Source organism: Podarcis muralis, chromosome 6, assembly GCF_964188315.1.
Source record: "Podarcis muralis chromosome 6, rPodMur119.hap1.1, whole genome shotgun sequence".
In the NCBI taxonomy this organism is placed as follows: Eukaryota; Metazoa; Chordata; class Lepidosauria; order Squamata; family Lacertidae; genus Podarcis; species Podarcis muralis.
Genome location: NC_135660.1, coordinates 1,569,167 through 1,711,538, shown reverse-complemented (window position 1 = coordinate 1,711,538; position 142,372 = coordinate 1,569,167). Strand labels below are relative to the sequence as shown.

The 142,372-nt window shown below is 48.4% G+C and overlaps 2 protein-coding genes across 5 annotated transcripts; both read left to right on the top strand.

Annotated features, from left to right (window-relative positions):
* The first annotated feature begins 6,378 nt into the window (after positions 1–6,378).
* OSTN (osteocrin) lies at positions 6,379–26,928 on the top strand. 2 transcript variants are annotated; one of them, XM_028728495.2, is made up of 5 exons: positions 6,379–6,598; positions 17,160–17,258; positions 20,350–20,570; positions 23,359–23,438; positions 26,633–26,928. In XM_028728495.2, exons 2-5 carry the CDS (start codon positions 17,160–17,162, stop codon positions 26,743–26,745), a joined length of 513 nt encoding a protein of 170 aa, XP_028584328.1. In that variant the 5' UTR covers positions 6,379–6,598; the 3' UTR covers positions 26,746–26,928. The 2 variants fall into 2 exon arrangements, with proteins under 2 accessions (XP_028584328.1, XP_028584327.2); XM_028728494.2 differs by lacking the exon at positions 6,379–6,598 and adding an exon at positions 14,142–14,520.
* A 28,223-nt stretch (positions 26,929–55,151) lies between these two features.
* CCDC50 (coiled-coil domain containing 50) lies at positions 55,152–103,523 on the top strand. 3 transcript variants are annotated; one of them, XM_028731821.2, is made up of 12 exons: positions 55,155–55,664; positions 75,643–75,705; positions 75,988–76,117; positions 78,685–78,775; positions 80,912–81,029; positions 84,681–85,463; positions 89,934–90,052; positions 91,102–91,146; positions 93,024–93,128; positions 93,938–94,017; positions 95,074–95,174; positions 96,708–103,523. In XM_028731821.2, the coding sequence occupies exons 1-12, from the start codon at positions 55,616–55,618 to the stop codon at positions 96,725–96,727; spliced, it is 1,704 nt and encodes a 567-aa protein (XP_028587654.2). In that variant the 5' UTR covers positions 55,155–55,615; the 3' UTR covers positions 96,728–103,523. The 3 variants fall into 3 exon arrangements, with proteins under 3 accessions (XP_077785722.1, XP_028587654.2, XP_077785723.1); XM_077929596.1 differs by lacking the exon at positions 95,074–95,174 and having other exon boundaries at positions 55,152–55,664; XM_077929597.1 differs by lacking the exon at positions 84,681–85,463 and having other exon boundaries at positions 55,172–55,664.
* The last annotated feature ends 38,849 nt before the right edge of the window (positions 103,524–142,372 follow it).

The window sequence follows — 142,372 nt, the reverse complement described above, 5'->3', positions numbered from 1 at the left end:
ACAACACTGTCCTCTGTCCCTCTTTCCTTCCCTCTGATGCCCTCTCGGGTCTCTGCCTATCAAAGGCTTGCACAGCTGTTTGTTGCAAGCTCCCCAGGTGAATAGTGCCTCTGGGGCTGGCCAGGGGGCGCTTCCAAGGCCCCCATGGGGCAGTGTGAAGAGGCATATCTCTTTGGGGTGAGGTGGGGCGCAGGTCAGAGACCACAACCTAGATATTGGCATGCCAGATACCCCAAAAGGGAAGCACGTCAGGGAAACCCCTCCTGTGTTTTCCAGCAACTGGTATTCAGAACTTTCCAGTTTCGAGAACAGCAGACAGGAGAGAGGTTTCTCAAAATTATGCATGGCATGGAGAAGGTAGATAGAGACATCCTCCCTCTCTCCAGGTGGAAAAATCAAAATTGGAAACAGAATTGTTAGACCCCAAAGTTAAGAATGTATAACAAGAATGTATAACTTGCTGTTGAAATGGAATACTCAGGATGAAACGGTGAAATCTGCTATGATTAAATGGGCACAAGATGTTGGACATAACATTATGATGGCTGACTGGGAACAGTTGTGGACCACAGGTATGAAGTATACGGCATGTAATGCCTTAAGAGAAAATCTAATGAAAATGATCTATAGGTGGTACATAACACCAGTCAAGCTTGCAAAAATCTATCATTTGTCTGATAACAAATGCTGGAAATGTAATGAGACTGAAGGTACATTCTTTCACCTTTGGTAGACATGCCCAAGGATTAAGAACTTCTGGGAGATGATTTATAATGAAATGAAAAAGGTATTTAAATATACCTTCCTGAAGAAACCAGAGGCCTTTCTCCTGGGCATGGTCGGCCAATTGGTGCCAAAGAAGGATAGAACTTTCTTTATGTATGCCACAACAGCAGCAAGAATACTCATTGCAAAGTATTGGAAGACACAAGATTTACCCACTCTGGAAGAATGGCAGATGAAGGTGATGGACTACATGGAATTGGCGGAAATGACTGGCAGAATCCGTGACCAGGGAGAAGAGTCGGTGGAAGAAGATTGGAAAAAATTTAAAGTTTATTTACAGAAATATTGTAAAATTAATGAATGTTAGAAGGATGCTGGAATGAAGTTATATGGCTCTAGCAGAAATATTATAAAGAATTAAGTAAAAATAGATTGTTAAGGGGTCAAAGTGGAAATTTAAGGTTAGATTGTGATAAGATAAATTATAGAACAAAAATTAAGAAAGATGGAAAGGATTTGCTGAAATAGCTAATTGAACAAGAATACAAAAAAGGGAGGTGTGAGGAGGTCGATGATATAAGTAAATGAAAGGTAGAGATATAGAGATACTGGATGTGTTTTTAAATGTTTCTGCTTTTTTGTCGTTTTGCGGTATTATTTTTTCTTTTTCTTTTTGATGTATTGTGAACTTTTTATTGTTTTTTTCTTTTTTTCTTTATTCTGTAACTATTAAACCTTTAATAAATATCTTATAAAAAAAGAGAGAGAGAAATCCTCCCTCTCTTGCGACACTAGAACTCACGGACGTCCATTGAAGCTGAACCTTGTGTGATTCAGGGTGATCTGTCAGCTTTCAGATTTGAAAATAAGGGAGCAGCAGCCTCGAAAATAAGGGATCAGCAGCCTCACCTGTCCCGGGGACAGTCTACGGGATATCTAACAATCCGGGATAGCAGCGGGAAGCAGCGGGAAATGGCGCTGGAATAAGGGAATTTCCCACAAAAAAAAGGGAAGGTTGACAGCTAGGTAAAGGTAAAGGGACCCCTGACCACTAGGTCCAGTCGTGGCCAACTCTGGGGTTGCGGCGCTCATCTCGCTTTACTGGCCAAGGGAGCTGGTGTGCAGCTTCCGGGCATGTGGCCAGTATGACTAAGCCACTTCTGGCGAACCAGAGCAGCGCACGGAAACGCCGCTTACCTTCCCACCGGAGCGGTACCTATTTATCTACTTCCACTTTGACATGCTTCCGAACTGCTAGGTTGTCAGGAGCAGGGACAGAGCAGCGGGAGCTCACCCCGTTGCAGGGATTCAAACCACCGACCTTCTGATCGGCAAGTCCTAGGCTCCGTGGTTTAACCCACAGCGCCACCCGTGTCCCGTTGACAGCTATGTGGATTAAATAAAAGTCCTTCTGCAAGCAGCTCACAGTTGGTCTGGGGAACTCCCTCCCACAGGAGGCAGGCATGGCCAACAGCATGGATGACTTTAAAAGAGGATCGGACAAATTCGTGGAGGGCAAGAGGGCTGTCAGTGCTCTGCCTCTACAGTCAGAGGCAGCCAATGTTCCGAATGCCAGTTGCTGGAAACCCCAGGAGGGGAGAGGGCTGGTCTTGTGTTCGAATCCTGATTGCGGCTTTCTCGCTGGGGCAGCTGCTCAGACACTGTGAGGATGGGAGGCTGGACTAGATGGGCAACTTATATATATATCTTATATTCTTATGAAGTATTTCTGTCTCCAGGTACAGAGGAAGAGCACATCTGTCATGCACACGTCTCTGCCACAGCACTGCCCAAATATCTGTCTGTCTGTCTGTCTGTCTGTCTGTCTGTCTGTCTCTCTCGCTATTATTTTATTTTATATTTTATTAGTATATTTTATTCCTGCCCTTCACTGCCAAGCAAACCCAGGGCAGGTGACAACATTCATTACTTTTTTTTAATCGCTGTAAGATACACTATTCCAGGCTACGTGCAAATTAATGGTTCTTTGCAAAGACCAGAATTATTCAGTTCTTTGCTTCTTGACTCCATCTCCACCTTTATGCCTTAATTCTCCAATTCATGGGCCCCGTCTGTGTTTCCGTGTCCTGACGTACTGCCATTAAAATTTCTTTAAAGTGCGAGGGTGTCGTGTTGGGGAAGGCTTGGCATTTAAGTTGTGTGGGGAAGGTCCAATTATCTCTGGGCTGTAAAAACGGCTACACAATAAAAGATAACTTCGAAAAACACCGTTACGCCCAGATGAGTCACACCCCGTGGAAATGCCACCCCAGAGCTACCAAATATATATCTTGATCTTTAAGAAAAGGTGTCTCACCATTATAGTCTCTTATTTGGACTATTATTATTTTACTTGCAGTAAGTGTGTCACAATCTTCATCTTGTTCCTTTCCCAAAAAAAAATCCTCCTCAGAGTGGTTTGCTCACAGATTGAGGTTGAATCCTGACAAGACAGAAGTACTGTTTTTTGGGGGGGCAGGGAGCGGGTGGGTGTGGAGGACTCTCTGGTCCTGAATGGAGTAACTGTGCCCCTGAAGGACCAGGTGCGCAGCCTGGGGCTCATTTTGGACTCACAGCTGTCCATGGAGGCGTAGGTCAATTTTGCGTCCAGAGCAGCTTCCTACCAGCTCCATCTGGTATGCAGGATGAGACCCTCCCTGCCCGCAGACTGTCTCGCCAGAGTGGTGCATGCTCTAGTTATCTCTTGCTTGGACTACTGCAATGCGCTCTACATGGGGCTACCTTTGAAAGTGACCCGGAAACTACAACTAATCCAGAATGCGGCAGCTAGACTGGTGACTGGGAGCGGCCGCCGAGACCACATAACACCGGTCCTGAAAGATTTACCGTACATTGGCTCCCAGTACATTTCCAAGCACAATTCAAAGTGTAGGTGCTGACCTTTAAAGCCCTAAACGGCCTCAGCCCAGTAAACTTGAAGGAGCGTCTCCACCCCCATTGTTCAGCCCAGACACCGAAGTCGAGCTCTGAGGGCCTTCTGGCAGTTCCCTCAGTGTGAGAAGTGAGGTTACAGGGAACCAGGCAGAGGGCCTTCTCAGTAGTGGCACCCGCCCTGTGGAACGCCCTCCCACCAGATGTCAAAGAGAACAACAACTACCAGACTTTTAGACGGCATCTGAAAGCAGCCCTATTTAGGGAAGCTTTAAATGTTTGATCCATTACTGTATTTTAATATTTTGTTGGAAGCCGCCCAGAGTGGCTGGGGAAGCCCAGCCAGATGGGCAGGGTAGTATTATTCTTATTCTTATTCTTATTCTTATTCTTATTCTTATTATTTCTATTTCACAGCTGAGATAAAAGTTTAAACTGAGGAAAACGCTGGCCCTAAACCTCTGCTGCCTTGTGGGTTTTCTTTGGGAGAAGAAAAGGCTAAGGAGTAAATTCTACACCAATCTGGAGTCCCTAAGGCGGTTGGATGGTGCCTTGTCCGCCTCCTTCCAGCAACTCCTGCAGCCAAGCTAGTGTCAAACGTCTTGCTCTGCTTTCCTTTGGACCAACCAAGTTTCAAAGGATGGTGCAGTGCAGACCTGCTTTAAAAAGAGACCCCAGTAAGACACAGAGCCTCTGGGGGACAGTCATGTTGTTGTTGTTGTTTAGTCGTTTAGTCGTGTCCGCCTCTTTGTGACCCCCTGGACCAGAGCACCCCAGGCACTTCTGTCTTCCACTGCCTCCTGCAGTTTGGTCAGACTCATGCTGGTAGCTTCGAGAACACTGTCCAGCCATCTCGTCCTCCGTCGTCCCCTTCTCCTTGTGCCCTCCATCTTTCCCAATGTCAGGGTCTTTTCCAGGGAGTCTTGTCTTCTCATGAGGTGGCCAAAGTCTTGGAGCCTCAGCTTCAGGATCTGTCCTTCCAGTGAGCACTCAGGGCTGATTTCCTTCAGAATAGATTGGTTTGATCTTCTTGCAGTCCATGGGACTCTCAAGAGTCTCCTCCAGCACCAGAATTCACAAGCATCCATTCTTTGGCGATCAGCCTTCTTTATGGTCCAGCTCTCACTTCCATACATCACTACTGGGAAAACCAGAGCTTTTACTATACGGACAGTCATACCTGGGGTTAAATACACTTCAGGTTGAGCATTTTCAGGTTGCGTTCCTGAATCAGGTTGTGAATGGGTTACTTCCGGGTTTTGCCGCTCGTGCATGCACAGACGCTCAAAATGACGTCACGCGCATGAGCAGAAGCGGCAAATCACGACCTGTGCTCGCTCAAACACAGGTTGCGTTCTGCTCAGGATGCAAACGGGACTCCGGAATGGATCCCGTTTGCATCCAGAGGTACCACTGTATTTGAAAAGGTTCACTCTGATCTGCTGGATCAGGCCTGGGGTCCGTAAAGTCCAGCATCCTGTTCTCACAGCTGTCAAACCACCCAAGGAATCTGGATAGAGTGCCACTGAACCTGGAGGTTCTGTAAGAACGTAAGAGCCTGGCTGCTGGGTCAGGCCAAAGGGGGCTTTGTCTAATCCTGTTCTCACAGTGGTCAGCAAGCTGCCTCAATGGGAAACCTGCAAGCAGGATTGGAGCAGAAGAACCTTTCCGCCTCCTGAGCTTTTCCAGCAACTGGTTTTCAGAAGCATCGCTGCCCCAAGATGTAGAGGCAGAGCAGAGCCATCATAGCTAGCTAGGAGCCATCAATGGTCCTTTCCGTCTCCATAAATTTGTCTCATCCTCTTTTAAAACCATCCAGGTTGGGGTCGGATTTCGGTTTGATGAGCCCCTCAGCTCCTGAAGGTAATGGGGCCCTTTCTATGTCCAGCTGTCCTTTGTCAACAACAAATTGCCACTGTTTTTTCTGTTGAATATATGCTATATGGTCACTGATGGACCTCATAGGTATCTCAAGTCATTTGCACATAACAAAACATGTATTTCATCAAAGTAATTGATAAAGAAATGAGCAAACCAGTGATATTTTCAGGAGCAGACTAGCAGGCGGGGCCCATGACTGACATCATAGGAGCCTACACAACACAAAACACCGTTGCTGTATGTAGGTTTTATTTTATTTGGGGTTTTTTATCTTATATTTTGGAACCGTACATCCAGGGGTTTTTTCCTTTAATTTTTTTTGGGGCCCCCCAAGAGAGTGGGGCCCTAAGCTAGAGCTTGTTTAGCTTATATGTAAATCTGGCACTGGGGCCAACCCTGTCTCCTTCAGGAGGGAGTTCCAAAGTTTAATTATGCACTTCATGAAAAAGTCTTTTACCTGTTCTGACTCTTCCGACCTTCTGCTTCACTGAATGATCCACAAGTTCCAGTGTTAGGGGAGAACAAGGAAAACATTACCCTATCCCCTTTCTCCATGCAGTGCACCATCTGATAAACTTCTGTCCTGCAAAAGCTCTGGGCTCAGAACACTTGCTTTTTTCTCTTGGGATTTAAGCCTTTTTTTTTTTCCTACCCGGATTACAAGGAAGATAATTTTTGTGGCCCTCACCCAACTTGCAAGATTCCCAGAAGAGGCGTCCAGCTGGGCTTTGTCGGGAAGAGATAGAAACACCCACACACCCCCAATCTGATCCAGCCCGCCCAGGTCTCATTTCTCGATAATCTAATTGCCCTGATCGGAGCAATAAATAAAACAGTTGAAATGAGCATGTGGAGAGGGGAGGGAGACCGACCGAGAGAGAGAGGGATTCGAGACGAGGAGCAGTGGAAAATCTTGAGAAATGATGTAAGAGAGAGCAGAGGCAGGGATTGGAGTGCAGGAGCGCCTTCAGAGACTATAAAAACTCCGAGAGAAAAGTGAACATCAGAGATAAGTGAAGAGGAACCAGCTTGGAAGGACCAGGGGGAGTTTTTTTGGGAAGATTTGAAGGACTGATCTTCCAAGCTTCCTCCAGGCAAGGTGAGTGAGCAGAGGCCATCTCTGTCTGTGTGTCTTGCTTTTCTTACAACCCTTTGCTTCCATCGTAGCACTGCTGCTTTTGAAAAGTTCTGCTCAGAACCAGCAAGAATATGCAAAGTCTGCATAGGGTGACAAGGGGGCTTCCCCCACCTGCACGCTGTGTGTCTCACTGCAATTCTCAAACAGGGCTGAAATGGACCAAAATTATCCCAGTGTGTCAAATGGTGGTCTGGAATGGGCTGTTTGCATTGTTCTTAGAGCTGTCTGAAGGCAGGGAACGGCAGATCATATTACTTTTATTTATTATTATTATTAAATGCCTTTGTTCAGCTGATTTTAAAAATGCAGTGTGGGCAGTGTGGTGTAGTGGTTAGAGTGTTAGACCTTGGAGACGAGGGTTCGATTCCCACCTCAGCCATGAAACACAACTGTGTCTTTGGGCCAGTCATCGCCTTCCCTCAGCCTAACTTCCCTCACAGGGGAAGAAGTTCTGCACAGAGCACCTGGAGCTCTTCGGAGAAGGTAGCATATAAATGCAATACACAAATAATAAAATAACTTCACAGCATGATGCCCCTAAAGAAACATGCCAGAGAAGCAAGTTGACTCAACAACTTGGTTGCTGTGTTACTGAAAATAATAATAATGGTGTTCTCCAGCTTGCAGAATGGACAAGAAGTGAGACTTTAGCGTTTAGGGAAAGGAGGATTTTCTTAGCCGATAAAGTCATTCCCAACCCCTTTGATTCATTCTCCAGGGAACTTTCAGAGGAGAAATCAGCCTTCGAAAAGTTAGCTCAGAATAAGTTCCTACACTAAAAAACAGGAGGGGGGGGATGGACACCTGGACTCAGGTGTTTCGAACACAGACCTGGATGAAAGTAACAAGACAAAGACTCAGCCCACGTGCGACAGTCTTTGCTCATGTCCATTGCTTGTTATTCTTAGAATCATAGAATTGCAGAGTTGGAAGGGACCCCGAGGGTCATCTAGTCCAACCCCCTGCAATGCAGGAATCTCAGCTGAAGCATCAATGACAAGTGGCCAGCCAACCTCTGCTTAACAACCTCCAAAGGAAGGAGAGTCCACTGTTTTCCAAAGGGGTCCATTCCACTGTATTTTGCTCTCAGAAAGCACTCCCTATGTTTAGTTGGAATCTCCTTCCTTGCAATCTGAATCCACCGGTTCGGGTCTTGCCCTCTGGAGCGGGAGCAGAAAGCAGGCTTCCTCCATCTTCCAGCCCTTCGGATATTTGAAGATGGCTATCGGATCTCTTCTCCTTGAACTGCCAAGGGTAAGAGAACCAACCAAGGGAGGCTTCCCTCGCTAATCTTAACACCTGGTCTGGTCTGTAGGAAAGGAGTCAGCCTTGCAGGTATTTAGGACCCCAAGTAATAATAATAATAATAATAATAATAATAATAATAATAATAATAATATTTTTTTATATATACCCCGCCCTTCCCGGTTCAGAAAACCAGGCTCAGGGCGGCTAACAACAAATTTAAAACACATAATTGATGCAACAAAAACCAGCATACAATACAGTATTAAACGTGAATAACAATAAATTCAGAATTCCAAAATCAATTTAGGGGGGAAATCCATCCAATATAAACATTAGATGATCACCAGGGCTAGCTGGCTAAATTAGTCGTATTGTAGTCCTATGTAGAGATTTAAGCACTAATTTGAGCACCTTGAATTCGTCTGAGAAATTAACCGGCAGTCAATGGGAGTTATATGACTTCAGGAAGTCCCCTTGGCTAGCAGTCATTGCATTCTAGACCAGCTGAAGGTTCTGAACTGTCTTCAAGGGCGGCCTCACTGTGTTGCAGTAGTCCATGGGCAGGCAAACTAAGGCCTGGGGGCCAGATCAGGCCCAATCACCTTCTCATTCTGGCCCGCGGACAGTCCGGGAATCAGCGTGTTTTTACATGAGTAGAATGTGTCCTTTGATTTAAAATGCATCTCTGGGTTATTTGTGGGGCATAGGAATTCATATTTTTTTCCAAAATACAGTCCGGCCCCCCACAAGGTCTGAGGGACAGTGGATCGGCCCCCTGCTGCAAATGTTTGCTGACCCCTGCAGTAGTCCATTCCAAAGGTTGCTAAAGCACAATGGACAAGTCATCTCTGCTCAAAGGGGGGTGTAGATGGCAGCTTTGGGAAACAGCACTTTTGAGCATGTAAGACGAGGATGCAGGATCCGGCCAGTGGTCTCAAGAAACCAGGACTAAGAAGCATCTCTGCCTCCACATGCAAAGGGCAGAGCATAGCCATCCTGGCTCATAGCCATCGATAGCCCTGGAAATGGTCTAATTCTCTTTTAAAACCATCTCAGCCATCGCTATCTCCTGTGGGAGTGAGTTCCATAGTTGAACTCTGCCGCATGAAGAAATCCTTTCTTTCCTCTGCCTTGAACCTTGCAACATGCAGCTTCACTGGGTGTACCTTTAGTCTGAAAGGGACACCAATAAGGCTGTTGAAACTGGAGGGTGGCCTGGGAGGAGCAAATGGATTCCTGCAGTTCAGGGGCTGGACTAGATGACCCCTGGGAACCCTTCAGTTCTACGATTCTAGGTCCAATCCTGCTGTATTGGCCACCTTTTACCCCTGCAGCAGCTGCTCCTCTCTCTTGGCCTCTGATCCAACCACCACAATCTCCTAAACACAGCCACACTTTAATGGACCTAATCTTGATTTTAAGAGCCAATGGCTAAATATAGTATAAATAAATACGGAAGCAAGCAAAGTCAAATATAACCTTGCGCCACCCCTGTTTCAGCAGAGGACTTTTGCCAAGATGTGCCCACAGCCTCGTGTGAGCCCTGAAGTGTTGACACCCGGAGTCGGGTTTTTGAGTAGATCCTAGCTATTTTTGTTCCAATAGGAATTTTCGTCCCCTGAATACTTAGCCTTGTGCGATGATGTTTCCCTTTCTGATCCTGTTCGATATCTCTGGCTGCTGTTGGCTCAGCCAGCCGTCCAAGCTGAGTGTCGGAAGACGCAGGACAGTTAAAAGAAAGGACTTCTTCGCATAGTGCATAGTTAAACTGCAGAACTCACTTGTGCAGGAGGCTGTGACACCAGCCAACTTGGATGCCCTTAAAAGAGGATTGGGACAATTCATGGAGGAGCTGTGGGCTATCGATGGCCATGAAACAAATAAATGGAGGTCTTATATATATAATAAATGTTCATAAATGTACCAAGCAAACACGTACATAAAGATATAAACCACATGTCTGAAGCAGCACAGGAAAACAGCCCTGGAACCATTTGGGCTCCCAGACTGACCAAATGTTTTCTCTGCAAGGTCAAAGGAAAATGGAAAAGCCTCCCCATTGTCATTCACAAAACTGGTCTTAAGGGTATGTCTGTGTATGAATAGGGTGAGCCTGTGACCTGGCTCAGGAACTAAGTATTCGTCACTACAAAAGACTGGCCAGGCTCCCCAGGGTATCCAATCAAGTAAGCATTAACAGGTAACCTGCCAGACAGGAGGTAAACAACGCACTCACATTTCTGTTGTAGACCGCCCTTTCTGTGATGTAGGTATGATGTGTCTGGGGGGTGGTCTTGAGTTACACCCCTTCTGTGATGTAGGTATGGTGTTTCTGGGGGTGGTCTTGGACTCCAAGGTAGGCAATTTCAAAAGTCTATATAAAGACTTGCACACCATTCTTCTGGGTTCCTCCTCCCTCCTGCGTGTGGGGGGTGAGGACCCTGTTGCAACAGTTCAATAAAGATCAGGCTTACGAGCTGCTTTGCTTCTCAGTATTCTCTGCTTGGCCTCTGTTCTTTTCTCCGACCGATGGAGAACCTGCAAAGGACTCTAAAAGGGCTCTTGTGTCCCTCATAAGGGAATAAGGGCAGATTTTCGTTTATTACAGCTACTAGCCGGGATGCCTCTGTTCTGCTTCCACAGTTGGAGGCAGCGATGCTTCTGGATTCCAGTTGCTGGAAACGGCAGGAAGGGAAAGCGTTGCTCTTGTGTTCAAATCCTGATTTTGGGTTTCTCACTGGGGAATCTGGTCGGCCGCTGTGAGAAGAGAGTGCTGGACTCCGTGGGCCATTGGCCTGATCCAAGCAGGCTTTTCTTATGTTCCTATCGTTTCATTCCCATCTTATTCCTTTCTGGATTAACCACCTGAATGATCCCAACCAGTCAGGGTTCACGGCACAACCTAGCCAATTAGGGTTGGCCACACAGCGATATCGCCAAGGACAAGCAAAGGCGATTCTAACAAAAAAAGAAAAAGAAAGGGAACTTTTTTTCCCAGAGCTGCTGGAAAATTGCCCAAAAGTCACAGCTTCTAAGAAAAACAACCACTTCAGGTTGTTTTGGCTCATTTCCAGTGTTAACGAAAGGAAGTGTGTTTTCTCAAGTCTCGGACATCCTGACACAGGGTTTAAGTAAATGATTGATGGTGCCCATTATCTGGCGGCATCAGCCGCTTGCGTTCTGCAAGATGTCTTTTCTCGTAAGTCCTCAGGATCAAAGCCTTGTTTTTTTAAAATAAAATAAAATAGCAAACTACTTGTGGCTCATCTTTCTCCCGGGATATAAGAGCAAAATTGCCCTTTTCACGTCAACATAGCGGTTATTTTCCCTTCTCTGTTGGCTTTTGCTACAGCAACCAGCCAACTCCTTTTTTGAGATAAACAAGGAATTTCAGAAGTTACCAAAATGCTGAAATTCTTGCCATCTCAGAGTTCCTGTCATTAACACCTACCAACCCTCGAGTTCAAGAAAGTGGATGGAAATTCAGTGGGGGCTGATACTTCAATTCTAAGTTCATTACATGCCCATGAAGCGGATGTGAATTATGATTATTACATTTGTATCCTGTTATTTTCTCCAAGGAGCTCAAGGTGGCTTAGCAGTTCTCCCCTTCCTCATTTATCCTGCACAAAAACCCTGTGAGGAAACTGAGGCTGAGAGGCAGTGACTGGCCCAAGGACACCCAATGAGCTTCAGGGCCAAGGAGAGATTTGAACCCGGGTCCCCTTAGTCCTAGTCCGACACTCCAACCAAGTATACCCTGGATTTTCTTGGGGGAAAGGGTAGGATGTAAATGCAAAGAATCATAATAAAAATAATACCAAGGAAAACAACAACTTCACAGCACAGTACAGTGGTACCTCGGAAGTTGAACGGAATCAGTTCCAGAAATCCATTCGACTTCCAAAACGTTTGAAAACCAAAGCGCGGCTTCCAATTGGCTGCAGGAAGCTTCTGCAGCCAATCGGAGGCCACGGAAGCCCTGCCGGATGTTCTGCTTCCAAAAATAGTTTTCAAACCGGAACACTCACTTCCGGGTTTGCGGCATTCGGGAGCCAAAACATTCAAGAACTAAGCTGTTCGAAAACCAAGGTACGGCTGTAATGTGAGCACAGTGCGAGCGCTTTGCCCAATAGAAGGAAAGGAGGAAGAAATCTCTCTGCAGCTTCTCTTTTTCACCTGGCCAAAGAAGAAGAAACCCAGGTTGGCATCCCCCTGGTTCTTCTTCGGAAGAGGTGCTGCTTTAGCCTGCGGTGATTGAATGGGCCCAGGATGGTCTTAGAATCATAGAACCATTGGGCTGGAAGGGACCCAAGGGTCATCTAGTCCAACCCCCTGTTAGGACATAGTTCCGTTCCACCTTAAAAGGAACAGGCATGATTGTTGTGTGTCACATGCCTGTTTACTTCCAGCACAGGCTTGCTGGGAACTTCCGTTTGTATATTGCTTTTGCTATGCTTTTTTGCTGGACATGAAGGGAAGCAGACATGTTTTTCCTTTGTTCTGGAACTATGCTGAATAAACAATGCTCACACATGTTTCTGTCCACCACTTCCATTGTGAAGATTCGTTCACTCTGCTGATAAGAGCATGCTCAGCTTCTGAACGTTTTGGAGGCTCGATTCGCTGATTGATGCTGTTTCAGGAACTGGAGTTTGCCTGCCAAACGCCCCCGTCTCCCCGGACGCATCCCAACAACCCCAGCAGTGCAGGAATCACAGCTAAAGGATCCGTGACAGATGGCCACCCAACCTCTGTTGAAAAACATCCAAGGAAGGAGAGGGAGCCTGTTCCAATGTCAGGTGTCTTTCACTTTCAGAAAGCAAATTCTACTTTCCTTGGTTGTCATTGAAATGCAATGGCTGGGGTCCTCCCCTGCGGAGCAGCAGAATACAAGCTTGCTCCAACTTCCATGTAGGATATTTCACAGAATCATAAAACCATCAAGTTGGAAGGGGAAGCCAAGGGGCATCTAGTCCAACCCCCTGAAATGCAGGAATCTCAGCTAAAGGACCCCGTCAGACGGCCACCCAACCTCTGCTTTAAAACCTTTCAAAGCATGACGCATTCCTGTAACAATGTGAGGTTGCCTCATTCATTTTGGATCAGCTTTGATCTCAAAATGAGGATGAACCATCCCATAATAAAGCTGTCAAGGAGAAGACTTGCTGCCCACTTCTGGGGCAACCTGGCAAAAGCAGCCGTCCCAATTCTAGAAGTCTAGTGCTGTCGGAGAGCTGATTTCAGTGGGGAAAGTCCTAGATACCGGATAGGCCTGTGTGTCAGTTTAGCACACCTGGACCTGCATAGGATACCGTTTGGTCAACCAGTGTTGCCTAGTGGTTAGAGGGCTAGACTAGGACCTGAGAGAACAGGGTTCAAATCATCCACTGAGCCACAAAGTCCACTGGGTGACTTTGGCCCAGTCACTGTCTCTCAGCCTAACTTACTTCACAGGGTTGTTGTAAGAATAAAATAGAAAAGGGCAGAAATGTCTAAGCCGCCTTGTGCTCTTTGGAGAAAAAGTGAGATATAGATCTAACAGTGGATGATTTGAACCTTGTGCGCAGCTGACCCTGGACTATAAGGCTACAAGGTCAGACTGACAATAGTTTGCAGGATTTCCAGCAGCTGTTACCCATAAGCATTGCTGCCATCTCTCATGAAGCAGGGAGTTCCACAGTTCAACAATTATTATTATTATTATTATTATTATTATTATTATTATTACACCTGAAGGCAGCCCTGTTTAGGGAAGCTTTTAATGACTGATCTTTTCATGCATTTTTAATCTTTTATTGGAAGCTGCCCAGAGTGGCTGGGGAAACCCAACCAGATGGGCAGGGTAGAAATAAATTATATTATTATTATTATTATTATTATTATTATTATTATTATTATTATTATTATTGTGTGTGCAACCAGCTAGTTGCAGGGCAAGGCTGAAGACCCCTGGCAACCTGTAAGCAGAGCTTGGCCGTTTACCTTTCCCACTTCTTCCACTCCCAGAGTTACCTGAATTGTGTTGAAGTCAAGATGCCTTTTTGCACTTCAGGACCTCTCTGTTTATTTTGATTAGCGTACAGGAGCTTATTTTTAGCTCGCTGGGATGAATGAACAGCAGCGCAGATGTTTCGCCGTGAAGGGGGGGAAAGTGTGTGTTTAACCTTGCCATTTATTTTTACGTCCCCCGCCCCCACTTCCGTAGGCAGATAATCAGGATGTGGGTTCCTTGCGCAGCGATAGGCTGCAGTTTCTCAGTTTGGCGGCGCAGAAACCTGCATAAAAATTCAAAGGGCACAAGACGCCGTCTTATACTGAGTCAGACCGTCATGCTGACCCGCTGAGTGTTGCCTGCACTTACCTGAGCTCCCAGCCTCACTGGGAGATCTGTCAGGGATTCACAGAATCGTAGAATTGTAGAGTTGGAAGGGACCTCCAAGGGTCATCTAGTCCAACCCCCCCTGCGGCACAGGAGTGCAAAGCAGATATACTCTGTTGCTGAGATTTGCCCTATCGCCAGGGGCCGTAGAGGAAGGCAAAGAAGGACATCAGAAGAGCCTGCAGGATGAGGCCCATGGCAGATCCAGTACTGCATTACCAAAAGGGAGATTAAGACTAAAGGTTTTCTGACGGTAAGAGCCGTTCAACAGACTTCCTCGGGAGGTGGTGGGCTCTACCTTCCTTGGAGCTTTTTAAGCAGAGGTCGGGTTGCCATCTGTCAGGGATGCTTGAGCTGAGATTCCTGCATTGCAGGGGGTGGACTAGATGGTCCTCGGGGGTCCCTTCCAGCGCCATGAACCTACGAACCTGTTCTCACTGTGACAAAGATTCCTGTGAGAAACAAGTAGGATCCAAGCACAAGAGGAACACTCTCCTCTGGTTTCCAGCCAGTGTCGGATTTATGTATAAGATATATGCTTGGGGCGGGGGGTATACTTCTTAATTGTATTTCAGATCAACAATTACTGGGATAAAACACATAATTTGTGATTTGCAAATGGCTTGAGATACCTGTGATGTCCATAAATAACCATCTAGCATATATTCAACACAAAAATCAGCGACCATTTGTTGTGGACAAAGGACAGCTGGACATAAAAAGGGCCCCATGACCTTCAGGAGCTGAGGGCCGCATCAAACCTCAATCCGGCCCTGTCTCCAGCAACTGAAATTCAAAAGCGTTGCCGCCCCCAACTGTGGGGGCAGAAAGCAGCCATTGTGGGTATGTGAACAACCTGAGTCTGGTTCCCATCGGCCTCTGCAACATGGGCCAGAGGAAAGGGATGCCAGTCGTGGCTCACTGGTCAAAGTTTGTAGGATGCCATAACCATCGAAAAGAGTTCTGCCAGAACACCAGGACCGAGAAGTTCCAAGATCCTCCCTCCCCATATTTTGTTACCCCCTGAATGGGATGGAGAATCTACAGGGGTGGTTTTGGGCTACCCTTAGCATCTACAAACATATTCCGAGTGTGTATGGTTGTTTTGTGACATTTAAAACACAGCAGTGGGGTTCTAGATTTACAGAGGGTGCTGTGGGTTAAACCACAGAGCCTAGGGCTTGCCGATCAGAAGGTTGGCGGTTCAAATCCCCGTAACGGGGTGAGCTCCCGTTGCTCGGTCCCTGCTCCTGTCCACCTAGCAGTTCGAAAGCACATCAAAGTGCAAGTAGATAAATAGGTACCACTCCGGCGGGAAGGAAAATGGCATTTCCGTGCGCTGCTCTGGTTCGCCAGAAGCGGCTTAGCCATGCTGGCCACATGACCCGGAAGCTGTACGCTGGCTCCCTCAGCCAATAAAGCAAGATGAGCGCCACAACCCCAGAGTCGGTCACGACTGGACCTAATGGTCAGGGGTCCTTTACATTTACTTTATCTAAAGCTTTTATCAGCAGAGAGAAACCTCTTTCTCCATGGCTTCCTCTGCTGAAGAATCCCAGGACCTTCACCCAGGAATTTTCATCATTGAATTGTAGAGTTGGAAGGGAACTCCAAGAGTCATCTAGCAATGCAGGGATCTCAGCTCAAGCATCCATGACAGATGGCCACCCAACCTCAGCTTAAGCACCACCAATGAGGGAGAGTTCACCACCTTCCAGGGGGTCTCTTACCTCCAGAAAGTTCTTCCTAACCTTTAGTTGCTTTCTCCTTTCTCCTCTTTAATTTCTGCAAAGCTCGTCTCTTTGAAGACCATTTTATTCACCCAGGCATTTTAAACAGCTTGGATTTTCTAAAGTTATAATCTCTGCTTCTTCTGTTACCGTTTCTGGTTTACCATATTATTAGTTTATTTCCCCGCTTCCTCCACCCAAAAGGAGAAATTTCCATTTTATTGACATTGCATTTTAAAATATGGCACTTTCTTCTTTTGATGGTTGCCACTGTTAACCGAGAAATCTGAGGGCTCCCTTGGACAAAAAAAACAAGGACACCAGCCAGGAATATCTGAGCAAAACAGCAGCCAGTAGGCTTGGTCTTTATTGAAGACTGTCGTGACAGGACTCCCACCTGCCACTAGGTGAAACAAAATGGAAGCCCAGAACAAAAGAGAACCGAAACTTCTATTAGCTACTAACCCCCATGTTACACCCCCCAAAAAAACTACATCACTCATACATCATGGTTACATCATGAAAGGGGAGGTCTGGTGGCAGTAATCTGAGCATCCTGGACCCTGCCCCATGGTTCCCCTTGCCCTCCACCAAACACCCATCAAGTGGAACAAATGAGATCTTTACATTTCCCTGTTTCCCAGCCAAGTTCATCACACCCTTTTGTCTTCATCTGGGTTTCTTATTTCTGGAATGGCCACCTGTCTGGCACTCAGGTATCAGGAGGCCAGGAATTATCACTCAGGCAGAGGAGCTGCTGAGGAGCTGAGCTCACAGGTCTAGATGAATTTCTGAAGTTTTCCCAGTGAGCCAGTACAGAGATACATTGATCAGTGAATTGTGACATTTGGTATCGCGCAGCAAAGGCCCTTTGAATAGATAGGAAGAAACTGTGATGAAGTGTTTTGTGGGGAATAAAGCACAAAAGTCACAAAAGTGATTGTGCTGGTTTTGGTAGTGGGCTGCGTGTGCATGATATCTGCTGGAGGGGCAACCCCCCCCCAACCTATACATAAATTCCTGCAACACCGTGCAAGTGTAGCTGATAATACCTGAGTCAATAAATACTGTACACACCTTGAACTTCCCCCTGCTTGGAGTGGGCACCCACCTGTGTGGGACTGGACCGGGCAAAGGACTGTGGCGCTGCTTTCTTTTGCAGATGCTGCGTTGCCAGCGAGCGGCTGGGTACCTCGTCTTGGCCATCACCCTCTTCCAGTGGCAATCCAGGACAACTTTCCAGGTAGCGGCATTGCAAGAGGTAAGTGGTGATCTCAAAAAAAGGCCCAATTGTTTCTGGCAAGCCCAAATTTCTGCACTGAAGACGTTCTCCTAGGCTGGGATTTCTTATTTCAAAGCGCCCTCGAGCGGTCAGAGTTAAAATCTCTGTCTCTCTTTTTAAATGCTCTTAAAAGCAGTTTGAAAAGACCAAAAGAAGAGTTTTACTGCCATCATTCCTCCTTCTTCCTCTATGCTAGAGGCAAGGACAAAAGTGGCTTTAAAAGAGGAACAGGCAAATTCCTGGAAGAGGAGAAAGTTGTCAGAAGCTCAGGTGGTGCCAGGTCAGCACTGAAGTCATAAGTCTCCGATGCTCAACTAAACCCAAATACAGCTCAGGTCCACACAACCCTTTTTTTTACTAAAGTATTTGCGGATTGATCAATATAGATCACTTTAACTCCAGCCAGGAAAGAATTAGCTATGTCCTTTTTCTCTAATACCTTAATCAAAAATGACCAAGGCTTTCTCCACATCTAAAAATATTAATGCAGCCTGTTTTTTCATTTCTCACTTCCAAAGACTCTATTAGGTTAATTACATTTCTTATATTGTCCTTCGTTTGTCAGCCTGGTGAGAACCCGACTTGGTCTCTGTGGAATGACTCAGTCAGTGTCTTTTTTAGTCTGTTAGCTATAATTGTAGCAAATACTTTAGTATCACAGTTCAATAAAGAAATAGGTCTGTAATTTTTTGTCTTTGTTAAGTCACCATCTTGCTTTGGGATCAGGGTAATAAATGACGCGGGAATTACTCCAGTCACCAAAATTCATGGTGTCCTTAAGCGGTTCAATAAGTGCACCCTGGAACTTTTTATAATAAATTGCCGAAAGTCCATCTGACCCCAGTGCTTCATTCTATTTATGTTGTTGTTGTTGTTTAGTCGTTTAGTCGTGTCCGCCTCTTCGTGACCCCCTGGACCAGAGCACACCAGGCCGTCCTGTCTTCCACTGCCTCCCGCAGTTTGGTCAGACTCATGCTGGTAGCATCGAGAACACTGTCCAGCCATCTTGTCCTCTGCCGCCCCCTTCTCCTTGTGCCCTCCATCTTCCCCAACATCAGGGTCTTTTCCAGGGAGTCTTCTCTTCTCAGGAGGTGGCCAAAGTCTTAGAGCCTCAGGTTCAGGATCTGTCCTTCCAGTGAGCTCTCAAGGCTGATTTCCTTCAGAATGGAGAGGTTTGATCTTCTTGCAGTCCATGGGACTCTCAAGAGTCTCCTCCAGCACCAGAATTCAAAAGCATTTATTCTTCGGCGATCAGCCTTCTTTATGGTCCAGCTCTCACTTCCATACATCACTACTGGGAAAACCATAGCTTTAACTATACGGACCTTTGTTGGCAAAGGTCCGTATAGTTATTCTATTTATACCCATTTGTTATTCCGATATCGATATGGGTGCATTCAGGCTTAGTCGATTTTCTTTGGGTACTCGGGGTATGTTACAATCACTTTCCCAGTAGGTCTTGCCCCAATGACATGGTTGCAAGGACTCAAGCTCCCTGCCTTCCCATCCCTCTCTAAGCTCTTCCACTCCAGGTTTTCCCCACTCAGTCTCAAACGGCATCTGCGCACAACTGTTCTGCTCTTTTCATTTCTCTACGCGTTCTTGGAGACCAGCGGAGAGGGGAGCTGGTTACAGCAGGAGGGGGGGACCTCCCTGGCTCCCTCAGCATCCTGCCTCATGGCTCCCTCTGTCCCTGCTCCTCTCCAGCCTCCGCTTCTGCCTCTGCTTCTGGGCTGCCCTCTGCCACAGCCTCTTCCTGCTCACTTAGACCTGTTACCTCTTCAGCTTTCAACACCTCCTCCTCCCTGTCTTCTCTCTCTGACCATCCATTGTTGGCCCACCACCTGTCCCTTGACTCTTCACTTGGGGATTCCCTTGAGGGTTCCCCGGCTGGTGCCTCGCAGCACTCCTCCGAATCCAGCCAGTCCATGGCAGAGAGTTATGTTAAGGATGTAAGAACATAAGAAGAGCCTCCTGGATCAGGCCAATCCGGTGCTTTTTCTTCTGGGGCTACTCAAGGGCATGCAGTACCAGCACTTTTTTCCCTAGAAGAAAAGCACAGCCCATGACTGCGCAAAATATGCAGCAAAGTCAAGTGTGGAAATAGAGGTTCTAAAACCTTTAAAATGTGCCCCTGCAAGGTACAGTGGATGCTTGGGTTGCGAACGTGATCTGTGAGGGATGCACATTCGCAACCCGCAGCTTTCGCAACCCACAGTGGCGTATCTGCGCACGCATGGGCTGCGATTCGGTGCTTCTGCGCATGTGCGACCGCCAAAACCTGGAAGTAACCCGTTCCGGTACTTCCAGGTTCCGGCAGTCCTTAACCCAAAAAAAGGCAACCTGAAGCGTCTGTAACCTAAGATATGACTGTAGTTCCAGTTTCTTTCCAAAGTTTCATGCTTTCCCCAGTACAGGAAAAAGACCACACCTCTGGTAAGTTAAAAAAATGGTTTACAGTGGTACCTCGTGTTGCGTTAGGTTCATGTTGCGTCTTTTCAGTTTGCGAATGTGGCAAACTCAGAAGTGTATACTTCCGGGTTTCGGCGCGCGTGCATGTGCAGAAGTGTTCTGCGTGCATAACACATTTGCAGAAACGTTCTGCGCGCTTCACGCATGTGCAGAAGCATTCTGCGCACTTCGCACATGCACAGAAGCACTCTATTGTGTCGCGCATGTGCGCAGAAGCGGCGCTTTAGTTACAGACTTTTCAGGGTGTGAATGGCACCCCAGAACAAATCAAGTCCTTCACTAGAGGTACCACTATACTCACAAACATTCCAAAGGTTGGGTTCATGCGCTTTTACATACCGCATTCAGAAAAAGCTGCACAGGCAGTAAAACTTAGCTTAGTTTTTTTTAATGGTGAAAGTTCCTAGATTATTAGTACAGGAACACAAGAGGGGTTGGCAAGAGAACATTTTTTGGCAGATGCCAAAAATAGAACAGTTAAGGTACCTACCTGACATCAATAGGCAGGGAGTTCCAAAGTGTAGACTCAGTTAATGATATTGATAATTAAAGTAATCCATAAATAATAGCTGGAAGATCATTCTTTTCTCCTTTGCAGCAGCCTTCAGCTCCTTCCTCTCCCCTGGGCGAGGGTCGCCTGTCCCTGTCTGGCCAGGAGAAGCCAGCTGCTGACTTGGTCGCAAAGCTTCTCCTCTTCGATGAGCTGGTGTCCCTCGAAAATGATGTCATTGAAACAAAAAAGAAGCGGAGTTTCTCGGGGTTTGGCTCCCCTCTCGACAGGCTTTCGGCCGGTTCCCTGGACCTGAAAGCCAAGCAGAGGTGAGCTGTGAGGAAGAACTGGATCTCAGAGTCATGGAACTGCAGAAGAGACCCAAAGGTTGCTTTCTATGCACAGGAAGAACTCTGCACATGCTTAAATTGCACTCCCTTATGGATGCTGGCAGTTTTGTAAGCAAGAATGTGTGTACAACGAAGGACTCACCCAAACCTCCATTTGCTCTGCTGCTTCCCCCCAGGAAACCTACGGTTTAGTGTTGAATCGGAACAAATGGCAATCATGTTTTCCGCGGACTGCTGTTTGTTCCAATTTAGCGCTAAAGAGCGGGTTTCAGTGGGTGGGAAGAGAAGCAGTGCAAAGGCAAGGCCACTGTGCCTAGGAAGCATGGGACTAGTGGGACGGAGCTCAGACCCGTGTCTTCCAGGCAGGGGACAAGCAGAAGGGGGCTTGCAATGCTAAAACAAATTTGCAATAATATGCATCGCACACTTCTGCACCGTACGTAAATTAATTTGCATCAAACTCAAAACACAAATGGAGGTAGTGATTTGTCAAAGGAAGCAGAAAGCTTTCCATCGGCCTTCCCCAACCTGGTGCCCTCCAGCTGTTTAGAACTATGGATCTCATCAGCCCCAATAAGCAAGATTGAGTCTTGCTGTTCTTCTTCTGCGATCCCTCGTAGCCGAGTAAGATTGTCCTCCATAAACATGGTCTTAACAATGAGTCCATAAGTGACTGTGGAGGCCAATTCTGGATCCACACGTCCTTCCACAGTGGGGACATAGGTTTCTGGGCGGGAGTTGATCCCAGTGAGGGTTTGCCAAGCGTGCCTTCCTCTTAGCACATTTCTCCCTCGCGTCCTGAGTTTGAGTGTCTTCAAAGCCCATGACACCTTTGGTCAAGGCTGTTCTCCAACTGGAGCGCTCACAGGCCAGTGTTTCCCAATTGTTGGCGTTTATACTACATTTCTTTAGATTTGCCTTGAGAGAGTCTTTCAACCTCTTTTGTTGACCACCAGCATTACGCTTTCCATTTTTAAGTTCGGAATAGAGTAGTTGCTTTGGAAGACGATCATCAGGCATCCTCACAACATGACCAGGGAGACAAAGTTGGTGTTGAAGAATCATTGCTTCAACAATGGTGATCTTTGCTTCTTCCAGTACACTGGCATTAGTTCACCTGTCTTCCCAAGTGTTGTGTAAAAATTTTCAGAGACCCGGTTGATGGAATCTTTTGAGGAGTTGGAGATGGCATTTAGAAGTGGTCCATGTTTCACAAGCATAAAGTGAAGATTAAGCCTTGCTGTAGCTTGAGATGGCCACAAGAGGGAGGACGTCCCCAGCGAAAGCGCTCTGCCAATGAGCTTTGCTCTGAAAGCGACAGTGGCAAATGCGTTCCAATTCCAATAGTCACTTGTGAGACTCTGGTTCTTTTAAAGGTAAAGGGACCCCTGACCACTAGGTCCAGTCGTGACCAACTCCGGGGTTGCGGCACTCATCTCGCTTTACTGGCTGAGGGAGCAGGCATACAGCTTCCGGGTCATGTGGCCAGCATGACTAAGCCGCTTCTGGCGAACCAGAGCAGAAATGCCGTTTACCTTCCCGCCGCAGTGGTACCTATTTATCTACTTGCACTTTGACGTGCTTTCGAACTGCTAGGTTGGCAGGAGCTGGGACCGAGCAATGGGAGCTCACCCCATCACGGGGATTCGAACTGCCGACCTTCTGATCGGCAAGTCCTAGGGTCCTGCAAAAGAAACAGAGGTCTTGCACACGCTGGATCCTAGCATTGCACCAGGTGGGCCTCATTGCACTAGTTCTAATGCTTATAAGGCCGCAAGAAGAGGCTGGTGGATCAGACCCACTGCCCATCTCGTCTAGCCTCCTATTCTCACAGGGGCCAACCAGGGCCCCAAATGAGAAACCTGCAAGCAGGATTCGAACACAAGAGCAACACTCTTCCCCTCCTGTGGTTTTCAGCATCTGGGATTCAGAATCATCACTTCTTCCAGCTGTAGAGGCCGAGGTGAACCAGGCTGGCTAGGAGCCATCAATAGTTTTAAAAGAATAAATTCATGGCCAGGAAGGATCTCTAGGTTACTGGCCATCACTGCTTCCTGCAGAAGTGAGTTCCAGGGTTCAGCTATGCTCTTTTCTCTGCCCTAAACCTTCCAACAACCAGGACACGGGTGGCACTGTGGGTTAAACCACAGAGCCTAGGACTTGCCGATCAGAAGGTCAGCAGTTCGAATCCTGGCGACGGGGTGAGCTCCCGTTGCTCAGTCCCTGCTCCTGCCAACCTAGCAGTTTGAAAGCACGTCAAAGTGCAAGTAGATAAATAGGAACCACTCCGGCGGGAAGGTAAACGGCGTTTCCGTGCGCTTCTCTGGTTCGCCAGAAGCGGCTTAGTCCTGCTGGCCACATGACCCGGAAGCTGTACGCCGGCTCCCTCGGCCAGTAAAGCGAGATGAGCGCCACAACCCCAGAGTCGGCCAGAATTGGACCTAATGGTCAGGGGTCCCTTTACTTTACCTTAAACCTTCCAACATTCGGCTTCGCTGGACGTTCACTAGTTCAAGTACCATGAGGGAGAAAACCATTCTCTATTCACTTCCCCCAGGCCATGAATAATTTTATAAGCATCTGTACACAGAACGTCCTTGCAGAAGAGTCGTCTCAGCCCCCTGACAGTTTTGGTGCAGGGCTTGTCTGGCTGGGGCTGGTGGGAGCTGTAAACATCTGGAGAGCACCACTTGGGGGGCAGTTAGGATGGAGCGTATGCAATAAAGGGGCATTGGGATATCCCAATTAATTTCATCTCATTCCGCAGGAAAGTTGTGGAAATTCCGAAGAGGCGGTTTGGAATCCCCCTTGACCGGATCGGAGTGAACCGTCTGAGCAACACCAGAGGTTAGCAGACGTGGGTAAGATAAAAGCGGACTTGCAGGGCCTGTTCCTTGGCTGCAGCCTATTATTATTATTATTATTATTATCCCGTCTGGATTGCCCCAGCCACTCTGGGCGGCTTCCAACAGATAGGCAGCTTCCAGGGGGTTGGAAATTATTCTGTGTATCTGTTTCTTCCCTGCATGCTTCAAATGAGCCAACAGCGTGATGCGGCGGCAGAAAAAGCTAATGCAATTCTAGGCTGCACCCACAGAAGTCGAGTGTCCAGATCAAGGGAAGTCATAGTATCACTCTATTCTGTCTTGGTCAGACCACACCTGGAGTGCTGGGTCCAGTCAGTGGCAGATTTGGGGCTTTCGGATTTCAGAGGCACCCCTTGCGACACCAAAATTCAGCCCCCACCCCCACTGCTGCCTCTTGCCTTCCATTTTACATCATTGCTGCAGCCCCACCCCCAAGAGCCCCCTCTCAGATCAGAGCCCATTGCAAGTGAGACGGTCACACTGCCCCAAATCCGGCTCTGACCCAATTCTGGCCCAATTCAGAAGGCTATTGACAAGCTGGGGAGCGTAAAGGGGAGGGTGACCAAGATGATCAAGGATCTAGAAACCAATAATAATAAGAATAATTTATTATTTATACCCCGCCCACCTGGCTGGCTTTCCCCACAAAATATTTACGGCTTACAACAAAATATTAAAATACCATAATACATCAAACATTAAAAGCTTCCTTAAACAGGACTGCCGTCAGATGTCTTCTAAAAGTCTGGTAGTTGTTGTTCTCTTTGACATCTGGTGGTTAGGCATTCCACAGGGCAGGCGCCACCACCGAGAAGGCCCTCTGCCTGGTTCCCTGTAACTGGGTTTCTCGCAGGGAGGGAACCACCAGAAGGCCCTCAGAGCTGGACCTCAGTGTCTGGGCAGAACAATGGGGGTGGAGACGCTCCTTCAGATATACTGGGCCTTTGAGGCCGTTGAGGGCTTGAAAGGTCAGCACAAACACTTTTAATTGTGCTCAGAAACGTACTGGAGCCAATGCAGATCTCTCAGGACAGGTGTTATGTGGTCTCGGTGGCCACTCTTAGTCACCAGTCTAGCTGCTGCATTCTGAATTAGTTGTAGTTTCTGGGTCACCTTCAAAGGTAGCCCCACGTAGAGCGCATGGCAGTAGTCCAAGCGGGAGATAACCAGAGCATGCACCACTCTGGTGAGACAGTCCGCGGGCAGGGAGAGTCTCATCCAGATGGAGCTGGTAGACAGCTTCCCTAGACACAGAATTAACCTGCACCTCCATGGACAGCTGTGAGTCCAAAATGACTCCCAGGCTGCGCACCTGGTCCTTCAGGGGCACAGTTGCCCCATTCAGGACCAGGGAGTCCCCGACACCCACCCGCCCCCTGTCCCCCAAGAACAGAAACCAAGGAAAAGTTGGGGGAGTTGGGTATTGATATCAGGCGTCAAGAGGCAGGGAGTTCCAAAGTGCATGACAATGACCAGATGTACTGCCTTGCCCCCTTCCAGAGGGTGCACACTGCCTCGTAGAACTTTGGGGACTGCCCAGCCCCTTCACTGAAAATTTGTGGGTGCCTGGGCCCCCATGGCCCTGCATAGATGGCGCCTACAACAATGTCCACGCCGGGTATCATTTTATAAACCTTTATCATTTCACCTCTTCCTGGTGTGAGGAATGCAGGAAGCACTTGGGCGAATGGTTGTAACAAATATTACGCATTCCTGTCGGGCAGCCTTTGCAACCCCGGCGCTCTCCAGGTGGGCAAAGGGTGCTTTAGTGCATAGGGCATCGCAAGGGGTGAGGCTCTCAGGCACCGTCCCTTCTTTGCCCTGGGGAGGGGACTCATAGGATCATATAAGTGTAGAGATGGAGGGGACCCCAAGGGTCATCTAGTCCAACCCCCTGCGATGCGGGAATCTCAGCTAAAGCATCCATGACAGATGGCATGGTCAGGAGCTCGTCCTACTCTTGAGTAGAACCCTGGCAGAGACACATACCTGACTGGCATGTTCCCTCCCTCCTGGCCGATGGTTCGGGAGCTTCAAAAGCTTTCTTCTGCCCGAACATCACAGCGACCGATGCCAACAGACATAGGCACACTTAGGGATCCGCAGAGTCTTCGCAGCTTGCGTGACAGACCTCAGCAACTCAGCACTTTGGCTAATCTACTTTATTTACAGGGATGCGGGTGGCGCTATGGGTTAAACCACAGGGCCTAGGACTTGCCAATCAGAAGGTCGGCGGTTTGAATCCCCACAACGGGGTGAGCTCCCGTTGCTCGGTCCCTGCTCCTGCCAATCTAGCAGTTCGAAAGCACATCAAGTGCAAGTAGATAAATAGGTACCGCTCCGGCGGGAAGGTAAACGGCTTAGTCCTGCTGGCCACATGACCTGGAAGCTGTACACCGGCTTCCTCGGCCAATAAAGCGAGATGAGCGCCACAACCCCAGAGTCGTCCGCGATTGGACCTAATGGTCAGGGGTCCCTTTACCTTTACTTTATTTACATCTAAACACACACACGGATCACTGCAACATGGCTCCCTCTCTCTCTAGCATCAGACAGCAAAGAGAGAAAGAACAAAGGACAATAGTCCCACTTCACGGAACACAGGAACACAAACATCCTGTCTCTGTCACTTCCCAGTCTGTGGAGTCAAAACATACACTGTCATGTGATAGACAACAATCTCATGACTGCAAACACAGAGCAGGAATTCTAACAGGGCTTCCACATTGCAGGGCACACCCACAAGAAGCTAAAAAGAAAACAGCCAAGAGGGGCCCTCAAACCTCCTTATTCAAGCTTGAATAGCTCTAACTGGGAGGAGGCTGTGCGCATGTCCAGCTTGGGGGCTTTGCAATGGGACGTCTTGGTTGACCCCCATGAGAACAGAATGGTGGACCAGATGTGCCTTGGGCCTGATGAGAGCATCAGAAGAGCCTGGCTGGATCAGGCCCATGGTCCATGCAGTCCAGCATCCTGTTCTCAGCATTGGCTGACCAGGTACCCCTTTGGGGAAACCTTGAAGGAGGACCTGGGCACAAATGCCCTCTTCTCGCCTCCTGTGGCTTCCAGCAAGAGCTGTTCCAGATGTTCAGGACCTCTTTGATCCAGCTGCAAGGCTCCTCTTATGGGTTTCTTTTCTCCCCCCCCCCACCCCCCATGACTTCCCCCCTACAGGTTTGCCCGCCCTGGTGGACGCCCTCCGCAGAACATCTCCCACTGCCAAAGGCACTTCCGCCAGTCCCACCGCCACTCCCAGGGACTTTGCAATTCAGAAACAGGCCTCCTAAAACCAAACAGAAGAAACATGCCTCCAGTTCTCGTTATAGCAGGATCTGCCCACTAGACCAGACTTCCTTCCAGCTGACGCTCTGCTCTCCTGAATAAGGGAACAGAAAGTGGTTTTTTTGTCTGTTTGTCTGCTTGTTTGTTTATATGTATATAACAATTTCAGTTGCATGCCACTTTTTTTTTTATTAAAAAAAATGACTTTTGGGAGTCTGTCAACCTAATGAGGGCTATTAGTATGCAGTGCAGCAAAATAGCAAGGTGGTGTTGTTGACTCTGGAGCAGCATTAATAAGCAAAGCTTCTTATTTCCACACACACACACACAAAACCCATTTTCACCTGGTTACTGGTCCTCCATCTCAGGTCAGCTCAGGACCTCTGCTAAAGTTAGCATCCTTCCCATAGCTGTCAACTTTTCCCTTTTCTTGTGAGCAATCCTATTCGGAATAAGGGAATTTCCCTTTAAAAAGGGAAACGTTGACAGCTGTGATTCTTCCCCATCATTACACTCCAAGCGCAACCTCCTGGCTGGCATTTCCTTCCTAAAGTTCTCCCCGTCTGGGTCCTGCTGGTGGGGATTTTCTCATGTGGAGCCACCCAGAAATGCTTCTGAGCAGCAATTGCAGGTAATGGCATTAAGAGGGGGCTACTGGGTCAGGCCAATAGCTCCTTGAGTCCAGCATTGCCTTCTCCCAGGGGACAACCATATGCCTGTGGAAACCTTGCAAGCAGGATCTGACCCCAAGAGCCCTTTCTTCTCCTGCGTTTGCAGCAACTGGGACCTAGAAGCATCCCTGCCTCCAACTGTGGAAGCAGAGCCCAGCCATCAAGACCAGTAAATAAATAATAAATATTGTTTTATTTATACCCTGTCCTTCCCGGTTCAGAAAACCAGGCACAGGGCAGCCAACAGCAAATTTAAAACAATTGATGCAACAAAAAACAGCATAAAATACAGTATAAAACATGAATAACGATAAATTCTGAATTCAATAATCAATTTAGGGGAGGAAATCCATCCAATAAACATCAGATGATCACCAGGGCTAGCTGGCTAAATTAGTCCTATTTGGGCCAGCGAGGAGACCAGGGGAGAATTAGCTGTGGGGTCTCAGAGTGGGGAATCTTCCTAAAAAAGGGGAGAGGGAGGGAAGGAAGGGGAATAAAAGATCAGGCTAAGTTCAAGCTGAAAGCCAGGTGGAATAGCTCTGTCTTACAGGCCCGGCGAAAGGAAGTTAAATCCTGCAGGGCCCTGGCCTCCTGGGACAGAGTATTCCGCCAGGTCGGAGCCATCATTGAGAAGGCCCTGGCCCTGGTGGAGGATAGTCTGACTTCCTAAGGGGCCAGGACCACTAAACCAGTGTTTCCCAACCGGTGTTCCGCGGCACACTAGTGTGCCGCGGAACGTTGCCTTGTGTTCTGTGGGAGGGAGGCGGGCGAGTCGGGCGGCGAGAGGCGGGGCGGCGGCGGCGAGCACACGCGGGGCGGCGAGCGAGCTCCCTCCCACATCCCATCGCCGCTCGCTTCGGCCGGCCTACTGGAGGAAGGCGCGAAAACCTCGCGCATGCGCAGGCCTTCCGCCTGCGACAGCCCAGTAGGCCGGCCGAAGCGAGCGGCGATGGGATGTGGGAGGGAGCTCGCTCGCCGCCCCGCGTGTGCTCGCCGCCCGACTCGCCCGCCTCCCTCCCACGGCACACCAGCCTACCTCCGTGGGAGGGAGGCGGGCGAGTCGGGCGGCGAGAGGCGGGGCGGCGGCGGCGAGAAGACACCGCCCAGCGCGGGGCTCTCGCCGTCTGCCTGCCTGGCTGCCTGCGAGCTCGGCGGGCAGCGCTTCCGCCCGCAGCGCCCGCCTCGCGGCTCTCATTCCCTGCCCCTGCCAAAGCTCACCCAGCCAAGCCACGCTCTCCTTCCTGCCTCGCTTTGCTGCCTCCTCCCCCCCCCACCCCCAAAGCTTGGAGGTTCCCCGGCAGGAAGGAGGGAACTTAATCCTCTCCAAGGGCTGCGGAAAACAGACTTGCAAATGGGGGCTTGCCAGCTCTTCAAGCGCCGCCGGCTTTCTTCGGGAATTACCGCCCGCCGAGCCCGGTAACGCTGACAAGCCGAGCCGCGGGGCTTGGCAGCGCAGCCGGCAGAGTGTGGGAAAGGGCAGCCGCCACGCGCCGGGCAAGGCGAGACTCGACGGGGAGGACACCGGCAGCAGCGCCCCCCCCCCCCCAGAAACCCGCTCCGGGCAGGTAATTCACAGAGAGTGGACAGAAGGAAGCCTTAAAGGGCTTCAGCCTCCCAGAGTGGCGGGGAATAATAATAATAATAATGATAATAATAAAATTGACAGGGGGTGTTTTTCTAGGTGAGGGGGTGGGGACTGTAATAACAAAAAAATCAGCTCTATATCAACCACTGTTTTGCAATGAGGAATTGCAAATAAGGAAGATCAAAAGGAGAATGTTTTTTTTGGGGGGGACTCTCTTCCTCTTCCTCCTCCTCCTCTCGTTCTTGCTCCTCTTCCTGGCAAAAGGGCTGCTGAGACCCCTTCTCTCTTGGGTGCCAGTGGGTGCTGTGACGTTGACGCTGCTGTGGCAAGTGCCTTTACTTAGCAGAGTGCATTCCCCTTTACACAGGAGGGGAGGGGAAAAAATTGAAACTTACACTTTCGTGCGTCCCTCCCGGCGCGACGCTGCGCGCTGACGTCACGGGGCTGTAATGGTGGTGTGCCTCGAGATTTTTTTCATCAAACAAGTGTGCCTTTGCCCAAAAAAGGTTGGGAAACACTGCACTAAACTATGGTTATTCATGGACCTTAAGGTCCTTCATGGACCTTAAGGTCCTTCATGGACCTTAAGGTCCATGAAGGGGCAGACCAGGAGAGGTGGTCCCATAAATACGAGGGTCCTAGGCCACACAGGGCTTTAAAGGTCAAGACCTGCACCTTGAACCTGACCCAATACTCCATCGGGAGCCAGTGCAACTGGTAAAGCACTGGGTGAATATGCTCCCATGGCAGGGACCCGGTGAGGAGCCTCACTGCAGCATTCTGCACCCGCTGGAGTTTCTGGGACAGCTTCAAGGGCAGCCCCGCGTAGAGCGAATTACAGTAGTCAAGCCTGGAGGTGACTGTTGCATGGATCACTGTGGCCAGGTCGGGGCGGGAAAGGTAAGGAGCTCTCTCCTCCCCCACGAATTTGTCTCATCATCTTTTAAAGTGACCATATCACTGGCTCATGTGGGGGAGACAGAGAGAAACTCTGCCCCCGCAGCAAGTCCTGTCTATCTGGTAAACGGCTTATGACCATGACAGACACCATGTGGAATCTTAGGAATCTGCCTTGCCTTCTGACCTCATCTCTTTCGACAGCCTCTCTCTCTCTCTCTGGCTCTCAGCCCTGTTCTCATTCTCCGCTTCCCCTCTCCTCTCCTTAGAATCATAGAATTGTAGCGTTGGAAGGGGGAACCCACCCGGTCATCTAGTCCAACCCCCTGCAGTGCAGGAATCGCAGCTCACTCCCTCCTTAAAGCTGCTTTACGTGGGCACAAAGACCATCCCTGATTCTTCCAACTCTGAACTGTGTCTTTTGTTTCGGAGACTGAAGCTTGGGGCCTTCTGCATGCAGAGCAGGTGTCCTGTGACTCTTCTTTCCAGATGGTGCCAGTTTCCTCAGCTTTGAAGTATTGCTTCCTGCAACGTCGTATTTTCTCTTGAACTGCCTTCATTATTTTAACCACTGAAATCTTACATGTCACAAATGAAAAAGAAACTGGGTGTTTGGGGGAACGACAATGCTTTGTCCTTGTTGATTGAGTCTCTGTCTCTCTCTCTCTCCAAGAATAGCTCTGTATTTTCCTGACTTATGTGCTTGGAGATGCTCCTTATTCTAGAGCGATGGAAGAGCTGGATAAACTCCATCAGGTTGAAATAAAGCATAACGTGTCATATGTGGCTGGCTATCCTTCTTCCTTCTCCATATTAGCTGTGTTTATAACACAATGTCACTTAGGACAGGGGTGTCCAAACTTTTCCAAAGAGGGCCAGATGTGATGAAGTGAACATGCGTGAGGGCCGATCATTTTGCCTGACATTATTTGATTGTTCCCCCAGAGTTGTTGACCTTTTTCCTTTTTTTAGGATTGAAGTTCTTGACCATGTTTTAGGCATAGCTGTCAAGCGTCCCTTATTTGGCAGGAAAGTCCCTTATCCCAGCGCCATGTCCCTCTGCTGTCCCTTATTGATGATGTCCCTTAAATTTCCCGGGTTTCAAAGGAAGCAGCTCCTCTCCCTCCCTTCCTGCCGGCCAGGGAGGAGGGAGGCTCCAACTGTGTTGCTTGGCTGTGTTGCTCACCCAATAAGGAGTCTAAGAATGACTGGGGGGTGGAGCTTGCATGCCTTGTGTCAATCAAATTGGCTGTGTTGCCTGGGGACTCGCCTTTGCTCAGCGCTTCCCAGCGGAGAGGTGACGGTGGTTTTCCTTGCTGCATCCCCTTTGCCGGGTTGCTGCGCTGTGGGAACCACCGCTTGAGGCTTTGTTTGGCTGCTGGCTGGGCTTTCTGCCTTTGGCTCGGAGGGGCTCAGAAGCTGAACATACCTGTGCTTGGAAAATCCCTTATTTTGGCTGCTGATCCCTTATTTCTGAGGCTGCTGGTCCCTTATTTTCAAATCTGTAAGTTGACAGCTATGGTTTTAGGATTGTTCCCCCAAAGTTGTTGAGGACAATGCAGGGTCTCACAATCCTTAAGAAATGCCTTTTGGAATAGCGGAAACGATGGGCGGGAGTGAGAGGTGAACAACGGGTGGCTCCCGAGGACCAATCACGCAGTGCCACCACGGGAGACGCACCAATCGCAGCCCTCCCTGTCTGCCTCTAACCTTCCTTGGCAGATTGTTGGCTCCAGGGGAGAGTGAGCAGAACAGCAGGCAGGTGCTCGGGATTGATTGATCCCAAATTGCCTGTGGGGCCTGTTTAAACCAGGCCCTGGGCCGCAAATGGCCCCCGGGCCAGACTTTGGACATGCCTGACTTAGGACAACAGTCCTGGGAGGGAAGGCAACAATTCAGCCAAGCAAAGGGTCCGGCTGTTAGAATCATAGAATCATAGAGTTGGAATAGACCACAAGGGCCATCCCCCTGCCAAGCAGGAAACACCATCAGAGCACTCCTGACATATGGTTGTCAAGCCTCTGCTTAAAGACCTCCAAAGAAGGAGACTCCACCACACTCCTTGGCAGCAAATTCCACTGTCAAACAGCTCTTACTGTCAGGAAGTTCTTCCTAATGTTTAGGTGGAATCTTCTTTCTCGTAGTTTGGATCCATTGCTCCGTGTCCGCTTCTCTGGAGCAGCAGAAAACAGCCTTTCTCCCTCCTCTATATGACATCCTTTCATATATTTGAACATGGCTATCATATCACCCCTTAACCTCCTCTTCTCCAGGCTAAACATGCCCAGCTCCCTTAGCCGTTCCTCATAAGGCATCGTTTCCAGGCCTTTGACCATTTTGGTTGCCCTCCTCTGGACACGTTCCAGTTTGTTAGGCTGCTGCTTCTTGGTATCAGTCGCTGTGATGTTTGGGCTGAAAAACGCTTTTGAAGCTCCCGAGCGACAGACCAGGAGGGAGAGAACTTGCCAGTCGGGCATGTGTCTCTGCCAGGGTCCTACACGAGAGTAGGACGATCCCAACACCGGCAACCAAGCCTTATGAGGAAGGGTTGAGGGAGTAGGGTATTCGCCTGGTGTGCTACGCAGGCTGCCCCCGGCTCCCTAAGCCACCTGGCTGGCCTCAGCTATGGCACAGGATGCTGTCCCATCACCTGTGCTGAAGTCAGGTTCAGCTGCCAGCCCGGTCGGCTTTGGCACACAGAATGAGGTCCTGGCATTGTCCTGTCTTTTGCCTGCAGAGCAGAATTGATGGGATTTGCTACCCCAAGGTGAGGCAACGCTTTAGGAGGTTTTAAGACGCAACTCGGCAAATTCACCAAAGACAAATCCATCTGTGGGCGTTAGCCTCAACCTCTGAATCAAACCATATAAATGCCACATGCAGGGGAGAAAACGAAAGATAGGGGTTTGTTGCCTGACAAGGAGCCTCCTGAAAGCATCTCAAGGGCCCCGTTGGACAGAAGATGCTGAGGCAGATGGATAGGACCCTGCAGGTGTCTTCTTAGTTCTCACATGCTCCTGCAAAGAACATGCTTTGTGTATGTGGAATGTCTGCCAATAAAATGAGAACTGGCATCAGAAAATAAGAAAAGCCCTGCTAAATCAGGGTACTTGAGAGTTAAGATTCCGCCATTGCAGGAGCTTGGGGGTCCCTTCCAACTTAATAATAATAATAATAATAATAATAATAATAATAATAATAATAGGGAGAGGTTTTTTCTACCTAACAACATTAATCTTTAATGTTTTAATGTTGTATTTTAATCTTGTTTTTAAGTTGCATTTCAATCAATCAACTTGTTTTATTATTGCTTGTTAGCTGCCCTGAACCTGGTCTTGGCTGGGGAGGGCAGGGTATAAATAAAATTTACTATTATTATTATTATTATTATTATTAACTGTTCAGCTTTGGTAATATTGGTGGAATGGAGAGAGATTTAGACTATAATAATAATAATAATAATAATAATAATAATAATAATAATAATATTAATACCCTGCACATCAGGCTGGGTTTCCCCAGCCACAGTGGGCGGCTCCCAAACAGATTAAAAACAGAATAAAACATCAAACATTAAAAACTTCCCTAAAGAGGGCTGCCTTCAGATGTCTTCTAAAAGTCAGATAATTGCTTATTTCCTTGACATCTGATGGGAGGGTGTTCCGCAGTGCGGGCGCCACCACCGAGAAGGCCCTCTGCCTGGTTCCCTGTAACCTCACATCTCACAGTGAGGGAACTGAGAAGGCCCTCGGAGCTGGACCTCAGTGTCTGGGCTGAACTCTATGATTTTGTGGTTCTATCCTGTTCCCACATGCCTGTAGGAAACCAGCAAGCATCTTCTCCCCTCTTGTGGTTTCCAGCCACTGGTACCCAGAAGCATCGCTGCCTCCAGCTGTTGAGGCTGAGCGAGCCATTGGGGCCAGGATCCCCCGGTCACCTTCTCTTCCGTGAATGTGTCCAGTCGTCTTTCACAGCCATCCGTTTGCGTGGCTGTCGCTGCCTCTTGCAGAAGCAGCTTCCATAGCTGAACAGTGCTCTGCATCTTGAGAACAGATGTTCCAAGTTCCTTGCGTGTGGAGTGTTTTGCAGGACACCCGCCACTCGCATCATAATATGGCTCCAGGAGTTGTGGTGCAACGCAAAAATTAGAAAAAGAAGAATTGGGGGGGGGGGGAGAAAAACACCTGGCATTGCAATCTTTGTTTGGGTTTTATTCTGTCTTCAAGGTGGTCCAAGGAAGCAAGTCTCAGGGGCTGTCCTGAGAGATTAAAGAAAACACCCATTGTTCGCCACAAAACTTATGGAGAATATTTGATCATGGGAACCATCGAGAGGGGAAATCATGATGGGGAGTCTCAGCTGGTTGTCTTCCACAACCACACACACAAAACACAACACAACACAACAAAGGCAGGAGATGGAGCCTTCGCCTCCCGCAGGATCTGTGTCTCTTTCCTCCTGGGTGGCAGCTCGAGGAGGCCTTTGATAGTTCAGCAGAGCCAAGCTGCACTCCAAGAATTATTGCCTAAATAAAATTCAAAGTTCTCTAGGACCAGAGTGGTGCATGCTCTAGTTATCTCCTGCTTGGACTATGGCAATGCGCTCTACATGGGGCCACCTTTGAAGGTGACCCGGTGTAGCACCCTGCTTGTGGTTAACGCTTAGCTGGAATGAAATATTCAACGCAGCAATAGAGAAATTAAAATAATAATTTATTTGTCAGACAAATAAATGAGAGGCACAGTGGTATATGGTTACCAAGCTCTGGCCTGCCCTCCTGCCATTATGGCCAGCACTTATATTTCCTTAATCCAGCCCCCTTTGCTCCTCCTTGGGCTGCCTCTGTTCAATCAGCCTGGTTGGATTTCCTATTGGCTGATTGCTATAACTAATCACAAAAGATACACCCATATCCTCCTGTCCTTATAAGGGAGACAAAGAGCTATATTGTTACATCTATAAATGACAAATAAGTAGTAATATATCTTACATGTGTCTCAACAAGGAATCTTAATTACCAGCTCTCTTGCCCTCCTTGCCCTATTGCCTTCTAAAACAAATGGTTAATCTTAAATTTTTATCTTGAACAGATGTCAGAGACCTTGGGTTCATATTCTCATGCATCATCAATGAAATATCTCCTTTTGGAGGTCTTTAAACAAAGGCCTGACAACCATTTGTCATGAGCGCTCGCTGGCGTCTTCCTGTCCTGCAGGGGAGCTGGGCTGCTTTGCCCCTCTGGTCTCACAGCAATATGACTCTATGAAATAAGAATTTAGCATTTCTTAAATCCTTTGCATAATTACATCTATGCCAATATACTTAATACACAACACAGGTAGCCTCTTAAAAGGAATAAGGCCTTTTTAAAGTAGAAAAAGGATCTCAATAAAAAGCAGCTTCAAAAAGAAGCCTCTCCAGTCTACACCCCCCCTTCAGCCAGTTGTTTTCTCTTCCTTTCTCTTCTCTTGGCCTTTTGTCCTGTGGCTCAAGTTTAACGGTTTTATTTTACTATTTACCAATTCTTAATTATGTTTGGTCTATGTAACCTTGCTCTTGACCTGTAATTCCAGCTTTTACGACTTTGAGAATTGTTTTCTGCTATAAATCAAGGGGGCCCCTTGTCTTAGGAGAATGGCCAAGGTTTTCTCTGCCTGGCATGAAACATTTGTGAATTCAAGCCCTTTTTAGACTTTTTGAACCTGATCAAGATATAAGCCAATATAAGTCTTGATTAAAAATGCAGTCTATATTCAGATGCCACATTCCCCCCTTTCAAGCTCAAGGACCTTGCTTACCAAGCGTCCTTGATAGCTTGATCTTCATCATATTCCTGAGGTAAAGCTCTGTATAGGGCCATGATATGAGGTAGAGTTTCATTTGAAACCATCTTGCTAATTGTACTTCTAAAACATGAAATGATACATGGCACCATACATAAAACCATTATCACTACTGTCAAGAAAAACAAGCAAGACAATAGTATCCCTTTGAGTCCTGTGACATTAGGTAACCAATTGGTGAGCTATCCCATATCCCATCCTTCCCATGTTTGTACTGGGACATGTGCTATATTCTCCATCTTTGTAGCCAACACACGGATTGCCTCACCATTATCAGAAATGTTAAAGCAACAGGCATTCCCTGTCAAGTTCAAGACTCCACATAGGCCTCCCTGCCTGGCAAGTACATAATCCATTCCCATTTTCAGCTGCAAAATAGCGGCTCTACTTTCATCCAACTGTTGTGCAATAAGTCTCAAACTCTGGGCCGTTGCATTGGTTACAAGTTCCACTACTGCTTGCAATCGAATTATTCTGTTTAGATTATAAATAGGATCCCGTGCCCCTTGTATGAGCTCACCAGGATTCCAGGAGGCAGGATCATAATAGGCTATAATGCGCTCTGGCGGCCAATCATCAGTACCGCTCCAACTTTGGGTACTTCCTCCTGCTATACGAGAAATATCAGCATTCCTTCGTGTTCGCTTAGCTGAACTAGTGGGCATATCCACATTGGTGGTAATACCCATCCCAGGAAACAAGTCCCACTCCATTTGGAAGGGAGTTTCTTGTATGCCCATTCTCCACATATCCACCACAACCATCGGGTCTGAGGTTTTTGGTACGTGGAGTACAGAAAGCGAAATATCAAAAGAGGTAGAGAGTTCACAGTGCAGTATGTTAGATTGCCTTTTTCTGTCACAGTTATGTTCCATACCACTTTCCATGCATGAATAAAAGGAGGTGCACAGGGCAAGGTATTCCGAGTTCGATAGGTAGTACCGTGTGCCCAGGTATGACTATTCTTAATATAATCCCAAGTATAGTGACAATGAGAAGAGCCTATCATGGTAGAATCAGCTGCATCTGATGATTTATGTACACAGAATTCCCCTTGTACAGGTATAACTCGTAATGTTTTAGTTGAGTTCCATCCGGGGAAATTCTGTATTTCTGTTTGGTGTGGCATTTCGCTTACCATACCAATGGCATCTAATGGTATCGGTAATAAGGGCATACCTCCCTCTGAATCATCTGGCCCAAGAGAGCAAACAAGGCAATTGGTCCTATTTGCAACATTGGCTACCATTTCAGCTAAACCTACCCACATATTGTGGTCATGGCTGAATCCATATTTAGCAAATTTGGTCAGATTCAAGGACCCTTCCCCTTCCCAAGGGATCAGGATTAATAATAAAATCATGTTGATGTCTAGCATATGCATTCCTTCCACAAAAGATTACCTTATTGTGATAGCATAAAACTATTAGCCCCAATATAATTCCCCCAGTGACAGAAATGGGGAACCACCAAGACCAAAACATATATCCCGAGGATCCCCAATGAGTAATATCTCTGATAATTGTTCCACAAGGGGGCAGTCAATCAATTGTATAAGAGAATCTTCCCTTTCACAATCGCTGGTTCAGATGCTCCTCAAGCTTCAGGCGTGCGCAGGTCAGCCAGCTTCCAAGTTGTGGCTGCAGCAGGCCGGTCGTCTGATGTTGCCCGTGACCTAGCCCGTTCCCCGTAGGGCTAGATACAGGGGTTTTTGGAGAGAGTTAGTTTTAAAGGATTAGAGGGGTCACCTTTGCACGTCCAACTGCCTTCGGACTTCTTCAAACGGGAGTGATGAATCCAGGGGGTCACCTCAGCTACCTTCACCGCTGTTAGAATAGAGAGCAGGACGGTGTAAGGTCCATGCCACTTAGGTGCAAGTGGATCACGTTTCCACTCTTTCACCCATATGCTATGCCAGCCTGGAGCTGATGAATCGGCACGGCAATGCTGCACGGCGTGTGCTTGAGGGCCCACCTGTTAAGAAAAAAAAACAAACAAACACAGGAGAGAGACACAAACACGGGAGAGATTGCACTTGTCCCTGTGTCACATGGTCTCCTATTTGTTTGAGGTCAGTTGGAATATCCTGAACAAAGGAGGGCGGCCTCCTATACAGGAGCTCAAAAGGTGACAACTTAAGTCTTTTTGTGGGTGCACACCGAACACGAAACAGTGTTATGGGTAACACATCTACCCTCCTGAGACTTTAGACCACGGGTGTCAAGCACAAGGCCCGCCAGACCTCGTCATGTGGCCCGTGTAGCCAGCAATTCCTGGTGTCCGTAAGGGCCGCCCCCGCTTCCCCCGCAAGCCCTTTTATCAATGACAAAGGCAGGAACGCTCCTTCCGCGCCTGTCCGGCCCTGCAAAAGGCAACCCTTTCACACGCTTGATTTGCAACCCAACCCAGCCGCGCGGTGCCCTTTCGGGTTTCTCCCTCTCCTCCTCTCCTCCCAGAAAGGCAGGCTGGATGCGGGACGGTCCCTGCACCTTTAAAGTCCTGCACATTTTCTGCAGTGCGTACAAACACCGAGGTCTAGCTGCAAAGTTAGCAAGCCTAGGCCCTTGTTAAGGTGGGCTTGAGGAGGGTTGGCTCGGAAAGCCGCTCGGGTCGCTCTGTGCGCGCCCCCCTCCAAGCAACCCACGTGCAACGGGTGCTGGCTGAGCAAGGTCGCTGCTGCAAAAAAATAAATAAAGAGAGCACGAAAGCAAAACCCGCGCACCAGGGGAAGCTTGGCCGGAGGAAGCCGAGCAGCGTCGGCGTCGGCGCCTTGCTCTGCTGGAGAGATGGCGGCCGAAGTTGTGTCACCTGCTGCTGCTGCTGGCCCGTGCCACCTTAAGGGCCGGTTGTTGGTGCTGTGGAGTGGGAGGTTGTCAGCAAGCACATGGGGATATTAAAGCAGCCTGTGCTTTTCCTTTGCAGGCTTGGCACAGCCCGGCCTGGTCCCTGGGGTGCAGGGCCGTAAGAGATGGAGGCAGGCTGGGCCCTCTCCCTCCTGGGTGAAGCACCTGCCGGAAGCCTCGTGGCAATCATCCCCCCCCCCGGGGCACACGCAACAGACACTGGGGCCAATGGAGCGTGGTGGGTTAGGGTGGCAAATGCCTCTCTGAGCTCCGCAGAAAAGCTGAACTTGCACCAGAGCCGCCTCTGACCCACATAATGGGCTATTGCCAGCTTGTATTTTAGGGAGCTGGTTTCTTGTTTTCAGCCTTGCAGCAGCAGTACCCGACTGCACACACTTAATGTGATCTCACAACAATCCTAGGAGGTAGGCCATGGTTATTCCCATTGTAGAAGAGAGGAGAAACGGAGTGATATAATGCCAGCAGTAGTATAAATATGTCCCCATACATGCACTGTAGATGGAGTTCTACTGGGACTCACAGATGGAATAACCACTTCTGCTTGGGCTTCATTATAGGACTCCAATGCCTCCTGAAGATATTTATCATAATCTATCAAGGAATCAAGCTCTGTGACTCCACCCCCATTATTCGTTCCACTTTCTTGCCTTGGGGTTACAACTGGTGGAGGGTTTGGATTAGGCTCCCTTCGATGTGGAGCATAGGGTGGAGGTGAAAGCACCTCTTCCTCTGGTCCCTCAAAAATGGGTTTGAGTTTATTTGGCAAGATTCCTTTCCTAGCTTCGGCTTTTACAGCCAATAATTTGCATCGTTGGACTTTGCATTCCCTTATCCATGGAGGATTTTTATTTAATGTGCTCAGCCAGGAATCTATATATGAAAATTGTTCTGGGCACCCTCCAGTTTCTTTGGTGATGTTAGACCAAAGTTTGCTTACTAAATTTATATCAAAGGTTCCCTGAGATGGCCATCCAGTATTTTCTTTTGGCTATTCTAGTTCACATAACGTTCTCAAGCGCTCTGGCGTCATTTTGACTCCATATGCCCCTGAGAAGGCTTTCTTAAAATTATTTAACATACATTCAAGAGGTGTATTTCCCCCCTTTGAACCCCCAACTCCCATTGTATGGCCCTGTGAAGTATCCACTCAGTCACTCACACACACACCTTACTGGGAAACGAAGTAGTACTCACTCCACACTTAGGTCAGCTACACATTGTACTTTCTCACACATGCAATGCGCTAGATACTTCAACCACACTCTACCTCCCAATCTTCCCTTTTCCCTACACCAGATCACCATCTGATGTACCCAGCCACCTAGCGTACTCAGTTCCCCTTTACTGAGACGCAGAAGTTTGATCAGGACTTCTCTTCCTCCCAATTAATTGGAGGGCCAAAACCCCTTAGTGCACTTACCCTTAGCTGGTTGCCTGTTTATTTCTCTGGTCCCCCCCGGTCCGTCGCCGTCAGTGGGCAGGGTATCAGACAGACGAGACTTCTGCGTTCCCCCTGGAAAAATTTACCAGTGCGCGCTGGGAAGCAGTTTAGAGATCCTCTCTCTTGTACCCTGTCCAATAGGGCGAAGGGGCTGCGTTCCAGCAGACCACTTATCCGAGTCACAGGAGCACCATAAAATGTAGCACCCTGCTTGTGGTTAACGCTTAGCTGGAATGAAATATTCAACGCAGCAATAGAGAAATTAAAATAATAATTTATTTGTCAGACAAATAAATGAGAGGCACAGTGGTATATGGTTACCAAGCTCTGGCCTGCCCTCCTGCCATTATGGCCAGCACTTATATTTCCTTAATCCAGCCCCCTTTGCTCCTCCTTGGGCTGCCTCTGTTCAATCAGCCTGGTTGGATTTCCTATTGGCTGATTGCTATAACTAATCACAAAAGATACACCCATATCCTCCTGTCCTTATAAGGGAGACAAAGAGCTATATTGTTACATCTATAAATGACAAATAAGTAGTAATATATCTTACATGTGTCTCAACAAGGAATCTTAATTACCAGCTCTCTTGCCCTCCTTGCCCTATTGCCTTCTAAAACAAATGGTTAATCTTAAATTTTTATCTTGAACAGATGTCAGAGACCTTGGGTTCATATTCTCATGCATCATCAATGAAATATCTCCTTTTGGAGGTCTTTAAACAAAGGCCTGACAACCATTTGTCATGAGCGCTCGCTGGCGTCTTCCTGTCCTGCAGGGGAGCTGGGCTGCTTTGCCCCTCTGGTCTCACAGCAATATGACTCTATGAAATAAGAATTTAGCATTTCTTAAATCCTTTGCATAATTACATCTATGCCAATATACTTAATACACAACACAGGTAGCCTCTTAAAAGGAATAAGGCCTTTTTAAAGTAGAAAAAGGATCTCAATAAAAAGCAGCTTCAAAAAGAAGCCTCTCCAGTCTACACCCCCCCTTCAGCCAGTTGTTTTCTCTTCCTTTCTCTTCTCTTGGCCTTTTGTCCTGTGGCTCAAGTTTAACGGTTTTATTTTACTATTTACCAATTCTTAATTATGTTTGGTCTATGTAACCTTGCTCTTGACCTGTAATTCCAGCTTTTACGACTTTGAGAATTGTTTTCTGCTATAAATCAAGGGGGCCCCTTGTCTTAGGAGAATGGCCAAGGTTTTCTCTGCCTGGCATGAAACATTTGTGAATTCAAGCCCTTTTTAGACTTTTTGAACCTGATCAAGATATAAGCCAATATAAGTCTTGATTAAAAATGCAGTCTATATTCAGATGCCACATTCCCCCCTTTCAAGCTCAAGGACCTTGCTTACCAAGCGTCCTTGATAGCTTGATCTTCATCATATTCCTGAGGTAAAGCTCTGTATAGGGCCATGATATGAGGTAGAGTTTCATTTGAAACCATCTTGCTAATTGTACTTCTAAAACATGAAATGATACATGGCACCATACATAAAACCATTATCACTACTGTCAAGAAAAACAAGCAAGACAATAGTATCCCTTTGAGTCCTGTGACATTAGGTAACCAATTGGTGAGCTATCCCATATCCCATCCTTCCCATGTTTGTACTGGGACATGTGCTATATTCTCCATCTTTGTAGCCAACACACGGATTGCCTCACCATTATCAGAAATGTTAAAGCAACAGGCATTCCCTGTCAAGTTCAAGACTCCACATAGGCCTCCCTGCCTGGCAAGTACATAATCCATTCCCATTTTCAGCTGCAAAATAGCGGCTCTACTTTCATCCAACTGTTGTGCAATAAGTCTCAAACTCTGGGCCGTTGCATTGGTTACAAGTTCCACTACTGCTTGCAATCGAATTATTCTGTTTAGATTATAAATAGGATCCCGTGCCCCTTGTATGAGCTCACCAGGATTCCAGGAGGCAGGATCATAATAGGCTATAATGCGCTCTGGCGGCCAATCATCAGTACCGCTCCAACTTTGGGTACTTCCTCCTGCTATACGAGAAATATCAGCATTCCTTCGTGTTCGCTTAGCTGAACTAGTGGGCATATCCACATTGGTGGTAATACCCATCCCAGGAAACAAGTCCCACTCCATTTGGAAGGGAGTTTCTTGTATGCCCATTCTCCACATATCCACCACAACCATCGGGTCTGAGGTTTTTGGTACGTGGAGTACAGAAAGCGAAATATCAAAAGAGGTAGAGAGTTCACAGTGCAGTATGTTAGATTGCCTTTTTCTGTCACAGTTATGTTCCATACCACTTTCCATGCATGAATAAAAGGAGGTGCACAGGGCAAGGTATTCCGAGTTCGATAGGTAGTACCGTGTGCCCAGGTATGACTATTCTTAATATAATCCCAAGTATAGTGACAATGAGAAGAGCCTATCATGGTAGAATCAGCTGCATCTGATGATTTATGTACACAGAATTCCCCTTGTACAGGTATAACTCGTAATGTTTTAGTTGAGTTCCATCCGGGGAAATTCTGTATTTCTGTTTGGTGTGGCATTTCGCTTACCATACCAATGGCATCTAATGGTATCGGTAATAAGGGCATACCTCCCTCTGAATCATCTGGCCCAAGAGAGCAAACAAGGCAATTGGTCCTATTTGCAACATTGGCTACCATTTCAGCTAAACCTACCCACATATTGTGGTCATGGCTGAATCCATATTTAGCAAATTTGGTCAGATTCAAGGACCCTTCCCCTTCCCAAGGGATCAGGATTAATAATAAAATCATGTTGATGTCTAGCATATGCATTCCTTCCACAAAAGATTACCTTATTGTGATAGCATAAAACTATTAGCCCCAATATAATTCCCCCAGTGACAGAAATGGGGAACCACCAAGACCAAAACATATATCCCGAGGATCCCCAATGAGTAATATCTCTGATAATTGTTCCACAAGGGGGCAGTCAATCAATTGTATAAGAGAATCTTCCCTTTCACAATCGCTGGTTCAGATGCTCCTCAAGCTTCAGGCGTGCGCAGGTCAGCCAGCTTCCAAGTTGTGGCTGCAGCAGGCCGGTCGTCTGATGTTGCCCGTGACCTAGCCCGTTCCCCGTAGGGCTAGATACAGGGGTTTTTGGAGAGAGTTAGTTTTAAAGGATTAGAGGGGTCACCTTTGCACGTCCAACTGCCTTCGGACTTCTTCAAACGGGAGTGATGAATCCAGGGGGTCACCTCAGCTACCTTCACCGCTGTTAGAATAGAGAGCAGGACGGTGTAAGGTCCATGCCACTTAGGTGCAAGTGGATCACGTTTCCACTCTTTCACCCATATGCTATGCCAGCCTGGAGCTGATGAATCGGCACGGCAATGCTGCACGGCGTGTGCTTGAGGGCCCACCTGTTAAGAAAAAAAAACAAACAAACACAGGAGAGAGACACAAACACGGGAGAGATTGCACTTGTCCCTGTGTCACATGGTCTCCTATTTGTTTGAGGTCAGTTGGAATATCCTGAACAAAGGAGGGCGGCCTCCTATACAGGAGCTCAAAAGGTGACAACTTAAGTCTTTTTGTGGGTGCACACCGAACACGAAACAGTGTTATGGGTAACACATCTACCCTCCTGAGACTTTAGACCACGGGTGTCAAGCACAAGGCCCGCCAGACCTCGTCATGTGGCCCGTGTAGCCAGCAATTCCTGGTGTCCGTAAGGGCCGCCCCCGCTTCCCCCGCAAGCCCTTTTATCAATGACAAAGGCAGGAACGCTCCTTCCGCGCCTGTCCGGCCCTGCAAAAGGCAACCCTTTCACACGCTTGATTTGCAACCCAACCCAGCCGCGCGGTGCCCTTTCGGGTTTCTCCCTCTCCTCCTCTCCTCCCAGAAAGGCAGGCTGGATGCGGGACGGTCCCTGCACCTTTAAAGTCCTGCACATTTTCTGCAGTGCGTACAAACACCGAGGTCTAGCTGCAAAGTTAGCAAGCCTAGGCCCTTGTTAAGGTGGGCTTGAGGAGGGTTGGCTCGGAAAGCCGCTCGGGTCGCTCTGTGCGCGCCCCCCTCCAAGCAACCCACGTGCAACGGGTGCTGGCTGAGCAAGGTCGCTGCTGCAAAAAAATAAATAAAGAGAGCACGAAAGCAAAACCCGCGCACCAGGGGAAGCTTGGCCGGAGGAAGCCGAGCAGCGTCGGCGTCGGCGCCTTGCTCTGCTGGAGAGATGGCGGCCGAAGTTGTGTCACCTGCTGCTGCTGCTGGCCCGTGCCACCTTAAGGGCCGGTTGTTGGTGCTGTGGAGTGGGAGGTTGTCAGCAAGCACATGGGGATATTAAAGCAGCCTGTGCTTTTCCTTTGCAGGCTTGGCACAGCCCGGCCTGGTCCCTGGGGTGCAGGGCCGTAAGAGATGGAGGCAGGCTGGGCCCTCTCCCTCCTGGGTGAAGCACCTGCCGGAAGCCTCGTGGCAATCATCCCCCCCCCCGGGGCACACGCAACAGACACTGGGGCCAATGGAGCGTGGTGGGTTAGGGTGGCAAATGCCTCTCTGAGCTCCGCAGAAAAGCTGAACTTGCACCAGAGCCGCCTCTGACCCACATAATGGGCTATTGCCAGCTTGTATTTTAGGGAGCTGGTTTCTTGTTTTCAGCCTTGCAGCAGCAGTACCCGACTGCACACACTTAATGTGATCTCACAACAATCCTAGGAGGTAGGCCATGGTTATTCCCATTGTAGAAGAGAGGAGAAACGGAGTGATATAATGCCAGCAGTAGTATAAATATGTCCCCATACATGCACTGTAGATGGAGTTCTACTGGGACTCACAGATGGAATAACCACTTCTGCTTGGGCTTCATTATAGGACTCCAATGCCTCCTGAAGATATTTATCATAATCTATCAAGGAATCAAGCTCTGTGACTCCACCCCCATTATTCGTTCCACTTTCTTGCCTTGGGGTTACAACTGGTGGAGGGTTTGGATTAGGCTCCCTTCGATGTGGAGCATAGGGTGGAGGTGAAAGCACCTCTTCCTCTGGTCCCTCAAAAATGGGTTTGAGTTTATTTGGCAAGATTCCTTTCCTAGCTTCGGCTTTTACAGCCAATAATTTGCATCGTTGGACTTTGCATTCCCTTATCCATGGAGGATTTTTATTTAATGTGCTCAGCCAGGAATCTATATATGAAAATTGTTCTGGGCACCCTCCAGTTTCTTTGGTGATGTTAGACCAAAGTTTGCTTACTAAATTTATATCAAAGGTTCCCTGAGATGGCCATCCAGTATTTTCTTTTGGCTATTCTAGTTCACATAACGTTCTCAAGCGCTCTGGCGTCATTTTGACTCCATATGCCCCTGAGAAGGCTTTCTTAAAATTATTTAACATACATTCAAGAGGTGTATTTCCCCCCTTTGAACCCCCAACTCCCATTGTATGGCCCTGTGAAGTATCCACTCAGTCACTCACACACACACCTTACTGGGAAACGAAGTAGTACTCACTCCACACTTAGGTCAGCTACACATTGTACTTTCTCACACATGCAATGCGCTAGATACTTCAACCACACTCTACCTCCCAATCTTCCCTTTTCCCTACACCAGATCACCATCTGATGTACCCAGCCACCTAGCGTACTCAGTTCCCCTTTACTGAGACGCAGAAGTTTGATCAGGACTTCTCTTCCTCCCAATTAATTGGAGGGCCAAAACCCCTTAGTGCACTTACCCTTAGCTGGTTGCCTGTTTATTTCTCTGGTCCCCCCCGGTCCGTCGCCGTCAGTGGGCAGGGTATCAGACAGACGAGACTTCTGCGTTCCCCCTGGAAAAATTTACCAGTGCGCGCTGGGAAGCAGTTTAGAGATCCTCTCTCTTGTACCCTGTCCAATAGGGCGAAGGGGCTGCGTTCCAGCAGACCACTTATCCGAGTCACAGGAGCACCATAAAATGTAGCACCCTGCTTGTGGTTAACGCTTAGCTGGAATGAAATATTCAACGCAGCAATAGAGAAATTAAAATAATAATTTATTTGTCAGACAAATAAATGAGAGGCACAGTGGTATATGGTTACCAAGCTCTGGCCTGCCCTCCTGCCATTATGGCCAGCACTTATATTTCCTTAATCCAGCCCCCTTTGCTCCTCCTTGGGCTGCCTCTGTTCAATCAGCCTGGTTGGATTTCCTATTGGCTGATTGCTATAACTAATCACAAAAGATACACCCATATCCTCCTGTCCTTATAAGGGAGACAAAGAGCTATATTGTTACATCTATAAATGACAAATAAGTAGTAATATATCTTACATGTGTCTCAACAAGGAATCTTAATTACCAGCTCTCTTGCCCTCCTTGCCCTATTGCCTTCTAAAACAAATGGTTAATCTTAAATTTTTATCTTGAACAGATGTCAGAGACCTTGGGTTCATATTCTCATGCATCATCAATGAAATATCTCCTTTTGGAGGTCTTTAAACAAAGGCCTGACAACCATTTGTCATGAGCGCTCGCTGGCGTCTTCCTGTCCTGCAGGGGAGCTGGGCTGCTTTGCCCCTCTGGTCTCACAGCAATATGACTCTATGAAATAAGAATTTAGCATTTCTTAAATCCTTTGCATAATTACATCTATGCCAATATACTTAATACACAACACAGGTAGCCTCTTAAAAGGAATAAGGCCTTTTTAAAGTAGAAAAAGGATCTCAATAAAAAGCAGCTTCAAAAAGAAGCCTCTCCAGTCTACACCCCCCCTTCAGCCAGTTGTTTTCTCTTCCTTTCTCTTCTCTTGGCCTTTTGTCCTGTGGCTCAAGTTTAACGGTTTTATTTTACTATTTACCAATTCTTAATTATGTTTGGTCTATGTAACCTTGCTCTTGACCTGTAATTCCAGCTTTTACGACTTTGAGAATTGTTTTCTGCTATAAATCAAGGGGGCCCCTTGTCTTAGGAGAATGGCCAAGGTTTTCTCTGCCTGGCATGAAACATTTGTGAATTCAAGCCCTTTTTAGACTTTTTGAACCTGATCAAGATATAAGCCAATATAAGTCTTGATTAAAAATGCAGTCTATATTCAGATGCCACACCGGAAACTACAACTAATCCAGAATGCGGCAGCTAGACTGGTGACTGGGAGCGGCCGGCGAGGCCATATAACACCGGTCTTGAAAAACCTACATTGGCTCCCAGTATGTTTCCAAGCACAATTCAAAGTGTTGGTGTTGACCTTGAAAGCCCTAAACGGCCTCAGTCCAATATATCTAAAGGAGCATCTCCACCCCCCATCGTTCTGCCCGGACACTGAGGTCCAGCTCTGAGGGCCTTCTGGCGGTTCCCTCACTATGAGAAGCCAAGTTACAGGGAACCAGGCAGAGGGCCTTCTTGGTGGTGGCTCCCTCCCTGTGGAATGCCCTCCCACCAGATGTCAAAGAGAACAAGAACTACCAGACTTTTAGAAGACATCTGAAGGCAGCCCTGTTTAGGGAAGCTTTTAATGTTTGATGCATTACTGTATTTTAATATTTTGTTGGAAGCCGCCCAGAGTGGCTGGGGAAGCCCAGCCAGATGGGCAGGGTATAAATAATAAGTTGTTGCTGTTGTTGTTGTTGTTTTCTCTGGTACATGAGAATACCCCTGCTGGATTCGGCCAAAGGGGGGCCATGTGGTCCAGCTTCCTGTTGCTACAGCGGCCAACCAGTTGCCCATGACGGGAAACCCACAACCAGGATTCGAACACAGGATCAACTCTCCCCTCCTGCGGTTTCCAACAACTGGGATTCAGAAGAGAAGAGACCTCAGATGTTTTGGACACCAACTTCCTTCCACCCCAACCGGGACAGTTCTCGTCCAAAACATCTGGGGGGCACCAGGTTGGCAAAGGTTGGCACTAGAAGTCAGATGACAAAGCACTTGATGGATGTGACCAACTGACTGATCTTCTGACAATGTTGCTTAAGTTGATTCTCAATTAAAATAGACCCTGAAGTGTACCGTATTTTTAAATATCCTTTATTTTGATGGCTGTGGCCAAAACAACAACCCTTCAAAATCTCCTTCGAAAACTGATTTAGCTTTTATTCACTCCCACATCTCTGGTAGCACCCAGTTCCATAGGATGCTGTTTTCTCAGTCTCTCACCTTGAACTGCATTTATTTCGCTTTGGCAGGGGGTGTTCTGCAAGGAAAGGGAGATGTTCCTCTCTTTAGATCTGGCACCGTGGTGTTCAGCTGCTGTACAAACATGTCATCTGAACTGCAGGGCACTTGTGGGCTGCCAATATCTCCCTAACCCTGGTGCCATCCTTGCTAATTTGCTATAGTGATTTTTCCCCAACTTAAAAAAGGAGATGACAATAATCTGCCAAAGGGAATAAAGCCGGCATCTGTGTGAAGCCAGCCAAGAGCCCACTGATTGCTTTTGAAACGTATCACAGCGAAACAAAATACTCTTTATCATTAGAAAGGCTGGAGAGGAGCTCTCAAATTACAAAGGCTTGACTGTTCGGAGCAAAAACCAAAAGAAAACAGGCAACACTTTGGCCGATGGTAATCTGACCGAGGTCCATTTCAGACACGGTGAACACTGATTAACACCCTTCCCGATGTTGCGAGTGGATATTCCCATCATGCTCTTCTGTGTGAATTTCCTGGAATACCTGGCAGAAGCCTTGGCCCCAACCAAGAATGCAAAACTCAGGCATCCACTCTGAAATTCAGATTCTGATATATTTTGGAGGCTGTGACGTCTCACATCCATAAACTGTCATTTGCACCTTTGATAGCTAGGCTGTTTCTGAGAAATTTCAGGGCCCTCTGTATTGTTCCAGGCCATTCCAACTTCTGTGAGGTGAGAGACCCCAGGGGTTCCCGGCATTTACCTGGGGTTCAGTTTTCTTGGAATGAAGGTCTGTGGAGACTGCAGTGTCTTTAGGATATATGGTTTCATTTGCACAGATTCTTGTATTCTTTCGGTATATTCATTCATATTAAAAATGCTTCTTGTTTTTTAACAAAGGTTATTTTTAACATTTTTTTCAATTCATTGTAAATCATTTCCCAGAAACCTTTTATAACCTTACATTGCTGCCACATATGATAAAACGTACCCTCTACTTCTTTACATTTCCAACACTTGCTTTCTTTTCTTTTATACATTTTTGCTAATTTAACCGGTGTTAAATACCACCAGTACATCATTTTCATATAATTCTCTTTAAGTGCAGTACTGGCCATAAATTTTATATCTTTCCCCCATAATCTTCCCCAATCTGTCATCTGAATGCTATGTTCCACATCTCCAGCACTAATCTGATTCAGTCTTATACATCTTAGCAAGCCTACTCAGAGTTAAATACCATCTGTGAATCATTTTCAGGTAGTTTTCCTTCAAAGAATAATATGCTGTAAATTTCAAGTCACTTTTCCAGAATTTTCCCCAATGTTGTTGTTTAGTCGTGTCCGACTCTTCGTGACCCCCTGGACCAGAGCACGCCAGGCCGTCCTGTCTTCCACTCCCTCCTGCAGTTTGGTCAGGCTCATGTTTGTAGCTTTGAGAACACTGTCCCACCATCTCGTCCTCTGTTGTCCCCTTCTCCTTGTGCCCTCCATCTTTCCCAACATCAGGGTCTTTTCCAGGGAGTCTTCTCTTCTCATGAGGTGGCCAAAGTCTTGGAGCCTCAGCTTCAGGATCTGTCCTTCCAGTGACCACTCAGGGCTGATTTCCTTCAGAATGGAGAGGTTTGATCTTCTTGCAGTCCATGGGACTCTCAAGAGTCTCCTCCAGCACCAGAATTCAAAAGCATCCATTCTTTCCCCCAATAGTGAGCTGATTTCTGACTTTGTATAGTTTTGGTTATATGATTTTATGCACACTGATTTTTTTAAAAAAATAATAATAATGAATGGTGGTATATAAATAGATTTCAGCTCTGGACCCCCCCCCCCTTCCTTCAATTCATCAAACTGAATTAAATTAAATTCTGAGATTCCCGCACTGCAAGGGGTTCAACTAGATGATCCTTGGGGTTGCTCGCAACTCTACAATTCTATTGTTCTATGAAATTAGTAAACCTATCCCCTCCCCTGCCTGCAAAAAAAGGCAACTCACGAGTTCGTGTGAAATGCAACAGGCAAGGCGTCAACCAAACCTCCCTAGATCTCTTAGTAAGAAAACAAGCAACATGCACGACAATTAATTTTATTATCACTTTGTATGCAGAAAATGGCAAAGATGGATCTATTTTGAGTAAGCCGGGGATGTTGAGCTGCAGAAGCCATTCCTGTAAGAGGCAGCAAGTCATAATTAAGATGTATTGGAATTTAGAAACTCAATTTTGCAGAGGCTTGAGGACGATTAATAAAAATATGGCCTGCATGAGGAATAAACATTGTTGGACCTTTAATTAAAAAATAATGTTGATGAACTTGACAAGGTATCCTGACTGATAATTAAAGTTCTGTTGTGATACGACCAGGAAAGGTGAAGGGTATAAAGACCCCAAACAGATTCTGGTCAGAATTATAGAATTGTAGAGTCGGAAGGGACCCCCAGGGGCCATCTAGCTCAACCCCCTAAAATGCAGGAATCTCAGCTCCAACATGCAAGTTCCGTGGAGAGGGAGGGGTGTTGCTTTGAAAGGTTATCCCTGGAAGAGAGAGGCTCCCCCGTTTAAGCTGCCTGCCTGCAATTGAGCAGAAACCCACACAAAGGCTGCATGACTCTCTTCTCGTGACCTGGGAAAAGCCTGACTCCCACCAACCTGCAAATCCAGCTCCTTTGGGGGAATGAATTTTGAGAAGTTATGTGCAGGCCTGGAGGAGGAGGAGATATAGACTCATAGAATTGTAGAGTCGGAAGGGACCCGAGGGTCATCTAGTCCAACCCCGCCATTCAGGTGTCTCAGCTAAAGCATCCCTGACCAGGGCTGTCTTTAGCAAATGCGCCGCCGGGGTGCAAAGATCCAGCCAGCGCCCCCAAATTTAGTTTAGCCCCCAAATCAACTTTTATTGCGCTTATGTCAGATACCACGCTGACGCCTTGTTTATGAAAGAAGGGAGGGAAAAGAAACAAACTTTTTAATTTGCTCGTTTATTCACAATACACTTATACTTAAGTATGCAAAACCACCACACTTAAACTTATAAGTATTGTTTAGGCACCTACTTAGGAGAAACATCAATCGTGTCAAAGGTGCTACTGACTCACCGCGCTGCCGCATAGCAGCTCAATACAATACGTAACATAATATTTTGATGTAAGAGTTAATTTCACGTGCACAACACCATTGTGAATGACAAGCGCCGTTGTTGAGTTTGACATGCGCTGCCATTGTGAATGACAAGCGCCGCCAAAAGTGCAGTGCATCTTTGGTAAATGTGCGGACAAAGTCGAAAGTCCTTTAGTGAAACAGTAGGTATGCATTTCGGTATTAAGGTAAAGGTAAAGGGACCCCTGACCATTAGGTCCAGTTGTGGCCGACTCTGGGGTTGCGGCGCTCATCTCGCTTTACTGGCCGAGGGAGCCGGCGTACAGCTTCTGGGTCATGTGGCCAGCATGACTATGCCGCTTCTGGTGAACCAGAGCAGTGCATGGAAACGCCGTTTACCTTCCCGCCGGAGAGGTACCTATTTATCTACTTGCACTTTGACGTGCTTTCGAACTGCTAGGTTGGCAGGAGCAGGGACCAAGCAACTGGAGCTCACCCCGTCGCGGGGATTCGAACCGCCGACCTTCTGATCGGCAAGCCCAAGAGGCTCTATGGTTTAACCCACAGCGCCACCCGCGTCATTTCAGTATTACCTAGATATGTATGTGTTTTGTTTTTTAGCTTAATCAAAATTATTTATTATTTCATAACAGGTAGATAGTTACAGTGAGGGGGGGAGGGAAAGTATTTGATCCCTTGCTAAATTTGCCCATTTGCCCTCTGACGAAGAAATGACCAGTCCATAATTTTAATGGTAGGTTTATTGTAGCTGCCATAGGACTTAGAAAGGGTGGACAGCAATCCAGCCAAACGTTGGTAGATTCAGGGCAGATCAGAGAAAGGATGTTTTCCAGAGGGGACACTTATACATGTTTGGTGGACCTGTGAAAAAATCAAAAGCTTCTGGAGCATAGTATATGACGAGCTTTAAAAAATGTCTAAGTATAACTTTATGAAAAATACAGAAGCTTTTCTACTAGGGATAACGGACACAGGCATAGCAAGAGAAGATCAGAAGATATTCCTCTATGCCACAGGCGTGGCAACGATCCTAATTGCTAAAAACTGGAAAAAAGAAATTGTGCCAACAAAAAAGGAATGGCAAGACAAACTGTTAGAGTCTATTGAACTGGCTAGATTAACAGAGGCAATTAGAGATCACACTAGACCAGAGTTTTGAAAAGCATGGGGAAAATGCAGAGAATACTTCACAAAACAGGGCCCTAAAATACATACCTGGACTTGTTTCGATTAATGTCTGCAGGAGACTTTGTGGATATTTAAGTCATAATTAGAAAAATCTTAATAATTATTCATAAAGGACACAGTTAATAAGAAGTAAATAAGGAGGCCAGATACAGGATAAAGGAAGTCTTTTATTTGGTTGTTTGTATTGTTGTATGTTATGCTCATTGTATGTTATGTTCATGTTTAATGAGGGTGGATTTCTGTATTGGGGGGTGGCGGGGGGTTATGTTATGTTGTATATAAAATTTCCAATAAAAATTAAAGGAAGGAAGGAAGGAAGGAAGGACATTTTCATACAGCGCAGAGTTAAACTATGGAACTCCCTCCCACAAGGTGAAATGAAGGCCACCAACCAGGATGGCTTTAAAAGAGGAATAGACAAATTCAGGGAGGAGGAGGAGACGGCTATGAGTCAGCCTGGCTCTGCCTCCATAGCTGGAGGCAAAACGGTGCTTATGAATCCCAGGCACTGGAAACTATGGAAGGGGAGAGTGGTCTTGTGTTCGAATTCTGCTTGCAGGTTTTTTTGGGGGGGCATCTGGTTGGCCCCTGTGAGAACAGGGTGCTGGACTAGGCAGGCCATGTTCTTCACTCCTCTCTTTTGCTGTTTCCTCCTCAGGGGCTGTTCCTCCGGGTTCTCAACCTGTGGGTCCCCAGATGTTGTTGGACTACAACTCCCATCATCCCTGAGCTCTGGCCTTGCTAGCTAGGGGTGATGGGCGTTGTAGTCCAGCAACATCTGGGGAGCCACAGGTGCAGAAAGGCTGCGAGTTTAAGGGCTCCAGGACAGGGAGAAGACGCCTTTCGGCAGGAAGGTGTCAGGTTGTGTGAAACAGCCCCGCATTTTTAGTTCCGTCGCAGCCCAGGGCTATTATAAGGCTAGCAAGTTGTGGCCAAGGCAGGCCGGCCAACCTGCCATCCCAGCTCCTTAAGAACAGTCCCAGAAGCCACAAAAATCCTCCTCCTGTCATTTGGCAAACCACCTAATCATGCCCTTGGCTTGGCTTATTACGGGGTTACCAGGATGGCAGAGGCTGCGATGAAGAAGACTCCTGGACGCAGGGAGTTGAGCTCTGTTTCCCAATGCTCTCTTCACATACGGCTCCAAGTTTTTCCCAAGGTGGGATTTTGAAGTTGGGGAACACCTCTGGGAAGGAGGGCATTTCCACGACTCTGCGGAACTCCCTGCCACAGGAGGCAGTGAGGACCGCCAACTTGGAGGGCCTTAATTAAAAGAGGACAATCAGTCAGAGGCAGCGATGCTTTTGAGTCCCAGTTGCTGGAAATCACAGGACCCCTCCTGCATTCTCCTCTCTCTCTCTTTGATAAATTTATTTGCGTTTTCAAATTAAATTTTTACAATCACATACTCAACATACATCATAAAAGCAAGATTCCAAAGAAGAAACTTGACATGAGCCAACAGTGTGACGCGGCAGCTAAAAAAGCCAATGCAATTCTGGACTGCAGCAATAGGAGTATAGCATCTAGATCAAGGGAAGTAATAGTGCCACTGTATTCTGCTCTGGTCAGACCTCACCTGGAGTACTGTGTCCAGTTCTGGGCACCACAGTTCAAGAAGGACACTGACAAACTGGAACGTGTCCAGAGGAGGGCAACCAAAATGGTCAAAGGCCTGGAAAGGATGCCTTATGAGGAACGGCTAAGGGAGCTGGGCATGTTTAGCCTGGAGAAGAGGAGGTTAAGGGGTGATATGATAGCCATGTTCAAATATATAAAAGGATGTCACATAGAGGAGGGAGAAAGGTTGTTTTCTGCTGCTCCAGAGAAGCGGACACGGAGCAATGGATCCAAACTACAAGAAAGAAGATTCCACCTAAACATTAGGAAGAACTTCCTGACAGTAAGAGCTGTTTGACAGTGGAATTTGCTGCCAAGGAGTGTGGTGGAGTCTCCTTCTTTGGAGGTCTTTAAGCAGAGGCTTGGCAACCATATGTCAGGAGTGCTCTGATGGTGTTTCCTGCTTGGCAGGGGGTTGGACTCGATGGCCCTTGTGGTCTCTTCCAACTCTATGATTCTATGATTCTATGAATCTCCTGGACTTTCCTCCTTCACTTTCTGGGTCCTATTGTTAATCATTTCCTCCTGCATCTTTTATAAAAAATCTTTTACATTTCCATTATGTCCAAAATTCACCATTCAACTCCCAAGCGTTATTCCAATCCTACTAATGATTTTAACTGTTTACAATGATTTTTAAAATAAAATAAATGTTGGTCACGCGTGCCCCCTGATACTGCAGTGGGGGGGGGGGTGCTGAGCCCCCACAACCAAAATTTTATGGGTGCTCAGGCACCCAGAACCCCCTATAGATGGCGCCCCTGCCACTGGGGCATCTAGTTGGCCATTGTGGGAACAGGATGCTGGGCATGGGCATAATGTTGGGAGGGGGGCAGAACCTCAGTGAGTTATTTTTAATGATTTATTGGATACCACCCCCCCCCCCCCATAAAAGGATCTCAGGTGATTATTGTGAAACAGGTGGGCCCCTTTTGATGGGAGATGGAAGGAAAAGTCCCTCGACCAGGGATCAGGTTGCAAATCTTGCGGCGCGCACTGAAGCGGCTGAGAAAGCGCACGGGCGGTTTTGGTGCCAACCCCCCCCCCCCGCAATAATGGAAGCTCTCGAAACTACACTTCCCAGCATTCCGCGGGGGAGGGCTGAGCAGGAGGAGGCGGAGAGAGGGAAAGTGGCGCTGCCCACTTTCGGGTTCAAGCGCTGCTATTTTCTTTCTTTTTTTTGCAAGCTTTGCAGCGGAGCCGAGGAGACCCAAAGGCCCGCGGAGGGTGCGCTTTTACGCGCGGGCGCACGGGCTGCTCGCTGCCCCCGAAGCTCCTGGGTGGAGAGAGGAAGAGGAGGAGGAGGCCACGATTCCCGCCGCCGGGCTTCCCCCGGGCTTGCTCGGGAGTAAGCCGCCCCTTCCCGAGGGCGGGCAGGGCGCGAGCGGGGGCGCGCAGGACACCTCCCCACCCCAGGGAAGGAAAAACAGCTCCGGCGTCTTGCAGCCGGGGGATCGGGACCTCCGGCTTGCGCAGCGAGGCGGCGGGGGGCTCGGCTCCTTCCCCGGCGGGGGCGGCGGCCAGAGCAGCTGGCGGGGGGGGGGCGCCGGGAAAAGGATCCGCCACAGTCGCCCGAAGCCAACATGGCTGAGATCAGCATCGACCAGTCCAAGCTGCCGGGAGTCAAGGAAGGTAGGCGGGGAAGAAGGGGCGGGGGGTCGTGGGGGGGGGGAGGGAGACCCTTTTGCGAGGCGGGGGGGGAGAGGGAGAGGAGAGCCCTTTGCCAGACACTGGGAATTGGGGGGGGGGGTTCCGAGGGAAGGAAGGAGACCCCCTGGCAAGACTTGGGGAGGGGGCGGTGGGGAGAAGGGAGACCCTTTTGCGAGACGGGGTGGGAGAGAGACTCTTTTGCAAGAGGACGGGGGGGGTCGAAGGAAGGAAGGAGACCCTTTTGAATACTTGGGGAGGGGGCGGTGGGGAGGAAGGGAGACCCTTTTGCGAGACTGGGGCGGGGGGAAAGAGAGAGGAGACCCCTTTGCCAGACACCGGGAATTGGGGGGGTGTCCGACGGAAGGAAGGAGATCCCTTTGCAAGACTGGGGGGGCGGCGTTGGGGAGAAAGGAGACCCTTTGAGACCCTCGAAGATGGGGAGGGAGGGAGATCCCGTTGCCAGACACCGAGAATTGGGGGGGGGGGGGGTTCGAGGGAAGGAAGGAGACCCCCTTGCCAGACTTGGGGAGGGGTCGTTGGGGGGGAAGGGAGATCCTTTTGCGAGATGGGGGGGGGGCGTGAGAGGGAGACTTTTGCAAGACACCGGAGGGGGTGCGTCGAGGGACGGAAGGACACCCCTTTGCAAGACTGGGGGAGGGGGCGGCGTTGGGGAGAAGGGAGACCCTTTTGCGACCCTCGAAGATGGGGGGGGGGAGGAAGGGAGACCCCTTGGCAAGACTCGGTGGGGTGGGGGCGATGGGGAGGGAGGGAGGAGACCCCTTTGCGAGACTCTTTGGGGGGCGTTTCTTTTGGGGGGGGGGTGGCCGAGAATACCTCCACCCCCCGCCGTCGCCTGCGTCGCGAAGGTGCCTTTGGGTGGTCTCCGCTGCGCCCCCTTTTCGGAGTCTGGGGGGGAATCTAATCCTTTCTCCCTTCTGCGGAGGAGGGGCTGGGGGGTTTCTACCGCCGGTGGGTCTCTATGCCGGATGCCCCCCCCCCCCGTGGCACTCGTTGAGCAGAAGGCCTGGAGGGCCGGATCCGGGTCTGCTTGGCACCGCGCCCCCTTGCGATGGGGAACACGGGGAGCCCCTTTCAGACGTGCCACGGATCTCCCGGGCAGTTGGAGACCCGGGAAGCTGTCACCGATTCGGACCTCTCTAGTCCTGCTCTGGCCGGCAGCAGCTGCTCTCTCCGGAGCTTCCCCCACCCCAGCCCTGGTCCCTCAAATAAAACCAGATTCTAGTCCTCATGAATCTGGGCAAAAGGTTGATCCATATAGGAAGCTGTTTTCCCTTGGCTGCCCTTGGGGCATTGAACCCGGTACCTCCTTCTGCATGCCAAGCAGCTGCTGTAACCGCTGAGCTGCAGTCCAGGGTGTGTCTGGGGCAAAGGGCAGAAGGCCCCGCTGACCCCCTGACCCCCCAAGCTGCTACCTTTCTTGGTGCAGGGATTTTTCTGCGTTCGTTTCTGCCCTTAAGGTCCACTTCCTTTGTGTGTCGGGGCAGAAGGGAAGAGACCTTCCCCTCCACTCCAGACAAAAGAATTGTAGAATTAGAAGGGATCTACAAGGTCCTCCAGTCCACCCCCCTGCAGAGGGTGCACCTTTTAAAACTGGGCTTGGCCTCAGACTCTCTCCCCCCCTATTGTTTATTGCATTTATATCCCAGTCTCTTTCCTCCAAGGAGTTCATAGTGACATAATAATAATAATAATAATAATAATAATAATAATAATAAATCTCTCCTGCCTCATTAAATTGCTCCACAACAACCCTGTGAGGTAGGTCAGGCTGAGAGACGGTGACAGGCCTGAGCTTCATGGCCAAGTGGGGATTTGAACCCTGGTCCTGGTCCAACGCTCTAACCACTACACCACACTCTGGCTCTATAAGTACTTGATTTTTTTAAAAAACAAACTTGTGGGAGGGGTGGATCTCCCAAATTAAGTGTAGCACATTTTTATTGATAAAAACGTAGCTGACTAACCTTTCAGATCTTGCAGCTGTGCTTTTATATTTTATCATTTGTATTTTCTGTGTTATCCTCTTTTTATTGTGAGCTGCCTCTTCGCTTTGGGTTGGGAAATAGGGTTTAAATGCAGGGTGTGTTGTTGTTTTTAAGGTGTGTGGCTTTTTTCTATCACAGAATCATAAAATAGTAGGGCTGGCAGGGATCCCCAGGGGTCATCCATCCCACCCCCTGCAAAACAGGAAATGTTGGAGCCTATCTCCTGGCCCATTCCTACTTCCGGCATGGGAGCAAAGAAAGGCTTTTCTACTCTTCCAAATACTCTGGGATGGGATGCGTGTTATTCTTCATTATTATCATTTATTGAATTCATATACCGCCCTGTACCTGGAGGCAGGGGTCACTAACACGGTACTTGTGGTCGCACTGCCTCAGCCCAGTAGACCCGAAGGAGCGTCTCCACCCCCATTGTTCAGCCTGTACACTGAGGTCCAGGGCCGAGGGCCTTCTGGCGGTTCCCTTGTGGTTGTTGTTTAGTCGTTTAGTCGTGTCCGTCTCTTCTTGCCCCCCTGGACCAGAGCATGCCAGGCACTCCTGTCTTCCACTGCCTCCCGCAGTTTGATCAAACTCATGTTCGTAGCTTTGAGAACACTGTCCCACCATCTCATCCTCTGTCGTCCCCTTCTCCTTGTGCCCTCCATCTTTCCGAACATCAGGGTCTTTTCCAGGGAGTCTTCTCTTCTCATGAGGTGGCCAAAGTCTTGGAGCCTCAGCTTCAGGATCTGTCCTTCCAGTGAGCACTCAGGGCTGATTTCCTTCAGAATGGAGAGGTTGGATCTTCTTGCAGTCCATGGGACTCTCAAGAGTCTTCTCCAGCACCATAATTCAAAAGCATCAATTCTTCGGCAATCAGCCTTCTTTACGGTCCAGCTCTCACTGGATCTTAAACAAGGGAGAAAGGCCTTCCATCGCCTACAGACGATGTTTGGACTCGCAGCTGTCCATGTAGGCACAGGTCAATTCTGTGTCCAGGGCAGCTGTCTACCAGCTCCATCTGGTACGCAGGATGAGGCCCTCCCTGCCCACGGACTGTCTGGCCAGAGTGGTGCACGCTCTGGTTATCTCCTGCTTGGACTACTGCAATGCACTCTATGTGGGGCTACCTTTGAAGGTGACCCGGAAACTACAACTAATCCAAAATGTGGCTGCTAGACTGGTGACTGGGAGCGGCCGCCAAGACCATATAACACCGGTCTTGAAAGACCTGCATTGGCTCCCAGTACGTTTCTGAGCACAATTCAAAGTGTTGGTGCTGACCTTGAAAGCCCTAAACGGCCTCGGCCCAGTAGACCTGAAGGAGCATCTCCACCCCCATTGTTCTGCCCGGACACTGAGATCCAGTGCCGAGGGCCTTCTGGCGCTTCCCTCACTGCAAGAAGCAAAGCTACAGGGAACCAGGCAGAGGGACCTTCTCAGTGGTGGCGCCCACCCTGTGGAACGCCCTCCTACCAGATGTCAAGGAAATAAACAACTACCTGACATTTAGAAGACATCTGAAGGCAGCCCTGTTTAGGGAAGCTTTTAATGTGTGACATTTTAATGTATTTTTAATCTTTGTTGGAAGCCGCCCAGAGTGGCTGGGGAAACCCAGCCAGATGGGCGGGGTACAAATGATAAATTATTATTATTATTATGCCCCCCCCCAGTGCCCACAGATCCTTTGACCCACAACCCCCTTTTACACCCTGCTTGGTCAAGAAATAAGGGTCGTTATTTTTTCTCCCTTGAACAGGAACATAGGACTAAAGGAGGAAGCTGGAAAAACGGCCCCCTTTTCAGGTCCATGTGCTTTCCAAGGCGCAGGTTCTGCCTGGATCTCTTGGGAAAGAGAAGCGTTTGTGTTCTCTCTGCGCCTCTTTCTCTGGGTGGGGGAGCTGATCCCGTGGAGGGGTTGGGGAAGGATCCAGGGGAGTGGCGCTCGCAGCCGGTGCTCCAAAACCCAGAGGTGCCCACAGCCCCCCAGGTTGCCCATTCCTGTTGCAAGGAAGCATATACCTAGGTTGGTCGCTCTGCTGTGCCGGAGCTTAGTGTTAGAAATTAGCCTGGCGCCAGGCGCGTTTTGCTACTGGCATGGGTCCAACTGCGACTATGGCGAGATACCTGGGCACCAGGTTGGCGACCACAGTTTAAAAAACCTCTGCCTTCGATCATAGTTGATACCATTTCCATTTCCACTGTGTGTCTCAGCTTCTTGCACACTGGGACAAGTGAATCGTTGCAAGAGCAAGCTGCAGTTAGGCAATGAGATCGTAGGATCGTGGAATCGCAGAATTTTAGCATTGGAAAAAGACACCCCCCCCGGGTCATCTAGTCCAACCCTCTAGCAAACAGACGTTCCGTTGTGGCGACTGTGACTTGGATTTAAGGCTCCATTTGGTACCTAGCTTATGTATTTGAGTTTCTAACATGGCTCAGAAATGAGCTCTGCTGAGTTGCCTTGGCTTTACTCCCAGGTAAACGTGGGACGCAGGTGGCGCTGTGGGTAAAAGCCTCAGCGCCTAGGGCTTGCCGATCGTAAAGGTCGGCGGTTTGAATCCCCGCGGCGGGGTGCGCTCCTGTTGCTCGGTCCCAGCGCCTGCCAACCTAGCAGTTCGAAAGCACCCCCGGGTGCAAGTAGATAAATAGGGACCGCTTACCAGTGGGAAGGTAAACGGCATTCCGTGTGCTGCGCTGGCTCGCCAGAGCAGCGATGTCACACTGGCCACGTGACCCAGAAGTGTCTCCGGACAGCGCTGGCCCCTGGCCTCTTGAGTGAGATGGGCGCACAACCCCAGAGTCTGTCAAGACTGGCCCGTACGGGCAGGGGTACCTTTACCTTTTTAAACGTGGAAAGGATTGCAGCCTTTACCAAATCAGGCTCAAATCATGATCTGAGAGGTACATTTTCTCTCTCTCTTGCACGTGGCACTATTATTTCAGTTTGTGCGAATTGGTGAAATGAACTGCTTTCTTGGTGATCACTATAGAAACGAATGTGCATTGATGAGTTCCGGTTAATTGCTTTGGAGTTCAAGGCTGGGGCAGGGTGTCTGGCATAAATCGTGTTGGGACAGGAGAAATGGACTCGACCCTTTTGTGGGTGACGAGGGCTGAATTTGTGGCGGACGTTGCGGAGAGTTTTCAAATGTGAAATGTTTGTTTCCTGCCACACAAAGGGGTAGGTCTGAGTTTTCCGTCCGGCAGACGCTGCTGCGGCTCAATCCTTGATGTGACTCACTGTCACGTGGATCGGGCCAGTGGCCCAAACATCTGGTCCAGCTCTTGCAGATGCCCCTAAGGGAAATCCACAATCAGGATTCGAACACAACTCTCCAGCACCTGGCATTCAGAAGCATTGCTGCCTGCAACCCTGGAGGCAGAGCCATCCTCTTTTAAAGCCTCCCAAGTTAGTGGCTATCACTGCCTCCTGTGGGAGGGAGTTCCACAGATCAACGAAATTTGCCCGGTGCATTTTGCACTTGCCTATGGGCCACTTGCGACCAAGTGAAGATGCCCACCTGCCTGGGTGGATGCACCTGATGTTTCCATGGATCTGGACTCTTTGCACACACTAGCAACACATCCTACTTTTGAGTGGCAATTTGAAAGATGGAAGTTGGTGGGGATGGGAAGTTAAATTCCTCAGGGGAGCTCATTTTCAGTTAACAACATGCCTAGTTTTAATAATAATAATAATAATAATAATAATAATAATAATAATAATAATAATAATAATAATAATTGGCCTCACAATGTGTTTTGCTTTCATGCACCTTCCTTTGGCCAAATAAATAAAAATAATGGCGTTCATAGAATTTTAATGTTACTTGGAAGGGACCCCCAGAGTCATCTAGTCCAACCCGCTGCAATGCAGGAATCTCAGCCCAAGCAGCCATGACAGGGGGCCACCCAAAGCCTCCAAGGAGGGAGAATTCACAGCCTCCAGAGGGAGACCGTTGGCTAGGTTCCAATGCAGCTGGTGTCACCCCGGAGCAGGGTCCAAAACAGTGAGCAGCGACTTAAGACGTTCCTGGTTGAAATACCACATCCCCCTGAGCACATCTGGTGGCCGTAAAGGCAAGTCAGTCTCAGGTCTCCACCCCTCCCGCCACGGCCACAATATGGCGACAACCCCGCTGGCCTGCATTGCAGGGTTGTTGTGGATGAATGGGAAGGTGGCCTTTAAATGCCTTGAGCCCTCTGCAGGTTTCCGTACAGTGGTACCTTGGGATGCGAACGGGATCCGTTCCGGAGCCCCGTTCGCATCCTGAATAGAACGTAAGACGCGTCTGCGTGGGTCACTGCTTTCGCGCACGTGCGTGATATCATTTTGACCACCTGCTCATGCATGAGTGGCGAAACCTGGAAGTAACGTGCTCCGTTACTTCCGGGTCGCCGCGGAGCGCAACCCGAGAATACTTATCCTGAGGCATATTTATCCCGAGGTATGACTGTATTATTATGTTCACCTGTTTGTAATACAGTGGACACAAGGGTTGTGAACGTGATCTGTGTGGGATGCACGTTCACAACCCGCAGTGGCGCGGGTTGCGATTCAGCGCTTCTGGGCATGCGTAAAGTGCGATTTAGCCCGTTCTTTGGTGACTGGGAGTGGCCGCCAAGACCACATAACACCGGTCTTGAAAGACCTGCGTTGGCTCCCAGGACATTTCCGAGCACAATTCAAAGTTTTGGTGCTGACCTTGAAAGCCCTAAATGGCCTTGGTCCAGTATACCTGAAGGAGCGTCTCCACCGCCATCATTCAGCCCGGACGCTGAGGTCCAGCGCAAAGGGCCTTCTGGCGGTTCCCTCCCTGCGAGAAGCAAAGCTACAGGGAACCAGGCAGAGGGCCTTCTTGGTGGTGGCACCCGCCCTGTGGAACGCCCTCCCATCAGATGTCAAGGAAATAAACAACTACCTGACATTTAGAAGACATCTGAAGGCAGCCCTGTTTAGGGAAGTCTTTAATGTTTGATGTTTTATTGTGCTTTTAATCTTTGTTGGAAGCCGCCCAGAGTGGCTAGGGAAACCCAGCCAGATGGGCGGGGTACAAATAATAACTTATTATTATTATTATTAAGTTAGAGGCAGCAATGCTTCTCAAAACCAGTTGCAGGGAAGGAGAGGGCTCTTGTGTTCGAATCCTGCAAATGCAGAATGCTGTACTAGGTGGGCCATTGGCCTGATCCAGCAGGCTTTCCTTGCTCCCTGGGAACAGAATTGCAACCTTCATTTTGCTTGCGGACCAAGAGAGGATTAGGCCTTTTGTTTGCCATTTTCCTTTTCCCAGCCAGACTTGAAGCCTCCGGATTTTCTTTTCAGGAGGGGAGGGCCCTTGCCTATTATCCTCCGGGGCTTCTCTTTCAAAGCCCTGCTGTTGTCTGCCCTGAAAGCGGGGAGGGGGCTTGCGCAGAGGGACCCCTGGGACTCCCACCGAGAGCACACAGAGCTCAGGCTGCTCCTTGATCTTAACCTCCTGCGCATCACAAGCCTGCCTTGCTACAAAGAACCGCGCACTCCCTTTCATGCTGCAAGAGAGATGTCTTCTCCCTGTTGCTGAGCTGTGGGGAAAGCGCCAAGGGGTGGGGTCAGGGTCGGGTTGCTTTTGAAGGTGGGGAGGGGGGGGACAGAGGCAGGCTGGATTTCCCCACTGCTGGGGGGGCGGCGGCTTGGATTTTCCCCTGCACAGAAATGGCATTTGAGGTGCCCATATGTGAAAACTGAGGTGTGTTATGGGAAGCATCTTAGTGGAGATCTTTTTTTAAACAGGAGAAGGGATAGGGTTAGGCACGCTTGGGAATACAGCCATACCTCGGGTTACAGCCGCTTCAGTCGTGTTTTTTTCGGGTTGCAGAAGTACCAGAATGGGTTACTTCCGGGTTTCGGCGGCCGCGCATGTGCAGAAGCGCTAAATCATGCTTTGTGCATGCGCAGAAGGACCGAATCGCAACCCGTGCATGCGCAAACACGGGTTGCGAACACTGCGGGTTGTGAATGTGCATCCTGCACAGATCACATTCACAACCCGAGTGTCTACTGTATCTGTGTGCAAATCGTAGGTTGGCATTCGATGGTCGCGACCATTGCACACGGAGAAAACTTTTTGGCGGGTTTGGAGAAAAGGGCAAGTGAGAGGCAGCCCATGATAGAAGCTTACAAAACATGGGTAGGCAACCTAAAGCCCGGGGGCTGGATCTGGCCCAGTTGCCTTCTCAATCCGGCCCGTGGATGGTCCTGGAATCAGTGTGTTTTTACTTGAGTAGAATGTGTCCTTTTTATTTTAAATGCATCTCTGGGTTATTTGTGGGGCACAGCAATTCGTTCATTATTTTTCTAAAATATAATCTGGCCCCCCACAAGGTCTGAGGGACAGTGGACCGGCCCCCTGCTGAAAAAGTTTGCTGACCCCTCTTATAAAATAATGTGTGGCATGCAATAAGTGGACAGACAGATAAAAGTTTTTCCTCCCTCTGACCTGACACTGGCACTTGTGGATATTCGATTGACGCTGAATATTGGCATATTCAGGACAAGCAAAAGAAAGCCCTTCTTTACGCAGCACATTGTTAAACTGTGGAACTCCCTGCTGCAGGAGGCAGCCATGGGCTCCAAGCTAGAGGGTTTTTGAAGGAGGCTTAGACAGATCCACAGAGCAGGGGGCTTTCGATGGCTACTGTGGCTCTTGCTCTGGCTCCACAGTCAAGAGGCTGCAATGCTTCCGAAGTCCAGCTGCTGGAAACTAAGGAGTCTTGTGTTCGAATCCTGATTGCAGTTTTGCCCCCGGCATCTGCTTGATTGCTGCAAGAACAGGATGCTAGACCAGAGGGGTCATTGGCTCTTTTTTATAATAATTCTTATTGCATTTTCAGTTTTATCATAACCACAATTTCCATACATAAATCAATAAACTCAAACATCGCTCCATCCGGGCGTCAACCTCCTCCCGCCCCTCTTTCTGACTTCCGTACGTATTTTCTTTATTCTTCGCATTTCTATAACCACTTTTTTACCTTCTCTCTTATTTTTATATTTCCCCTTATTAAATGTAAATCAGTTCCTTCTATTCTCATGACAAAACATTTCAACTCAAAGCTGCAAACGTTTTCAGATGTTTACAATGTTCTTTCATATATAGTGTGAATTTGCTCCAGTTCTTTTGAAATGCTGATTCCGGATCTTCCCCGTCAGCTTTGCAAACTCTACATATTCCAGATCCAGAAGGCCCTTAATATGTTCTTATTTTAAGGTTGAATGTCCCCAATGGGGGAAAATGCAAGAGCAATTCAGAATTCCCTGTATTTCAACATTCAGCTCAGAAAGAGAGTAGATCTCTCTCTCTCTCTCTCTCTCTCTCTCTCTCTCTCACACACACACACACACACACAGCGTGGAGCTCTAGAAACTCCCTTTCTCCTCCCGCCAGAACACCTTCCCAGATCTCCCTTAGTTATTTACCCAGCCACTCCCAGCAGCAGAAGTGCCTTATTGGCGAAACTGCCTTTGCAATTGCAAGAGGAAGGGAGAGCAAACCTGGAAAGGGCACTTTCCCTCGACGGAGGTTTGCATGCAGGTGGTGCTTCTGCAATTTTCAGCAGCTGTGCGAATGGGTGCATGGGCTGCCTGGCCAGCTGGCCTGCTGCTGACTCCCTTCTTTGCTTCCTCTCGAACCCGCTTCCTGCTCAAAAGCACCTGCGGTAAAACTCAAGACAGGCCGACAGCTCACCAAGTGCCCAGAAGCTGGCTAGGGCTGCTTTGAAAAGTGGTGGTTCTGGGCTCCCACAAAGCAGCTGCTTTTTGCAGTTTAGTGATGGTCAGCCGTCTCAGGATCAACACGGTGCCCTCCAGGGGCTTCCCATTCGGCGCTGATGGGAATTGTAGTCTGAAGTATTTATAGGGCACCAGCTTGACAGTGTCTGCCCTTGCATTTTGCAGCTTGGGCAAAGGAGGAGGACAAACTGGAACGTGTCCAGAGGAGGGCAACCAAAATGGTCAAAGGCCTGGAAAGGATGCCTTATGAGGAACGGCTAAGGGAGCTGGCCATGTTTAGCCTGGAGAAGAGGAGGTTAAGGGGTGATATGATAGCCATGTTCAAATATATAAAAGGATGTCACATAGAGGAGGGAGAAAGGTTGTTTTCTGCTGCTCCAGAGAAGCGGACACGGAGCAATGGATCCCAACTACAAGAAAGAAGATTCCACCTAAACATTAGGAAGAACTTCCTGACAGTAAGAGCTGTTTGACAGTGGAATTTGCTGCCAAGGAGTGTGGTGGAGTCTCCTTCTTTGGAGGTCTTTAAGCAGAGGCTTGACAACCATATGTCAGGAGTGCTCTGATGGTGTTTCCTGCTTGGCAGGGGGTTGGACTCGATGGCCCTTGGGGTCTATTCCAACTCTATGATTCTGTGATTCTATGATTCTAAGTGAACCTCAGCTGGAATTGTGACCAAAGTTTCTCCTCAATTGGAGCAAGTTTGGGGGGTTCTCTGCAGCAAGATGGCTCTCAAAGTTTTGCTCCTTCCTGAATTCTTGGCCCTGGTTCGAGCCGGGGTCTTTGCATTTCTGATGGTCCAGCCTTGCTGTAACCAGTGGTTCCCAGAGTGGGTGGTACCACCCCCCTGGGGAGGGCAGTGGGGTTACCTGGGAGGGTGCGAAGAGGCAGGGGGCAGCAAGGGGCCGCTGGAGGTGCAAATGGCTTAGCAGACCTAGTAAAACCGTTACCGCTGGATCAAGTTTGTCGGTTTTGTTGAATTAAACTAAATGGCTTGAATTGGACTTTGAGTAGATGTGCCATGAATTGTTACTGTTCTGAATTATATTGCGTTATTACTTTCCTTAGGGTTGCGGGTGGCACTGTGGATTAAACCACAGCCTCTTGGACTTGCCAATCAGAAGGTCGGCGGTTCAAATCCCCACGACGGGGTGAGCTCCTGTTGCTCGGTCCCTGCTCCTGCCAACCTAGCAGTTCGAAAGCACCTCAAAGTGCAAGTAGATAAATAGGTACCACTCTGGTGGGTTTCCATGTGCTGCTCTGGTTCGCCAGAAGCGGCTTAGTCATGCTGGCCACATGACCCAGAAGCTGTACGCCGGCTCCCTCGGCCAATAAAGCGAGATGAGCGCCGCAACCCCAGAGTCGGTCACGACTGGACCTAATGCTCAGGGGTCCCTTTACCTTTTATTACTTTCCTTAGTAGGTTGTGCAAACCGCTATTTTGAATTGTGCTTTTTATAGGATCAAGGGGGCTGATTTTTTGAACTTACGGAAAACTCTTTTCCAGATTAACAACTGCCTTGTGCCATTTTTATGGGGCTGGGGGGAAGTGACTGGCTCAGGTGTTTTCATGGATCGAAATTATGTATTTTGCAAAATTTATGCACTAGTTGATTGTGGGGGGGGGACAGTTTACAGAAAGATAAAAGGAAGAAAAATATATCGAGAGAGATTTTCATCAGCGGTTTGAAACGTAACAGTTTAAATGCTAAATCCACACCAACTTTCTAAGAACCTGGTTTTTAGCAGGCGCGAAGAGAGTACCGTGAATGCAGGTATCAAGGGGCAGGGAGTTCCAAAGTGCACAAAAAACAGCCGAGTTCCTACAAACCGAGACGATGCATGAAAGCTCTGCAAATCTGCAAGGGGAAAAGGCAGCGCAACTTGGGCTGTGGGTCTGGCCTTGTTGGGGACGGAGAGGGCTGCATCTGTTGACATGCCAAGAGCCATTCAATCGGAGCGTGGAGAGCGGGGCACTGTCGCCAGGGCAACCTGCACGCGCCAGCCGCTGCCAATCCTGGCCGATTCTCCGTGGCGCGGCGCCAGCCCTCCTTCCCTGCCTTTGGGTAAAGGTCACCTGAGTCATTCCTAATGGGGCTGCTTTTGCCTTCGGTTGGGTTATTGTTGTGTTTGCTCGTTCTTCTTTGCCGTCCTTTGGCTGCGAGGTCCGTGACGTGTGCCAGAGGACGAAGGCCTCCTTTGTCCAGGCTCTGGAAGATGGCATGGGTTGGGATCGCCGGGGAGGGGGGGCAGGGAAAGCAAGTTGCCCACCCCCCAGCCGTTTGCAAGCTTGCATTCCCGTTCCCTCTTTGCTTCACGCTTCCCCACCCGCAAAGGATTGCAAAACCTTGGAAGACCTTTAATCTCCATTATCTGGACGGCTGGTATTTGAGGCTTTGGCAAACCGCCCTTCTTGGAAAGGGATCTTGTGCGCTGAAAGTATCTATACAGGGTTGGATTTAGGTTTGATGAGGCCCTAAGCTCCTGATGGTAATGGGGCCCTTTCTATGTCCAGCTGCCCTTTGTCAACAACAAATTGTCCCTGTTTTTGGTGTTGCATATATGTTATAAATATGTAGGGACGCGGGTGGCGCTATGGGTTAAACCACAGAGCCTAGGACTTGCCGATCAGAAGATCGGCGGTTCGAATCCCCGGGACGGGGTGAGCTCCCGTTGCTCGGTCCCTGCTCCTGCCAACCTAGCAGTTCAAAAGCACGTCAAAGTGCAAGTAGATAAATAGATACCGCTCTGGCGGGAAGGTAAACGGCATTTCCGTGCGCTGCTCTGGTTCGCCAGAAGCGGCTTGGTCATGCTGGCCACATGAGCCAGAAGCTGGACGCCAGCTCCCTTGGCCAATAAAGCGAGATGAGCGCCGCAACCCCAGAGTTGGCCACAACTGGACCTAATGGTCAGAGGTCCCTTTACATTTATATGCTATATGGTCACTTATGGAACTAATAGGTATCTAAAGCCATTTGCACATAACAAAATATGTATTTTTTCAAAGTAACTGTTGAACCGAAATACGATTAAGAAGTAAATACCAGTCCATGCAGAATGGAGGCACCCTATATATAGAAAGGAGCAAACCAGGGATATTTGAGGGAGCAGGCTAGCAGGCGGGGCCCATGACTTATATCATAGGAGCCTACACAACACAAAACACTGTTGCTGTACATAGGTTTTATTTTATTTGTTTTTTATCTTATATTTTGGAAATGTACATCCAGGTTTTGTTTTTTCCTTTTTGGGGGAGCCACCAAGAGAGTGGGGCCCTAAGCTGGAGCTTGTTTAGCTTATACGTAAATCCGGCACTGTATCTATATGGCGTGGTTTTATTTCTCGTACAAATATTGCGGCACATGGGAGCTCAGTTTCCTGCATGGCAGAGGGTTAGACTAGATGGCCCCTGCGGAACCCCTTCCAACTCTGCTATTCTTTGGCAGAGCAGTACTGAACCCGAGGCTTTTCCGCAAACAGAGCTCACCCTGAACTTCTTTTTTCCACCCCATTCTCTTTGCTCCCGATTGTTCTCAGCCAGCTGAGGATTTAACGGCTAGCTCTCTCCCGAAGCCCAAAAAGAGGCCCCTAAACAACTCAAGGATGTTCCCGGCCACTCCTTTAAAAAAATGCTATTGATTTTTCAACAGGCAGGAGAAAAAGAGGCCAGAAAAGGCCAATCTCTAGGCAGACTGTCCCTGGGTCAAGGGACTCCGTTTCTCAATATTCCTTCTTTTAAGTTCTCAAAGCTCTTCACCCGGCTCAAGGTTGTCATCTGAACTGGCCAGATGTTTACCTGAGAATCAATCGCAGTCAGCCCATCCTTTGAAAAACAAGTCTTGCCCCAAAATGGCAACTAGACGTTCTGATTTTGCAACTGCAGCCTAGGTTTAAGGAGCCATTTGGCCCCTGATTTGTATACCTGAGTTTCTATCCCTGGCCACAGCTAGTTGGGTTTCGTGGAAGATAATAATAATAATAATAATAACAACAACGATGATGATGATGATTTATGTATACTCCTCCTTCCCCGGCCAGAGCCAGGCTCAGGGCGGCTAACACCAGTAAAATTACAGTAAAAACATAATTGGGGGGGGGGATTAAAATACAGGTTAAAATGCAATTTAAAATGCAGCCTCATTTTAAAAGTAGCCCATAGACACTCAATGGCTGCTAGCCAGGGTGGCTCTGCCCTTCCTCCACAGCTGGGAACTGCAGGAGGGGAGAGGGGTCTCGGGTTCAAATGCTGCTTGAGGATTTCCCACTGAGTCAGGGTGCTGGACTGGAAGGGCCATGGGCCTTATCCAGCAGCCTCTCCTTGTGGCCTTAGGTTATGGCAGCTTTCCGCAACCTGTCTTGGACCACAGCTGGGATGGCCAGGTAACACCTGGAGCGCACCAAGTTGGAGTGCGTGATTTGGGAGAAGGACATTTCACGGGCTCCTCCACGACGTCCGCTGGTCCGTTGCTGGAATGTCGGTGCCTGTTTCTAAACGCTCCTCTGTTTTGAAGAACTGGAGCTTAAAATTAACAGGCATTTCCTGTGGGAACATTTTTTTCCCTTTTGGTAAATATCCAGACTTGAGCCGAGAGCCTTGAGCCGTACATTCCCTTCACCCAGTGAAGCCACAAATCCATGACTCTTGCTCCCAGAAAGCGTCCCCGGTCCCTGTATTCCCTGCATTTCATCTCCCACAAGGTTGATCCTTTTCTGGGCCGGCCGATAACATTTTTAACAAGTCCATCCGGATGTGTTGAGGTTCCCTGCCTTTCACCTCTTTTTTAGCTACTGTTGATTTTAATGATCTTTGGAGCACCCCTCTTTTTGTCATGATGGGTATTTAAATATTTTGCTTTACGTTTTTGTCAATGGCTGGGAGGTTTTCTCGCATTCAAGCCTGTGTTTCAGGGGGGTGGGCTGGATGACCCTCGGGGTACCTTCCGACTCTTCTTCCGTCACACCAAAGGGGACAAGGAGCCACCTGCAGCCCTCTCCCCTCCACAGTCTTCTAAGCTAGCCAAGAGCCAGTGTGGTGTAGTGGTTAAGAGCGGTGGACTCGTAATCTGGGGAACCGGGTTCGCTTCCCCGCTCCTCCACCTGCAGCTGCTGGGTGACCTTGGGCCAGTCACACTTCTCTGAAGTCTCTCAGCCCCACTCACCTCACAGAGTGTTGGTTGTGGGGGAGGAAGGGAAAGGAGAATGTTAGCCGCTTTGAGACTCCTTTGGGTAGTGATAAAGCGGGATATCAAATCCAAACTCTTCTTCTTCATCTTCCCAAATATGCCGACTCTGGGAGGTGGCTGGGAAGCACTGTGTGGATCTTGGGAAACACATTTGGCCGACCCGACTTTCTAGACAGCTTCCAAGGGTGCATCTGGAAATGAAATCAACGCACATCTGATACCCTCGTTTTCAAGTTGCAAAGGTGGCTTGAAAAATGGACAGAGGAGTAAAGAGCAAGTTTTGCTGAAACTGCAGTGTAGAAGGATCATAGACTCATAGAGTTGGAAGAGACCACAAGGGCCATTGAGTCCAACCCCCTGACAAGCAGGAAACACCATCAGAGCACTCCTGACATATGGTTGTCAAGCCTCTGCTTAAAGACCTCCAAAGACGGAGACTCCACCACACTCCTTGGCAGCAAATTCCACTGTCGAACAGCTCTTACTGTCAGGAAGTTCTTCCTAATGTTTAGGTGGAATCTTCTTTCTTGTAGTTTGGATCCATTGCTCCATGTCCGCTTCTCTGGAGCAGCAGAAAACAACCTTTCTCCCTCCTCTACGTGACATCCTTTTATATATTTGAACATGGCTATCATATCACCCCTTAACCTCCTCTTCTCTAGGCTAAACATGCCCAGCTCCCTTAGCCGTTCCTCATAAGGCATCGTTTCCAGGCCTTTGACCATTTTGGTTGCCCTCCTCTGGACACGTTCCAGTTTGTCAGTGTCCTTCTTGAACTGTGGTGCCCAGAAGTGGACACAGTACTCCAGGTGGGGTCTGACCAGAGCAGATGGTTTCCAAATCGCCGTTAAAACTTAAGACCCCAACAACTGAAAGGCAACATGATAGAAGTAGATGGAGAGAAGATTTCTCGTGCTCTCTCGACACCATAGGCATCTAATGAATCTCAATGTTGGGACATATTTTCAAAAAAGGACTTCTTCACGCAGCACAGTTAACCTATGGAACTCCTTCCCACAGGAGGCAGGGATGGCCACCAACTTGAATGGCTTGAAAAGGGGATGAGACAGGCCTGTGAAGAAATCAGAAGCTTCTGGAACATAGTATATGACGAGCTTAAAAAAATGTCTAAGTATCACTTTATGAAAAATACAGAAGCTTTTCTGCTAGGAATAATGGACACAGGCATAGCAAGAGAAGATCAGAAGATATTCCTCTATGGCACAGGAGCGGCCAGGATCCTAACTGCTAAAAACTGGAAAAAAGAAATTGTGCCAACAAAAAAGGAATGTCAAGACAAACTGTTAGAGTATATTGAACTGGCTAGATTAACAGAGGCAATTAGAGATCACACTAGACAAGAGTTTCGAAAAGCATGGGGAAAACGCAGAGAATACTTCACAAAACAGTGTCCTAAAATACATACCCGGACTTGTTTCGATTAATGTCTGCAGGAGACTTTGTGGATATTTAAGTCATGATTAGAAAAATCTTAATTATTATTCATAAAGGAAACAGCTTATAAGAAGTAAATAAGGAGGCCAGATACAGGATAAAGGAAGTCCTTTATTTGGTTCTTTGTATTGTTGTATGTTATGCTCATTGTATGTTATGTTCACGTTTAATGAGGGTGGGTTTCTGTATTTGGGGGGAGGGGAGGGGGTTATGTTATGTTGTAAATTAAATTTCCAATGAAAAAAAGAAAAGAGGATGAGACAAATTTGTGGGGAAGAGAGGGCTACCGATGGCTACCAGGAAGGATGACTTTGCCCTGCCCTCCAAAAGCTGGAGGCAGCGATGAGTCTGAATCCCAGTTCCTGGGAATTGCAGGTCAGGATTGTGTTGGTCTTGTGCTCGAATCCTGATTGCTGGTTTCCCACGGGTGTCTGGTTGTGAGAACAGGATGCTGGCCTGGACGGGTCCCTCCACCCCCTTCCCCAAAAGCAACAAACCGTCCCTGGTGCTTCCTTGCACATCCTTCTGCGCTGCTTCTCCCCGGGGAGGGGGAGCGTCAGCAGCCAAGGAAGGGGCGTGTGTGGGGAAGAGGAGAACAAAGGGCCTGGGAGGGCATGAGAGAAGGCGAAGGGCAGGGGGAGAAACAAGAAGCTGAAGCGCGCTCTCTCCTTCCCGCCTCTTGCCTGTGTGTCACCCCACAGGCCTTCTTCTACTTAAGGATGGGCAAGGGGGCTTTTCGGAGATCTGCACTTTGCAAAGTTCATGCCAGCTCTTGATAGCAGCAGTCAAGGAGGGTGGTGCGATACGATACTATACGATAATTTTTATTGTCATTGTCCCATGCAGAACAACGTTTGTTACGTTCGGTTCAGGTTACGTTCTTTCAGGATACGTCCCGCGGCGACCCGGAAGTAACAGAACGGGTTACTTCCGGGTTTCGCCGCTCAAAATGATGTCAGGCGCATGCGCAAAAGCAGCGAATCGCAACCCGCGCAGATTGTGTTCTGCTCATGTTGCGAACGGGGCTCTGGAATGGATCCTGTTCACAACCAGAGGTACCACTGTATTAAGATGATAAGGTTATAAGGACGTGCGTGAACAAGTATTAAACAAGGAAACCAAGAGGGAGAGGGGAGGGGAGGGGAAAAAAGAAAGAAAGAAAACACCAAAGCAAAATAAACATATTTGACTTCCGATTAGACTCATTGTATTATTATTTCTACAGTTTTTCCACACACAGTTCCAAATTATCGTATTTCTTTCTTTGTTTTCAACATATGTCCAGAAAAACATTATGTTTGTTGTTTTACAAGGATCATTCTATTTCTGCCAGGAGATGTTTGTTATTTTAATACTTTCCCAAATATTCTTTAAAGATTTTCCTTTCTTTCTGTACTTTCTGTTTTGGATACCCTCTAATTCTCCCTGTCATCGTAGCCATCTGTAGATATTGGACCTGCCACTCATTTATCGTAGGTGTTTTGTCACTTTTTCAGTTTTTTGCGATTAAGATCCTGGCTGCTACTGTTGTATACATAAAAAGTGGTCTATATTCTTTTTTGATTTCTAGTGACATTATTCCCAGGAGAAAGGTTTCGGGGTTTTTTCTTAAATGAAAACTTAAATAGTTTTTTTAATTCATTGTAGATGTTATTCCAAAATTCTTTAACGGCTGTGCATTCCCACCACATGTGCATTTATGGCCCTATGCCATCCTTACACCTCCAGCATAGAATCTCCTTTCTTATAACTTATAGATCATAGAATCGTAGATTTGGAAGGGACCCCGGGGTCATCTAGTCCAACCCCCTGCAATCCCAATCAACCAACTTGAACCCATTGGTTCAGGTCCTACCCTCCGGAGCAGGAGAAGACAAGCTTGCTCCCTCTTCCATGGGGCAGCCCTTGAGATATTTGAAGATGGTTCTCTCATCTCCTCTCAGCCTCTGCTTTTCCTGGCTAAATGTACCCAGCTCCTTCGACCGTTCCTCATCAGGCCTCCTCTGCACACCTTCCAGTACCCTTCTTAAACTGTGGCACTTTTGGGTGGTTGTTCCGTTTTAAAGAGATGAGCCTTGCTCCAAATGTGTGCCAAGGGCAAATCAGTGCTCCTTTTGCTTAGATTTAAGTCACTAAAGAAAATCAACTTTTGCCCCTGGTTCCTCGAAATGGCTCTGCATGTTCCGCTTTGCGACTACCTTGCGGGAAGTGGAGATTTGTGCATTGCAAAGGAACGCTGCCTGTTCCCTCTTTCTGCAGTTCCTACTTCCTTGTGTCTTTGTGGTTTTTTAAAATATTTTTTATTAGGTTTTACAATTTAATATTCAACACATTTGACACATAAAAGAAGAAAAATAAAAAAGGGAATTTCCCTCCACCCCGTGACTTCCCTCAACTTCCCCTTCTGGTTCTTTAAATATATCCTACTTCTGCTTAATTTTATCTTACTTTCTATGATATATATTTTTGCTAAAAGCTCTTATATTCTTATCATTTTGATACCAAATTTCCTTTCAAATGACATCTTGTACTTAATTAATTCCCATATTGTTGTTTCTTAACCGTGCACTTATTTTCTTAATTGTCAGCGTTTACTCAAACCCTACTAGTCAGTCCAATTCTTTATACTGTTTCTGTAGAGACAGCACAAATGCTTCCCAGTATTTATTTTAAAGTCTCTATTGTCATTGTCTCTAAGTCTTCCTGTAAGTTCCGCAATTTCTGCGTATTCCATAAGTTTAACTTGCCATTCTTCCTTCGTTGGTATCTTACCGCCCTTCCATTTTTGGGCTAGTAATATCCTAGTGGCTGTTGTGGCATACATAAATGACTTCATCCGCTCTTTTGGCAATTCCTGTCCTATAATAACTAGCAAGAAAGCTTCTAGTTTTTTAACAAAAGTTATCTTAAACATCTTCTTCAGTTCGTTATAAACAGGGGTCAGCAAACTTGCTGCCCCTCGGGCCGGTGGCTCCAGCGCCGATCGCGTGGTGGGCTGGAGGGCAGGGGAGCGCGTGCCCATAAGCGTGCGCACACGCTATTTCTGGCGCACTTCCGGGTTGGAGGAGCACGGGAAACAGCTTGTGCGCATGTGCACGGGCCTCCTCCAACCCGGATGTGCACCACAAATAACGCTTGCGCATGCGCAGATAACGCTTGCACATGTGCACAAGCTATTTTCGATGCTCCTCCAACCCGGAAGTGGGCAGCAGTGCAGCGCCGGTAAGAGCGGGTGGCGGGGGTCGCTGCGGGCCAGATAAATGAGTCCCTTGGGCCTTATCCGGCCCGTGGGCCTTAGTTTGGGGACCCCTGATTATAAATCAATTCCCAATAGTTTTTGATTACTTTACAGCTCCACCAAATATGATAAAACATACTTTCTAACTCTTTACATTTCCAGCACTTATTAGAGTTTCTTCTGTACATTTTTGTAATTTTAACGGGAGTCATGTACCATCGACTTCTTTGTGTCTTGTGAAGAAGTTCTGGGCTCTGGGATGATAAGTTGCTCTCCTCCCTCACTTTTTCCGTTCTCTCTTTTCTTTCAGTGTGCCGGGATTTTGCCGTCCTCGAGGATCACACTCTGGCCCACAGCCTGCAAGAACAGGAAAGTACGTCTCGCCTGGCGGGTGAAGCTGGGTTCTGCGATGTGCATTTAACTGTTACCGTTCTGAACGTCATTGTGTTTTGGTTCCACGCAGATTGCTTTTCTGAATAATGTTTTTTATAGGGTGCGGAACCAAAAGGGGGTGGAAACCACAATGATTTCCTCCACCCTGCGGAAGGGGCCAGCGAGAGAGTGGGGTCCCCCTTGGGGCGCAGCCAAGAGGGTGTTTTGGTCCTCCCAGACCCTCAGCCGAATTAAACATGCCTGTTCTTGTGCCCTCTTACAGTTGAGCATCATTTGGCGACCAATGTGCAGCGCAACCGCCTGGTGCAGTATGACTTGCAGATGGCCAAGCAGCTGCAGGAAGAGGAGGACCGCAAGGCACGGGCCCGGATCCAGGAGCGGCACAAAGACCTGTGAGTGTGCGGGATGCAGGGGCCGTTTTGCCTCTGGGCTGCCCCCTCCCTGGTTTAGCTGGGCAGAACCAAGCGGGGCCCGTTGTTCCCTGAAGACTCTGCCGCAGTTTGGCTTTCCCAACCTAGTGCTCTCCAGATGTTCCGGACTGCAACTCCCATCTGTGCCTTCTTAGTTTAGAGAAAAGGGGTGACATGATAGAAGTTTATAAAAACCATTTATGTCACGGATAAAGCGGAGAGTTAACACTAGAACTTGTGGACATAGAATTGTGGCGTTTGCAGAGACGCCAAGGGCCATCCAAATTAAGGTTCCCCAAACTTGGGTCTCCAGATGTTTTTGGACTACATCTCCTCTACCAAGGCCAGGGCCTTCTCAGTGATGGCTCCGACCTGGTGGAATGCTCTGTCCCAGGAGACCAGGGCCCTGCAGGATTTAACCTCCTTTCGCCCAGCCTGTAAGACAGAGCTATTCCACCTGGCTTTCAATTTGAACTTAGCCTGATCTTTTGTTCCCCTTCCTTCCCTCCTCCTCTCCTTTTTATGAAGATTTCCCGCTCTGGGATCCCGCAGCTAATTCTCCCCTGGTCTCCTCGCTGGCCCAAATAGGACTAATTTAGCCAGCTAGCCCTGGGGATCATGTAATGTTTATTGGATGGATTTCCCCCTAAATTGATTTTTGAATTCTGAATTTATTGTTATTCACGTTTTATACTGTATTTTATGCTGTTTTTTGTTCCATCGAATTAAGTGTTGTAAATTTGTTGTTAGCCACCCTGAGCCTGGTTTTCTGAACCGGGAAGGGCGGGGTATAAATTATTATTATTATTATTATTATTATTATTATTACTATTATCATTCATTGCTTCTCAGTAGGGATGATGGGATTTGTAGTCCAAAACCAGCTGGAGACCCAGGTTTGGGGCACCCTGGTCTAGTCCAGCCCCCTGCAACGTAGAAATCTCATCTGAATCTCTTCTGGTGAAAGTTAACGTTTGACATTTCAGGACAGGGAAATGAAAGTCCTTCTTCACACAGCACATAGTTAAACTTTGGGACTCCCTGCCACAGGAGTCAGGGATGGCCACCAACTTGGATGGCTTTGAAAGAGGATTGGACAAATTCTTGGAGGAGAAGAGGGCTTCTGATGGCTGCTAGCCAGGATGGCTGCTCTTTCTGCAGTTGGAGCCAGCGGCACTTCTGAAAAAGGTTCACATAAAGCGAAACGGTAGCTGTAACTCAGCCTTCCCCAACTTGGCGTTCTTCAGGCATTGCATGGGGCAGGGGGGCCCATGGGCACAACAGAGGAGGAGCGTACTGGATCTGACCAACGGCCCATCTAGTCCAGCACCCTGTTCTCTTTTTTTTATAATATTTTTTTATTCATTTTAACATATAAATTATAAAATGTACCACAAAACTTATCACTTATACAATCTTTTTGGACTTCCATCAACACCTCTGATGATCCACCGTTTTAACCACTTCTTATGCATTTCTTAACTTTATATTGCCTTTACATCTCTTAACAAATCCTCCTCCCCCTTGTCCATTTTTACAATACTTCTAATAATACTCCTCACAAAACTTCTTGCAACCCTACAAATGTCGTCTGTTCTTCACAATTACTTTTCAAATAGTCTGTAAATTAACTCCAGTCTTCCATGAATTTTTGGTCTTGCCGGTTTCGAATCCTTCCTGTTAGTTTATCTCCAGCACCCTGTTCTCACAGCTGCCAACCAGATGTTTGTGGGAGACCAGCGTTCAGGATTTGAACACAGGAGCAATACTCTCGCCTCCTAGGGATTCCAGCAACTGGAATTCAGAAGCATCGCTGCCTCCAGCTGCACTCCATAGTTTAACTATATGCCAAAACAGTGTTTCTCGACCTTTTTCCGACATTGGCCACCTTCCAACCTTGTTTCCTTCCTGTGCCACACACACAAAACCCGGTAGAAAGGTAGCTATTTTGCCTGTAGATAGAACACGTTTTATTTACAGTCAAATCTCAGTGGTAGAACGTAATCCGTTCCGGAAGCCCGTTCGACTTCCCAAACGTTCAACAGCCGAGCCGCGGCTTCCGATTGGTTGCAAGAGCCTCTTGCCCTCAAGCAGAAACCGTGCCGGATGTTCGGGTACTGAAAAACGTTAGAAAACCGGGGCGTTTACTTCCAGTTTTTTGGCATTGGGTAGCCGAAACATTCCAAGACGGAGCCGTCCGAGAACCGAGGTTTGACTGTATCATTTTTATATAAATTATATTATTTCACCTGTGCCCCCTTTAGAATATCCCGGGGGGCCCAGGAGGCCATATGGCCCCTGGTTAAGAAACACTGCGCTGAGGGTTCAAAAGTTGCACCGGAAGAAAAAGTTACATGGGTTGTTTTTTCCGTTTCTGTTTTGAGAGTGTTTCCCGTCTTGGTCGCTCATCTCTCAATGTGAAGCCGGGGTCCTGGGCTGCATTTTCTCCTTTCTCTCTCTCCCCCCCCATTCTCTCTCTCTCTTTTCCCACGGACTCCCACCCCTCACCTTTTCCCCTCTGCCACCCCCTCCCCTTTGTCTCTTCCCAGGGAGAGGCAGGACTGCGAGATAGCTCAGGAAATTCAAGTCAAGCTGGTCATTGAGGCAGAACAGCGGCGTCGCCAAGAAGAGGACGATGAGGTCAGCGCTTTGGTCTTGTGGGCAGGGAGGAAAGTGACTGATCTGGGGCCAAATCTCACGTCTTTAAAGGAAAGCGGGGGCCGGGGAGGGGCGAGAGAGAGAACCATCGCCAGAACACAGAAGTTGATTTTTGACTTGCAGCCGTGTATGTCGAAAACAAGGCTGCCAGGAACTTGCCCCCAATAACGAATATTTCTAGGTGCAGGGAGAGTTTGGGGTCCGTGAAGCTGCGTTTGCTGCTGCGGAGGCAACAGCAGGAACCAGCAAATCGAAAGCAAATTTCATTGCATTGCAGAGGGGATCGAAAGGGTCATCGAGTCCCACGCCCCCTCTCATGGTTTCAGGTGCCCCTGGGAAGCTCGATCAACAACCCCCTTGTCTCTTGTGATGTTGTGTTCTCGTTTCTTTATATGCTGCCTTTTAGCTAAAATATCCCCCAGGAATCAACAGATGCAATAATGCAAATGCAAACAATAGAAATTTGAAGCATGTCAATGGTAACATGTGTGTAGGAACCTAGTAGCATCTAGCTTATTTTTAGTTGCTGTTTTGTCAGTATTGTTTAAGGTAAAGTAAAGGGACCCCCCCCCCTTAGGGACGCGGGTGGCGCTGTGGGTTAAACCACAGAGCCTAGGGCTTGCCAATCAGAAGGTTGGCGGGTGAGCTCCCATCGCTCGGTCCCTGCTCCTGCCAACCTAGCAGTTCAAAAGCACATCAAAGTGCAAGTAGATAAATAGGTACCGCTCTGGTGGGAAGGTAAACGGCATTTCTGTGCGCTGCTCTGGTTCGCCAGAAGCGGCTTAGTCATGCTGGCCACATGACCCGGAAGCTGTACGCCGGCTCCCTCGGCCAATAAAGTGAGATGATTGCCGCAACCCCAGAGTCGGTCACGACTGGACCTAAGGGTCAGGGGTCCCTTTACCTTTACCTTTACCTAAAGGGACCCCTGACAGTTAAGTCTGCAGTTGCAGCGCTCATCTTGCTTTACTGGCCAAGGGAGCTGCCGTTTTTCCGCTTCTGCAGACAGTTTTTCCGGGTCATGTGGCCAGCATGACTAAGCTGCTTCTGGCAAACCAGAGCAGTGCACGGAAATGCCGTTTACCTTCCTACCGGAGCGGTACCTATTTATCTACTTGCACTTGGACGTGCTTTCGAACTGCTAGGTTGGCAGGAGCAGGGACCGAGCAGCGGGAGCTCTCACCCTGTCACGGGGATTCGAACTGTCAACCTTCCAACCAGCAAGCCCTAGGCTCAGTGGTTTACACCACAGCGCCACCCGCGTCCCTGTTTTGTGACTTATAAAGGCCTTATTGATTTGTTAATCATATGATAAGTCCCACGCTGCAGTTGTGGTGTTTAGCTTATTGTTTTAGTTGTCAGTTTGTTAATGGTGGTTTAAATATTGCAGTTGTTTTGCTGGTGATTTTTTAAAAATATAGATAATATGATTTACGCTGCACTCACCACGTTTTGCTGTGTTACTGTTATCTGTAGTGTGTAATCTGCTTTGCGGTTTGTTTGAATGAAAAGCGGCATTAGAAATACAATCCATCCGTCCCTTAAAAGCCAAACACACCCATGCTCCTGTCCAAAAAGGCATAATAATAATAATAATAATAATAATAATAATAATAATAATAATAATAAAAAAATTTATGCCCCACCCATCTGGCGGCTCCCAACAGAGATATTAAAAACACGATAAAAGATCAAACATTAAAAACTTCCCTAAACATGGTTGCCTTCAGATGTCAGGTGGTTGTTTATCCCTCTGACATTTGATGGGAGGGTGTTCCACAGGGCGGGCACCACTACCAAGAAGGCCCTGTGCCTTGTTCCCTGTAGCTTTGCTTCTCGCAGGTAGGGAACCGCCAGAAGGCCCTCGGCGCTGGACCTCAGTGTCCTGGCAGAATGATGGGGGTGGAGATGCTCCTTTAGATATATTGGACTGAGGCCGTTTAGGGCTTTCAAGGTCAACACCAACACTTTGAATTAAGCTTGGAAACATTCTGGGAGCCAATGCAGGTCTTTCAAGACCGGTATTATGTGGTCTTGGCGGCCGATCCCAGTCACCAAAGGACTGGCAAGAACGTTCTTTGCGAAAATGCCAGGGTTTGACCTCCTTCCTTCCTTTAGGACATTGCTCGGATCCTGCAACAGAAGGAGCTCCAGGAGGAGAAGCGTCGGAAGAAGCCCCACCCAGAGCCCTTGCAGAAGAGCACTTACGATGAGGGATACTACCCGGAAAGCAGAGGTAAGCGGCACCTCCACTAGAACCAGGAGGTTTTGGGGTCCTCACCGCAGACCCAGAAGGCTCTACATTGCATCTTCGCCTTCTGGCCTTCCAGCCCGGGAGTGTCTGCTTGTGGGTCGCAGCAGATGCTAGAGCTGCCTCCGCCAGGTCTAAACGACCCTTTGAACTCTGCCGAGTTTCCGAAACCTCCGGTGTGCCTGTGGACCTGTTGTTGCTACTGCCGGGGCTGCAGGATGTTCCCCTCCTCTTTCTGAGCTGAGCTTTGCTTTGAGAAGCGCAGGTGGTCATCTTGGGGGCTGAGAGATGTGCTTCAGCTGGGATGTGGGGCTCTCGCACAGCTCCAGGCCCCGCCGCTGTGGGGGTTGAAACCGTAAGGGGGAGCCCCTCATAGTGTGGACCCCCAGGGGTCCTCTAGCCCACCCCCCTCACAACGCAGACCTCTCCACTGATGCCACCCTGTGCCTCATCCTGGCGAGGTGTGTTCTCCCGCTCTTATTCTGGGAAAGCGCTGGAGGTTTCTGGCATGACGAGAAATGAATTCTTGTTGGAGGAGGACGGATGCAATGAGAGCCGGACGGATCCTGAATCGGGGACGCTTGCGGGACTGCCTTTCTGATCACCGCCAAATCTGTCATCTCTGGAAAGATGATTGCTTCAGACAAGAAATTGCAGAGGCTTCTCTTCTCTGAAATGCTTTTGCGATCAAATGCGCCCTGATCCTGAGGGTTTCCGTGGGCACCAAATTGCTGATTTGCTTTCTGGTTGCGGTGCCTCTGCCTTGCCCTCGTTCGCACATCTGCACAAACCTCTTTTTCTTAAGCTTGCGTGTGTCGGGAAAGAAGGTTCTTGTCGAGGTCTCTTCCTGCTTGTTGCTGCTCAGAAGCCTAAGAGGAAACTGCTGGATCAGGCCAGAGGGAGCTCCTCTAGTCTAGCATCCTGTTCTCACTGTGGCTACTCAGATACAACAATGCGATGCCAGCACAAAAGTGATCTCTCCTCCGTGAGTTTCTCTCATCCTCTTCTAAAGCCATCAAGGATGGTGGCCATCACCGCAAGAGAGAATCCTAGAATTGCAGAGTTGGGTGTAGGGCCGGGCGATACCTGGTTTTCAACATCGCAATAGATCACCAGCTAAAGATCACCAGCGATATATTGATATGTCACAATGACTGAAATAAGGATGGAGCTATGCACAGGCATCGTCGGGCTTCGCAGTTTTTCCTGCATCGTGAATTTTGCCGACGCCCGCTCTTGCAATTTGCTGCCCTCTTCACGAGACAGGGGAGAGCTGAGGTGGCAGAGTTAATGGGCTGCAGGAATCGAGAGAAGCCTTAGCAGGCTTCACGGTTTCCCCCACAATGTGATTTTTGCATTGCACAAAATTAGGAAACTGACATCACAATACAGTGGTCCCTTGGTTCTCAAACTTGATCCATTCCGGAAGTCCGTTCCAAAACCAAAGCGTTCCAAAACCAAGGCGCTCTTTCCCATAGAAAGTAATGCAAAATGGATTAATCCGTTCCAGGCTTTTAAAAGCAAACCCTCAAACAGCAATTGAACATGAGTTTTACTATCTAACAAGACCACTTGAAAGCAATAAACAATGTACTGCAGTCACACAATCAATCAATCAATCAGTAGCTGAACTGGGTTCCACACAGTCACAAAAAAAGCCACAAAAACAAAAACACAAAATAAATAGCAAAAACAGACAGACCTCACTCAAAATGGAAGTGTGGCGCTCAAAGTGGAACACTGACTTCCGGGTTTGCAGTGTTTGGGTTCCAAGTTGTTTGAGTACCAAGGCATTTGAGAACCAAGGTAACACTGTATGGGCTTCAAACCAGTTTTGGATGAGATATCAATATATCACCGAGCCCTCTTGGGTGGGATCCCATAGGTCATCTAGTCCAACCCCCAGCGATGCAGGGAGTTCCATAGTTCGTGGTGGGTTTTCCCACCCAAGTGGAGGAAGAAGGGCAACCCCCCCCCCATTTCCCTCTAGATCTGCGCTTCTTCTTAACAAGGCAACCTCAACCCGCCAAATATTCCTTCAGCGCAAGCATCTTTTGCATGCGAACTAATAATGCTTCCTTAGACTAGAGTGGACTCAAAATATCACATTAGCCTGCTAACCCAAGACGGCCACCTTTGGCTTGCGTCGCCATCATCACCGACCTCTCCTGCCACCGGGGATGGAGATCCCGTTAGCAGGAGTTGCTGGAGACTGAGCCTGGGAGCAGGGCTTGAACGATGGCCCCTCTCCCCGGTAAAGGGGGCCTGGGGTGCCCTCTGAGCTGCCATGGAGGTCCAGCCGTGAGCCAGAAAGGGCAGCGGGGAGCCTGGTTTTCACCTGCTGCTTTCCAGCACGCTGGACAGCCCCCGAACACCACCCCTCTGGGACACCCCTCTCAGAAATAAAAATAAATAATAATAATTTATTATTTATACCCCGCCCATCTGGCTGGGTTTCCCCAGCCACTCTGGGTGGCTTCCAACACTAAAATACAATAACCTATTAAACATGAAAAGCTTCCCTAAACAGGGCTGCCTTCAGATGTCTTCTAAAAGTCTGGTAGTTGTTGTTCTCTTTGACATCTGGTGGGAGGGTGTTCCACAGGGCGGGTGCCACCACCGAGAAGGCCCTCGGCCTGGTTCCCTGTAACTTGGCTTCTCGCAGGGAGGGAACCGCCAGAAGGCCCTCAGCGCTGGACCTCAGTGTCTGGGCAGAATGATGGGGGTGGAGACGCTCCTTCAGGTAAACTGAAATCCAGAGCCCCTACTCACAGGGAGAGACCGCAGCTCAGGGTTAGAGCACCTGTGTCTCTACCTGAAAGCAAATAGAAGCATAAAATGGCAAAGTTGGAAGAGTCCCCCCAAAGATCATCTAGCCCAACTTGCCCCCACAAAGCAAGAGGCAGTGGGTGACGTGGAAGACCCCCCTCTCTGCTTGAGACCTTGCCAGTCAGAGTAAACAGTATGGGGCTTAGTGGACCAAGGATCGGACTCTGTGTATCCCCCCCCCCCCCCATTTTTTTTAAATTAATTTTCCAAAATTTTGAGCAAACAAACAAACATCTGAACTATACTTAATCCAATCTTGGTAACATTGTTAAGTGATGTCCTCAAATCCCCCTGGCTGAATTTCAGTGACAGTTTGCCAAAACCAATTTTCTCATATAATTAACTTAATCACTTAACATCTTTGTTTTCATTTTGACTTTAAACATATTGTTCTCCAACATCACATATTTAAATCCTAAGACTTTCTATTATTTGCAAGTTTTTCCAACTAAATTATCTTAACATATTTAACTAAATAGTCTTTGAATTTCATCCATTCCTCCCGGTACTCCTCCTCCTTCTGGTCACAGACTCTTCCAGTCAGGTCGGCTAGCTCCGAAAAGTCCATCATCTTCATCTGCCATTCCTAACGACCGGACTCTAATTAAGGCAGCTTCCAATCTGCAGCATTAGCTTTGCTTCCTTTGCATGCTTTTCCTCATCCTCCTCTGAGCCTCCCGACCTTTCCTTTGCTGCTGCTCCTCCTTCTGCTGCCCCCTCCCCGTTTGCATGCCATTACGTGGGCCGTTAACCTGTGTGTCACTAACCCATCTCGCTTGTTTGTCTCGCCCCCCACCCCTTGCTCAGACCGCTCGTACGGGAGCCCCCGGGAGCAGGCTAGACCTCGCCGAGCCCAGAGCGGCGAGAGGGAGCCCCAGAGGCCGAGGGAACCCCGACGGGGACCCCCTCTATTGTCCGAGGGGCTGGACTTGGAAGTTTTGGGGAGCTCCTCGGAAGCGAGGCAGGCTGGAGGCAGCCGGAGGGAGAGGCAGGACAGGAACCGGGGCGGCCGGGAGAGGCCTCGGAGGCCTCCTTCGGACACGGAGGAGGAAAGCCGCCACGACGGAGACCGCCGGGACAGGAAGCCGTCCAGTCAGGAAAGACATGGGCGGCCCTCTTCGCTCGCAATGGACGGGGAGGTCGAGCCCCCCGCAGGTGGCAGCATGGGGCGGAGAGAAAGGCGGCCAGGGAGCCGAGAGGGTCGCCGCAGGACGCCCCCTTTTCCGCTGGACTGGGAAGACGAGAGGGTGCATCTAGAGAGCGGTGGCCAGCCCCGTAAGCCCCGGGAGAGGCGGTCCCCTAGCTCAGAGAGGTCCCTGCGGCCGACACACCTGAGTACCGACTGGGAGGAAAGGCACCGGCTGGGCCGCAGCTGTTCCCCAGACCCGGATCGCCAGAGGCGACCACCCCGCCAGGACCGGGAGTCGCCCAGGCCCCCCTCCCGCGACCCCAGGCTGCAGGACCTGGAAACACCCCGGAGAGGCGGCAGGAGGGACGGAGAAAGGGAACGTCGCAACGGGGCAAGCGCCTCGCCCTCCTCACACTGCGGTGACGACTTGGGAGCCGAGGCCCAGCGCCGTAAGGATCCAGGTAACAAGGCGCCCGCGGCGGGCACTGATTTCTGGTGAAGGCATCCCTGCAAAATCTCTCCTCCTCTGGTTCTGTTGGAATTTAATTCAATTTAATTTACGCAAGCTTGGTTCTAATTTTAGCCTGTTGCTGTTTTAACTTTTCCGAAGTTTATTGTTGTTGGCTTTTCTCGGCGGTGATGTTACGGCTTTTATCTTTTCTTTTCTTTTTTGTAAATTGATGTTTGCTTGTTTTTTTGACATTCGGGCGGTGTATACATTTTACGAAATAAATAAAACGGTTCCTGCTTAGGCAGCCCACAAAACACACACTGGGTAGAGAATCCAAGCTTCGTTTGCGTGAAAGTCTCTGGCTTCAGGTAGGAACACGCTAATTGCAAATTTGGAGTGCGGCTTTCGTTTCTGTGGGTTGGTTTTTTAAAAAACAAACCATCAGAGTCTAATTCTGGCCCTGTTAGTAATGTTCTGCATATTTCATATGTGCTGGAGAACTGTCAGATTCCAGCTGAAGGAACCTTCCGTCATTCTGAGATACATACATATATATAAAATATCTGTCTCTGTTTGGCTTTCCTGGTTCATTTTCCCTCCAAGCTGAAACGGAGGACAGTCTTGGGCCTGAAAACAAAGGCCGTTCTGTCAGACTGGGGCGGAAGATGCAACAGGCCTTATTTTTCCACACAGGAGGAAAAAATTAGGCGCTCTTGGCTCCCATGCCGATGCCAGATTTGCTGCAGGCCAAGCGCTAACAGATTGCAAACCAACTTAGAACGGTCTACTTAGGAAAATCGTATTCCTGCCGCGATGCTTTTCCTGGTTGCGCAGTGACATTTTAATCGGCCGCTATATCTTGAAAACGGCTCTGCTTTGGACGGTTTTGCAACATTAGCGCCGGGGAGTTTTCTGCTGCTTAATGCCCTCCTCTGTCGCTCCTCCATCATCTGTATTGTGCTGGAACTCTGGCAGCTGCTTCCCAGATGATAAAAACACACAGGCCCTCACCCAGAGCAGCTGGCAGTCGTGAAACGGCACCGATTCGAAGATTTGGAGCCTGCACGCCGAAGCAGAATAAAGCCGGTTTTCCAAGTAATACTTTGGAGCAGGGATGGGAAGAGTATTGTACTCTTGGTGGCTGTAATTCTGGGATCCTGTTCAGCATTGCGAGGGATCCCAGAGCCAGTAAGGTAGAAGTTTGTAAAAGGATTCATGCATGGAGAATCTGGGTGGAGAAAGCTTCTTCTTCCTCCTTGCAATGGCTGTGCAAGTTGGCCATTAAAAATATTTTTAAAATTCTCATAATAGGCTTAGTGACAGTGCTTAGCCACATTCTCTGGCCTTCCAGCTGTGTTGAAAGGATCTGATGGGAGTTGTAGTCTGAACATCTGGAGGGCACCAGGTTGGGGGAGGCAGGGTTTTCCTGAGTGCCCAGCAAGTGCTTCTCTCTGTATTTGCTGGAACAACGACCTTGCAAGGTAGGTTGGTAAAAAGAACAACTCTGTCCCAACAAAATCTCAAAAGCGCAACGAAACGTCAGACGTTTAACACTTCCTCCGCAGGACTGCCTTCAGATGTCTTCCAAATGTCAAACAGTTGCTTATTTCCTTGACATCTGACGGGAGGGAGTTCCACAGGGCAGGCAGTTAATTTCACAGGGTGGGTTCTCTTCTCGCCCCCATCTTGCAGGTGTGTGGTGGATGGACTGATCTTTGCAATTTTCCACACAAACAACACGCACGCTGTTTTCGGTGGTATTTCCCCTTTCGGTTTTGCTATGTTTGCCGTGGCTGAAAATAGCTCCCGTCTATCTGTGAGCAGATGCTCGCATCCTCTTCCTGCTGCTGCTTCTAATCATAGCTGGCTCCCTGTTGCAGCCCGAGACTTTGCCAGGGCTGTGCGGGAGAGGCGCCGAAGCCCCCTTCATCGGCCTCTTTGCACACTTACGGAGCTACCATATTTTTCGCTCCATAAGACGCACCTGACCATAAGACACACCTAGTTTTTAGAGGGCGAAAGCAAGGAAAAAAATATGCTGCGCAGAGCATGTAAGCGGCTCTCGCTTTTCTTGCTTCAAACCCTTCCATCCCTCCTCCTGCTTCGCTGAGAAGCCAGCAGAGCAAGAGCGATAGCTGCACAGTGCCTCTTCTTCTGCTCCTTTCCCAGCAAAGTGGGATAGAATAGAATCATAGAATCATAGAGTTGGAAGAGACCACAAGGGCCATCGAGTCCAACCCCCTGCCAAGCAGGAAACACCATCAGAGCACTCCTGACATATGGTTGTCAAGCCTCTGCTTAAAGACCTCCAAAGAAGGAGACTCCACCACACTCCTTGCCAGCAGATTCCACTGTCAAACAGCTCTTACTGTCAGGAAGTTCTTCCTAATGTTTAGGTGGAATCTTCTTTCTTGTAGTTTGGATCCATTGCTCCGTGACCGCTTCTCTGGAGCAGCAGAAAACAACCTTTCTCCCTCCTCTATGTGACATCCTTTTATATATTTGAACATGGCTATCATATCCCCCCTTAACCTCCTCTTCTCCAGGCTAAACATGCCCAGCTCCCTTAGCCGTTCCTCATAAGGCATCATTTCCAGGCCTTTGACCATTTTGGTTGCCCTCCTCTGGACACGTTCCAGTTTGTCAGTGTCCTTCTTGAACTGTAGTGCCCAGAACTGGACACAGTGCTCCAGGTGAGGGATGAGGGACAAAAGTGAGCTCTTACAAGGAAGCGCTGAGCAGAGCCTGGCAGTGGCTCTTGCTGGCTTTCCCGGGAGGTGTGGGAAGGGACAGAGGGCAGCTTGTCAGTCCCTTCTCCCACCTTGCGGAAAACCCCCCCAAAAGCTGCACACACGCTCCACGCGAATCTTTAAAGGAAGCGCTGGGCAGAGCCTCCCGCCTACATTCGCTCCATAAGACGCACACACATTTCCCCTTGCTTTTTAGGAGGGAAAAAGTGCGTCTTATGGAGCGAAAAATACGGTACTTTCCGGGGGGACTTATTTAAGTCTGTGCGGTCCTTCTGCACCCCGGGTGCTCCTGGAGGTTGGAGCGAACCCTTCCAGCGTGCCTGAACCAGTTTTAAAATTATCTTCCACCCCAGCCATCTGCAGCATGAGAGCCTGAGAGCATCTGTGGCCCACCTGGGCCAGCACCCTGTTTTCACAGAAGCTGACCAGATGCCCCAAAGGGAAACCCCAAAACAGGATCTGAGCACGAGAGCCCTCTCTCTCCCTTCCTGCCTTTTCCGGCAGCCGAGATTCAGGAGCACGGCTGCCTCCGACTGTGGAAGGGCAGGGCAGAGCAGTCGTAGCTAGGAGCCATTCATAGCCCTCCTCCGTGAATTTGTCTAAAGGGGTGGGGAGAGACCCCAAAGTGCACAGAAGACCCCTGGCTGCCCCACATGTTTCGAGTACTATAACTCTCTCTGAGGGGTGACTTGCAATTGTGTGCATGCAATCCTAGAATTGGGACCACAAGGGCCATCTAGTCTGACCCCGGGAATGCAGGACTCTTTTGCCCAGCATTGGGCTCGAACTCATGACCGAGATTAAGAGTCTTGTGTTCTACCAACTGAGCTATCTGAAAGCCTCTCAACTGGGCAGAAAGTCACTCAGGAAGTTGCCTCCTATTGAGTCAGGCTGGCCCATGCAGTTCAGTGTTGTCAACACAGGCAGGCAGCCGTGTCCCTCCTGGGTTATATAATAAATAATAATAATTTTATTATTTATACCCTGCCCATCTGGCTGGGTTTCCCCAGCCACTCTGGGCGGCTCCCAATGAAAGACTTAAAAGGCATTAAAACATCAGACATTAAAAACATCCCTAAACAGGGCTGACTTCAAATAGGATAGCTGCTTATTTCCTTGACATCTGATGGGAGGATGTTCCACAGGGCGGGTGCCACCACCGAAAAGGCCCTCTGCCTGGTTCCCAGTAACCTCACTTCTTGCAGGGAGGGATATGGCAGAAGGCCCTCGGAGCTGGACCTCAGTGTCTGGGCAGAACGATGGGGGTGGAGACGCTCCTTCAGGAAACTGGGCCTTTGAGGCCGGTTTTAGGCCAGAGGCGTTTCCAGCCTTGCCTGGAGGTGCTATTGGAGATTGAGCCTTCTGCATGCAAGGCAGGGGCTCTGCCGCTAAGATTACGGCCCTTCCCTGACTTCTGGACCAAGGTGGGATAGCATAGGTCAGTTAATGAGGAGGTGTGTTCCATGGAGAGAGTTGCAGGTGGGCAAGGCCTCTTCCTGCATCCCTAGTGGGATGCTCTGAATTGGAATAGATGGACCAACATCAAGCCGTCAAGGTGTCTGTCTTCTAGGAAGACACACAGAACATAAGCAGATCCACACAGTCTTCGTAATTTGCGTTACCTTGGTGCAGAACTATTTTTTTTATCTGTGTGGGTAGCTCTGAATTTAGCTGGCACATTAATTATTTCCCCTTCTGTGACTGAGGAATGTGGCTTCTCGTCTCTTAAGGAACGAAAACGCGGGGGGCGAAGGATGCCAGTTACCACAAAGGCCGCCCGGCAGCCCCCCAGGACCAGGAGCTCTACGATGCAGAGATCGCCCGGAAGCTGCAGGAGGAAGAGCTGTTGGTGAGTGGGACGGATTTGGGCTTCATCCCAGAGACACAGAGAGAGTGTTTCGGGGGTGGAAGTGACTCTGAGTTTGGAGCACTGAGGATCATTCAGTAGCAACAAGCAGCGCTGGGTACCATTAAGTGTTTCAGCAGCACATGTTTCACTGTGATGCAGCAGCAAAAAAAGCTAATGCGGTTCTAGGCTGCATCAACAGAAATCTAGTGTCCAGATCAAGGGAAGTCATAGTCCCACTCTATTATGCCCTGGTCAGACCACACCTTGGAATACTGGGTGCCACAATTTAAGAAGGATGTTAACAAGCTGGATGGTGTGCAGATGAGGGTGACCAAGATGATCAAGGGTCTGGAAAGAAAGCCATATGAGGAGAGGTTGAAGGATCTGGGTATGTTTAGCCTGGAAAGGAGAAGACTCCAGAAATGATACGGTTGTTGTTGTTGAGTCCTTGAGTCATGTCCGCCTCTTCGTGACCCCCTGGACCAGAGCACGCGAGGCCCTCCTGTCTTCCACTGCCTCCCGCAGTTTGGTCAAACTCATGCTGGTAGCTTCGAGAACACTGTCCAACCATCTCGTCCTCTGTCGTCCCCTTCTCCTTGTGCCCTCCATTTTTCCGAACATCAGGGTCTTTTCCAGGGAGTCTTCTCTTCTCATGAGGTGGCCAAAGTCTTGGAGCCTCAGCTTCAGGATCCGTCCTTCCAGTGAGCACTCAGGGCTGATTTCCTTCAGAATGGATACGTTTGATCTTCTTGCAGTCCATGGGACTCTCAGGAGTCTCCTCCAGCACCATAACCTCCTTCAAATATCTAAACAGCTGTCCCATGGAAGTTGGAGCAAGCTTGTTTTCTGCTGCTCTGGAGGGTAGCCAGAGGGTAGGTCACCTAGTCCAACCCCTGCAATGCCGACTCACAGCTAAACCATCCCTGACTGGCCAACTTCTGTTTAGAAACCTCCAGTAAGTCCTAAAAGGAAAGAATCGCAGCTGACCAACCATGCCTGGGTTTCTTGTTTCATAAAAGCTCTTGTTTTTCCTCTTGTCTCCTCTTCAGGCCAGCCACGTGGACAAGAGAGCAGCACAGGTCGCCCAGGACGAGGTAGGCATTTGCATATGCAAATAAGGGAATGGGGAGTGTCTGCCTTTGGAGCGGATGAGGCAACTGGCTTTCTGAGATCTTTACTTCTTAGTGGAGCTCCGACTCCAGACTCTTCCCACTGATCCCCCTCCTTTCCCCCCTTTGTGTTCAAGCTCAGGCTTGCAAATATCTCTGCGTAGGGAGCCTGCCAACAGCTCTCCCCTTTGGTTCCCGCCATTGGCTGCCTCTCTGCACCGCCCCCCCCCCAAAAAAAAGCTGGCCTCGCTCAGAGCCAGACCCAAACCCTCCTTCCCTCATGCAGGGAAGGGATCCTGGCAGACCCCCCCTGTGTTGTCGTGGTGCTAGGATACCGTTTGTTGACCTTTCAGCCAAAAAGGCTCTCTGGAGTAAATATGCATGTAGATACAAAACGGTGCGAACGATGAGAATTGAACTGGGATGCAAAAGCGAGCAGTGAAAGAGATGAAAGCATTTCAACGGTAGTAAAAAAACAAAACCCAAATTTGTCCATGCTGCTGCCCAAGAGGCGAAGAACATTCCCCGCAAAAATGTGAAGATGAGAGTCTTTGCCTTACAAGGGTCTCTGGCAGGGGGGAGAGGAGCAAGGCAGGTGGGAAAGTTGGCAGCCTTCGATGGGGAGCCTGCAGCCTTCCATGTGGCTTCGCCGCTCCCCAAGAAGCTTGTTTTTGGTGGTGCAGGGAAGACAGACCATTTTCCTGCAGGCTGGAGAGTTTTCTGGCCGAGGGAAAGTGCGTGGAGGGCAGAGCGGTGGGGCGGATTCAAGTCTAGGGCCAGGAGGAGGAGCGCAGCCCTAACAACGTACCTGGCTGCAATCGGACAAATGTGGGTCTTTTCTGCGCTCCAATTGCCAGGGTGGTGAATCCCGGCTTACCACTTTTGTTCTCCGTTGGGACCCATTTTCTTGCGTGTAAACAGGGGTCCCTGTCTCGCTCCCCCAAGCAGTTCAGATCCTAGACCCCTTTGGGTCCAAATGTGTTGCTTTCAGCTAGCCAGTCAGGGCACCTACGGAGGTGGTTGGAGTCCCGCTCTTGCATCAGCCTCAAACCCCGAGGCCAACGCTGCAACTTGTCCCCCGGTGTGGGAGTGTGTGTGTGTGTGTGTGTGTTTTTAACATATCATTTTCAACAGTAATTAAACATACTTTTACATCTTCTTCAATTTTTTTGACTTCCATCAGTCCTGCCTGAAAATTTTCCAATCTAATCTCTTAGTATACATTTCTTATTTTCCCTATTACATTTCAAACTCATAACCAATATCTCTGTCTTTTTCTACTTTGTAACACTTTGTATATTTCTCCTTACAAAACTTCTTGTTACCCTACTAGCGTAATTTGTTGATTACAGTTGCTTTTCAAATAATTCATATACTTCTTCCAATCTTCTGTAAATCTCTGGTCCGGCAAGTTTCGAATCCTTCCTGTCATTTTGTCCAATTCTGCGTAGTCCATTAATTTCGTCTGCCATTCTTCTTTCGTCGGAATTTCTTCTTGTTCTCATTTCTGGGCTAACAATAGTCTTGCTGCTGTTGTTGCATATAAAAACAATTTAACATCTTGCCTATTAATGTCCTGACCTATAATACCAAGTAAAAATGCTTCTGGTTTTTTTAACAAATGTATATTTCAACATCTTTTTCATCTCATTATATATCATTTCCCAGGAGTTCTTTACATTTTTAGATTCCCACCACATATGATAAAATGTTCCTTCTTTTCCTTTACCTTTCCAACATTTATTGTTTGTCTTACACATTTTAGCTGATTTCACTGGTGTAATATACCATCTATACATCATTTTCATCATATTCTCTTTCAAAGCATCCTTGTAACGTTCTTCTCCTGCTGTTTCTGCTAGGAAATAGCTCGCCTGTTGCTGGCGGAGGAGAAGAAGGCTTACAAGAAAGCCAAGGAACGGGGAAAGTCTTCTCTGGAAAAGAAGAGGCAGGAGCCAGACTGGAAGGTGGGTGATGCGTCCGGAGTTGACTTTGTCTCCCTTTGCCGGGAGGAGCTCTCGTGCGATGATTGATTTAATCTGCCCAGGGCAACCCAAAGTGACTTACAACTAAACCAATAGACAGCAAACCTGCACAGGTACATTAAAACCAAGAGGAAAGAGAAATCTATTAAAAGTATCCCCAAGGCCAAAGGAATTACAGTGGCACCTTGGTTCTCAGACTTAATCCGTTCCGGAAGTCCGTTCCTAAACCAAAGCATTCCAAAACCAAGGAACACTGCTTTACCATAGAAAGTAATGCAAAAGGGATTAATCCGTTCCAGACTTTTAAAAACAACCCCTAAAACAGCAATTGAACATGAGTTTTACTGTCTAACGAGACCACTGATCCATAAAATGAAAGCAATGAACAGTGTGCTGCAGTCACACAATCAATCAGTCAGGAGCTGAACTGGGTTCCCCACAGTCACAAAAACAAAAGAAAAAGAGCCGCAAAAACGCAAAATAAATAGCAAAAACAGACAGACCTCAGCGTAACACTCAAATCGGAAGCGTAACACTCAAAACAGAGCATGTTCAGCTTCTGAAAAAAGTACGCAAACTGGAACACTGACTTCCGAGGTTGCAGTGTTTGGGTTCCAAGGTGTTTGAGAACCAAGGTGCAGCTGCAGTCTGATCCTCTTTTAAAGGCTTCCCAGTTGGTGGCCCTTGCTGGCTCCTGGGGCAGGGAGTTCCACAGGTTAACTCTGCGCCGCGTGACGGAGGACTTTATTTTGTCGTGTTCCGGTCTGAGCTGACTGCTCTCCTCTCCCCAGCACGACGCACACGAATCGGTGCGCCCGAGGTCAAGGGAAGGTCACGAAGGTCACCGGTCCAGAAGCGACAAGCCAACGAGGTGAGAGGCATCCCCGATCCGTGATCCAGGAGTGCAGGTGGGGAAGCCTCACCTGGTCAAATGGCCTCGGTTGTAAGCAGGGCACGATGGCAGTGTGATGCCAGGGTGCGTTTTTTGGTTTGTGTCTCCTTCATCTCCATATCTTTAAGGCATGCTTCCTCAACCTCGGCCCTCCAGATGTTTGGGACTACAACTCCCATCATCCCTAGCTAACAGGACCTCTAAAACAAGCCTCCGGAGCGCAGTGGGAGTTACCTTGGAAGCCTGGAGAGCGAGAGGGGTCGGTGCGCACTGACCTCTCTCGCTCTCCAGGCTTCAGTGAAGGCAACCCGAAGCCTCTGGAGTGCGGTGGGAGTTCCCGCTGGGCTCCGGAGGCTTCAGGTTCTTTTTGACCTGCTCTTTGGAGCTGGCGGGGGGAAGCGCTGCTTTCCCCCACCGCCAGCCCCAAAGAGCAGGTCGGGGAACAGCGCAAAGGCTGCACGCAGCCTTGCCACTGCCCCCCGAGCTTGTGGGGCTCCAAGATCCCTGAAACTTTTGGAGCACAGCGCAAGTTCTGCTGTGGAGGCTCCAAAGGCACCCCGCTGCCCAGAGGAGGCTTTGCAGCCACCCCCAAGCTAGAACAGGGAGACAGAGCGCTCTGCAGCGCTCCGTCTCGCTGTTCTGGCTTCGGGGGCAGCCTCTGTAGCCTCCGCAGGGCAGCGGGGTGCCTTCACCCCGCTGCCCTGCGGAGGCTTTGCGCAGCTAACCCCAAGCTAGAACAAAGAGGCGGAGTGCTGCACAGCGCTCCCTCTCCCTGTTCTGGCTTTGGGCTTAGCTGCGCAGCCTGCATTCGCTCTATAGGACGCACACACATTTCCCCTTCATTTTTGGAGGGGGAAAAGTGCGTCCTATAGAGCGAAAAATATGGTATTTAAAACACTAAGAAAAGTGGTTGGGAGGGGGAGAACCAGCTGTAAGCGGAGCCTTTGGGGGAAAGGCTTTGCAGCATCAACCTTTGGGGAACAGGCCGGCCGACGGATCCTTTTTCCAAACCGTTTTCCCTGCTCTCTTTGCCAGGCCTCCCCCTCCGCCCTCCGAGGATCTGGACCAACTTTGTAACCTTACAAGCCCCCAGAACTTGGCACATCAAACACCCAGACCAGAGCCTTCTCATAAAGGTGAGGGGGGGGGCAGCGTCCCCACCCACTCGGGGGAATAGCGGCACTCCTTTTCGGTCTCCAACTTGCTTGTTTTTGGGGTGGCCCGTCTAGATTTAACATATGATACCCTTTCAGACGTCTTGTGGGGAGGGGAGGCTGTGGGTTATTGACGTGTTTCTCTTCTTGTTTTTATTATGTATTTTTTTGGGGGGGGTTTCTTGTATGTTTATGCTGTGAACAGCCCTGAGATATACGGATGAAAGGCAGTAGACAAATTTAATTAATCAAAATAATAGTCCAGCATCCTATGGCCCACCTGATGCCCTAATGGGAAACCAGGAAGGAGAACAGTAACAAAGGAGCACACTCCTCCTGGGGCAACCCAGACAGAATTGAATTGAATTGAATTCAGTTGAATTCAGTTGAATTGAATTGAATTGAATTTCCTTTCCATTCCAGTCCAATCCAATCCAATCCAATCCAATCCAATATTATTTTAATAACTAAAAGTCTGTGCTGATGGAAATGCTGATCTTTCTCAAGGGAGGGACCGCCAGAGTCTCCTCCCCACAAACACCCCACCCCCCAAAACCGGGCAGATCTCTTTATCACAAGGCCGGCTGAAGGGCCACTTATTTATTTATTTATTTGAATTTGCATTTTATTTATTTGTTAACATTCTTATATTACATCAGTAAACGTCATATTACATTACAGGACTTACTATAATATAATTTCCAGCATGTTTACAAAAATTATATATCAATTTTATATACTTAGAAAGAAAATGAAACAACAACAAAAAAAAAGAACAAAGAGAAAAAAACAAAAACAAGTCTCCCCCTCAAATGAATGTACTCTTATTATTGTATATTTCTTTACATATTATCTAATACATTCCTATATCAATATGTGCTCTTAGTCTTATTTCTCAACTCAGTCTCACTCCAACGTCAGTCAAATGCTAGCATAGACAGCGAACCTTTACTGTATTTTTGAACATAACGTTTTATATCTATCCCACTTTTCCATAATTTTTTGTTTTGAATTGCCTCTCAGGGTATTTGTTAACTGCGCCCTTTCAGCAAATTCTTGTAGCTGCAAGCTCCAAAATTTAAATTTGAAGTGTGGGCCTCTCGAGAAAGCCTCTGCCACCGACCACTTTGCCCAGAAGCAGGAAAGGGAAATGAGGTTCGAGAACTCTGTGGTCTTTTAAACAGGAAGGACTGATTTAAACTTGCCGATACACTTACCTAATTTATTTATAGAAATATTTATATACTGCTGTTCCATACAGATATCAAAGCAGTTTTAATACAAAGGTACAGAAGGGAAGCCACACAAAAAGTTAAAAACAGACACCAGTTAATTTAGATGTAAGACGTATTGAGAACCTCAACATGTTCCTGCGTTCTTTCTTAAAACATGTTGATATGCGGCACTAAAATAATAGCATCTTTGTTTTCCACAAGAGCTGAAAGGTTTGTTGCTCTTCTCAAGACAGCGAGGGGACAGAAAGCCACTTAATATTTCTCTTTCTTTCATTTGCAGGTTACCACTATAAGCAGTAGGACGAACGAGGCAATTTTTTTTTGCTGATACTGACTCTCTTCTGTAGCAAACTTTGCTGGAATCCTTCCTGGAGATCTCCTGGGTTCCTTCCAGCTTCCAAGGATCTCCCGGGGGACAGCCTCCTTCCTGAGCATCGCGACGTCCACAAACAGTGCCTCTTCTTCAGTCCGTTGAGTTTTCTCCCTTGGCGATCTCCCTCCGGTCTCCTGGGCAGGGCAGTTAAATCTGGCTTTTGTGGGGCAGCTTTTTCACAGCCCGCCTCTCCCGTCGCACATTTTGGTTTTGGGATCACGTGGCGCCATCTTCCGGCCGCCACTGCCCAGCGAGGATCTTGTGGGGCTGGGAAGAGGGCAACCGAAACAAGCCCAGGGTCGTAGGGTTGAGAGGGCTCCCCAAAGGTCATCCAGCCTAACCCGCTGCAATGCAGGGATCACAGCTTTAAAAAATCCCTGACGGAGGGCTGTCCAACCTCTGCTTAGAAACCTCCCATGAAGGAAAGCCCACCGCCTTCATGAGAAAGGGGACGGGGGGGGGGGGGGGGACTCCCCAGCGAGGAAAAGCGATGGTGTTTGGGACTGTTTCTTTTAATGGGGGGAAAGTGTGATGGAGATGTCCTCTACTTTGCGGAGACCGTGGGGACAGAGAGGTTTTCCCCCTCCCTCTCTCGTAATTCTAGAACCCAAACGCCTCTGACTGAAATTGGGGAGGTTTCAGGGCAGACAAAGAGGAAGCGATTACAGTGGTACCTTGGTTCTTGAACTCCGTCCGTTCTGGAAGTCCTTTCAACTTCCAAAACCAAGGCATGGCTTCTGATCGGCCCCAGAAACAATGCCGACAACCAAAACGGACATTCGGCCTCCAAAAAAATGTTCGCTAACTGGAACACGTACTTCTGGGTTTGCGGGTTTCGGGAGCCGAGTTGTCCATCAGCTAAGCCGTTCGGGAACCAAGGTACCGCTGTATTCACGCAGCACGAATTTAAAACAGAGCGTTGTCTCTCCCAGTATCTAGCAGTGGCCACGAACTTAGATGGCTTTCAGAGAGGGGTCGACATAACGCAGGAGATGCTCTGAGTACCGTATTTTTCGCTCCATAAGACGCACTTTTTCCCTCCTAAAAGGTAAGGGGAAATGTGAGTGCGTCTTATGGAGCGAATGGCACTGCGCAGAGAGGGAGAACTGTGCAGTCCTTCAGCAACGCGCCTGTCCTGGCTTCTGCCATAGCCGCGCGCAGCCCCTTCAGGCAGGGGGAGCCTTCATCCTGCTGCCCTGAACAGGCTTGGCGCGGTTATCCCAGAAGCCAGAACGGCCACACGGTATCCCAGAAACCAGATCCCTCTTGCTGTTCTGGCTTCTGAGATTCAGAATAATTTTTTTCTTGTTTTCCTCCTCCCCAAACTAGGTGCGCCTTATGGAGCAAAAAATACAGTACCATTTGCTGGGAATTGCAGATTTGAAGAGGGCCTCAGCACTCCTGGCTGGCTTGCAGGCTACGCATAGATGTGCAGCTGGCTGGCCAGTGTGAGAAGACGATGCTGGATTGGGACCCCCGTTGGCCTGATCCAGGGGAGATGCTTTTGCATCCTTGTTGCCTCCTGCGGTTCACAAGGCCGCAGTTTGCCAACAAGATGTTCCTTGGCTCTTTCTCTCTCCTTCCCTCTTTAGCGCGAATGCAAACAGGAGACAGAGATGGTTAATTCCACGTTCTAGGTGGAAGCTTCACATGGATTTGAGAAGACGAGAAGGTGGTGTCGATGGTCTTTTTAAAAGCCGCACCATTGTGATATTTAAGGCAGCTTTACTCAGGCATAGCAAAAGTTCAGTCTCCTGGTGTATAAATCCACCGCATTCCCTCACCTTAACTTCACACATGCAGAGAAACTGAGTCATTTCAGGCTGGCTCCAGGCTGAGTTTTTCCTGCACAAATGTTCTCGACATATTCTGAATGAGATACAACTGCCAAACATACTTTTGGCATTGCCCCGCTTCTTCTGAAACGCCTAACAGGTTAGCTACTGGCCTTAGACTTACTTTCCTCTTAATTTACAGAAGTTTCAGCCTTTGTGGTTTCATACGTATTTCTGAAACAATGAGGCCTAGGAACTTTAAAAAAGCACACTATAGCAGGCTGTTCTGAAGTGCCTTGGGGGGGGGGGGATCCAGGTTGCCCACTTTGCCCTAAGATGCACCACCTAGAAATAAATTTTAAAAAATCAAAAAATTGTCCAGTAGCCCCTTAGAGACCAACTAAGTTTGTTCTGGGTATAAGCTTTCGTATGCATGCACAGGAAAGCTTATATGCAGAATAAACTTAGTTGGTCTCTACTGGACAATTTTTTGATTTTTTAAATTTATTTTGACAGCGTCAGACCAACACGGCTACCTCCCTGAACCATCTACACCCTGGAAAAACCCCTCTAAAGGAATGGCTCTCCTCTCCTTCCCAGACTTGCGTCCCGGCCTAGATTTCACTGCCCTGCCCTCCCCTCCTGATCTTTTAGGTTTGTTTCCCCTTTTTGGTCAGAAAGTGTTAACTCTCCCTTGCAGCAAATCGACCGACACACACAATGGGTCTTTCTGTTCTGTCCTCCACCTCCCACCGTGCCATGTCCAATGGTCTGGTTGCTGTTGTTTTTTAATATATGGTTTATTTTTATATGACATAGAATAGTCAATGGTTGGTTGGTTGATTTTTTTTTTTAACTGATGAAGCTGCCATTTCCCACTTCTCCTGTGTTGCTGCATCCCATCAAAACCTTGTATTTATTATCGCTCGGCGTTGAACGATGCTCTTTCAGGTGCCAAAAGCTTGCCTGTGTACACACACAACTGGGGTCTCTTCCTCCGTTGCTAAGTCTTGTCAGCTGCTCCCATGACGCATCTTCATGGGGACATCTCTCGGATGGGGGTCTTTTCTCCATTTCCCCTGCGGGGTGAGCAGAGGCCATGAGTCTGCTGACGCTCAGCACAGAGAAAGGAAATGGAGAGATGCTTAAACCTCTGGATGTCTCCCCCCGGTTGGACATTGGGATCATGGCAGGGAGAAAGGGTCTTCCTCTTGCCCTCTGTCCCCAGATTACTTGCTGGTGCCTCCACCCCCAAACATGCTGGGAAACTTTGGGGAGGTCCTGTCAAAGACTAGGTTTGGGGGCCAAGACTTTCTTCTTAAGGGCACAGACCTACACTGGGCTTTAAACGCATTAGGTTCTTGCAAGGGTGAGTGCAGACAATGGGGTCCTTCGTGCAGGAAATTTTTTTCCTGAGCAAGCCTCCTTGAATTTGGGGCTTTTCCATATCCTCTGCTCCTTTCCGTGCAGGTTCCCAGTCGGTTGCTCCAAAATGGTTTCCCATGGCATGCAGGTGAAACTGGTTTGTCCAGAGGGGTGCTCATCATCCAGCACAGGGGTTCCCCAGCCTTTGGGGCCACTGCCCCCTTTGTTCCATAAACTCATCCCCGGTGCCCTCAAACCCTATTCAAAAGCCTTATTCAGAATAATGCTTTGCACCACCCACTAAAGAAGGTACAGTGGTGCCTCGCAAGACGAAAATAATCCGTTCCGTGAGTCTCTTCGTCTAGTGTTTTTTTCGTCTTGCGAAGCAACCCTATTAGCGGATTAGCGCGTTTAGCGGCTTAGCGGCTATTAAAGGCTTAGCGGCTAAAAGGCTATTAGCGGCTTAGCGGCTATTAAAGGCTTAGCGGCTAAAAGGCTATTAGCGGCTTAACGGCTTAGAAAAGGGGGGGGAGCAAAAAAAATCGCAAGACGTTTCCGTCTTGTGAAGCAAGCCCATAGGGAAAATCGTCTTGCAAAGCGCATCGAAAAACGGAAAACCCTTTCGTCTAGCGGGCTTTTCGTCTTGCGAGGCATTCGTCTTGCGGGGCACCACTGTAATTAAAGTTCAAAACAGTAACAATTGCACATTTATTAAGTTGCGGGTGGCACTGTGGGTTAAACCACAGAGCCTAGGGCTTGCTGATCAGAAGATTGGTGGTTCGAATCCCGCGACGGGGTGAGCTCCCGTTGCTCTGTCCCAGCTCCTGCCAACCTAGCAATTCAAAAGCATGAAGTGCAAGTAGATAAGTAGGTGGGAAGGTAAAGGGCGTTTTCGTGCGCTGCTCTGGTTCACCAGAAGCGGCTTACTCATGCTGGCCACATGACCCGGAAGCTGTACGCCGGCTCCCTCGGCCAGTAAAGTGAGATGAGCGCCGCAACCCCAGAGTCGGTCACAACTGGACCTAATGGTCAGGGGTCCCTTTACCTTTACCTTTTAACTCATATCTCCTCTCAGTCTCCTCTTTTCCAGTCTAAACATACCCAGCTCCTTCAACCGCTCCTCATCAGGCTTAGTTTCCTTGATCATCTTGGTCCCCCTCTTCTGCCCACTTTCCAGCTTGTCAACATCCTCCTTAAATTGTGGTGCCCAGAATTAGACACAGTATTCCAGGTGTTTGCCTGACCAAGGCATAATAGAGTGGGACTCTGACTTCCCTTCATCTGGGCACTAGACTTTTGCAAATGCAGCCTAGAAGAGCATTAGCATTTTTTGCTGCTGGATCAGAGGCCACGGTGGGCCGGAGTGTGTGCGCACGCACGCAAGCACAAATGCTATTTCTGGCGCTCCTTCGGGCGCAGAGGAGGCGTGCACAGCTTCCCATTGGCTGTGGGTGGCGGGGGTCCATGGGCCTTAGGTTGTCGACCCCTGTCCTACCCACTCCTGGGGGGAAAGGCCTAGAAAGGAAAGTGCCCTTTGCAAAGGCTGCCCCCTTTCCCCCTTCGCAAATGCCATCCATGGGTCTCCCTGGGCACACCCCAGGTCTCATTGCCCAGGTGAGCTTCCCTGGCTGCAGCTTGCAACTAGAGCAGGCACCGCTAGGCCTGGGGTTCCCAGGGAGACGTCATTTGTAGCATTGGGGCGCTTAGCTGAGATTGTAGGACCTCTCCGCCCACCCCTCAGGGAACTGCACACAGCTGGGGAGCTGGACCCTTTCGTCTTGGGGTGCTGGTTCCTGGTCTCCGTGGCTGATCCCCCTTCAAGATATGTGGAGCACAGTGGGAGGCATTATGGACACCTGAACCTCAGGAGGAGCAGCTCCTGCTGCAAAGTGCCTCCTGGCCCCACTTTGGTTGGAGGCAACCCCCACCTTGCGCACTTAAAAGCACAAAGTTCCATGTCACACACACACAAACCTGCCACTTACATTACTTCTGCCTGAAGACAAGAGTCGTCGTCCCCCCCCCCCCCAGTTAGCAAGCAATATCGCTGCCCGTTCCCTCCCCAGTAGTACATGTAGGGCGGCTTGCCTCTTCTGCAGCTCCCAGCTGGAATCGACACACATATTAAAAAAACGCTGTGAAAATGCTTTGTTTTAAAAACGCATTGGATTTTGCCTAGCTCTCCTTCGCCACCTAGTGCCACATTTGTACATTGCACTTTACAACACCTTTGAAGCGTTTTATTTGTAGCTGAGTCCCCGGACAGGGAGTTCTCCCTCGGTGCCTCCCTCCGCGTTTCCGTACTATAGTACCCGTCCCCAAACTACCTTCTTTGGCAGAGGAATAACCAGCAGCTGCTTCTCTTCAGCTGCCATTCTCCAATGTAGCATGTGGAGGTTTGGCTTTGGAGATTCAGAGTTGAGCGCAGCCTGTCCCATTCCTTTCCAGGAGCTATAAGGTTGCTCGCCCCTAAGGTTGCTTCCATGCTAGGACTTTTTGGCCCAGCTGAGGCTTCCCTTTCCCCTCAACTGTTTGCAGCCTTGCGCTAAAATAACAGCGCTTTACTCTGCAAAGCTCTGACTACTTCACGCAACTATTTAATTTGTTGCTTCCTGCTCCTTCAGGCCGGGTGCGTGTTATTACTGGTTTCCCCTTTGCACACTCTTCCAATGTCGGATGCCAACCTTTTCAGGCTGCAACTGAGCAACCCCACAAAAACTTGAGTGTGCAAAGTCTTGGGGGGGCTTTACCGCTAGGGTAGAAGCAACCTCTCACATGAGCAGCTAGGCTTTCCTTCTAAATGGCACACTTAACAAGACAACCCCACCTGCAATAATCTGGCTTGGCTTTGTTTTGCGGTTCAGCCTGTCCTCCTGCCCAGGTTGTGTTGTCTGCTTTTGGTACCCTGGATTCTGAATGTAAAGGGGGGGCCACCTCCTGCCCCCCCTACATCTATTGCACCTGTCTCTCTTTCCTACTAGATTTGTAAATTTATTGTTTTCTTTCGAAGCAGGGTTTGAGATGTGAAATTGGAATTTTTCCTGGGGCAGAGGAGGGCAAAATGGAATAATTTGGGAGGTTGTTTAATACACACTCTGAAGGGATCCAGCGTTTTAGAAGGCTGTGCAAAGCTGGAGAGTTCCTGTGCATCAGGTTTTTGAAGTGCTGATTAAAAGATCTAGATCTCTCCAACAGATTTTGTCAAGGCAGTGAGCTGTCTTCCCGATTCCCCCACAATTGCTGTGTTTTTGCTTGGCAATGTAATGTGCGACTGTACCTTTCGTTTTGAATTAAAATCTTGATACTTCATAAATGTCCAAACCGATACTACACAGCGCCCGTAACCCAGAGGCGTGCGTGTGCAAGACATCTGGATGTACAATGAGCCATTTTGCCTTTAAAAAATGTTATATATATATATATTTCCAGCTTGGGTGGGGGATCCGCTGGAGTGGAGAGACAATGGCTTGGTGCGTCTCTCTGCTCTCTGACCCAATGCCCACTGCTACAATTATTGCTCTTAAATGTAAAATCCGTTTGCAAAGTTGTGGAAGGTGTGGTGAGTTTAGGCCAAAGGGAGAAGCGCACACTGAAGTCGGTGGGGGGTTGTTGCATTGTGTACAGAAACATCCCCACCCTAAAGCATTTGGGTGGCTTAAGGTCAAGCACAAGGACTTTCTCAAGATTCTGCATGGTCCAAAGTTCATACGCGTGACGAAGAAACCAGCATGTGCCTAAAGCAACGGAGCCCGATAACCGGTTTTATGTTTGCCGCTGTACTTCTGATGCAGATTTCCATGGGCTTCCAGGGTTGTCTGAATGAAGCCTTTCCAGTTCAGCCAAGCACTACAGACCTTTGCGTTCCTTCCCCATTTCCTTATGTTTTCTTTCCATTTTCAGTCAAAAACTGTTGTTCTCCATGGTTTGCTTTCTGTGCAAGGCCCTCGCAGACTCCTGGCCTTTGCTCTCCTCCTTTGCCATTGCACAGACGATGCATCGACGTTCTTCCAAACCAGCCTTTCCCAACCCGGCTGCCTTTCAGAAGTTTTGTGCTACAGTTCCCGTCAGCCACTGCAGCCGCGCTGGGAGTTGCCGTCCAAAACATCTGGGAGCGCGCCAGGTTGGCGGAAGTTGTGCTGGACTTCCTATCTTCACTGTTCTCTGCTGAGAGACTGGAAAGAGCGCTGTAATGCTGGGGCAGGATTCGAGGCTGTGTTTTCCTTTGGAGATGGCAATGTTGGAATAAATAAAGGATTGGCATTTATCTGCAGTGTGTGTGCATGTGTTGCTGTGGCTCTGTCATTGGCAAGTGAGTCCGTTCACCGCCGTGCATTTTCCACTCTTCAAGAACATGGGAAGGGTGTGGGTGTGTGGGTGTATTTTTTGCTCTCTAAGAAGGGGAAATGTGTGTGCATCTTATGGAGCAAATGCAGACACTGTGAAAATGCTGCGCAGCGATCCCTCTTGCTCTTCTGGCTTCTGAGATTCAGAATATTTTTTTTCTTGTTTTCCTCCAAAAACTAGGTGCGTCTTGTGGTCTGGGTGCATCTTATAGAGCAAAAAATACGGTGTGTGTGTGTGTGTGTGCGCGCGCAAACACACATATACATACATACATACATACACACACACATACATTTTTATTTTATTTTTTAACATATCAGTTCCAACAGTCATACAACATATCTTCTCATCTTATACAATGTTTTAGACTTCCGTCAACACCTCTGATGATTTTCCGTTCTTTATCACTTCTTCTAAGAGAAGACTCCCTGGAGAAGACCCTGATGCTGGGAAAGATGGAGGGCACAAGGAGAAGGGGGCGACAGAGGATGAGATGGTTGGATAGTGTTTTCGAGGTTAGCGGCATGAGTTTGACCAAACTGGGGGAGGCAGTGGAAGACAGAAGTGCCTGGCGTGCTCTGGTCCAGGGGGTCACGAAGAGTTGGACACGACTAAACGACTAAACAACAACAACAATCACTTCTGTATTTCTTAATTTCCATATTACATTTAATTGTCCTTAACTCTAGTTCTCTTCATAGTCTTTCTTGCAATGTTTCAAATAATCCACCTTACAGAACTTCTTGCAGTCCTACTAGCGTAATCTGTTCATCACAGTTACTTTCCAAATAGTTCATATATTTACTCCAGTCTTCTAAGAATCTCTGATCCCGCAGGTTTCGAATCCTTCCTGTTAATTGTCTAATTCTGCGTAGTCCATCAACTTCATCCTCCATTCTTCTTTCGTCAGTAATTCTTCTTCCATGAACATGGGGAGGATGTTAACAACACCAAGGGCCTAGAAGCTGCTTTTGGCTCCTGTCCTGGGGTGCATTCAAACTTGGAGAACAGAATGCTTGCTTCCTTATTATAGAATCAGAGTTGGAGGGGACCCTAGGGGTCATCCAGTCCACCCCCTGCTATGCAGGAATCGCAGCTGAAGAATCCCTGGCATTTGACCATCCAACCTCTGCTTAAAAACCTCCAAGAAGGAGAGTCCACTGCCTTCTGGTGGAATCCATCCCACTGTCCAGTGGGTCTTGCCTTCAGAAAGTTCCTCCTGATGTTTAGCCAGAATCTCCTTCCTTCCTGTTTGAGTCCATTGGTTCGGAAGCAGCGGAAAACAAGCTGGCTCCATCTTCCATAGGAGAGCCCTTTAGATATCTGAAGTTGGCTATCCTATCACTTCTCAGTCTTCTTTTCTCCAGGCTAGAGATGCCCTCGACCATTCCTCATCAGGCGTGGTTTCCAGACCCTCCTAAAATGGTGGTGCCTAGAACTGGACACAGGACTCCAGGTGGGGTCTAGCCAAAAGAGAATAGAGCAATGCTATGACGTGGGTGGCGCTGTGGGTAAAACCTCAGTGCCTAGGACTTGCCGATCGCATGGTCGGCGGTTCGAATCCCCGCGGCGGGGTGCGCTCCCGTTGTTCGGTCCCAGCGCCTGCCCACCTAGCAATTCAAAAGCACCCCCGGGTGCAAGTAGATAAATAGGGACCGCTTACCAGCGGGAAGGTAAAGGGCGTTCCGTGTGCTGCTCTGATGCCGGTTCGCCGGAGCAGCTTCATCACACTGGCCACGTGACCCGGAAGTGTCTGCCTGACAGCGCTGGCTCCCAGCCTCTAGAGTGAGATGAGCGCACAACCCTAGAGTCTGTCAAGACTGGCCCGTACGGGCAGGGGTACCTTTACCTTTACCTTTATGACTTCCCTTGATTTGGACACTAATACTTGAAGTCATTCAGGGAAGGTGTCTTACAGTACACCAGATTCAGGTGGTCAGATCCAGGAAAGGTGACCTTTGTGAGCTGTGCAAAAGCACTTATGGACTCTGCTCCAGAACTGGTCACCCAGGGATGAATGCAGAGTACACGCAACAGAATCTGAGCCGTCAAGGGGAATGCAACCCCACACATAAGGGGCTGAATTCCCCCCTACCAGTCCCCCTCTGAGAACTCGGGGGACATTCAGTGAAGCTGAGTACTTGGAAGATTCAGGACAGAATTATTTTAAATGACTTCTTCACACAGTGCAGAGCTAAACTGTGGAACTCTCTGCCACAGGAGGCAGGGATGGCCACCAACTTGGATGGCTTGAAGAGGACTAGACTAATGAGGGAGAGGACTATTGATGTCTACTGGCCAGGATGGCTCTGCTCTGCCTCCACAGATAGAAGCAGCAATGCTTCCGCAGATCAGTTGCTGGAGGAAAGAGGGCTCTTGTGTTCGAATCCTGCTTGTGGGTTCCCCTTTTAGGCATCTGGTTGGCCACTGTGAGAGCAGGATGCTGGACTAGGTGGGCCATGGGCCTGATCCTGAAGGAATCTTCTGATTTCTTATGTACAGTGGTACCTCTGGTTGCGAACAGGATCCGTTCCGGAGGCCCGTTCACAACATGAAAGGAACACAACCCACAGCAGCGCATCTGCACACGCATGGGTTGCGATTCACTGCTTCTGCGTATGCGCGTGATGTCATTTTGCACGTCTGTGCATGCGTGAGTGGCGAAACCCGGAAGTAACCCTTTCCAATACTTCTGGGTTGCCGTGGGACATAACCTGAAAGAACGTAACATGAAGCAGACGTAACATGAGGTATGACTGTACTTTGTCTTTCTACTGACCAGGAGTCGTTGTCTTCTTTGGCGATCCCTAGTAGCTGAGTAAGATTGTCTTCCATGAACACGGTTTTAACAGTGAGTCTGTAAGTGACTGTGGAGGCCAATTCTGGACCCACACGTCCTTCCACAGTGGGGACATTGGTTTCTGAGCAGGAGTTGATCACGGTGTGGATTTGCCAAGCGTGCCTTCCTCTTAGCATGTTTCTCCCTTGCGTCCTGAGTTCGAGTGTCTTCAAAGCCCATAACACCTTTGGTAAAGGACAATAATCAGCCATCCGCACAGCATGACCAGTCCAACGAAATTGATGTTGAAGAATCATTGCTTCAACACTGGTGATCTTCGCTTCTTCCCATACACTGGTATTAGTACAAACTACAAGAAAGAAGATTCCACCTAAACATTAGGAAGAACTTCCTGACAGTAAGAGCTGTTCGACAGTGGAATTTGCTGCCAAGGAGTGTGGTGGAGTCTCCTTCTTTGGAGGTCTTTAAGCAGAGGCTTGACAACCATATGTCAGGAGTGCTCTGATGGTGTTTCCTGCTTGGCAGGGGGTTGGACTCGATGGCCCTTGTGGTCTATTCCAACTCTATGATTCTAGTATGCCTGTCTTCCCAAGTAAAAATTTCTGGAGACACTGTTGATGGAGTCTTTCGAGGAGTTGGAGATGGCGTTTACAAGTGATCCATGTTTCACAAGCATACAGTAAGGTTGGTACTACAGCTTTGCCCCCCAAAATCTGGCCACCTTGCTTCCAGGAATATGTGCTACCATTCCAAGTGGATCCTGGCCGCAGTGACACCCTTGAGAGTGCAGGCAGGCTGGCCGTTTGGAGCGGGAGAAGCCAAGGACCCTGCTGGATTGAGCCCACTTCTCAGCGTGACATTCTCAAAAAGGCAAAGCAAAATAAGTATATACGAGCTGCCACTAGGAGGCAACCGAGGCATCTTAAATCTCTGATTGTAGTGTCTTTTATTTGATCACTGCTATCAAGAAGAGTGTTGATGGAAATTGGAAACAAATGCTCTGCGAAGGCTGTAATCCATACAATAAAGAGGGATCGTGAGTTTGGAAACTTGTTTGATGGAGGCCCCTCTTGGACTCCAGATGAGGTTCTGCTCTCAACTACCCCACCAAAAGGCTGGCAACTCAGTACAGACTTGGTCTTCTTTGGCGATCCCTCGTAGCCGAGTAAGATGGTCTTCCATGAACACGGTTTTAACAATGAGTCCATAAGCGACTGTGGAGGCCAATTCTGGATCTGCACGTCCTTCCACAGTGGGGACATGGGTTTCCGGACAGGAGTTGATCACTTTTGACTGGGCTTAACCGTCCAGGGGCCCTTTACCTTTTACTTTTACCTACCTGCATGGGTCTAGCATGTCTTTGTCCTTTGCATTTTCACTTTCCGTGATTTGGCCACAGAGCCTAGGACTTGCCGATCAGAAGGTCAGTGGTTCGAATCCCCGCGACGGGGTAAGCTCCTGTTCCTCAGTCCCTGCTCCTGCCCACCTAGCAGTTCGTAGCACGTCAAAGTGCAAGTAGATAAACAGGTACCGCTCCAGCGGGAAGGTAAACGGCGTTTCCGTGCGCTGCTCTGGTTCGCCAGAAGCAGCTTAGTCATGCTGGCCACATGACCCGGAAGCTGTATGCTGGCTCCCTCGGCCAATAAAGCGAGATGAGTGCCGCAACCCCAGAGTTGGCCACGGCTGGACCTAATGGTCAGGGGTCCCTTTACCTTTGCCTTTACCTGCATGGGTCTAGCATCTCTCTGTCTGTCTTTGTCCCTTGCATTTTCACTTTCCGTGCTTTGGCCTCTCGGAATTGCTATCCTGGGCTCCTGCACTCAAAACGCATGATTCTCTGCCACCCACATTTAAATTTTCATTTGAGGGTGGGGTGGGATATATTCCAAACTGGACCCTCCTCAGCTCCTGCCGGATTCCCACCCCCGCTGCAACCAGTTCAAAAGCTGCTCTGCCACCTTTTTCATTTGCAATAAAATGTACCCTGAACCAGACTTCTCCCACCAGCCCCATCCCACACGGAAGAGGGCCAGCTTCTCCCTAATGATTATGCGCATGCCATAAAACGAAGAGAAAAGTTGGATTAAAACCAAGCAGGTGTTGACACCACATCCTCAGGACACCTCCTGCCTTCCCCTCCTGTGACAGGAAAACACACAGGATTTGCAGGCTGTAAATCAATAGCAGTTTGTCCTCACCCGCTTGTAATAGTGCAGATTTATTCCTGGTGATTCATCGCTTCATTATGGAATGTACTACAGGGGACAAATTATTCCATTCTCGGGATGAAGAGGCTGCAGACATGTCCCTGGTCTGTCTGTCGGTCTGTCTGTCTGTCTGTCTCTCCCTCTGTCTCTGTCTCTCTCTCTCTCTCTCTCTCTCTCTCTCTCACACACACACACACACACACGGGGGGGGGGGCGGGCTGCCTGAAGACCTCTATTTTTGTTGTTGTTTAGTCATGTCCAACTTTTCATGCCCGCCTGGACCAGAGCACACCAGGCACTCCTGTCTTCCACTGCCTCCCGCAGTTTGATCAAACTCATGTTAGTAGCCACGAGAGAACCGTCCAACCATCTCGTCCTCTGTGAACAAAGCGAACAGGTAAACTGTTTAAAATATCCAGATTCCACACCTCAATTCCCCATCTGCAAAATGAGATGCCTGCCCCCAGACAGAAGGTTAAAACGAAAACACTTGTTTCAAAGCTCTCCATGTCTACAGTATAATCCAACCCACATATTGCTAATTTAATGCTATCAAGGCATGTCTCTTCCTGTTCCAGCAAAGCTCATCACTTGCCCCACCTCCAGAAAAAGAGAGAAAATAATCTCCTGCAACTCTTTGGACATGAAAGTCAAAGCCGTGCAAACCACTGCAATATCCCGTATAATGGCCTGTTTTCTCCCTCTCTTCCTCATCTGAATTGGAATATAAGGAAGGAGGGATATCAAGCTTCTGTTCTGTAAGGAGCTGAAGAATGGTGCATCTATTTATCAGATTGCTTAAAAAATAGCAAGTCAGATTTTGGAGGCTCTTGGGCAGGAAAGGAAAGCATTGCAAGAGTATATTAAACAGCACATCAAATAGATAACAGCTATCAGGTATTGAAACCCATCTCTCTCTCTCTCCATGTGCTTGAGAGTGCACAGGTGGAGCTGGGAAGCTGCTATAAGCAGGGAGAAAGTCAGCTTGAATTCATCTAAAGGCAAACCGGCCTAATTCACACTTTCTAAAACCGTATGCAATGCAAAGCAGAGCCGTCCTTTGAAATCCCCTTGTCTCCAGATGTTGTGATGCAGTTCTCCAGCCAACAACAATGGCCTAAAAACATTCAAACTCCCAGTAGCTTTCTAAACCTCTTGGTTGTTGTTGTTTAGTCGTGTCCAACTCTTTGTGACCCCGTGGACCAGAGCATGCCAGGCCCTCCTGTCTTCCACTGCCTCCCGCAGTTTGGTCAAACTCATGCTGGTCGCTTCGAGAACACTGTTCAGCCATCTCGTCCTCTGTCGCCCCCTTCTCCTTGTGCCCTCCATCTTTCCCAACATCAGGGTCTTTTCCAGGGAGTCTTCTCTTCTCATGAGGTGGCCAAAGTACTAGAGCCTCAGCTTCAGGATCTGTCCTTCCAGTGAGCACTCAGGGCTGATTTCCTTCAGAATGGAGAGGTTGGATCTTCTTGCAGTCCATGGGACTCTCAAGAGTCTCCTCCAGCACCAGAATCCAAAAGCATCAATTCTTTGGCAATCAGCCTTCTTTATGGTCCAGCTCTCACTTCCATACATCACTACTGGGAAAACCATAGATTTAACTAGGCTTGTCTAAACAGGGATGTTTACAGCAGTTGCCCACAGGAGTGCAGTCAAGGCGCCTGCTTGATATCAATAGGCAGGGAGTTCCAGGGTGTAGGTGCTGCCGCACTAAAATATTGAGTTCCTACAAATGTGGAGCGGGTCTTATGTGCTGCCTGTCACAGAGCCACTTCTGTTGACTGAAGCAGTCAAGTGGGCACATTTGAGTAAGGCGAGGAGTCCGGCTGGTGAACAATCACGGGTGTCTCCCCCTCCTGCTGCGACAAGCTCCTCTCCCAGAACCAGAAGAGGCATGAAATGGGAGGAGCAAAGGCAGGCTGCCTGCAGGCAGAGTCTCCGATTGCTTGGGGAAAGCCCTGGAGAAGAGGGGACTTAGACAGCTGTGGGGAGGCAGGGACTTTCAGCCGCGGCAATTGATCCATGGGGATAAGGTGCTGGGCTCCTTAAGCCTGACCCTCTGTCAAGTCTGTGTAGATTGTGTTTTCGCCAGTGCTTTTTTCTGGGGGAATCCAGGGGTACGCATGCCCCTAAATATTTTGTGAATCTCAGTGTGGCCTCATTGAGGGGCAGTGTTTCAATATGAGTAGGGAAATGAGAGTAACCCTAAACATTATTTTTTAGGGGGGAAAGCACTGGTTTTCGCTAATAAAAAGTGAACTCCAACTTGAGTGGTGTGAACAAATCATATATATATATATATATCTCAATTCAAAATCCAAATATTGAGATTACTCTGAATCTCCTGACTTCCCCCCTCCCTTCCATGGGTCCTACTGATAATATTTACACCTGCATATCAATACTTATCCAAATTTTTATCCTTCTAAATTATCCATACTTTCCGTGTCATTTCCCACATTCTCTTCAAGTCTTTATATGTCTGTTCCCAGGCCTTTTTAATGATTTGACATTGCCACCAGATTCTTCTTCTTTGGTAATCCCTCATAGCCGAGTAAGATGCTCTTCCATAAACACGGTTTTAAAAGTGAGTCCGTAAGTGACTGTGGAGGCCAATTCTGGATCCACGCGTCCTTCCACAGTGGGGACATTGGTTTGATCACAGTGTGGATTTACCAGGCGTGCCTTCCTCTTAGCACGTTTCTCCCTTGCGTCCTGAGTTCAAGTGTCTTCAAAGCCCAAGACACCTTTGGTCAAGACTGTTCTCCAACTGGAGCGCTCGCAGGCCAGTGTTTCCCAATTGTTGGTGTTTTTACTACATTTTTAAAGATTTGCCTTGAGACAGTTTTTAAGCCTCTTTTGTTGACCACCAGCATTACGCTTTCCATTTTTAAGTTCAGAATTAGTACTTGCTTTGGAAGATGATCATCAGGCATCCGCACAACATGACCAGTCCAGCAAAGTTGATGTTGAAGAATCATTGCTTCGAGACGGGTGATCTTTGCTTCTTCCAGTACACTGGTATTAGTTCGCCTGTCTTCCCAAGTGATGTGTAAAATTTTTCGGAGACACCGTTGATGGAGTTGGAGAAGGCATTTATAAGTGGTCCATGTTTCACAAGCATACCGTAAGGTTGGAAGTACAATAGCTTTGTAAACAAGCATTTTGATTTCCCTGTGATTGTCCCAGTCCTCAAACCCTCTTCAATCGGGAGAAAGCAGCAGTCGCAGAGCTCATGCAATGCTGGATTTTGGCATCAGTGTCAGCCCTTGTAGAAAGATAACTGCCCAGGTAGGAGAAGTGATCAACACTTCCAATGTTACACCATTGAGTTGGATTTGTGGCGCTGCAGAGGGGTTGTTTTGTACTTGTTGGTGCAGCACTTTGGTTTTTTGGATGTTGACTGATAGGCCAAACTTTTCGTAAGCTTCTGTTAAGATATTTAGGATGGTTTGGAGGTCATCCTCTGAGGGTGCGCACACTACGTTGTCATCAGCATCCTGAAGCTCTATGGTGGAAGTTATGGTAACCTTACTCTTTGCTTTCAGCCTGCTCAGAGCTTTCCATCTGTTCGATATATGATTTCTGCTCTGGTGGGGAGTTTCCCTACAAAGTGTAGGATCATGGCAATGAAAATAATGAATAGAGTTGGGGCAATAACAATAATAGAGTTGGGCCACCAAATATGGTAGCCTCTTTTATTTTTTGTCCTCCCTTCCTGTTTCTTCTCTATCATAGTCGTCGTTGTTGTTGTTGTTTAGTCGTTTAGTCGTGTCCGACTCTTCGTGACCCCATGGACCAGAGCACGCCAGGCACCTCTGTCCTCCACTACCTCCTGCAGTTTGGTCAAACTCATGCTGGTAACCTCGAAAACACTATCCAACCATCTCGTCCTCTGTCGCCCCCTTCTCCTTGTGCCCTCCATCTTTCCCAACTATCATCGTCAAAGCCTCCCAAATCATTTCACATGGGGTACAATTTTTATCTGCCCAACGGATCTGCTATTTCAACCCCAGCCCTACCAGAACTTCCCAGTGCTGAAACAGAGGACCTTGGCACAAACCTGGTCTGTTCAATTAGCCGAGAAATGGCTTCCATGCCAGGCTGTCAAATATCTGAGGTGGAGGCGGAGGAGAGACTTAGGCGGGGGCTTAACTGTGCAGCCTGCACAAGGCCTCTATTTACAATGACAAAGTAAGGGACTCTGCGGCACGGCTATTTGTCAAGCGGCTCATTTGACAGCTCCTTCGACTTCAGGAGTGGTGCCGTGAAAAATCTCCTTATTAGCAGAGACAGCGGCAATGCTCTGCTCTCGCCCGCTCTGCCACCCTCTCACAGTAACGGATCAGAAGTCATTGGACAGGACGTGTGTGTGTGCACCCCTCCTGTCCGTTCCCCCGCACAACTCCAATCCATTAGGAGTCCAGCTTGTCCTCCAGCGACTCAGACCGAAAACAATGTCAGTCCAAGGGCAGCTAAAGGTCTCTCATCCAGCTTCAGCTGCAATGGCGGATGAGGCCCAGGACATTTCCCAGACCTCAGACAGAGCTGCATTGCACAGTCGGAGGGAGATGCTCCCAGATCTCTTGCAAAGTTACAATTGATGCTGTTGTGTGTTCGCAACACATGTTTATTTGATGTACAGTGGTGCCTCGCATGATGAAATTAATTCGTTCCGCGAGTTTTGTCGTCTTGCGATTTTTTTCGTCTTGCGAAGCACGGTGTCAGGAAAGTTTTGGAAAAGCTTCAAAAATCACCAAAGTCTTCAAAAACCTCAAAAAAGGCTACCACACCGCGTTCTATGAGTTGCTCCTCGAAGTCAAGTCGCAACTGTATTAACAGTGTTAAGAAAAAGGAAACAAACTTGCAAGACGTTTCCGTCTTGCGAAGCAAGCCCATAGGGAAAATCGTCTTGCGAAGCAGCTCAAAAAACAAAAAACCCTTTCGTCTAGCGAGTTTTTTGTCTTGCGAGGCATTCGTCTTGCGAGGTACCACTGTACTGTATTTTTCGCTCTATAAGACGCACTTTCCCCCTCCTAAAAAGTAAGGGGAAATGTGTGTGCATCTTATGGAGCGAATGCAGGCTCCATGGCTTCAGCGAAAGCAATGCGAAGCCTCCGGAGCACAGCGGCAGCTCCTGCGGCGCTCCGGAGGCTTTGTGCTGCTTTCACTGAAGCCAGGAGAGCAAGAGGGATCAGTGCGCACTGATCCCTCTTGCTCTCCTGGCTTCGCTTCGCTGGAGGGGGTGCTGTGCAGCTTTTCCCCTCTGCACAGCGCCCCTTCAGCAAAGCGGGAGGAGAAATGGAAGGGGCTCCACTTCTCCTGCCGCTTCGCTAAAGGGGCGCTGAGCAGAGAGGGGGAGAATGTTTTTTTTCTTGTTCTCCTCCTTTAAAACTAGGTGCGTCTTATGGTCGGGTGCATCTTATAGAGCGAACAGAGTGACTAGGAAAACCCAGCCAGATGGGCAGGGTAGAAACAATAAGTTCTTCTTCTTCTTCCTCCTCCTCCTCCTCCTCCTATTCTTCCTCTTCCTCTTCTTCTTCTTCCTCTTCACAGCAGTGGCCTGTCTCTCGTGGATGTAAATGTAATGGCAAAAAAGAAAAAAAAATGTGGCCTCAAGGTGAGCTTATATGATCACCTCAAGGCAGCTTACAGAGAAATAATAACAATTAAAATATTGGTGGGTGGGAAACAATAATTAAAAAAACAATTAAACAGTAGAATTAAAACTCTCTCCAGATCTATACTAAAAACATACAGACAATTACTGTGTATGGTGGACTTCTTGCAAGCAACACAGATCTTGAAGCAGCTGCTAGAATTTTCAGTCCAGCTTTCCTAAGTGCTTCTAGAACAGGCATAGGCAAACTCCGGCCCTCCAGATGTTTTTGAGACTACAATTCCCATCATACCTGACCACTGCTCCTGTTAGCTAGGGATGATGGGAATTGTAGTTCCTAAACATCTGGAGGGCCGGAGTTTGCCTATGCCTGTCCTAGAAGAACAATATTCGTTCTGCATGAATCCATGTGTGTGTGTTTGTGTGTGTGTGTGTGTGTGTTTTAATGAAATGTTGAACCGCCAAACAGCTCTTACTCTCAGAAAGTTCTTCCTGTTGGTTAGTCCGAATCTCCTTTCTTGTCATTTGAATCCCTTGTTTGGGTCCTCCCCTCCAGGGCAGGAGATAACAAGCTTTCTCCATCTTCCATGGAGATCAGAAGATGACTTTCATAGCTCCTCTCAGTGTCCTTTGATCCAGGCAGGACAACCCCAACTGTTCCTCATGAGTCTTGCTTTCCAGACCCTGGATCATCTTGGTCGCCCTCCTCTGCCCACCTTCCAGCTTGTCAACATCCTTCTTAAATTGTGGCGCCCAGAACAGGACACAGGACTTGGGGGTCTGACCAAGGCAAAATAGAATGAGGGCATTTTTAAACAGGTCTTGCCCACAGCCCACAAAACATGGTCCCTGCCTTCCCCTTAAACCATCCCAGATGGATTGTGACCCAGTGTGTGGTTCAAGTAGTGGCAGGGGATATTTATGCCATAAGCTTGGCACCTGTTTGTCTCATGTGGCAATGGAGGAGGGTGCTTTTTGGGGGTGAAGGCGAACAGTTGGAAGGTTGCACCTTTTAATCACATCCCAGTTGATCGCGAACAGGCATGTAATTAAAACGGGGCAGCAGTAAATCTCAGCTAGGTGGTTCTGGGCTCTTAGCAGAGTGAGGAGGGTTGCTCCTTACCTATTGCCACAAATTTCATTTCTCATTAAGTGCGGTCGCAGGAAGCCTCCACGCTAACTGAAGGGTTCCTAACTCCAACCTTCTGATATATGGGCCTGATTATTTTCTGAGAGCTTCTCCCCTTGATTATTATTATTATTAATGAGTTATATAAGCTCCTCGAGCAAATCAGTCAAGGGAGGGAGGAGGCAGGCAGGCCTGTTTCTGACATCGGGTGGAACGAGCGCTTGAAAATTGCCACCCAAAATCAAGCCAAACTAGGATGGATGAGAAGAGCACACAAAAATCCCAATAATTATTGTATAGTGCTTCCTCAAACTAGTGCCCTCAGACTGCGGCTCCCATGGAATTATGTGGAAAACAATGGGAAGGCAAAGAATCAGGGAAGTATGCTTTGGGAGGGGGATATAGTTTTGCAAATATTTAAACTTCACTTTCAGCTGCTGCTGTTGGCCCTTTGCAGCTCAAATTCACTCTCTGCAGCTGCTCAGAAAACGCAGAAGGAGGAGGATCCTTTCTGAGCAAATATTGGAGACCAGAATGTCTGAAATAATAATTTAGCTGTAAGAGAGAGGTTGCGGGGGGGGGGGGGGTGAGAAAGGGAGCTCTCTGGCATTTACAGCCTGGTGTTAATTCAGAATTGCCTGTGTGGGAGAAAGCTCCTTTTTGCAAATGTGAGAGGTCCCTCCAAAAACGCTCAGCTGAAACAATTAAGAGGCTGTTAGCGTTTTATTTGGGACACTAAATAATTAAAGTCTATTCATTGTCACGGTTTTGAAAAATGACAGCTGCAGCCCAGGCAGATGGGGCTGGTGGGACTCTGAACAGAAGCCAATGGGCAGCGCAGACACATTCGTGGTTTGAAAGACACCAAACCTTGGAGGACAGAGTTGAGTGGACCAGCCGGGAAAAGGAATATACAGGCTTCTGTGCCACACAGAGCTCTTTGTCTGATAGCAAAGGGGCGTCTCTTCTGTAGGCCCTCACTCAGCTGACAGGAGTGTGCTCTTGTGTATATTAGGAAAAGTTGATACTACATCGCTGGTGAATTTTTGTGAGGTTGTTTTTGGTTTTGCTTAATGCAAAGTGCTGCAGAAATACAGAGAACTGAATTTAGGTTGGGGGGGGGGTCAGAAACAGTGACAAAAGTGAAACTGAGAAATTGATTGACCCCTATTTTGGATTATTGCTCCTCCCATCCCTGCTTTGCTTTCTGAAAATTTTCCACTCAGAGGCCTTTTCTAAATGATGGGGAATTTAAAGCCTTGAGCATCTGAATGCAAGGCTTGCAGGCCACCCTCCAGCAGGCTTGATCTAGGCTGTGGGACGGAGGAGAGAACAGCCCATCTCTGCCAGGGGTTCATCTCCGCTGAGATGCGGTGCCCACCCTTTTTGAGAAACAGCCTCTCCGGCAGCTCAATCAGCCGCTGAAATGAATTGGAATGATGCAATTGCAAATCCCTTTGAGCAATTGCTTTCTGAAAGACTGGAGGGGTCAAGAAGGCTGGTGCGGAAACGTGTCTCTCATCTGTAGCGCCCAGTTCCTGGCAGGCACTGCCTGGCACCACCAGGAGCTTGGTTCAGAGCTGAGTTTGGCTTCAGGCCGTGCAGACGCCAAAGCCCTCCAGAGGTGGGTGGAATTGGCAGCAAAGAGAAAAACCCTCTTGGGACACGAACGGTGCCTTTATAAGAACGTAAGAAGAGCCTGCAAAACATTACAAGTTGTATGAAACTTAAGATTGTGCATGTTATTGGAAATGCTATGCTTTAGCAAATACGATTAAGTAAATGGCAAAGTAAGTGATAAAAGAGAAGAGAAGACATAGTGAACTAAACATATTATGTTTATTTTAAAGGTAACAAAATTGAGATACAATATATTGAATACGGATACATAATAATTGAAAGTTGTAACAAGGTTTGAAATAAGGTAACAAATTGCTGATATTGGTATTACTAAGAATGCAGAACTGGAAGATGTGGGGAAGTACAACATGTTTTTTTTCTTTTTTTTTTTTGTAAAAAAAAATCAAAAATTGTTTCTTGTATTTGATTGATTTTATATGTACAAAACCTTGAAAAGAAACGCAATAAAAAATATTATAAAAAAAAAAAAGTAAGAAGAGCCTGCTGGATGAGGCCAATGGCCCACCTAGTCCTGCAATCCTGTTCTCACAGGAGTCAACCAGATGCCCAAAAGGGAAACCAACCGAAGCAGGATTCGAACACAAGAGCAACCCTCTCGCCTCCTGTGGTTTCCAGCAACTGCTGCTCAGAAGCATCACTGCCTCCAACTGCAGAGGCGGAGCAGAGCCATCCTGGCTAGTGAAATAAAAAAATAAGGTCTTATATATATAATAAATGTTCCTAAATGTACCAAGCAAACACATACATAAATATATAAACCACATGTCTGAAGCAGCACAGGAGGACCGCCCTGAAACCATTTTGACTCCCAAACTGACCAAATGTTTTCTCTGCAAGGTTGAAGGAAAATGGAAAAGGCTCCCCATTGTCTTTTCCTTCACAAATCCTGTCTTGAGGGTATGTCTGTGTATGAATAGGGTGAGCCTGTGACCTGGCTCAAGAACTAAGTATTTGTCGTTACAAAAGACTGGCCAGGCTCCCCAGGGTATCCAATCAAGCGACCATTAACAGGTAACCTGCCAGACAGGAGTTAAACAATGCACTCAGATTTCTGTTGTAGACCACCCCTTTCTGTGATGTAGGTATGATGTATCTGGGGGTGGTCTTGGACTCCAGGGCGGGCAATTTAAAATGTCTATATGAGGGCAGGCACACCTGGGTTCTGGGTCCTCCTCCTTTCCTGCGTGTGGGGGGTGAGGACCCTGTTGCAACAGCTTTAATAAAGATCAGGCTTACGAGCTGCTTTGCTTCTCAATATTCTCTGCTTGGCCTCTGTTATTTTCTCCGACTGATGGAGAACCTGCAAAGGACTCTATAAGGGCTCTTGTGGTCCCCATAAGGGAATAAGGGCAGATTTACGTTTATTACACCACCAACTTAGATGCCTTTAAAAGAGGACTGGGCAAATTAATGGAGGTCAGCCAAGGCTACTAATCTCAATGGCTAGGCTCTGCCTTCAGGGTCAGAGGCAGCTGAATACCAGTTTCTGGGAAAACCCAAGAATGGAGAGTTGCTCTTCTGACTGAATCTACTTGCTAGTTTCCCATTGAGGCAACTGGCCACTGAGAAAACAGGATGCTGGACTCAAGGGGCCCCATTTGGCCTGATCCAGGAGGCTCGCTGTAATGGTTCTAGGGGTTGCTCGTGCGTAAGTTGCTGCCACTCCTGGCTAGGTTGCCTGGTTGAACCCTCTCTGTCTGGACAGCCTCAAGTTTCGTGGCTGTCTCAGTCGCTGGCAGAATCCGTCAGTGGGCGTCTCTTGAACCTTTTCCAGCATAAAAGCTGTTTGACGCCAAGTCTCCTCCTACTCTCCCTGCGTGGAAGTCTCCTGCGCAGGGAGGGTGTGGGCAGCGGAGTACCCGTACTCTCTCCGCTGGTCTCCGGTGAAGAGTCCTGGAGCCTCCCCTCTGATTCCCCCATCTGCCCCCCTTCTCCACTGGTGTTACACTGATTTTCTTCCCCCATCGATGGGCTGCCTCTCTCCCTACTAGGACCCTCTCCGGCATCCCTCTGGAGCCTTCCCTCCGCCTCTAGCTCCGATGGCAGTTCCCTAACACTCGCCTTACAGTCTTAGACGCCAAAAGGAATGCATTCATCTTCAACTGACCACACAAAAAGTTGGGGGTCAGGCTGCAAAACCCTGCTTTCAGCCGAGCCTGAAATTCTTCTGCCACCAGTAGTCCAGTAGCCACGGGCCTGATCCAGCAGGAGCTTTTCCTCTTCTCATGCTCTTAAAGTCCTCCTTCACACAGCGCAAAATGAAACTGTGGAACTCGCTGCCATGGGAGGCAAGAATGGCCTCCAAACTGGACTGGACAAATTCATGGAGAAGGAGAGGGTTAACAGTGGCTGTGATGCTTCTGAATCCCAGTGCTGGAAGAGGGATCCTGTGCCTGGATCCTGCTTATGGGTTTTCCACTGGGGCATCTGGTTAGCCCCTGAGAGAACAGGATACTGACCTAGGTGGGCAATCCTTGGCCAGGTTCTCCTTAACGTTCTTCAGCTTAATGGCTTGGGCATGATGGATTGGTCCTGGGAGGTCCTGGTGATTTTACGGATGTTCTTGAAGGACACTAAACTTTATGAATAATTGCCATTGAGACATAACCAGCAGGCTACACAAAGCCGCTCCTGGGGCTTTGCAAAGCCATGGGAACCCAAGAGGAGGAGGAGGAGGAGAGATGGAGAAGGAGGCAGCTTGCCCTTCAAACTGAACTGAAGCTGTTGAAGGTGCTGGAACCCGGCTGCTCTACACACACACACACACACACACACACACACACACATACACCAACCTGGGCTGCCCTGTTTATGCCAGCTCACTCCTTTCCTCTGAAACCTGGCCAACTTGATTGATAACCTCCTCCTAAGTCCCTGTCACTTAAAGAGGCTGGTGGGGAAGGGATCAATACCTGGCAGTTATAATAACCAAAACAGCTCTAATTTGCAAGAAAAAACGAGCTGGGCCTGTCTCCCCTTTGCCCTCTCGTGAAAGGGCTCCAGTTTTTTGGGCTGTTAATTTCTGAAGAAATTGTTACCCTTGCCCATAACTTGAGCTCTGGGCCAGGAGGATTTAAGGCTTTGGGGGAGACCGGGCTGGCTGCTGCCCTATGATATAATTAGATGCACATTTGCAGCTTGGGAAAATCAGGAGCACGACGTGTGGATTCCAATTACAAGGAGGGAGAGTCCAATTAAACATGATAAATATTTTTTTTAATTGTAAGAGCTGTTTGACCATGGACTGGACTCCATCAGAAGGTGGTGGACTCTCCTCCTTTGGAGGTTTTTAAGCAGACGTCGGGTGGCCATCTGCCAGGGGTGCTTGAGCTGAGATTCCTGCATTGCAGGGGGTTGGACTAGATTGACCCCTGGTCAATAATGCTATTATTCTATGTAGGCAGGTGTCAGCCTCTCTGCTGGCTCTGGGTGGCAATATGGGCACTATGCAAAGCCAGAGTCGGGAACCACAGGCCCAATGTCCCTCTCCTTGCCTATGTCCTCTCTGTCCAGTTCTGCAGACATCCCAGACCTATCCCTGACCCTGTTTGAATCATAGAATCATAGAGTTGGAAGAGACCACAAGGGCCATCGAGTCCAACCCCCTGCCAAGCAGGAAACACCATCAGAGCACTCCTGACATATGGTTGTCAAGCCTCTGCTTAAAGACCTCCAAAGACGGAGACTCCACCACACTCCTTGGCAGCAAATTCCACTGTCAAACAGCTCTTACTGTCAGGAAGTTCTTCCTAATGTTTAGGCGGAATCTTCTTTCTTGTAGTTTGGATCCATTGCTCCGTGTCCGCTTCTCTGGAGCAGCAGAAAACAACCTTTCTCCCTCCTCTATATGACATCCTTTTATATATTTGAACATGGCTATCATATCACCCCTTAACCTCCTCTTCTCCAGGCTAAACATGCCCAGCTCCCTTAGCCGTTCCTCATAAGGCATCGTTTCCAGGCCTTTGACCATTTTGGTTGCCCTCCTCTGGACACGTTCCAGTTTGTCAGTGTCCTTCTTGAACTGTGGTGCCCAGAACTGGACACAGTACTCCAGGTGAGGTCTGACCAGAGCAGAATACAGTGGCACTATTACTTCCCTTGATCTAGATGCTATACTCCTATTGATGCAGCCCAGAATTGCATTGGCTTTTTTAGCTGCTGCGTCACACTGTTGGCTCATGTCAAGTTTGTGGTCAACCAAGACTCCTAGATCCTTTTCACATGTACTGCTCTCAAGCCAGGTGTCCCCCATCTTGTATTTGTGCCTCTCATTTTTTTTTATTTTTTTTTGCCCAAGTGCAATACTTTACATTTCTCCCTGTTAAAGTTCATCTTGTTTGTTTTGGCCCAGTTCTCTAATCTGTCAAGGTCGTTTTGAAGTGTGATCCTGTCCTCTGGGGTGTTAGCCACCCCTTCCAGTTTGGTGTCATCTGCAAATTTGATCAGGATGCCCTTGAGTCCATCATCCAAGTCGTTGATAAAGATGTTGAATAAGACCGGGCCCAAGACAGAACCCTGTGGCACCCCACTAGTCACTCTTCTCCAGGATGAAGAGGAACCATTGATGAGCACCCTTTGGGTTCGGTCAGTCAGCCAGTTACATATCCACTGGCAGACTCAAGTGCTTTTGTGCCCTTTTGCTGGCCTGGATGGAAAGATGGTGCCTGTGCGAGGAAACCCCTGGCTGCCATGCTGCTGGTGTGTCACCTCCTGTGAGTCATTTGCCTCTGGCCACACCGAAGAGCATAGGAGAAGACCTGCAGCTGGATCAGACCCAAGGCCCACCTGATTCCGCATCCCTGAAGGCCTGTGCAGCATCTTCCTGGCATGAAGAAGGTCCCACCATCCCCTTCCAAGCACCTTGACCTTCAGCCACATCCCAAATTCATCTAGTCCAACCCTCTGCAAATGGAGGATTCTTTTGCCCAACATGGGGCTCAAACTCATCAACCTGAGATCAAGAGTCTCAGACAATTTATGGAGGAGGAGACGGCTTTCGGTAGTTACTAGTGTAATAAACAAAAATCTGCCCTTATTTCCTTATGGGGAACACAAGAGCCCCTATAGAGTCCTTTGTAGGGTATCCAATCAAGTGACCATTAACAGGTAACCTGCCAGACAGGAGGTAAACAATGCACTCAGATTTCTGTTGTAGACCGCCCTTTCTGTGATGTATGTATGATGTTTCTGGGGGTGCTCTTGGACTCCAGGGCGCGCAATTTAAAATGCCTATATAAAGGCGGGCACACCTGGGTTCTGGGTCCTCCTCCTTTCCTGCGTGTGAGGGGAGCAGGCAGGCTTATAGGCTGCCTCGGGGGCTTTTTCTGAACAAACAAATCTTAACTCCCAGTATATTGACTAAGAGGACTCTTAGCAGGGTTCATTACTGCTATTTCTGCAATTCGGAAAGCACCTGTAGAAGGACTAGGAACTCCTTGGCCTCAGAGTGGCACACTCTGAACATTCAGTTTTGGAACCAGTTCTGGGGAGGATTAATTGGGGCAGGCGGGGGTGGGGTGGGGGTGCTGTTTAGAAAGGAATTAATCCTAGAATTACCAGCCGTACTTAATGCTGGCTCCAGAGATGTTGAGAGTGCAAAGTTCAAAGCTTTACCAAAGTTTGCACACCACGAAATTGCTGATCTTAAACCCCAGGTTTTTCTCTTCCTGCCTTGCCTTCCAGCTCCTTATCTAAACCACTTTCCTTCAGATCGTAGCCAGCCTTTCAAATTTTGGATATTTTAAGGCAGTCTACTTTGAGCATGGGATGGCTTATCCCAGCAGGCCCTCCTGACCCCTGGCGCTCCACTCACCCCTAATATGTGTGGGTTGAAGGAGCGGGAGGGGCAGTGCCTTAATTCTTCCTCCTTCCTCTTTAATAGAGGTGTTTTAAATGGCATGAAGATAAGCTCAGCCTCTAGATGGAGCGAGAAACTTTAAAAGCAAAGAGTCTGTGAGTCTGCCTTATCTTATCTCCTCCTGTTCCACAATGTCTAGTGAGCCAAGCTGAACCAAAACTACGGATTTCTCTTCCCTGCTTTGTCTCTACCTGTCAGGATGCATTCACCGTGGCGGGAGAGAATTAACCCTCCAGTTCCACTGCTGTGCAAAGTTGTGGATGAAGCTCTCCACACATGTCTTCATTAAGCTGAAAGCAGGGGCGTTTACCCATAGAGGCCAGGGTGCCAAGTTCTGGAGGGCGCCATGGGAGAGGCGGAGGCTGGATGCGGTGCCTCCTGACATCAGCTCGCCGCCCTCGCCCACCTCTGCCATGCCGTGCCCGGAGCCTCTGCTGCCGTGGCCACCGTGGCACGAAGCATCCAGCTGATCCGGATGCCACATCGTCCAGCCTATTCCTCTTCCCCACCAGAGGAGTTGCCCTCCAGCCGCTGCCCGCCTCCCCCAGCCCTGCAAAGCTGGGCACATCACTGGCAGCGCTGTCTTCCCTATAAAAAGGTCAGCAACTCTGGGAAAGGGGGAGGGCCACCAGATGGATCTTTGCACCGCGGCGCCGAGTATGCTTAAGACGGCCCTGGCTGAAAGTCTCTCTTAGTGTACATTGTTATAAGAAAAAAACTGCTCCTTTCCCCTTATCCAAGAGCCCGTTGTTTAGTGGTTTAGTCGTGTCTGCCTCTTCGTGACCCCATGGACCAGAGCACGCCAGGCACTTCTGTCTTCCACTGCCTCCCGCAGTTTGGCCAAACTCATTCTGGTAGCTTCGAGAACACTGTCCCACCATCTCGTCCTCTGTCGTCCCCTTCTCCTTGTGCCCTCCATCTTTCCCAACATCAGGGTCTTTTCTAGGGAGTCTTCTCTTCTCATGAGGTAGCTAAAGTCTTGGAGCCTCAGCTTCAGGATCTGTCCTTCCAGTGAGCACTCAGGGCTGATTTCCTTCAGAATGGAGAGGTTGGATCTTCTTGCAGTCCATGGGACTCTCAAGAGTCTCCTCCAGCACCAGAATTCAAAAGCATCAATTCTTCGGCAGTCAGCCTTCTTTATGGTCTAGCTCTCACTTCCATACATCACTACTGGAAAAACCAGAGCTTGAACTATACAGAACTTTGTCGGCAAGGTGATGTCTCTGCTTTTTATCAGTGATTATTTAGTTGTATTCTTGCATCGCAAGGGGTTGAACTAGAGGACTTGGGTCTCCCTTCCAACTCTACAGTTCTATGATAGAGAGCAAGTCTTCCAGGCTGGCTATGCACATCCTCAGTGATGGCTTTTCTCTCTTCCCCCCTTATCCCCCCCTGCAGTTGGATATCCTGCCCTAATGTTCTCCCTCTTAATTATGGGGAGAAAAGGGCCTCCCCCAGCCCTGAATCACCACGCAACACCCTTAAACCATGGGCTGGGATGGCTACATCGCAGCCCACCCAAACATCTGGTGTTTTCTCCTTTAAAGAGGGATCCCCTCCTTCTCTTCCCCTTCTAAACTTGGCAGCCTTAATTAACATCGCCCCTGTTCCCAGCTGCTCAGAGCTTTTTTCTTCCTAGGTGACATATTCTCTCTTCTTTTTGCATGAAATCTCTCTGCGGTGTCTTTTTAATTGAAGATGCAATAATGGCAAGTTGCTTTGCTGCAGCTGTTAAACAGTCAAAACCAAGGAGGGGTGTGGAGAATTCCATTAAAACGATCTGTATTATGTCAACAGGCTCAATCCTACTCTTGATTACCCATGTAGCCCCCGGCACAACTGAATTACCACCTACAAACACTCCAAGAGGAGAGTGCGGTAGTTTTTTATTTTTTGAACTTCTTTTCCTGCACGCTGCTAATTTTGAACTGAATGGCTGAGTGATAATCCTAATGGCCTTTGCAGAGCAGAGCTAACGAGAAAAGAGCTGATAAAAGGGACCCAATTCGCAGATTGCCATCGCCTCACTCCTGAACGGCACATTGGATCCCAGTGGGAATCTGGAGAGGGTTTGCGCCTGAGTTGTGGAATAAATCTTACAGTGTGAGGAGGAACAAAAACTCTGTGTCGATTCTCCTGCCAGAGTTTGCCCGTTCCCATCGGGATCTCTAGTTAGAAGGAAATCTAACCACAAGATAATCATTTTTAAAATTACACCAGCGTATTTTATTTTTCCGACATGCCTATCAGGAGAATAGCTTCGCGCATCTGTGCTATGGGTGCTCTGAACATGGTACAAAGTGCAAAGCATTTATACAGTAGCATTTCAGTCACTTCCTCAAATATTCCAGAAAATTACAGAAGTTGCAACAAGTTTCTAAAACATGTTTGTCCTTTTAAATCGGCTTACATGGTGGTCCTTCTGCTTTGTTGGTAATCTGCAGTTACATGTGCTTGAACACTTCAGCGCAATCTTGTTATTGGCGGCTTTTTATTCTCCCCTATGAACCTTCCTAGGGACGCGGGTGGCGCTGTGGGTAAAAGCCTCAGCGCCTAGGGCTTGCCGATCGAAAGGTTGGCGGTTCGAATCCCCGCGGCGGGGTGCGCTCCCGCTGCTCGGTCCCAGTGCCTGCCAACCTAGCAGTTTGAAAGCACCCCCGAGTGCAAGTAGATAAATAGGGACCGCTTACTAGCGGGAAGGTAAACGGCGTTTCCGTGTGCTGCGCTGGCTCGCCAGATGCAGCTTTGTCACGCTGGCCACATGACCCGGAAGTGTCTCTGGACAGCGCTGGCCCCCGGCCTCTTGAGTGAGATGAGCGCACAACCCTAGAGTCTGTCAAGACTGGCCTGTACGGGCAGGGGTACCTTTACCTTTACCTTATGAACCTTCCTGGGCTCCGAGATCTTTGGGAGAGGACTTTCTCTCCATCCCACCACCTTCTCAGACTCTAAAACTCCCTCCCTGGAGAAGCCCGGCTGGCTCCCTCCTTGTGCTTCCACCAACAATCCTCACTTTGTACTAGGAACTGCCTGTTTTTTGTGGAGTAGACGGGAACAATATTAATGAATATAAAACTGCGGGGTGAAACAATGACAGTATAAACAGTACAATGAGAATGATTAGAAGACTCGTTTTGTCAGAAGTCTTTTTTATTTAAGTGTTTATTTAAGTATTAATTAGGAAGATTAAGTTTTTTGTGCACATAAATCTGCTTTTTCTTCTCTCTTTTTTCTGTATTTTTTTCTTTTCTTTTTTCTTAATTATTTTTCTTTAATTTTCTTTTTGTAGTATGAGATTGTAAATTCTTTGTATATGTGTGTCATTTAAATTAATAAAGATTATTTTTTAAAAAGGAACTGCCTGTTTCTTATTTATTGATCTTTTGTGGGGGGGGGGATAAAATATGCAGCAGTAAAGTGATGCAAAAAGGGGAAAAGGGGGGAAAAACACACAACTTTGTAAAGGGAAAAAAAACATATGAGTACCCTAACCCAGTCCTTTGAAGCCATTGTGAAAGTGTTGCCCACCCCCCATCATTTCCATGATGTAAAACTACTGGGGCGCCCTCTGATATTGGCAGCCACTCAGAAGCAATATTTTTCCAAGGATGAGACGTTCTTGAACAATTTCTTTAATGCATTGGGTCTAAACGGACCTTCCATCAAGATTAAGGCTTGGCATCTCTTTGCTCTCGCTGTCTCCCCAGAAAAACATATTTACTGAGCTCACAATGCAGAGCTCGCCATGTCAGATGCTATTTATGACTCTGTTCCTCTCCTGACTGCAGTCCTTCCATGCTGACTGGGGCTACCAGTGGCAAAAAAATTGCAGGTTTAGCTGCAGGCAGGACTTTGTCAACTGACCCCCAGCTTTTTAGGTGGTCTCTTCTTGTTGTTGTTTAGTCATTTAGTCGTGTTTGCCTCTTCGTGACCCCCTGGACCAGAGCACGCCAGGCACTCCTGTCTTCCACTGCCTCCTGCAGTTTGGTCAAATTCATGCTGGTAGCTTTGAAAACACTGTCCAACCATCTCGTCCTCCGTCGTCCCCTTCTCCTTGTGCCCTCCATCTTTCCCAACATCAGGGTCTTTTCCAGGGAGTCTTCTCTTCTCATGAGGTGGCCAAAGTCTTGGAGCCTCAGCTTCAGGATCTGTCCTTCCAGTGAGCACTCAGGGCTGATTTCCTTCAGAATGGAGAGGTTTGATCTTCTTGCAGTCCACGGGACTCTCAGCACCATAATTCAAAAGCATCCATTCTTCGGTGATCAGCCTTCTTTATGGTCCAGCTCTCACTTCCATACATCACTACTGGGAAAACCTCTTCTTACACATCAATATATTCTTAGATGCCAAAAGGAATAATAATAATTTATTATTTATACCCCGCCCATCTGGCTGGGTTTCCCCAGCCACTCTGGGCGGCTTCCAACTGAATATTAAAAACAATACAGCATTAGACATTAAAAACTTCCCTAAAGAGGGCCGCCTTCAGTTGTCTTTTAAAAGTAAAATAGTTGTTTATTGCCTTGACATCTGAAGGGAGGGCGTTCCACAGGGCAGGCACCACTCCCGAGAAGGCCCTCTGCCTGGTTCCCTGTAACCTTACTTCTCGCAATGAGGGAACTGCCAGAAGGCCCTCAGCGCTGTATCTCAGTGTCTGGGCTGAACGATGTAAGAAAAGCCTGCCAGATCAGGCCAAAAGGATCTGTCCAGTCCAGCACCCTGTCCTCACAGTGGCCAAAGAGATTCCCCCAATGAGACACAAGTTTAGGACCCAAGAGCAACTCTCCCCACCTGGGGTTTCCAGGAGCATTGCTGACTCCCAACATGGTGGCAGAACATGGCCATTGTGGCTGTAGCCCCCAACAGCCCTCTCCTCCATGAATTTCTCTAATCCTTTCTTTCATAGAATGGCCAGGGGCCATCTAGTCCAACCCCTTGCGATGCAGGAATCTCAGCCATTCAATTTCAATCAAAAGCCATTCCGGCTTGCTTTATTACACATTTATTTCATTGCAGAATAATTCAGAATAAGTGTACTTTAGAGATGTGGCAACTTTGGTATGATCTTTGGTAGAAGGTCGAAGGGGACACCACATGAGTAGGGAGGTCCTGGAAGAATGGGATTGGAGAGTTGGAAGGGCTGCAATGCAAGAATCTCAACAAAAGCTCCAGGTCAACTGTCAGATTCTGCAAATGCTAAACTCCATTGTATCCTGTGAAATATATATACCGGTATATAAAAACATCCCTGAATGTCAAGTAGCAGCAATTCAATGTTCAAATAGCTAGGGTGTATCTGTTAGTGAATATTGCACTTCAAAATTCGGAGGGCAATTTTGAGAATCTGGTAGGAATAACCTTTGCTTGCCTCGCTCTCCTTGGTAAAGCGCTTTTTGGATACACTGCTCCCAAATATAAATGATTTGCTGTTGACATAGTAACCAGGATTAATGTATTATCTGTTTGTACAGACAGTGAGAAATGAAATAAACAGAGAAAATGAAGCGAAAAGCCTCTTCTGAATATTGAAGCCTAAATGGAGAGAAATGAGGTTACAGAGTACAATTTAAGTTACAGAAATGTCAGTTAAGTGGCTGAAAATTCTAGTCACCTGAGAGTAAGCCTCACTGAAATCAATGGGACTGACTCCTGAGTAGATGTAAGAGAACACATAAAAATTGAACGAACACAAGTCGAGTCAGAAGCTGGGTGCCCAATAACTGAAGGTTGCTCCTCGCAGGAAGACAGTGTTTCACTTTCACAGCAAAGGAACTAATATTATTGGGTCAGACTCACATAGATAGGCAAACTAAGGCCCAGGGGCTGGATCTGGCCCAATCGCCTTCTAAATGCAGCCCGTGGATGGTCCAGGAATCAGCGTGTTTTTACATGAGTAGAATGTGTCCTTTTATTTAAAATGCATCTCTGGGTTATTTGTGGGGCATAGGAGTTCACTTCCCCCCCTTCAAAATATAGTCCAGCCCCCTGCTGAAAAAGTTTGCTGACCCCTGCGGCCTAAATCATTTTGGCTGCACTTATCCGAACCTTTCCCAACTCTACAATGCCTCTCTCTCTTAGGCAAGTCCCCCAGAGCTGTACATAGTATTCCAAATGTGGTCACAGCCAAGATTTGTGTCACGGAGTAGACGGATGAAAGAGCAGATTCCTTGTATAAGGCAGCTTCACAGATAACTTGGAGGAGGAAGGCTAATACTTTGCTGTCCTTTTGATCATGTATATTTTTGTGAATAAAAGCAAAGATCCAGACTTTATCCCGAGTCTTTGAAGTTGCTTATCTCTGAGATACAATGACTCTCTACGTGGAACTTTTAAGCATTGGTGTAGCGGCAGATTCAAGTCCCTTTGTGATCACAACCATGCCCCCTTCTAAGATTACCCAGTACAGTGGCACCTTGGTTCTCAAATGCCTTGGTACTCAAACAACTTTGAACCTAAACACTGCAAACCTGGAAGTAAGTGTTCCAGTTTGCAAACTTTTTTTGGAAGCTGAATGTACTCCGTTTTGAGTGTTACGCTTCCGATTTGAGTGCCACACTTCCATTTTAAGCATTGATTTGAGTGTTACGCTGGTCTGACTGTTTTTGCTATTTATTTTGCCTTTTTGTTTTTGCAGTTTTTTGTTTTGTTTTTGTGACTGTGTGGAACCCAGATCAGCTACTGATTGATTGATTGACTGACTGTGTGACTGGAGTACATTGTTTATTGCTTTCATTTTGTGGATCGATGGTCTCACTGAATAGTAAAATTCATGTTTTAGGGATTGTTTTTAAAAGTCTGGAATGGATTAATCCGTTTTGCATTACTTTCTATGGGAAAGCATGCCTTGGTTTTGGAACGCTTTGGTTTTGGAATGGACTTCTGGAACAGATTTAGTTTCAGAACCAAGGTACCACTGTAATTGGGATGTGGGTGGTGCTGTGGGTTAAACCACAGAGCCTAGGACTTGCCAATCAGAAGGTCAGCAGTTCGAATCCCTGTGACGGGGTGAGCTCCCATTGCTCGGTCCCTGCTCCTGCCAACCTAGCAGTTCAAAAGCACGTCAAAGTGCAAGTAGATAAATAGGTACCACTGCGGCGGGAAGCTAAACGGCGTTTCCGTGCGCTGCTCTGGTTCGCCAGAAGTGGCTTAGTCATGCTGGCCACATGACCCGGAAGCTGTACGCCGGCTCCCTCGGCCAACAAAGCTAGATGAGCGCCGCAACCCCAGAGTCGGCCACGACTGGACCTAATGGTTGGGGGTCCCTTTACCTTTACCACTGTAATCATATAATTATGCAACAATAACAATGTATTCCAATGATCAACACAGATCTCCACATGCTGCCTTGCAGCTAGATTTGCTGCATGCAAAGCAGTATCTCAACCTCTGAGCTGCAGGTCTGCCTGCATCTTCATCCATGGGGCTTCTTATCCTGCTGTCACTCAGCGGATAGGATCACGGGCTGCACATCTTTCTAAAACAAGTTAAATAAGCTGCCAGTGTTCTCTGCTTCATTGCCACCGTACACGCACCCTGCTTTCTTGACAGCTGTAAAGGGGAGGGACGACTGGCGCTGAGTCCCTCAGGGGAGGAGGCTGAGGCTGTTTTGGAACCCAGCTGGCCCAGTCTGTTCTCTTGTCCTGCCGGCTGTTCTTGTGAAATAATTGGTACCATCCATCTTTATACCCCACAGCTGCAGGTGACTGGATGAGGGCATCCCCACTTCAAGGCAAGCCAGCCTTGGGCGGTGGAGGTGGCGGTTTGATGTGCAAAGACTCTCCAAATGTGTTCTTCTCTTGCCCGGGTGAAATCAATACTTTATTAGCGCACTCAGTAACTCTCTCTGTGTTAACAATCTATCACCTTTTAAAGAGATGGATCTTATCCTAGAATGGTAGAACTGGAAGGGATCCCCCAGCGGTCATCTAGTCCAACCCCTTGCAGTGCAGGAATCACAGCTAGAGAGTCCCTGACAGAAGGGCATCCAGCCTCTCTTTAAAAACCCCATTGAAGGTGTCATGGAAATGACATGGGGGCCCCCACATCTTTAAAGTTGAAACAATGTTACAGATATTATGCCTCTGTGTATCCTTTCGACTTGACAGCTCAGGGAAGATACCCAGCTTTATAAATTTGTAGGAAATCCATACTTTAGCCGACTCTCCTCATTCCAGTGCCATTTTAACCCTTGCAGAAAGGTGAATCTGGGCTCCACCTCCCTCCATGAACCAAGAAGCGGGAAGTCACGTCAGCAGCAGGAACAGGGCATCCCGCCATAATTCCCCAAGCGTGAGAGCACAGACATGCCCCCCCCCCCGGAGCGACCAGCGGGGCAACACTAGACATCCCCAGAGGCAGTTGAGCAAGTTGGGTGTTCTGAAAGCCCATCTCCAGACAAGTCCTGAGGGCAAGGAGATGGAAAGAGTTTTATTGTTCTTTTGCTGATGGGGACTTAAGAGGTGTTGGGAAAGGGGTCTGAGAAAGTGACCTCATGTTGGACTTGTGCAACCCTTGTAGACCCCTCCCCACTTGTGACATGCCAGTGATGTAGTGATGAAGTATCAGTGATGCTGCTCAAAGTGTATTTCTGGGGGAAAGAGGGAAGTTCACCTGAGCCTATGACCTGGCCCAGGAACTAAGTATTTATCATTACAAAAGACTGGCCAGGCTACCCAGGAAATCCAATCAAGTAACCTGCCAGACAGGAGATAAACAAGGACAGGAGAAAAACAACATTCAAATTTCTGTTTTAAGACCGCCTTTTCTGTGATGTAGGTGTGATGTATCTGAGGAGTGGTCTTAGGTTACACCCCTTCTGTGATGTATGTATGATGTTTCTGGGGGTGGTCTTGATCTACAGCGTGGGAATTTCTAAAGTCTTTATAAGGCCTTGCATGCCATTTTTTGGGGTTCCTCGTCTCTCCTGCGGGTGAGGGGAGCACCCTGTTGCAACAGTTTAATAAAGATCAGGCTTACTAGCTGCTTTGCTTCTCAATATTCTCTGGTTGGCCTCTCCTACCAATAGGGAACCTATGTAAGGACTCTATATGGGCTCTTGGATACCCCATAAGGGAAAAGGGCAATTTTTTCTTTACAACACACCCCATGCTTGGGGTTCTTACTCCTGGGGGCCCCTCTTGTGCAACAATAAATATCGTGGTCTACTGACCACTGTTTTGCTCCAAATTACTTGGCTGGAGCTTCCTTCTTTTACTGACCGCTTGGACCCGCGACCAGCTAGGCTCTTGAGTAGTCTCTCACCCTGGAATTGTTTCCTTAACAAAGGAGCGCCCGCCACCTTCCAAGGCCCTCCATTAAGTGACAATTGCAGACATCCTGAGATGTAAGTCTGAAAGCGCCCTTGACTGCGGAAGCTGCCCATCTGGTAACCAAGACCCAGAATTGCAAGAACGTGGGCGACTTCCTTCTTGTGTGCCGTCTTTGATGTGTCAGAGCTGTTCTTTCTTTTGGCCTCCTGTGTGTGTGTTTTCTTTTTTCTTTCTTTCTAAATGCAGGAGCAAAAAAATCCCCAATAAGCTCCCTATAAGCTCAACCCCAGTGCCCCCTACTGCATAAGAAGCATTATTCAAAATAGCGGGTTGCAAGACTCACTAAGGAAGACAACAGCACAAGATAATTCAAAGGGAAATTCAGGAACAATTAATGACAACTTGATTCAAAATCCAATGAAAACTATTTAGTCTAATTCAGCAAAATTCATGAACTTGATCCCACAATATCAGCCTTTCAAAGTTTGATTTGAAATGGTAAGATTTTTAATGTGTTTGCATGGGTGTGTTTGCATTTATATAATTTGTGAGCTGCCATGGGGTGCCATTACCTTTTGGCCCAAAGATGCCATATAAATGATTAAACCTATAACAAAGGTGTGTCCTCCACCGGCCCATTCTTCTCTCCATCCCATCTCCAACCACGAACCCAGGAATTCCCTCTTGGAACTGTGACTTGCCTTTTCCTTTGGACATGTGTGTTTCTCCCTGTTACAGAAATTACAGGGGGGGGCACATCTTTAAAATTGTTAAATGTTACAGATATTATGCCTGAGTGTATCCTTTCAACTTCACAGCTCAGGGTTACCTAGTTACCTAGCTTTAAAAATAATATAAAATCAACTCCTCTGCCAGTTTCCTCCATTCCAAAGTTTTTTTCCCTTGAAAAGGGACTCCAGGAAGTTCCCAGAGGTGACAATTGCTGAGCTGATTGTTGGCCAAGGAAAGCCTAACCCCATCACCAGACTTGCCAAGGGGCCAGACATGCAAAGGAAGTTCTATTGTACTTTGGGTGGTGGGACTTCAGAGGTGTTTGTCTATGCTCATCTTATACCTGGGTCTTGCCCTGCCATGTCTGCTAATGCTAATCTTGGACCAAGGACTTGTCTGGACATGTTTGCCAAGGTTAAACTAGTGTAACCCCTGTCTAGCCCTCCCCTTTTGTGACATGTCAGTGATGTAGCAATGATGCTGTGTGAACTGTATTCTGGGACATGGTGGGAAAGTTTTAAAAGTCCTTGTCACCCCATCCTCAGGGTTCAAAATTCCTCTTTGAACCTATTGCGCAATAAACTTTGGTCTACAGCTATTTGCTCTGGTTGGGGGCTGGACTCCTTCCTTTACTCCACAGTGTAGCAGGAACCCCCCCACCCCAATCATTCAGTTTGTACAAACTTCACACACACTCACACACTACATACGCCACACTTCTGTTATAAATTCATAGAAAAATCAACCATACATCGGATTTGCACTGTTCCATTTTTATTTTACTCCATATGACAAGGACTATCAAAGGGGGGTGGCTTGGTTCTGGTCAGCCATAATCCCTTCACTGTCTCAGCACATCCACAGGAGCCCTGCCCAGTTGCTATGCCAACCCTGATGATCCCAGACAGAAGACAATCAAGATCACAAAGAACTTGCATATGGGAGTGGATTCAGCATGGACTGGAACAAAGGACAATGATCAGATCTTCCCTCTGGGGGCAGGAAACTGCCAACTCCCCTCTGTCTCCTGGAAGTGACTCATGGGGAGGGGGGAAAGGAGGAACCAGCCAGGTGACAGGACCCTCAGGTTACCACCAACTCCTCCCTCAACCCCTCCTTTCTGTAATGTATGCATGATGTTTCTGGGGGTGGGCTTGACCTAGAGGAGGGGAATTTCAAAAGTTTTTATAAGGTCTTGCACACCATCTTTCTGGGTCTTTCCTCTCTCTTGCAAGTGAGGGGAACACCCTGATGCATCAGTTCAATAAAGGCCAAGCCTACAGGCTGCTGATTTGCTCCAATTTACTCTGGTTGGTGTCTTTACTTTTTGTCCAAGGGAGCCCTCAGATTTTTCCAGTAACAACAGGGACCAGCAGGCTCTGCCAGACCAGCTGGGGGACTGAGCAGTCTCACACCTAGATTTTTCCATAATATCCCGAAATGCCCCTGACTTGCATTATCAAGAAATTGGAGAATTCCCCCCACCCACCCACAGGAGGTTAGTAATCTGTGCTCCCTGCCTTTGCCTTATTTCCAACCTGAAATCATCCAGCCGTATTTTCCTGCTGTCACTTTGCATTATTGCCTTCTGCTGAAAATGTAGTCGGGGTTTCTTCCAGGGCCATTCGCTAGAAGAATCCCACTCCCCACTCCTTAGGGGTCCATCCTGTCCCCTGGAACTGGGACCCAAACCCAAGCAAATGTCTGCAACTCCCCCGGAGAGCATTGCTCTGCTCCTGAACGCAGAGAGTGCTCTCATTTTGGAAATGGCCTGGATGTGCTGCCCTCTGCCCTGAAAACCTGCCAGACCATGTTTTGTAGGAATTTTCTTGCTTCCTTTCTTTCTGGAGTTCATTCCAGGACAAGGGAGAAAACAACAAAAAATAATTATTTTTTGGAGGAAAGCAAGAGTGCTGTGAAACTGTCTCTCTCCTTCAAACAGTCACACGATGCTGCTTTCACTCCATAGGTATTGTTACTGTTATGAGAATTATAAAATCTAAGATACATAATAAATGTTCATAACTGTACTAGCAAACACAAACATAAATATATAAACCACATGTCTGAAACAGTACAGGAAAACAGTCCTAAAGCCATTTTGACTCTTTCAGTGACCTCAATTATTCCTCTGCAGTTTGGATGGAAATGGGAAAAGCCTCCCAATCCTGCCTTTAAGGGCACATTTGGGTATGAACAGGGTTAGCCTGTGACCTGGACTCAGGAATTAAGTGTTTACAATGGCCAGGCTGTCCAGGTAAACCCATCAACAGGTTTCCTGCCAGACAGGATTCTGCTGTAGGTCTGCCTCCTTCTGTGATGTATGTATGATGTTTAGGGGGTGGCCTTGAGCTACAGAGTGGCAATTTCAAAAGCCTATATAAGGGCGGGCACACCTTTGTTCGGGGTCCTCCTCCTCCTCCTGCGTGTGGTGAGCAACAGTTCAATAAAGATCAGGCTTACAAACTGCTTTGCTTCACAATATTCTCTGCTTGGCCTCTGTTATTTTCTCCTACCCACAGAGAACCTACCTAAGGACTCTATATGGGCTCTTGGATATCCCATAAGGGAAAAAGGAGCAGTTTTTTCTTATACAGTCATACCTCGGGTTACAGACTCTTCAGGTTGCACTTTTTTTGGTTACAGATGTGCCAAAAACCGGAAATAACGGAACGGGTTACTTCCACGTTTCGGCGGTTGTGCATGCACAGAAGCGCTGAATCACAACTCGTGCGTGTGCAGACGTGGCGCTGCAGGTTGCAAACACTGGGTTGCAAACATGCCTCCCGCACGGATCATGTTTGCAACCCAAGCGTCCATTGTAACAGCATTAAACCAGAGTGGAAAGAATAAAAAAGGGTGAATCAGTCTCCTGTGCATGATCTGCAGCCTTAAACTGTTGCAGTTCAGCATCTGGCTCCTCTGAACTCTTCCCTTTGTGGGGCAGAGACTGCTGCATCCTTCGCAGTGCTCTGGGAAAGTCCTCCTGCGCTGACTCACTGGCTACTCAAATGAATTTTGTTATGTAACCCTCAGGTAGGCCTCTGAGCCAAGATTTGCTTTCTGCCTCAGCGGCTCCATAAATATTGGGTGGGGTGGGGAGAGTCTAATTCATTTGTTGGACTTGAGTTGAGAGAGGGGAAAGGCTCCCTTTGTGATTTGCTTTTTGCAAAGCTCCTATGCGCTCCCTCCTTGCCTCTCTCTGATCTGAGGTCTCACTGGTCTGGCTCGCAGACTCTTGGTGGCACTGCTATCAAAAGAAGAATCCAAAAGAGCGAATGGAGGGGGAGTGAGGGAAACTCCTTTCTCTCTTGCTTGAGGTGGAGTTTGCTATCGCACTGTGTTTCACTGGCATAATTCTGCCCCCCAAATGAGCACACCACTCTTGTGTGTTGGTTCAGTTTTGTTTCACTTTGGTGCTGCATTTCTGCTTCCAACATCTGGGTTTTAGAAGCAAGAATGAACAGAGGCATTGAAGACTGTTACAGGAATTCTATGGTCTTATATATAAAAAATAAATGTTCATAAATGTACAAGGCAAACACATACATAAGGTATATAAGCCACGTGTCTGAAATAGTACGGGAGAACAATCCTGCAGCCATTTGACTCTCCCAAATTGACCTCAAATATTTTTCTCTGCAAGGAGGAAGGAAATGGGAAAAGCTTTCCAATTATAGGGGGTAACACCTCCCTGTAAATATAATCTGGCAAGTATCTGTGAAGCTGAGCACACTCTCAATATACGGTAAGTATGCAATTCAGAAACTACGGTAAGTATTTACCACCTCAAAGGAATGGCCAGGCTACCCAGAAAAGGCAATCAGATAAGGCATGATCAGGTATCCTGGCAGACAGGAGAGAAGCAACACACTCCAGTTTCTGCTGGGGACCACCTCTTTCTGTGATGTATGTATGATGTTTCTGGGGGTGGTCTTGGGCTCCAGGGTGGGCAATTTCAAATGTCCATATAAGAACATGGACACCATTGTTCTGGGTTCCTCCTCCCTCCTGCGTGGGGTGAGTGGGGACCCTGTTGCAACAGTTTAATAAAGATCAGGCTTACTAGCTGCTTTGCTTCTCAATATTCTCTGCTTGGCCTCTGTTCTTTTCTCCTACTGATAGAGAACCTACATAAGGACTCTATATGGGCTCTTGGGTACCACATAAGGGGAAAAGGAGCAGTTTTTTCTTATAACAAAGACCAATTCACTGCTCCAACAGATGCACACTGACTGTCTTTAACATCCACAAATGATGGTCAAACTGCAAGTTCCACAAAAGTGTTGTTTCCATCTCATCTTTCCACCGTTGCCTGCAAAGAAGGCCAAATATGATGCCAAGACCTCTGTTACCTAGTTGCTAACACAACTTGGCCAGAACAATGGCGTGTTAACTTTCGCAACAGCTTGACATTGGCGTTCAGCGGTGCGACGCCTTTTTAAACCTGGACTCCTGCTTTTCTGTTTGTTAATGTTGTTTGGGTTTCTGATAAATGCTCCTCGGTTATGTTATTGTTGCATTATCTCGACGAAATTGAATATCGATTGCATTTGCTTCGATGGCTTTCTAAGTCCATCCTCAGATGTAGCGGATGCACAGAGAAGTGTTTAAAAGTGATGAAGGAACCAGTTTGCCAGTTAGTCCTTTGCGAAGGAGATTTAATGTGTGTTTGTCTACCTGTGTCCAAATGGGTATTTTCACCCCGTGGTCCTTAGTGTCATTGCCGGATGAATGAGCATGAAGTGCCTGCAACAGGGAGCCAAACTAGACATGATGCAGGAGGGCTGGGATTGATCCAGCACATACTTTAACTATGGAACTCCAGAGGCAGGGAGGGCCACCAACCTGTGTATTTCCTCCACACCCACAGCTAACTGCCAGGAGCCAGCTGTTGACACTACCTTCCCTGTGGAAGATACAGGACAAATAAAGTATTGCTTTACACAGCACACACTGTAACCTCTGAAATAAGAATAAAAATGGGGTCCCTTCAAAGGGTTTAGCTTCTTAAGGAACACTGGACCTTCGGAGAGAGTGTACCTTTTAAGGCTCAAACCAGTCAGGAAATGTACAGAGACCAACCAGGATATACAAAAGCAAAGCGGCTATAAGCCTGATCTTTATTAAAGCTGTTGCAACAGGGTGCTCCCCCAACACGCAGGAGAGAGGAGGAGGACCCCAGACAAAGGTGTGCAAGCCCTTATATAGACTTTGAAATTGCCCGCCCTGTAGCTCAAGACCACCACCCCCAGAAACATCATACATACATCACAGAAGGGGTGTAAATCTGGGTGTGTTGTTTCTTCCTGTCAGCCAGGTTACCTGATTGGATTACCTGGGCATCCTGGCCACTCTTTTGTTACACAATTCCTGAATCCAGGCCACAGGTCACAGGCTCACACCCTCTTCATATCTTAAATGTGCCCTTGAGATAAGATTTGTGAAAGAGACAATGGGGAGATTTCCCATTTCCTTTGACCTTGCAGAGAAATATTTGAGGTCATTTTGGGAGAGAGAAAATGGTTTCAGGACTTTTCTGTGGGTTTCAGACATATGGTTTACAAATTGGTATGTGTTTGCTTGGTATGAACATCTATTATACAGTGGTTACAGTGGTACCCCGGGTTACAGACGCTTCAAGTTACAGACTCTGCTAACACAGAAATAGTACCTCAGGTTCAGAACTTTGCTTCAAGATGAGAACAGAAATTGGGAGGTCCCATTAGCTAAAGTGGTACCTCAGGTTAAGAACAGTTTCAGGTTAAGAACGGACCTCCAGAACGAGTTAAGTTCTTAACCTGAGGTTGTTGTTTTTTAGTCGTTTAGTCGTGTCCGCCTCTTTGTGACCCCCTGGACCAGAGCACGCCAGGCCCTCCTGTCTTCCACTGCCTCCCGCAGTTTGGTCAGACTCATGCTGGTAGCTTCAAGAACACTGTCCCACCATCTCATCCTCCATCGTCCCCTTCTTCTTCTGCCCTCTCTTCTCATGAGGTGGCCAAAGTCTTGGAGCCTCAGCTTCAGGATCTGTCCTTCCAGTGAGCTAACCTGAGGTACCACTGTATATATAAGACCTTAAAATTTAATCCTTCGCCTTCATAGCAATCCTGACTCCACATTTCCTGCAGCCTCCAGTAGGAAAGCCAACAGTAGGCCTGTGTTGGCACCCTACATTCCTAAGTCCTGGCGCAGGCACAGATGGCACCAAGCTTGGAGAAGTCTGCTTGCATTTGCCCACAACAAAAGCAGGCTTCTAAGCACCCAGCACTATTCATAATGCAAATTTCATCAGGGCAAGCAAGGGGACTCAATTTCCGTTGTCTGAGCTCCGTAAGTGTAATAAGATGTTTGCTCAGCCAGGGTGGGGAAACAGCTCTTCTAAATAAAGCCTTCATTTGAAATGCAGTGAATGCCAGAGAGGTTTGCCTTCCCTGCAAATGGAGTTCTTTGCACAGGGAGCTGATGAATATTTAAACCTCTCCTCCTCACATTAGACAGTTCCCTTCCATAAAAAAACAAATATCTGTCTTGTTAAGGAGCAGAATCATTTGCTCCCTCCTTGCATCCCAAATGAGCCCGGAGAGAGAGAATTCAAGGGAAGACACTCTTCCCAAGCCTTTCCCATTTCCCCAAGACATGCCCTAGCAGCTGTGTCTGACTGCTGATGGGTCCCTCAGCCCTGGCTGCTAAGTCAGTAGGATTCTCCAGAGGCCAGTGGAACATGGATGAGCTTTAAGGAGGGTTGCAAGCTTTAATCGGTATGGTAGATTTTTTGGAAGAAAAAATTTAGGTCAAAGCCCACCTGAACATCCTTCTGCATAAGATAACACAAGAGCACAAATTTTCTCTTGTGGGAAGCTGTATCTTCTTTTTTGGTGATCCCTCGTAGTCAAGTAAGATTGTCTTCCATAAACCAGTGTTTCCCAACCGGTGTTCCGCGGCACACCAGTGTGCCGTGAGACCTTGCCTGGTGTGCCGTGGGAGGGAGGCGGGAGAGGCGGGGCGGCGGCGGCATCTCCTGCTGGATGCAAATCCAAACATGGTGGGCGCCTCCCTCGCTCCTTTGTAGGCGGACCATCGAGAGAGAAAGAAAAGGAGGCGAAAGAGCGAGAGAAGGCGCCTGCGCGGAAAGAGGAGCGAGCAGTGCGCCTGCGCGCCGCGGCGCCCGAGATCGCTTCTCCCCACCGCCCCTTGCTTCAAAAGAGGTCCGGGGACAGCGGGAAGCGCTTCGCGCTGCCCCCGGACCTCTTTTGAAGCAAGGCTTTGCGGGGAGAAGCGATCTCCCCGCAGCCCCTTGCTTCAAAAGAGGTCCGGGGGCAGCGGGAAGCGCAGCGCTTCTTCCCCGCTGCCCCCGGACCTCTTTTGAAGCAAGGGGCTGCGGGGAGATCACTTCTCCCGGTGCTCCGAAGCGGGGCGGGGGGGGCGGGAACACCTGCCCCAGCCGCCCCGCTTCGGAAAGCTGCTCCGAAGCAGGGCGGGGGGCGGGAACACCTGCCCCAGCCGCCCCGCTTCGGAGCGCTGCTCCGAAGCGGGGCGGTGGGGCGGGAACCTCGCACCCCGCCGCCGGGCATCGGAACGATGCCCCGATGCCGGGCGGTGGGGCAGGAACCTCGCACCCCGCCGCCGGGCATCGGAACGATGCCCCGATGCCGGGCGGTGGGGCGGGAACCTCTCCCCCCACCGCCCGGCATCGGAACGATGCCCCGATGCCGGGCGGTGGGGCGGGAACCTCGCACCCCGCCGCCGGGCATCGGAACGAGGTCCTGGACCTCTTCTGAAGGCAGGCGGGGGCAAAAGTCTTTGCTCCCCCCGCCTGCCTTCCCGGGACAGCGGAGACTTCTCCGCTGCCCCGGGCGATCTTAAAATGCTGGCGGGCGGGAGCGAAGCGTTCGCTGCCGACCCCCAGCATTTTAAAATCTCCTCGGGGCAGCGGAGACTTCGCTCCCGCCCGCCAGCATTTTAAAATCGCCCCGGGACAGCAGGGGCTTTTAAAATGCTGGCGGTCGGCAGCAAAGCCCTCCTGTCCCCGGAGCTTGCGGGGCGGGAGGTGGGAAGAAGGGCTTTTCTTCCCACCGCCAGCCTTCAGAACAGCCTTATGAAGGCTGGCAGTGGGAAGAAAAGCCCTTGTGCCCCCCCCAGCCTTCAGAAGAGGTCGGGGGACAGACTGTCCCCGGACCTGGTCTGAAGGCGGTTTCCCTAGGAACGCATTAATTGATTTTCAATGCATTCCTATGGGAAACCGTGCATCGCAAGACGAAAAACTCGCAAGACGAAGAGACTTGCGGAACGAATTAATTTCGTCTTGCGAGGCACCACTGTACTTTTTATATAGTCAATATAGGCACAGAGTTAAATTTTTTAACATTTTCTAATGGTGGTGTGCCTCGAGATTTTTTTCATGAAAGAAGTGTGCCTTTGCCCAAAAAAGGTTGGGAAACACTGCCATAAACAACATTTTAACAATGAGTCCGTAAGTGACTGTGGAGGCCAATTCTGGATCCACACGTCCTTCTACAGTGGGAACATTGGTTTCTGGGTGGGAGTTGATCATGGTGTGGATTTGCCAAGCGTGCCTTCCTCTTAGCACGTTTCTCCTCCAGCATTACGCATTCCATTTTTAAGTTGGGAATAGAGTAGTTGCTTTGGAAGACGATCATCAGGCATCCATACAACATGGCCAGTCCAATGAAGTTGATGTTGAAGAATCATTGTTTCAACACTGGCGATCTTTGCTTCTTCCAGGACACTGGTATTAGTTTGCCTGTCTTCCCAAGTATTGCATTCTGGGTTGATTGATCAGAGCCGGTTGGCATTTTAACTGGGGCTGCAA

Excerpts from the sequence above, each read along its gene's own strand:
- OSTN (XM_028728495.2), top strand. The coding sequence starts at position 17,160 with ATGCTGCGTTGCCAGCGAGCGGCTGGGTACCTCGTCTTGGCCATCACC. Across the intron at positions 17,259-20,349 it reads AGGTAGCGGCATTGCAAGAG|CAGCCTTCAGCTCCTTCCTC; the intron begins GTAAGTGGTGAT and ends TCTCCTTTGCAG. Across the intron at positions 23,439-26,632 it reads CCGTCTGAGCAACACCAGAG|GTTTGCCCGCCCTGGTGGAC; the intron begins GTTAGCAGACGT and ends TCCCCCCTACAG.
- CCDC50 (XM_028731821.2), top strand. The coding sequence starts at position 55,616 with ATGGCTGAGATCAGCATCGACCAGTCCAAGCTGCCGGGAGTCAAGGAA. Across the intron at positions 75,706-75,987 it reads CAGCCTGCAAGAACAGGAAA|TTGAGCATCATTTGGCGACC; the intron begins GTACGTCTCGCC and ends GCCCTCTTACAG. Across the intron at positions 93,129-93,937 it reads GGCAGGAGCCAGACTGGAAG|CACGACGCACACGAATCGGT; the intron begins GTGGGTGATGCG and ends TCCTCTCCCCAG.